At 40.3% G+C, this 113,953-nt stretch overlaps 3 protein-coding genes and 1 long non-coding RNA gene across 9 annotated transcripts; 2 read left to right on the top strand and 2 right to left on the bottom strand.

Moving 5' to 3' along the window:
• Nucleotides 1-3,528: 3,528 nt before the first annotated feature.
• PWWP2A (PWWP domain containing 2A) lies at nt 3,529-33,936 on the top strand. Of its 3 annotated transcripts, none has more exons than XM_062002827.1 (3): nt 3,529-4,291; nt 16,698-17,665; nt 31,258-33,936. In XM_062002827.1, the coding sequence occupies exons 1-3, from the start codon at nt 3,606-3,608 to the stop codon at nt 31,269-31,271; spliced, it is 1,668 nt and encodes a 555-aa protein (XP_061858811.1). In that variant the 5' UTR covers nt 3,529-3,605; the 3' UTR covers nt 31,272-33,936. The 3 variants fall into 3 exon arrangements, with proteins under 3 accessions (XP_061858811.1, XP_061858810.1, XP_061858809.1); XM_062002826.1 differs by lacking the exon at nt 31,258-33,936 and adding an exon at nt 29,844-30,017; XM_062002825.1 differs by lacking the exon at nt 31,258-33,936 and having other exon boundaries at nt 16,698-19,532.
• A 10,811-nt stretch (nt 33,937-44,747) lies between these two features.
• TTC1 (tetratricopeptide repeat domain 1) lies at nt 44,748-75,495 on the bottom strand. 4 transcript variants are annotated; one of them, XM_062002924.1, is made up of 8 exons: nt 75,446-75,495; nt 74,552-74,899; nt 63,143-63,203; nt 61,205-61,317; nt 59,192-59,228; nt 57,311-57,459; nt 52,264-52,318; nt 44,748-45,397 (listed from the first exon to the last, which is right to left on the bottom strand). In XM_062002924.1, the coding sequence occupies exons 2-8, from the start codon at nt 74,873-74,875 to the stop codon at nt 45,264-45,266; spliced, it is 873 nt and encodes a 290-aa protein (XP_061858908.1). In that variant the 5' UTR covers nt 74,876-74,899; nt 75,446-75,495; the 3' UTR covers nt 44,748-45,263. The 4 variants fall into 4 exon arrangements, with proteins under 4 accessions (XP_061858908.1, XP_061858907.1, XP_061858909.1 ...); XM_062002923.1 differs by having other exon boundaries at nt 75,416-75,492; XM_062002925.1 differs by lacking the exon at nt 75,446-75,495 and adding an exon at nt 75,197-75,282.
• On the top strand, nt 52,317-67,639 carry LOC133626139 (uncharacterized). The gene is made up of 4 exons (XR_009819309.1): nt 52,317-52,501; nt 53,701-53,844; nt 56,340-56,438; nt 65,404-67,639. It is a non-coding gene; the product is annotated as an uncharacterized LOC133626139 (long non-coding RNA).
• Nucleotides 75,496-91,031: 15,536 nt separating the features above from the next.
• ADRA1B (adrenoceptor alpha 1B) lies at nt 91,032-110,257 on the bottom strand. The gene is made up of 2 exons (XM_062002619.1): nt 109,294-110,257; nt 91,032-91,594 (listed from the first exon to the last, which is right to left on the bottom strand). The coding sequence occupies exons 1-2, from the start codon at nt 110,252-110,254 to the stop codon at nt 91,032-91,034; spliced, it is 1,524 nt and encodes a 507-aa protein (XP_061858603.1). The 5' UTR covers nt 110,255-110,257.
• Nucleotides 110,258-113,953: the final 3,696 nt, after the last annotated feature.

Raw genomic sequence — 113,953 nt, 5'->3', positions numbered from 1 at the left:
ATATTTCTGTTGGCCATTAGAATGCTCTATAAATACCCTTACTTACATCTTTCTAAAAGCACATATAGCACCTTTCAACATGCAAATGATACTGCAAGAGAGCTGTTCACATTCTGTTTTAAGGCCTCTCAGTCTTTAAACTGCTTGGGTCAAGCACATCATTTCCTCTGCTATTGCAATTAAACAATTCAGTGTTAACAAGCCATACACACAGATTTGTGTCCTGTGCTTAGCATAAGGATTGCTGGGGACTCCAGTAGATGTAAAAGATAACAGTTGTCATTTTCATGGTAACTGTCTGCCATACTAAACAGGCTGAAAAGTAAGGCAGATTTCAGTAAGCATTAACCTGGCTGAACTTTTGCAAGAGGAAATCTTCCATTCTACACCAACCCTCTACATAAGGCTGAACTTAACATAACAAAAAGCCTGCTGGGCTGACCTATTGGATCTTAATGTCCTATCAGCTGAAGAGCTGAGCAGTCTCTTTGTATTAGTTGGCAATTTCTTGTGGGCTCAGAATTTACTGCCATCCTTCTATGCAATGGCACAGCAGCACCAGAACGATGAACTGTGGCTAACTGAACTGACCTAGCACAATTAAAATACAAAGTATCTACACAAGCCTTGGACTTCCCAGCGTGAAAGCTGTCTGGCAACTTCCCTTTTGCAAACTTAGGAATGCAAGTGTTACTAAGCTTTTGAAATATAGTACTACATCTCCCAAGTAAAAAAGTAATGTAAAAAATACAGAATAGAATATATGACAATACATATCCCTGTATCATGACAGCCCTTCTAGCTAATGTGACGCCTTTTCCTCACAATATTAGTCTTGGGATGAACAAACAGATCATTACTAGATTAAGACTTTAATAAGGAAGACAGCAATTGAACAGATAATCATACCTCTAACATGCAGAACAGTCTTGTGCATGCAGAGTATGGTTTGGTCTACTGCTGAAATACAGTTGGAGTACCTTCAGACACAGTGAAGCTCTTTATGTAGGAGAACAATGGAAAAGCAGTTCTGGTGTTACATAGGAGCTTTCCTCACTATTACCTTTCTTTAATCTGTCCTAGGACTCATCTGAATAGGGTAAAAAGTTTCCAGGAAACAAATCTTCATTTTCTATGTATCATATGTTGGCACAACTGCACAGAATGAAAATAAGGAAAGAACAGCAGAGTCCTCCTTCCACTCACACAATCATTGCTTTTATACCAGACTTCTTCAAGATGAGAACTCTTTATGAACCCTTTGCAACCTCTGTGAACCTTCCAGAGCCACTACTGCATACTCCTTGGGAGAACATACAGAAAAACTGAAATCTTTGCACAGTGACAGCTTTGAACTGAAGGTATTTTAGTAATGATATAAACTTTCTCATTATTCTCCAGAATTCTGGTAAAGAACATATTCAGTCTTAGAGACACCTAGACAGTGGCCCTCCTTTGAAGTGTTATGGTCTCAGAATACAGACCTTTTACAAACATAGTGTAACAAAATTGTTTAAAAATGATTAAGGAAATAATGTCAATAGTAGGTAGCTTTGGAAAAGCTTACCAAATTTGATTTCTTTTCAGCCACAGATCATACGCTGAGTCCATCTGCTGTTTCACTGTGATACAGACTGGAAAAGCTGCAAGCATGGCTGGAAAAAAAGAAATTGTAATTCAGTATCCAACACTCCTTCTGCCAATAAACACATTCTGTTCTACCCACCTACATTACTAAATCATTGATTTAACAGGTATGGCAGTAAAACATACAAGAATGTATTAAGCAGCTTTAGCAAATGCTTTTAACTATATTTCTAATGTATTTGTCTCCAGAAATGTGTCTAGCTGTCCTTTCTGATGTTCCCGTGTGCTCCTTAGACACTTTACGCCACCAAAAATGCAAACATTACATTCACCATGCAAAGTAAACCATTGGTTTACTTTGGAAGATCATTTATGTGTTTTACATAAGTCAAACCACTATGATCAGAACAAGAGTGGGATAATTATGCCTTTATCACTTACTACAGCTAGCAGTTTGCAAGATTATATTTTACTTGCATACAATTATACACAGTTTTTTTGCTGTTATGGAAAACTATTCCATGTCTGTATTTTTTATTAGTAAAAAAAAAATCTTGGCAGCACTGTAGTCCTTTAATTACATGTAACTCGCTTTTTCTATAATTAAGAGAAAAAAAAGATGAGTGTCTTACCAGGCCTTAAATCTGATCAAGTGTTTTCCTCTCATACTTCTTGCAAAAAACGTTGCCTGTTATTTGTAAGATTTTTACCTGACAACTCAGGGCATGGCTCTGTTTCTATTGTAAGCACATGATTCACAGCAACTTTGATGTCAGCCAACAGAAGTCAACAATATGAAAGAAATACTTTAAAGAAAATCTTGTAGATTTAGCTCACTACTTTTCAGAGAGTTTAATTTGTTGCTTAACAATATCTCCGTCATAACAGCCCTGGGAAGAATAAAAGCATTCATGTGTTGAAGTCACTTTTGTCTTTCTGTTGCCAGGTGCTCCTCTCTTATTCATTCTTCTAAAAAAACCCCTCCTTTCTACAAAGGACTTGGTTTCCCAACAAGTAAAAATCACGTATGTGACTGACCCCTTTCCTTTTTCATTAACTTTGCTTTTTTAGGTAATACAAGATTTCCTACCTGGGCGTAAAAATGCCCACACGACAGCAAGCATTGTTCTTATAGGATGAAAACCCACTGGTTCAGAACATCTTAAGGGAAAACCTGAACTCTTTTTCTTCTTCCCCCTGCCTCCCCCTCCAACACTGCGCTTTTCACCTCTCCATGATGGACCCAATTCCTGCTACTTAATCTTCTGAACTGTTGATTTCCTTCACAAAAGACACCAGGCCCTCAGGCTTCGTCTCATTTTCCATTCCATTCTTCCCCCCAGCAACCTGCCTGCTCACCACCCGGTTTTCCACCCAGACCCCTCCCCTCAGCAAGGGCCGCGCTCGCCCCCACAACACAGGGACGAGTAACGTCAGAGGCCAACGGCAAGCTCCTGCCCGCACACGAGGGACGGCGAGCATGATGCTATACGTGCTGGGAGGCAGAGATGGCCTCTCCCCCTCAAGGGGTGCCGCTCCAGAGCGAGCGAACCTCCCCTCAGAGGCACCCTGGCACCCTCGCCATCTTCCCTCGCGCCCTCTCCCGGCTGCCCAAGGCGCGCGCACGTCGGCCCGTGCCTCGCGCCCCGTTGACGGACGTATGGCTCCGCCAATTACCATTCTCCTGAGGGAGCGGCTCCTCTCTCCGCCAATGAGATGGCGAGGCAGCCGCGGAGGCCCAACCCCCTCATCCGTACCGGCCTGTAAAGCGCTAGGCCACACCCCTTCTTCCTCTTCCCGACTCTTCATTGAATGAAGCCGACGCTGGCCAACGAGAAGTTCCCCCTGGGTTTGACAGACAACTCTGATGTCCAATAGAAGTAGAGAGCTGCACAGCGCCCACCAATAGGCTGCGGGATGTGAGCCCAGTGAGCGGGCTCTCTCTCCCAGGCGGGCGGGGAACGCCGTGGTTATCGATCCCGCTGCTGGAGGGAGGCGGCGGTGAAGCAGCAGAGAAAATGGCGGCCATGGCTGCGGAGGCGGCAGCGACTGCAGCGGTGCCGGGCGATGGGGGGGCTGGTGAAGCTGAGCCCGAGATGGAGCCTATCCCGGGCAGCGAGGCCGGCGCAGACCCTGTCCCTGCCGTGACTGAGGCCGTGGAGTCGGTGGTGCCTGATGGGGAAGAGGCCGACGAGGGGAAGGTTGCTCCCGGCGAGGCCGAGAAGCCGCCGCCTGTGCAGATCGCCCGAAGCCCGGCCAGGACTCAGGAGCCGGAAGCTGAGAGGACGGAAAAGCTGCCGCCCTCCACTCTGGAGGTGGACTCGCCCCAGGCCGAGCACCGGGGAGCGCCCAGCCCGGAGTCCGAGGAGGAGCCGCAGCCCTGCCCGCCGCCTGCTGGGCACCCTGAACTTCCCGAGGAGGAGCCGCAGCCCTGCCCGCCGGCTACTGGGGACTCCGCGAAGCCGGAGCCCGGGGAGGAGCCGTCCCGGCCGGAGGAGGAGGAGCCGGATGCTGCTGATGCCGCCGCTGTCGAGCCCAAGTCCCCGGTGCCCGTGGCTCCGACCGGAGGGGAGGTGGAGGCTCAGCTACTGCCTGGCTCTGAGGTGCGGGTCACCCTGGATCACATCATCGAGGACGCCCTGGTGGTCTCGTTCCGGCTAGGAGAGAAGCTTTTTTCTGGGGTGCTCATGGACCTCTCTAAAAGGTGAGATCTCACGGGGGAGCCGTCCCGAACCCCCACGCAGCAACGAGGGCAGCGAGCTCGCCCAGAGCCGCCTGCCCGCGCCGCCCTGCGCTTCCCCTGCCTGCCCTCGGCGTGAGGGGGTGGGCCGGACCCCGCCGAGGCCCTCGTGGGCTCGCCCCACAGCAGGGAGAGGCCTGGGTAAGGGCCGCGGGGCGGACAGCAGCAACCTCTCCATCCCTCCTTCGCATTGGGAGGCCAGAGCCTTGGGTCCGCCTGGGGGCAAAGCGGCTTCTCGCCTCGCGTCCTCCCCAGGGAACGGAGGCAGCAGCTCCTGGGCATCCTTCCTCCTCGGCGTTTCTAGCAGGGGAGTGGAGGGAGCGCGGTGGGGCGGACAGGGCCCCCTTCCCACCCGGGGCTGCGCTTCCCTCCAGCCCGCCCCAGGCCTCAGCGTGCGGGAGGGGGCGCGGGCGCCGCCCGGGGCGTGGGGTGGGAGCAGTGGGCGGCCACTGTCCTTCACAAAAGTAGTTCCGAGTGGGAATAAGAAAATGGGGGAGCTGGGAGAGGGGCGAGCACGTGGGTGCATCCCTTTGACTCGATGGGGATTCACGGCGGGCCTCCAGCATCCCTGTCTGCCGGGGAAAAAGGACTTGGCCCACAGATATCGGTATTTATTCCATTCATTGTACAGACCCAGAGATCCGTGTTTCCTGTTGGCTTGTGTCTCACATTGCCTAGGTAGCCTTAATTTTCAGTACATACTGTTTTTCAGAATAATGGCTTTCAAGCCAGGCTATTGCAGCCCTCAAGTACAGTTATTAGTGCTGATTGCACCTTGTATGCAATGAATGGGTTGAAGTTTAATGGTTCTTAAATACCCGTTTTGAGGTAAGGGGAACTGTGTCACAAAGTTACTTAAAGCTTTAGCACCATGTGAGGGTTTGGGTTTGCTTTTTCATTGCTTTCCCGTGGCAAGGGGTTCTTGGGAAGCCAGAAGTTGTCAGTAATACTGTATATCTTATAAACAATCTAAGTACAGGTGAAAAATACCTCTTCTTCTTAGTGTTTGTTTTCTAGACATATAAGGACTGCAAATAGATGAGAGAAAAGTGAAATTTGACCAGGGTTGTTATTTAAAATAATTGGTATGCAAAAAATGCAGCATTTTTTTTCCCGCAAATTTAAGCTTCATATGTGGTCATATGTCTTTTATCACTCCCTTTAACATTGCTAGTGGCTGTTTAATGACTTACCGTAATATCAATATTGTCAATGCTTTCTAAAAGGAAAGGTGTTAGGGGCCAGCACTTTTGTCCTGGGCTTAGATTCTTAGTTGGCTTTTGAAACCAAAGGACCTCTCTGAAACCCAAGTTCTGAATAACGTTATCGAAGTAAGTTTTTAAATTTGTCAGCTGTTGTGGTTTGAAATGCTAAATTACCAATTCATCTTTTGAAACCAAGTACTAAAATATGTTCTGCAAACTGTGCTCATTTCTAGTGTGAAGTATTAAATGCCTCAAAGTAGGCCAGAAGGTATCATAACTGAAGTTGTAATGCTAGTTAACATCCATTCTTTTGTAGGTCTGAAGTTATACCAGCAAGATTATATTGTTACCCTGGTAGGCTGACAAGGCACATGTGTCTGTACTTAGAAGGTCTATATGTTTGAAGAAAGACAAAAACAGCTTCTCCCTTACTCCTGAAAGAGATTACATGTTATTAAACACACATTGACCACAAATATCCCCTTATTTGCCTGAAGTTTTCTTGTTCACTGAAGACCCTTCTCTTGTGCAGCAGATCAACTGCAGCCCTTTGCAGTGAAGGTCATCTGTAGCAGGCAAGCTGTCTGCTGCTTCTGCACTGTGACTTCAGTGGAAGCATGCATCTCAGTTCCCCTGTTTTAAGCACTGGGGCAAATCCTCACAGTAAGAACTGTGGAAATACATGAAATATTATGCTATTACTCCAAGATTCTCTTCTGCAGTGGAACCACATATTCCTTTTCTCCATCCATATGATCTTGGACTTCCTTCAGAGATGCTTTTTACATGAGAATCCAGAAAGTGAAATTTATATTCTAAAAGCCAAGCCCTTCAGAGTTGCTGGACAAGGACAACTGAGTTTCCAGACATAAGGTCTATAATATTTGTAGATGAATAAGAGTCTCTGTTCATATGTCTCAGAGTGGGAAATGCAGTGGTAAACGAACTCTAGATAGTCCAATAAATTGCTACCTGTAAAAATTGAGGCATTATTAGAAAACATGTGTTACATGAATGCCCAAGATACAGTTTTTATTCTAGACTTTATGACTTCAGTGATGACTGAATGATAGCACTGTTCAGGTATCAGTTTTTCTTTATATCCATTTCTTTTTGTTCCATGTGGCAGCACGTGGACTTTCAGAACATTAACGCTTCTAATTAACTTCCTTCCATATCTGTCAGGCCCTGGAATTTTTAAAACAAGTTTTTCTACAGGATAAAAGGGAAGAAGGAAGGATAATTTTAAATCAAAGCCACCTGAATTCCAGCATACATTTACATGAAAACACTGGGATTTCTAGTATGGGAGATGGGTGGTTACTGAAAGCTGTCTCATTCAAGTGTATGGTAACAGTCTTGTAAACGGGGATCGATATCTTAAGACTACCAGTTCTTATTAAAGGGAAATTTTCTGTTAGATTTAAATCATTCAATAGTTTCAAAAAGTGACTGATGTGTTCATTGCATGTGCTACTGCTATTTTCATCTTTACTTGGAAGAAAATGCTTTCCCCTCAAGGGCAGTGAAGGAACCACTTATTCCTTTCTCTCCATTCATATGATTTTCAACTACTTATGTATGATACTAGCAAGAGTAAGCTTTTTTTTTTTGTTTTAAAAACCTGTCAACTGGACTCTTTTTAGTCTTCTCAAGTAACATTCTAAATTACTTGAAATTCAAGGTGAAAGAAAAGTTGTCTATATACTTCTGGGCTTAGGGGTTTTTTTTTTTTGTTGTTGATTTTAATTTTTCTTTTTCCCTAATTCTGTTTCTGTTGAAATAATGCACTGACTTCACTTTTTATTCTTCTGGACTTTGATATGAAGTTAGTGGCATTTCTATTAAAGGTCTGATTTCCTCTCCTACTCCCTGTAAAAAGGATATCCATTTAGGAGTTTCTAGCATGACTGCAAACACCTCAGTGCTCAGTGGACTTTATTTCTACCTTTGTTTGAGGTAAGGGTTTTCCCTGCCTGTACTAAAGGCCATCTTGTGTACCTGTCAGCAGCTGCACAGGAAGTTTTGAAAATCAGCAGAAAGTAGGAACCCACACCTACTGAGTCCCAAATCAATTTCTTATGCAGTAAATCATCATTTAAACAGGGACATATCCCCACTTACTATAAAGGCTTATTGCACTGATTAAAAATGTGATCCTAATGTTAAACTTGATTACTACAGTTGCTGTTCCCTTTTAAGGGCCTTATTGCATGCTAGGGTAAGGTTCTGATATGAGTTTCTCAGCGTATACCTGATGGAAGTTGTGCTGCTAGGAGAGATAGGGAATGCAGTCAACCATCAGGCAGGCAGTCCTATTTTGTCAGAGTGGATAGTCGAATGCTTCATGCATGACCGTAGTTCATTTTCCATACCATTGTACAAACTGCCATTGAGGACTACTTGGGGGCTTACGTAGGGCTTGTAAGCTTGCCTGTGTCCAGCATTTCAGTAGTACCGTGTTTGCTGAGGGAATATGAGCCGTTAATGCCACCTGCTGGCTCTGAATTAGTGTGAATCTTGCTCTGCACCTGGAGGAAGTCAACAGTGGAGAAATACCTGATGAATATAGCATTTGTCCATCTTTAAAATGTAGGACTAAGAAGTTCTGGGTTTAGTTTACTCTTCTGGAGAGAGGAAAATTATTTCTACCATTTTTTTTCCCTTTCAAAACATTGTCAGGAGCAGGATTAGATTTATGTTTATATTCTGCTGTTTTGCCAACAGTCAGGACTGGAACTTTCTACATTGCTTTATCATTTGACTAACATTTTCTTTCTGATCCTACAGATGTGATGGGCACATGTGTCTTCCTGTGGTTTTTTTTCTCTTAAGTGATTCCATTTCTGACTTACATGTGATTATATTAGCTCTTGAGGAGGAAAGGGAGAGCAAAACCTTACCTAAAAGCTGTAGGTATCAAAAAGATGCCCAATGTATTGCTAGTAGACAGATGTTTGAAATTATATCTCAGCTGGGGTTTGATTGTGGAAGATAATGAAAGACTTCCTGCAGCCAAGGTATGCATTAACTATGATGAAAAGAAACTTGCAGATAGCTTCAAATTCTTCCAATCCTAGTAGTAGTTTTCATCTACAGCATTCGTTCTTGTGATACTTGAATCCTCCTACGCTTTTACCCAATCTATTCACTGAACTTTCTACTACAGCACAATAAAGATCAATAATGAGCTGTCATCATCATTCCCTACTTTGTATTGTCTTAATCTGCGGAACATCTGTTAGATTTTAAAATCATTTATGTTTAGCATTCCTTGAAACTTTATGGTTTATGTATGCATGCATTTTGATGGTATAAACTCTGCAGGATAAATCTAGTATGTTATAACTGTATATACCAAAAAAGGTGGGAAGGGGGAAAAGAGATACTGTCCCAGGTTGAGAAATTCAAGATCTGCTTATGTGAGAAGAAAAAAGAAGAAGTCTTGAAATTATGGAGCATGTTTTTCCTTGGTCTTCATTTAATTCATAGGGACAACATTTGGTCATCCTTGTCTGGGGAAGGTTTAGATTTTATAGAAGAACTGGTATTCTGTGGTGTATGTTCTCAGCAGTAAAGAAATGTCTGTTACACAGGATTGTGTGTGGGCTGTGGCTTGTTTTGTTTTTTTAAACTTGCACTCAGTTTTCGAGAAGTTCCCACAATTCATCACCTGTTCTCTATTGTTGTTTCTCAGATGCGTAAAGGAGCTTGGTGAAATTCTGGCATTTAAGGAACAGCCATTACACTTCTTTGATACTTGCTTTTATCTCCAGAACACTGGAAGCATAGGTGTGATATGTGTGTGATTAAGAGTAAATGATATATACTTTGTTTGTGACAAACAGAGGTAATATTGAATGGTATAGTGCCAAATTTAGCCTCCCTTAGAGGTCAGGGTTGGGTCAGAAGACCTTGCTATACTTCTTTCAACCTAAATTTTTCTATTACAATAGTTTCTCTGGTGTCTCTGTCTATACCCAAAACTTTATTGAGCGTTATTTGTGGTCACTTATCAAATATTTTTTGAAAGGTTTATTCATTTCGAAGTTTCCACTTAGGAAGTGAAAACAGCTAGCAAAACTGGGCTAGCTTTTAGGATTTTGCTAATATAGGTATAAAGTTTGTTAAAGCTGCCGCTTACACTGAAAACACTTACCAATGATTCTGAGCCAATGCAAGGAGTGTGACTTTTCCCTTTCTCAAACCAGTAAGCCCTAATCTTGCTGGTAAATAGGGCATCTGTGGATTATGCCTCAAACTTTACTTTTCTAAAGCAGCTGTAGTCTACCACTGTTCTTTGTTAGACGCTGATGCAACAGATGATGGTTAAGCTGTCCCTTCTGGTATGTTTTTCTGTATTCCAACAGCGTGCATTTCCATTGCTTTCTAAGAGTGGCTTGATTTTCCTTGCCTTGGGAGACAAGAGGGAGGTAAAATTTTCAGGATACTTTTAATAATTTTCCTCTCTGCTGTTACGAGACTGAATCTTGTGCATCTTGACATTGAATCACCTTCCAGTTCATCCGTTAATAGATGGTATAATTTTCTTCCATATGCCTTGAGTTTGACTGATGTGTGGATGAAGTCTATGTTTAAGGTACTTTTTCTTAATCATAAAGTTCTTCAATTGTGTAGCACTTTGAAATATATCAGCAAAGCATCTACTTTAAAATGCAACTAAGATTTGAACCTAATAATGCCAACAGATGTAAAAATTCAAAGATTATTTCAGTTCAAACAGACCTTTGGCTTTAGGCTTCCCACTAACTACAATTTTACTGGCATTCTTATGAACTTAATGCAGTCTATCTTTTATAGTTTACTTCTATATTCTTGATAGAACTCCAAGTTACAGCAAACTGAAGGAAAATCTGTGAATTCATTTGTAAATCCTTTCCAGTGAAAAGATGAGAGGCACCTTCCCACTTTTCAGGGGAAAGCAGTGATTAGGGGGGCACCTGCGTAGTATTCAGGCTTTTCAACTTAAGAGTTTCTTCTGTCTCTACAGTGAATAATTCCTCAAAGTGTGTATCATCCTTCAGAGTGTATGGACTTCTGTAAATCAGTTTCCTGGAAGTTTTTCAAAGGGCTTCTGCCCTTATGGAGTAGTGTACTGTAAGACAATATAGCCTCTGGTATATTTGCGTATTGTTTGGTATCCATTATTTGGTTTCCACATAGATAGTTCCCACATTTAGTAGGAGACTCAGATGACAGTGACAGTGGTTAGGAATGATAAAAACAGCTGCTGCCTTGGCAACTTTTAGCCATCTTTCTTCAGACATCCTTTCAAACTCAATTCTGCACGTACTCTGCTTTTTTCTTTCTTCTGCCTTCAAAGTGTGCCAGAAACGAGAGCTTGCATTTCAGGCTTGAAAAACAGTAAGCTTAACACTGATTAGCAAAAGTAAGCTTCCTACTAGTTTGCTTAGATGTGAATTGTCCCATGTTACCTAATTTGAACTACTGTATCTGTAACCAAATTTTTCGTGGTGCTGAGAGTTTGAGGCAACATCTGTTCTTGATATTTTACTTCCAAAGACTCAACACTGCAGTCCTTTGCCATATTTTTAGAGTGCTATGGGAAATACACATTTTCTAGTCTATTTAGCCTCATGTTAGATTGCTCAGGAGGTGAGTAAACCATTGAGTTGATAGTTTGGCTTCTGTGTATGCTTTTTTTTTTCAGTGAAGGTGTATGTGGTTAAAGCTGTATGTTCCATATCACTCCATACCAAATAAATAGTATATTAAAAATAGATTATTGCGTAAACTGTGTTTTGAATACAGGCTACTTTGAGGAGTTCTGAAATACTTTGTGTTAACTATAATCTTAATTGTGTATTACATTGAATATAATAATTTAGATACATGCATGAAATATATGTATTTGACTCCACATTATTTCAGCATATTACACTCAACAGCATTTAGAGTCAAACTTTTATGCATACGATAAAAATTGCTTGTATTGGCTTTTGCAAAACACCAAGGATGTTATTGGGTGCAAAAGCAATGCATAAGAAAGTAATTGGAGCTTACTTTAGTCTAACTTAGTGGTGAAGATGATTTTTTGATCATAGTCATTTGCAACAGACTTGATTTAACACCGCAGTACAGGAAGTTACTGTTCTTTGTTGACAGTAAGTCAGTGTGTTCACAGACAAATGTGACATACTTCTGAACCGGTTCAGTGGGTTCTTTCCTTTTGGCTTTTGCTTGGCAGAACAAGGTGCTTTTTCATTTTAATTTCTTTTAATAGAGAAGTAAAAGTTAGACATGGGGGGGCTAAAGAGAAGAGCTTAAGACTTTACATAGTAATGTAAAAACACTTGCTTCAGGATGTATTATTTAGATGTTTATATACATACAATTATGAGTGTAAATGAGATGTTCCTTATGTTTTTTAAAAAATACTATTTTACTGTGCTGTCTTTTGAATACAAATTGAATAGAGATAGACATTCATTGTAGTAATTCTGCTATAGAATTTAGATTTGAGAAAGTAGTCATACTTTGCTTGAAGTACTCAAGTTTACATATCTGTAATGCAAATCTATATGACTTGAAGTGACAGGCTTCTAGGTTTGATACACATATTAACTTTTACATAATGAGAAGAGATGCCATAGCTGCATATTTGTTAACTTGCATTGACAAACTGTGGAAATAAAACTTGACACATTTCTGTCTCTTCATACCATTTGAAAGCTCTTCTCAGTGTGAAGATCACTGGACTGCTAGAATTGATGTTGTTGTTTATCCCAGGTCTACCCCATTAGTCTCTTATTTAAATGTAGTTCCTGTTCTCCCTGTTGCTATTTATGTCTTTAGTGCATATGTATATTGAAATGGTATGTATAGCAGAAGCATTATTAGATCCTACTGGTTACTTCTAAAACTTCCCAGAGATAAATCTCTTACAATGGGTCTCAACCACCTTCTCTTCTAGAGGTGCCTTTTCAAAGCAAAAAGAACCAGGACACCTTTACAGGAGAAGAAGCTGGCAACATGGAAAACTGGTTCTAATTTTGAATAGGTATGAAGCAGCAGTGCACTGCTCTCCAGAACAGCCTTAAATTAGGTTGAAATACCTATCTCTTGCTAGGGTTTTCCTAACACTTCAATTTTAGATCCGCCATCAACGCATCCTCTATTCCTTCAAGCCATAGTCTGAGGTAGAACTAGATTGTTATGCGTGAGTGGGCTGTACAGTGAACAGCTGGGACTTAAGCGTAAATGGATCTATTTTTTAAAAGCAAACAGTAATTGGAATATGTCTTTCAAGAACAGCCCTTTTTGGAGGAAAGTAATACTATAGTAGAGACTTGGGGTCAATATATTAAAAAAAAGGGGTTTTTCCCGTATAGTACTTAAACATGTGACAAATGAAATAAGTAGTTTCACTGATTTAGCTTAGCTGAAATGATTCCTTTTAAGAGGTGATCTTTTGCCCTGTCATTGATTGACATGAGGATCAGTAAGTATCACGATACAGTTGAGATGTTACTCAACTTTTAAAATCTTTTCTTGTATGGTAGCCTTTTAGTCCATCTTCGTCTCTAGCAGATGAGCCAGATGCCAGCATTTGTAACTTTTATGTCTAACCTGCATAACAAAAGTTGCGATTGTGATTGTATTTGAAGCACTTGTCTTCAAAGTTCACCAGCCAGAAGTGTGAAAATAAGGCTTGAAATTCTAATATATGCAATAAATACTAGTGTTCACTGTTGAACAAATTACATGCTGAGTCATGCCTTGTCTTGAGTAGAACTAAGATCACGTCTTCATTCTGCTGCTTTTCTTAAGAAAAAATAGACCATTCTTTGTTTTGTCTTCACTCACCTCTTACCTTATGCATTGTCTATATTCTCTATTATTTACTGTTTCATTCCTAAGTATCTCTGTCATTGTTATATCTTCTTAATTTTTGTGTCACTCTTCTGTGATGTATAGCTGGAGAACTTCATTCACCAAGGAGGAAACAAAGGTCATCTAAAAATGGAATGTTTAGGATGCAACCTGATGTTAGATAAGGCCAAAGAGAAGGCACCATATACTCAGCTGTTAGAAATAATATTCAGTCTCTGGGCTTCCCAAATTTGTCCTGTACTTCAAGTAGACTATATCTTGGCTAGTCATATCTTTATGTGTTGACATATCATTTGGAGGAATATTGTCTTCATTGGCTCTTGTGTAACTGCATTCAGACAATATCAACAAATGTTCTCCCATTCTATATTTCATTCTTTTTTACATAGACAGGGCAGGAGATTCTAGTTAACTTGTTAAAAAGAGTAGCTTTTGTGAGACAGACTCTGGCTTCAGAGATTCAGTCTGAATTGGTTTTGTGTCTTACTAAAGCAGGTTTGCATCTTAGATAAAAATTCCCCATCAACTGTCTTCAGCTGCTTGCCCTGTGTATTATGCAGATGCTTAAAGGAAAGGGTAGCCTAAATAGTACCTTCATAGTACCAGACATGTACTGAGATTTCTGAGATTTTTCAGCTTTTTTATGCATTTGAGGTGTTAAATCATGCTGAGGTTGCTTGTGAACCAGTAGAATGAAAATCCAGGAAAAGAGAGATTAAGTACTTAAATGGAATCCTTTTGGATAACCTCCTTGCCATCCACTCCATCCACTTCTTCCCTTATCACTACTAATGCTTAATTTTCTAACAGCATCAGCATACGTATTTTCTTGAAGGCTTGTGCATTGAGCTACAGAAGTGTCTTGTATGGGGCTGGGAGGGGCAGTTCCTGAGACAGTGAAGAGAGTTGTGATGTTGTTCTGCAGGAGTTTTTGCACATTTGATACTGCACTTCTGTCTAGTTCTAGTTTTGTAGTGATTGTCAGGGACTGAAACCTACACAGCAGAGATCTTACCCTGTCTTGTTCTCAACTCTTGCAGTAAATGAACTTTTTCCCAAATCGCATAATCTTTATCAGGTGGTGAAAGATGGGATCTGGATCTTGTTCTTTTAAAGATAATGAAATTCTTGATGCAAGTAACTCTGAAAATATTGGTAATTTAATTATTATGACCTAATAATTTCTCTTAAAGCCCTACTTATCATTCTTAGTGGAAGGAAAAGTGTTTTGTGGAAAAGCAGCTTCTTTACACTTGGTGGGTTTCTGGGACTTCAGGAAACTTGAAACTTAGTTATGAGTGAGTCCCTCATGATTTAATACCAGACAGTAGGCTTAAGAAGTGCCTGTATCAGCTGCTAAATGTTTATCATTCACTGTAGCCTTCACTGGTGCAGTCGGCAGCATTTAGTTATGCTGTTCATTTTTGGAGGGACACGTGAAATTAACTCGAGTGGGTCCAAGCCTCAGATGTGAGTGGGACATTGTGTAGTAAAGAGCACTCATCATCACTCAGCAGCTCCAGCTGCTCACCTGGCCCTCTGCCTCTATCTCCAAAGGTACAAGTAGCAACAGTGCTCCCATTGATACTGAACTATAAGGTGGTACGTGTTCAACTTCCCTTTTTTATGATGTCAAAATTATTTGGTTCCCACTTGTTTAGGTTGTCTGCTGTTCGTTCTCCTTTTGTAATGAAATGCAAACTGGATAGATAATTTAATCTTGGATAGGTTGTTTGCTTCAGTTGCAACTTTTCAGTGTAAAAAGAGGCTTTGTGGGTGATGCTGTAAAGAATCTTCTAACACATCTGATGACATTTTTTTCAAAGCCAGTTTTGAAGAAACAGAGCCAACATGTAGGCACTTGCATAACTAAGTACTTCTTCTAGAAGTGTGAATAGTAAATTGACCAGTATTCAGCATTTATCTTCAGTTGGGAAGCAACTATAGATTGTAAATAAACTTCCGTTCAATCAGTGATGATAATGTTACAGCTGAGCAGCTGCAGTGCCACATGAACCAATGTTAGTTGACCTGTGGACAAATCTGGGGTAGTTGCTTCATTCTTCACTCAGGTGAGATGGAATAAACATCATGGTGTTTGTTTAGTGATTCAAAATGGATGATTTGGCATTTGCATTGCACCCTTCTCTAACATGTTGTTACTGCATTAAGGTCAAACTATTAAAAGACCAACTAATATAAGACAAGCACTAATGTGTGTATGGGAGTTGGAGTCAGATAGAGGTTAAGAGCAGTGAGCAGCCAAGTGTTGTCTCAGTGTGAGGCTGGTACCTCAACTGGTAGGTTGTAGAGTGGAACAGAAGGAAGGTTAAACAAGCTTCTATCATGTTCCCTCCTGCCTGGTTCTGTGATTTGAAAGATACATTGTTGTAAAAGGAATGTATTTGTTATTTCCTCTCGGGAGAAGGCAAGCATAATGCGTTGCAAACTGATATTTCCCTTAGCACAACCCTTTGGGGAAAGTATTGGTTCCCTTTTAGGCAACATGCTACTTTGTTACTATAGGAAAGTTGAGCTATGACCTAGGTCATAATGGGATTTTATCATTCTTATGTCCGAGCAGGTCAGGGTGTTGAGAAGTCCTGTGTGTGCCAAAATGAGGCATCAAATCTAGAGCTGTCTGGAGTGGAGTAGACAAAGTTTTAAAATAAGGGGGAGGAATGATTTGTACTGACTTGAAATAGGAGTAGTTTTGCTGGAGGAAATGCAAACTTACACGCTAGCAAGTTTTGGACCATAATGCATCAGATGATCAAGTGCTAATCTTTTCTGGATGAGGAATGATAGCACTCTCTGATCAAGTATTTTTGCACTTGATGTTTGCTTTGGTTAAATCTGAAACATGCAGCCTTTTGTACTATGCTAAAAATGGAAGAATCTAGTGCAAGTTGCTAAAGATGCCTTATGTGTCAGTTAACTTAGTACGGGAATTAATCTTGAGGTAGATTTGGAGTTGTTTGGATGAGTGTGTCTGCTTCTGTAAGTATTTTCTGAAAGTGCAATATTAATTCTTTTACTGCTGTCTTTGGTGGCTTTTTTTGGTCATATTTTCTCGCAAGAGAAACTGATAAAGTTGTTTGTTTTGTGTTCTCTGCTCATTTGGATTTGCTGTCCTGCTTTTTCAAAGCTTATCATTGAAGCTTTAATTTTCTCAGACTTCATGTCTTTGAAATGGTGGCTATAGAACGTGGATGGGTTTTCAAATGCTTTTTAATAATTACAGCAAAACATCACCTCAAAACCTTTAATTTTTTTTTTTTTTCTTTAAGGTTTGGACCCCATGGAATCCCTGTGACCATATTTCCTAAAAGGGAATACAAGGATAAACCTGAAGCCATGCAGCTCCAAAGCAAACCATTCCAAGACGAGGCACAGGTGAAGTGTGAATCTAATGCTGCAGTCCCTGATGACTCTTCTCTCACGCAGCCATCAGAGCCTAGCATAGCTAAAAGCCTGTGGACTTCTAAACCACCTCCTCTTTTTCACGAGGGAGCGCCATATCCTCCCCCTTTGTTTATCAGGGACACATATAACCAGTCAATACCTCAGCCTCCACCTCGGAAAATTAAACGGCCCAAGCGTAAAATGTACAGGGAGGAACCCACTTCTATCATGAATGCTATCAAACTACGACCCCGGCAGGTCTTATGTGACAAGTGCAAAAACAGTGTTGTTGCGGAAAAAAAGGAAATAAAAAAAGGTGGCAATGCAAGTGACTCTTCCAAATATGATGATAATAAAAAACGAAGAAATGAGAGTGTGACTACTGTGAATAAAAAACTTAAGACTGACCATAAAGTGGATGGAAAAAGCCAAAACGAAAGCCAGAAAAGGAACGCTGTGGTCAAGGTCTCAAATATTGCCCACGGCAGAAGCAGAGTAGTTAAAGTTTCCGCACAAGCAAATACTTCAAAAGCGCAGTTAAACACAAAAAAAGTTCTCCAGAGCAAAAACATGGATCATGCAAAAGCTCGGGAAGTCTTGAAAATGGCCAAAGAAAAGGCACAAAAGAAGCAGAGTGCAACCTCCTCTTCCAAAAATGCACATTCAAAGGTCCACTTCACACGGCGTCTTCAGAACACCAGCTCAGGTTCCCTCCCGCCCCGATTGCGTTTAAAGCCCCAACGGTATCGGAATGAAGAAAATGACTCTTCTCTCAAGACAGGACTTGAGAAAATACGGAGTGGCAAGATGGCAACTAAGCCCCAGTCTCGCTGCTCCTCCACCCGCTCAGCAGGTGAGGCCCCTTCAGAAAATCAGAGCCCCTCAGAAGGCCCTGAAGAGGCAAGCAGTGAGGTTCAGGACACGAGTGAAATGCATGTAACTGTTGATCAGGATGAACACCAGACATTGGGCAAGAGAGGCAGCAAAAGCAATATAACGGTTTACATGACCCTTAATCAAAAGAAATCTGACTCTTCCAGTGCGTCAGTTTGTAGTAGTGATAGCACAGATGATTTGAAATCTACCAACTCTGAGTGTAGCTCTACTGAAAGCTTTGATTTTCCTCCAGGCAGCATGCATGCACCTTCCTCCTCCTCCTCCTCTTCAAAGGAAGAGAAAAAGCTCAGTAATTCCTTGAAAACGGAAGTCTTTTCCAAAAACGTCTCTAAATGTGTCACACCAGATGGCAGGACCATATGTGTAGGGGACATTGTCTGGGCCAAGATTTATGGCTTCCCTTGGTGGCCAGCCCGTATTCTTACCATAACTGTGAGCCGGAAAGATAACGGCCTTTTAGTTCGACAGGAGGCTCGTATCTCATGGTTTGGCTCCACGACAACATCTTTCCTTGCTCTTGCACAACTATCCCCCTTTTTAGAAAGCTTCCAGTTGCGCTTTAATAAGAAGAGAAAGGGTCTTTACCGCAAGGCCGTCACAGAGGCAGCCAAGGCTGCTAAGCAGCTCACTCCCGAAGTTCGGGCCCTGCTGACACAGTTTGAAACGTGAACATGGAGAGTAAGGTAGGCGAGAAATCTGGAGGCTCCGCTAAATTCATAGTCTAGTTAGAGAACTACCATGAAGGACTTGCCAAGTCAGAAGTTGCACTCGGTTGACTGGTCTTTTTTTATACTCGAGTTGTTCCATTTGTAGCGGTTTCTTGACAGTTAAACAAATTGAACATGCAATCAAAATTAGCCGAAAGTGAGAACTTCAGTATTTTTCCAGTGAGAATTTTTTAAAATGAAAATAAAACTCCTCAACCACCCGATGCATAGGAGCCATAGCCTCAGCTGAAAGGCAGCTTATTTGCAGGGAATTTTTTAGTAGTTTCTACCCAGTATATAACTAGTTGCTGTGTGGCAAAGGGTTAACACGAGGGATGAAAGTTAGTAGCTGTGACTTTTTCTTTTGTTTTTGTTTTGTTTTTAGGTGGCCCATCAGGGAAGTGTAGAAATGTAAGCCTTGTCTAAATGGTCTTTAAAGATTATTTTAAATAGCCTCTAATGTATTTAGTCTGGCCGGTGCAAGTTGGTTCAAAGCATGCTTAAGCTTCTCAAGGAGGCATGCCCCAATCCACATAGGCCAGTTTAAATGGCATTAGAAGACGTGCTGAAATTTTTAAGGAAGAAGAATTCTTGTAACTTAAAGACCAGATTAAATGGGGTTTTATCGTAGAGACCACTTAAACACTCAGCCTTTCTATGCACATGGGGGCACAAATGTAACACTTCAGGGTCTGAGAAACTGAGAGGGATGCCTGTAGCTCTAAGACAAAGCTGAGAAGTCGCTCAGTGTTTGGGATCAAGGGCTGTTAATGCTGCATAGGTGTGAATCATAACTTCTGGTCTTTCTTCCTGAAGAAATCTTTCAGGCCATTTGCCTGGAGGTTTAGATTAAGAGAGGCTTTGTTTTGAATGTGTAAATAATTGATTGCTGAAATTGGTCAGATTTTCTCCTGACTGGTTGTTCCTAAATTCTTAGGATACGTCCTAGTAAATTACACTTTGTGAATTGTCAGATGTGTAATTGTTGCATTTTGGATGTATCTAACTTCATTTTTTAAAAAATATTTCCGTTTAAGGTATCTGTTTGCAGGTCAGAAAATGAGAATATGTAATTGTGTAATGCTCTGAAATGTAAAAAAAAGAACTGTAAATAAAATTGACTAAATCTGAATTATTTGTGTGTGTTTCTCAAAAAGCTTTGAAAAAAAAATCCAGGATGTTAGAGTACTTTATAATGTATGCCGTATTTAGAGGACACCCTTTTAAAAAGTAAACTGTCCTTTTTCATGCATTCTTAAAGATAACTGCTTGATGTAAAGTACTATTGGTACACTTCAGTCTTAAATTGGAGATTAAGCAATTATCGATCCTTTTTGTTTCAAACTGGCTCTGTAGAGGGCTTGCTGTAAAGTTGATCAGATTTCTCCCTTAAATTGATTTTGTTCCATATATTTGAATAAAGGCTGTGGATAATGTCACTCATACAGTGGGGAAATGTTTTCAGTTTTCTCCCATCTATGAAAACCTAATCAGACCCACTCTCCACTGTTGCTTCAGCTTTTCTTGCATGTCTTTTGCTCGATGTTGGGGCATTTTCATGCAACTGACTTTAAGTAGAAGAAAAAAAAAATGGTCCTTATTTGGCCATCTGAATTACTGTGTCTTCTCCAACCCACTCTTGTTTCACCCTTGCAATGTCTTGTGAAGAGTTTCTCAGCGTTCACCCCAAAGCAGTTTTCATCCTGTTTTTTTCCGTAATTGCCCATGCAGGCAATCTTGACAGATGTAAAAATTTAAGATGAGACCAAAATTAGATTTTAAACAGACATAAAAATAGGGGTAAGGATTTAACCATCAAACCCTTGAAATCTTTTTAGTTTAAGATTGAATTTTGTATATTCATGATACTGTCTGGTCTTTCTGAAGCATTCGGTTTCTTTTCACCTTTTAAAGTGATTCTACTGGATATTCTTATTCAGACTATTTCAAGTCTGAAGTGTCAAATACAAATTATCCTCAAGCTTACAGTCATCTCTGTTAGGTGCTAACTAAGCTTCCAAATATCCCGGCTTTACCTTGGCATTCTAACAGTTGCCACAAAACCCAGTGGTCAATGCTTTTTGAATGTGATAAACACACAATAAATTTCATAATGTGGAAAAAAGAAATTGAAACCAAACCAAAACGATTTCACTTCTATGTATTCTTTCCTGCAAACAGAAACAGTTACTCTATTTAGGTAAATAAGCCGTACTTTGTTATTAAAGCAGACTACTTTTTGAAGTCAGGAACCCATACAACGTGGTTTAGATGTCTACACTAGTTCCTTGAGGTTTAGAAGCTCAAGTGAACTGGTTGTAAATTAGTTGTTCTGAGCCAAATAGTGGTGAAATCAGTATTTACGTTGTTAATTTTTCTTTAAAAGACCTGGAAGCTTTGTACTCTTATCTCTGAATTTATATAATATAAAGTTAGAACAGTACTAAAGCATACAGAGTCAGTTTGCTCAGGTGTTCACTGCCAGATGGGAGGGCAGCAAGTATGAGAGGGGTTTCTTTACATTCTTTACTGTTCAAAAGAACTGTTTACGAAAGGCATTTAAAGAGACTTAGTTTTGATCTGTAGTTGATCAGTCTTTTAGGAAAGACTTCTTAAATTTTATAGTGAATGTGCATTAGACTTAAGACTTAATGGGTCTGAAAACAAACAGACTTTTTGTTTTTTACAACACCATGTTAGATTAGGTAGAAAATACCCTGTTTTACTGGTCCATGCTTTTCACTCTGAAGTAGCTAACACTCTGGAGACAACAGTTTACAGTGGAGAAAGTGTTGGGTCTAATATAAAGTCTGCTTACAGTAAGTAGTAACCTTGGTTATGGTAGGATGGATGCTGTGTGTAGATTAGCTTTGAAGACTTAGACATGGCTTAGTGCTGCTCTAGCTGTAAACTGCAACCCCCACATGCTTCTATGTGCCTAACTACTCCCAGCAATGCGTCCACGTTGAATGCGGGCTGCTGTTCCTGCTGTTGGGTGCACATCTACCACCTCTGGGTTCACTTGGCTGTGTAAGTGATTCATCTGGGAACTCGTGACAGGAGCATGCCTGTACAGTACATCTGTGTAATTACACTCTGCAACTGTTGTAAGCTGCCAGTGTCTTGAGAAGATAGACATCAGTTTTCTGTCAGCTTAATACACTACGTTGCAAATGGTGTCTTTTTCTGCTTGATGGAATTCCTCATTGTAGTCATTGAATATGCACGGCCTTTCAGTTTAGGGGGGAAAAAGCAAGGAAAAATTTCGTCACTATGAGGTTGAGGAAGCACTGGAATGGGCTGCCCAGGTGGCAGACAGTCAAAACCCACCTGGACGAGTTCCTGTGTGACATACACTGGTGGTTCTGCTCTGGCAGGGGATTTGGACAGGATGATCTTTTAAGGTCCCTTCAACCGTTAAAATTCAGTGATGCTGAGTTTCTATTCCAAGCCTATTTTTCCTTTGAAGATCTTTAGCTTCAGTTCAAATGTTTTGGGAGAGAGTAGTTATTCTAAAACTTAGAGAGATTTACCTTAACAGGAGTGTTTAAAGGTGTGATCGTTTCATGAGCAGAGCTAGAAGCAAATGTGAAATGCTTGTGGCCCTGGAGTTCTACAGGAAATGGAAGAAATATTTGTTATTTTTCTAATTGTGGTTGTGATTTGTATGTCAACACTTGAATGAGATAATCTCTGGTTATATAGTATTTTCTTTTAGGTAGTGCTATCTGTAATTTGAAATCCATATAACTTAACAGCTACCTCACCAGGAGGGGTGTGCTGGGTGGGAGTAATTTAAGTCAACTCTACAAAGATGAGAAGCCTTTTAGCCTTTTTTCTTTTTTTTCCCCAGCATGTTGTAAAATCCTTTTTTTCTCCTTTAAGTAGTTTCTAAATGTAATTAACATGAGAGTTGAAATGAGAGAGGGGCAAGAGTTTTCTTTTTGCATTGCTAGGCTTAGGTTTGCTTCTAGTTAACTCTTTAAGTCCTGAAACCATTTTAATGTCTTCTGTAAGCTCTTGTTAAAGTTGCCAGAGTGAAACAGGAACGTGAATTTTGGAAAATCAACTCACAGTAGCTCATCCTTGGTAACATTATCATCCATCCTCATGCATGTTCTGCGAAGTAGAGTGGAAAAAATAGAGCTACCTTCTTGATGAAGAATTCTGGAAAGGCTGACAATGAGTGAAAGGCTATTTCAGTTCATTTCCCCTTTATAATTGTATTCTAATAAATGCCTCCAGGAATAAGTAAATTCAGCCAGTGCAGCAGGATCACTACACTAACTTGTAGATAAGCATTGAACTGGAAGCTGAGTACAGTGAGCTTATGATTTGAAGGGCAGTAAGATGGCAGTATTTTGTGTCATAAGCCATTTGGTAAAAGTGATCTTACAGTACTGAGTTTATAGTGGTTAAAGGCTGAGGTGCTTTCCGTTCTTATTTTTCAGGATATAAATAGAAAAGTCATAGAGAACCTGAAGGAAAAGAGAGGAACTTGGTGTATTGAGCTAGCTATGATACTGGAAGGAGAACAATGAGCTGGGTGTTTGAGAATAATATATTACCCTGTGAGTTCAGTAGAAGGAAGTGCGTGTTAAGTGTGTGTGTGTGTCTCTTCTTTTTCAGGATAGGATATAATACCACACCTTTTGGGGATATAGCCAGGCTGTACTTGTGATACTGTAAAAAAAATATCCCCATAAATAAAGTATCAATAACACTAGAGGTTTTGCATAACTAATTTCCTTAAAACTTCTGACATAATATCAGGACAGGTAGAGGCCTGTAGCACTGGAAACTCTTGTAGTAGCCACCAAACTATCTAAAGATGCATTAGATCCAAGCTTGTGAGATGAATGCAAGCTTCAAGTTATTCGTGATCTGCAATAGGAAGAACCTCTGTTTTGGTACATGTCATCATAGAATCATAGAATGGTAGGGGTTGGAAGGGACCTTTAGAGATCATCTAGTCCAGCCCCCCTGCAGAAGCAGGTTCACCTAACAATTGTCTGTAACAATTATGCTGGCAAGTTCCTATGCAACCTTTAAAATACTTCAACTACTGTTCTTTGTGGCAACTTTGTGCTTTAGTTTAAATTCTTCCCCTCTAAGGTGTCATCCTACTAGTGTGTTTATAGAATGTGGCCATTTAGCTAAATAAGATTTCCTTGTTAAGATATCTTTTCTATTCCCTGCCCATCTTACTGGCATCTGTTCCAGTTTGAACTCATCTTTTTTTGGCCATTAGTGGCAAGAACCATGTATGGTATTTCAGATGGAATTTTGCAAAACTCTTGGCGAGCAGCAGTGAGTCAGAAATGCTGCTGATTATGGTTTCTTAGTTGTTGGACTCTAAGAGTGACTTGTAGTTTCCTATGATTTGCTCACACTTTTCAGTCTTTCTTCTGTAATACCAGGGATGTGTATAGCAATCCAGATTGTTATTTAGATTCATTTATGATTTCTTTTTCTTAAACTGTGACACAACTGCCCTTCTGTGAACACAAGGCAAAGCAGCAGTTGCCAGGCATGGCTGTGGAGACAGTGATTTGGTGACTGGTTTGCTATCATGTTTTTCCCTGCACAGTTCAGTTGTTGCTCCCAGATTGTGCAGCTGGGGATAGCTCTCCCTGAGGCAACACTGAAAGCTTAGTGCCAGTACAATTTCAGATCCCTGGCTCCATTTTTTTGTTTCACCAGGAAAAAGCAATCAGTGTTCCTGGTGTGAAGCAGGATAAACAGCAGCATGGAAAATGAATGTCAATGATAAGACCAGGCCTTTTATACCTTAGAAAACCTGAGGCACCTTGCAAATGCCATAGGGAGAGGAATGGGAGTAAGGGATGGACTTGCATGCCTGCATAACATTCTCAGGTAGTTTTGGTAAACACAAGGCTGAAAACCGATTTCCTGTGCTTTGCCAATGGAGATGTGTAGTCTTTGATCTTCTTTACCTACCTACCCACCTGGGGTTCGAGGGGGTAATGTCAACAACACAGGCTGCAGGTAGAAGTTGACACAGGGAATAAATTGGGATCCCCCCCCCCCCCTTGCAAGATTAAATTCAGGCTTTGCTCGTTCAGCATATGAAGACAGACGAATCTGTGGGATTTATTTGGGCTACATGTTTGAGGATTTATGTCAAAATCAGAACTGGGGATATTTGGAACAACTGCAGTACAGTTTCTATGCCGATGATTTTATTCCTCAGTCCAGAGATGGAAGAGAGGACTACTGGAACTAAGGATATTGGAGGTCTGGAAACACGTGCAGGATAGGTGCAGAGGCAAAGGGGAAACATGCTCCTGTTTAGTTGCAACTAGGACAAGAAATAGTAAAAAATTATAAAATAGGGATTTAAGATTATACAGTAGCATATTTGTTCCAGTTGTTGTCATGAAACCCTGGGTGTTGTTGAAAGGGTTGCATAGCTTTCATAATGGCAGGATTTTAAAAACAATAGATAAGGCTAACCTCTGCCAGGAATGGATTAAAATCATCCTGTGTTTGGAAATGGAATAGAACAGATGATCTATCCTGACCCTGTCACAGCTGATTTTGGCAAAACAGAATCTTTGTAGAAATATGCATATAATGAAGGATTCTGCCTCATGTGTCCCGTTCACGGTCACAGAGGAATCATGCTTGGTACAATGGCAGCACAGCTTTTGAACCATAGAGCCTTTGCTTCCACAGGTAGTAAAACTGCCCTCCATCTCCTGCCAAGGGCCTCTTCTATGCAAAATCATGTTTAGATGATGACATTTATATAACATGTCAACTTTAAATTAGTGTCTTTCGGGGCTTTTTGTTGGGTTTTGGGGGATTTTTAAATAGATCTAGGTCAGTTTTCATATTTGCTTACTAATGATTTTCCTGTCAAATATGCAATATGAATAAGAAATATTCTTATACATGCCAGCCATGTGCTATGAATCTGTGATCTGGGAAGCAAGCTGTGTTTTCACTTGCTTGTTACCATTGGCAAAAGGTTCTGTAACAAAAACGCAGCATAATTCTGGTGACAGAATTGTCCTTGCCTCTTCTTAATAAGTGCACGAAGTGGGGAGGATACTAGCTTTGTCAGTAAAGTAAGCAGATACAATTCCAAACAAATATTTACTTAAATGCTATTTTTGCATCATTATTTAGTTACATTTAGGATTTTTGTTTGGCTTTAGACGACACTAGTGTTGAATTGAGCAGTGGTGTAGAATTTTCAAGCATGTGGTGCCAGTTTTGATAATTAGTAGTTCTGGTGAAAAGGAACTAAATCCATAAAACCCAGGATTTTTCAAAGAAATTTAGTTAGGGTCAGAGCCCCAAGCTGCTCTGTATGACCTGATTAAATGCCTCAGTTGATGCATAGATGTCTACATGAATGGCATTTCTGAAATAGTTGTGGACTGATTTATGTGACCTGGTTCTCTAGTCATCTAAAGCTGAAGTTATCCTGATACTGATTTTAGTAAGAGGCATATCGTGCCAGCTTTTCTGGGACATCACCACTGAAATCAGTGCTAAAATCATAGAATCATAGAATTGGTAGTACTTCACACAGAACTGCAGATGTAGGTCAGAAGGAAAACATCCTTGCGTTTGCTAGTACTAGGACTGGAAGGTGACTGGTGACAAAGTTGTGTTCTTTTGGCCATCTATAGTGTTTGTTTAGTAAACAGATTTTGATTCTGACACACAAACTACTTTTGTTTTGGTAAAAGTACCAAGAAATATGTTTGCTAGAGGTTGTAATAACAAGTGGTTGAAGTCAGAGCAGTAGGAGAAGGAAATTATTATCAAATTACTCTTACTGGTTTCATGATGCTCATTTAACTTGGACATCATGAAAGATGTTGGGAATGTGTTTGTGAAAGCTCCCAAATCACTCCTGATTCCTGAGCCCTTCAAGAAAAACAAAAGAGAGAAAGTATGATACTAAAACTAGCTCCCCACCCTACCTTTGCTCCTCAGAAAAAGCAAACCTATTTTCCTGTATTTTTGCAAGGGAAAATAACAAACCAAACCAAGAAAACCCCATCAAACCCCAAAATATAACCAGATTTTTTTTTCTCTCTACAAGTTGCTGTTAAAAACAATATCTGAAGGGTTTGAACAAAGTTTTTTGGTTGCACATTAGCATTGCTTGATTATATGTTTTTTTATTTTCTCAATCTTTCCTTGAGATTTTTCAAGCATTGAGGGATTTAGGGACCCAACCTCTCCTGATACATTTATATGAAGAAGCTAGGTTTGGTTGGGTTTTAGAAATTCTTGAGACTATGTTATATGTTTCAGGGAATTAGGCACATAAACTGAAGAATGTTTTACTGCTCCTGAGGCCCTGCTGTTGGAGATTGTCTTGGGCTGCAGAGGAATGCAACGGTTCCAGTTGCTTTTTAGTAATTAATTCTCTGGAAGAGAAGCTTGTTTGAACTCTTCCTAACTATTTAAAATTTGAATCTGTGGCAGTAAAATGCCACGTACTGTTTCTTCTGTTACATAGTCTTGCATATAGACAAAGTACTAATCTGCTAAAGAAGTTGCATTTGGGCTCTCAACTCAAGAGCTATGTGTACCTTCTCCTTTACAGTAGGCCATGGGAGATCTTGCTGGTTTTACTTTCCTTGTCTGCCTTTTCTTCCTCTTGATGCCTGCCTGCTGTTGGTCTGCTTTTCCTTTGAGAAGAATACTTGGAGAGGCCGTGCTTCTCTTTGGACATTAATGAATACACAGCATCATGAAAATTTTCACATTAAAACAACCCAATTGAGTCCACGTTGCAGTGCTGCCTCCCAGGAAAGCAGCTGTGTAAAATGCATTTGAATGGGGCAGATGTTCCTGACAGCAGTGGTGAAGGGCCATGAGCTGTCAGTGCTTGGCCTAACACACATGGTAGTGTTTGTTACTGGTGGTAATTTTTATGATGGTTCCACGGTCCCCAGTTGAACAAAACCGCTTCAAAACAGAGTCCAGACTGCTGTGAGCAAACTGTACGTCACTAGAGAGCCATACCCTCAGGATTAGGGTGGATTACATGATGGAGTGAATGAACTCACTGAATGATTGGTAAAACAGACAACTGTCTGCGTTCACGAGGGTCAGGGCGTTTAATGACACAGATATTGAGCCGATGCAGGCAGCTTGCAAGGACAGGAGCACAGTCTGTGAGGACCCAGGGACACTTCATCCTTTGTGGCAACTCCACTGTTTGTACCTTTTGTTCCCTGGGTTGACAGTCCCTTCTCTGCACAGGCTAAGAAATGTTCCTCCACAATACATGGAGTAAGAGATGTGAATGCATGTGTGTGGCTTTGTTTTTCAGTCACTATATCTGAGGAGACTAACCTTGTACACTCCTGCCTTAAACCTTTTCTGTACAAAACACTGTTATTGATCCAAATGAAACAATGTAAAACCAATTATATTTTAACTGGGCAGATTGACCATTCCCTAATCATACCTTATAGCAATCCAGCCCAAGGTTATTTCTCACTGCTCTGGGCTAAGTCCACATGCAACACTCTGTGAAGTCAGCTTCACTGTGACATACAAAGGTTCTCAAGCCAAATATTTAATATTCAATAATTTTGCCAAACATGCAGGTAAGTTTGTGGTTTGTGTGTGTTGGGATAGGGAGATGCAGCAATAGTTGGAAACACTCTCTATTTTTAAGTCTATTTTTTACATTGCATTTTTGCCTCCAAATCGTAACATTCATTAGAGCAACTGGTCCATTTGCACTTTCACCTTCTGCTGGGGTTTTCTTCCATCCTATAATGACTACATCAAAGATTATAGTGCCACCAGCAAGAAAGCTTTGAATTCCAGTTTAAACACCAAACTGTGTTTAAACTGAAGAGAATTTTGTAATTCTCTTTACAAAGATTTTGTAATAGAGGATGAGAAGCAAAATACAAAGAAACTCCACTATACTCTGCAGCTGTGACTCATCTGATTCTCTTTTGAGGAAATTCAATTATTATAATAAAGAAATTCTTGGTGGTTTGACCATAAAGAACACAGTGAGCATGCAGTTTTGTGTGAAGATACAAAACTAAAAGAAAGCACAATCTCATGTTTGTGGTTTTTACCTGGAGGAGAAAACCGATATCCCATCTGAGTCAGGTCCTAAAAAGGGAAAGAATAAGCTGATGGGTTTTACGTCTTAGAAGGCAGGACTAATCTAAGCCATGGAAGAATGTAATGGTTAACTGAATTTGACTACCAGTTGTGTGGCTGCAGTGGGAAGTTCTCTGTCTCACTGTCACGCTTGTTTGCATTTCTCAGTATGTGAAAACATCTGATTTATCAGAGCCTGCATTGCACAATGGATGTAAAATGCTATCAATAGTGCATAGTTTGTGCCCTAAGTTTGGGGTTTTTTACCCTAAAATGCAGGAGGTTGATGGTCACCATGAGTTATAATCCATCACTTCTGTTTTCATTCAGTCCGTAAGGAAATTTAAAGTACATGTTGAAAGCCAAGCAGATATTGAATATTATTGGGAATTCTGGCCCAAATATGTATTTGCCACTTAGATCTGTTGTGGGTATCTGCATGTGTGTCATTTTCTTTGATATGGAGAGGAAACAGGGAGAACAGACAGTTGCTGTTCAGGGAGCTTGACTGACATAAGTCACGATTTTACTTTATTAACATTAAAATGTTTGATCCAGTACTATATTATTACATTGGATCTGGGATTAGATATTTGAGATCCATTGGTTTCAGTTTTATAAACTGAGATTTGCTGCTGGTAAAGCAGAAGATAGGGCTGTAGTGGAGGGTAAGACTAGCAATGTCTCTGGAGTCACTGGCGAGTAAACATCAGAGGGAGAGGCAAAACTCCTGGTGATTGCAAAGGGCGTTCTGGAATCTCAATGGTAAGAGTCGAGAGTAAGAGAGAGCTGTAGGAACTGACCTGGGCAGGAACACGAGTGCCAGGCCTATAACAAACAGACCTTGCCAAGAATCAGTTCTGAAAATCACTGCAGCTGCATTGATTGCTAAGTTGGTAGATGGGGTGTGAAAAGTCAAACTACCTGCCATCAGAGTGAGGGAACATCCATGTTGAAGTGGACCAACCATTTCCTTAGACCTTGCAGTAGTTGTATGCATGCTCAAATAACTGAACCAAAGTCTTGTCTTGTTTGTTCCTCTGTAGGTCACAGAAGTTTGCTGGCTAGGAATAGTGTCACTGAGGCTGGAATGTGGAAGGGTGGGTGTTGGGATGTGTTGGCTGAACTGTCATCTAGCTTTGTATGGGCTTTTTAACCAGACTTGGTGTCTGGTTCTCTGACATTTTATAAAACCTTCTCTTTGCAACACTTCATGGATACATGATGCTAATGTAATATTAATCATGCTTTGGAGAATTTCTTATTGGCCATATGCTTTAATACCCAATATTGGTTGTTTTGCAGCCTGGAATACTGTGGTGTTTATTTACCTGCACCAACAGTAAGTACTACTGAACAGAGTGGAACTTTGTCTAGCATTCTTCTCTTTACAAGCTGTGCAGGTTATCTTATTCATCTTGGAGTGGACTATACCTAAAATAGGTTTAATTATAAATCAATTCTGGGTGTCATACCGAAATGAGGACCTGTTAGATATTGGAATGAATATGCCTGCTAGTCTACTGTCAGCATGTAGCTGCTCAGTGTGTCTTTTCCTGGATCTGCGAAATGTCATGATTAACTCTCATCGCTTCTTTCCCAGATTTCATTACTACTTTAATTCTACTGCATTATATAGGATATAAAAGGATTTTTCTGTGTTTGATGTTGTCCTTTTGTGGCACAGTGAGCAACCAAGCAATTGAGAAACTCCGTAGATATCCCCTTTGTCTTCCCTGCCTCATCTTGTGGTTGGATCATTTTCACAGCCTCCTCCCTCCTACTTCTCATTTTTTTAATGTTTCTTTTGGGTGTTATTCAAAAGAGCTGTCTGTTTAGAAAGAACTTTAGGATTTTCCTGTCCATGCTATGAGTCTGTCTGTTAAAATGCAGTTGTGTTATTCAAATTGCTGTTGGCAGTATGGGAAAACATCTATGTACCTCTCAAATAATTGTAGCAGTCAAAAGCTCAACAGAATGGTAAAAGAGATCAACAAGACTGGCCAGGTCTTGGAATTTTTTTCATTCTCCTGTGTGGTTTTTGAGCAAAGGGCTTGGAACAGAAGTTTTCCCAAGTCTCCTCCAACTTAGGCTATTCTGGCACAATGTTTTCCCCACACTACACAAGAGGCAAATCAGTGCAGACTGCCCAGGTTCTGCACCTGCCTGAGTGGTTACACACTGGTGTGGCCTCATACAGTAGTTATTACTTGGACTGCTTCTACCTGCTTTATCATCATTTCATTCCAGTTCTGTGGAGCACATGAGAAACCATAAGCAGTGCTGGAAAAGAAACACAGTTAACAGGTTTACACTTGAGCGCTCCCCTGCACGCTCGGGTCTTGCATTTGGAATGGCATTACAGTGTCAGATTTAGCTCCCTGTGGTGAACCACACATCATTGTATAGACTTTGTGTATTAATCTCCTTCATTAGCTATCTTTAAACATCTTTAAAAATTGAAAATCTCTCTGGTTGCTGAAACGGGGTGAGATACGACATAGATTGGTACGGGAGCTCCTCTTAAAACTCCAGTCAACTGAGGAGTTTGTTCAATTGTGTATGTCTTGTGATAACGTACATACATTTTGTCTTCTGCACACAATGCACAAAGCAGGTGAACTGGTAACTTTTCTGGCCACCTCAGATTTTGCTTACCTACTTTTGCAATATATACTGGAAGACATTTAACCATTTTCCCTTTCTCTCCCCTTTTCAGCTCAGAGACACTAGTCAACTGCTGTTTTTATGGAACCTCACTACACTGCCACGAAGAGCACCAGCTCATCAGGACTGAAAGAAATCTGAGACTGAATTGTCCTATTTTTCCTCTGAAATCTTCAACAAGTAGTAGACATTTTTTGAAGGGGAAAGGGAGTAAATATGTTAAAGCTCCCCCTTGCACCCAGTTAGGGCACCTGTACCTAATGTACATTTTCTTTAAAATTTAAAAAAAAGATGTTAGGAAATATTTTATAAAACCTTTTTGCAATAAATGACGCATGAAAACATGAAAGACTATATGACACTTACATGCAAGGAACCACTTGAACTATTAGTATGAAGAATCACTGCAAATAACTGGGGTTTTTTGTAATGTGACAGTCACGTTTGTATGTTTTGATAGGTGCCAGTGATGGAGCCAATTGCCTGGGAAGTTGACTGTAACTTTTGAACTTTTATTTTAATTCTTAACTTTAGCATTGCAATTTTCCATTCTATGAGGCTTAGTTAGTATTTAGTGCAGGTGTTAGCAGAGCTGTGATCTGTGATCAAAAGCATGTCCAAAACCAATTGTATTGTAAAATATGAACAGTCCTGCTATATGAGACCAATATTTCCCATAGAGGTGATGGAAAGGACAGTGACCACAAACTCCATGTATCTCTGTATCATGGGAAAGCTCCTTCTGTGTGAATATGGTTGCATTTTATTTATGCTATTGTAACACTTGGGGAATTGAGGATTGTGGAATAATGTTAAGAGGGGCTACAACGCAGAGAGCAGCATTTTGCTTATAATACTGTAACACGGTGAGAATTCCGAGTGGCGAGTGATTATATGGAATGGCATTTCTATTTCAAATTTTGGGTTAATTTTTCCTTTTGACATAAATATTTTTCAGATAGGTAACTAGCAGAGCAAAGGTTTTATCAGTGTTTCTCATGGCCGTTGATCTGAGTTGCACTGACGTCTTTGAATAGCTGTAAATCAAAAGAAAAAGAAAGAAACCCAGTGGGTTTTATCCATTTTATTTCCCTCCCCTAAAAGTGTTTGGTATTATTTCAGTGGAGCTTGTGGCTGCTGGACACGCTGCTGAAATATGGAGTTATTAAATATTTATTTGTCACTCATGATTTGACGTTTGTGTGCACACTTTTTCAGACGTATCATTTCACACAGAGTTCTTAGCAGGGGTATATAACCTGGGAAGAGAAATATTTGTTTAGAAGAAATGCAAATGTGCACATAATCTACTAAAAGTCAAATTTTTGTTTCTATAGACATGAAAGGACTTGCAGTAAACTCTTTTTCTCCTTACTAATAACCTGATTTGATTGGAAAAAATAGTGTCTTTGTCTAGATCATTTAAAAACAGAGATACCTTTCAGAGAGGCATCTGTATCAGCACAAAGGCAATGTCACAGCCTTCATGCACAGAGCCTGAATTAATCACATAGAACTTGAACTTAGGACAACTCTATCATTTGGCTTTGATATTGGCACCAGGTTTATACCTGTTTAACAATCGGAGAGGGGGGGAAGTGAGAGGCTGGGATGGGCATCACCCAGACCCACGCTAGAGGTATCAGTGATGCACTCATGCTGAGGCAGCTCATGCTTCGTGCTGGTTCAGTTCCTATTTTTCAGAGGTAAAGTCTTTATTTATAAAGCCAGAGATTGAATATTTACTGCCTACTTCTTAAAAACTAGCCGTATAGTGCTGTACAGTAGGTTCAAGTTGTACCATTTTTCTTAATAAACATTTTTTATTTTAATTTGAGCTTAATGTTTGTTCTACAGTGCTTTTCCTTTTCCCCAGTCGAAGAGGATCAGCAGTCTGGTCCTGTTCGTGGCCTGAGATTTGACTGTAACTTAGGAAAATTAAGACACATGATTTGAGGAAAGGGGAAGTGATTTCGATGCCTTGTATGTGCTAGCCTTTCACGTCCAGAAACCAAACCCCAATTGTATTGATAGTGAATGAAGGTCTTGGCTTAATTAATCACATTCTTACCCACCTGCCCAAAACCAAACCAAACCAAACCAAACAAAAAAGAAGCCACCAAACAACACGGCACAAACCAGTTTCTGCTCAGGAAAAAAGGCCCAGGACTGTAATAGCAGGGTTATTGCACATTGGATTGAAAACTGATTGATGTTGTAAGTAGAAGCCAGTAGTGCCTGCCTGTGTGACATCTGACTCTTAACCAGCGCTCGTATGTCCTCACCTCCCAGGGCACTGGTGCACAGCAGCTGAAATATAAAAAATACATTTAAGAGAGATGCAGGTCTCTGCATTGGATAATATGGGTATATAAGCAAATAGCATAAAAATAGACAAGGTAGCTAACTGAATTTGCATTTGTTTTCACAGAAAGTATTGCAGCCATTTTGTTTAAAACCAGATTTTCATTTTGAAATGAAATTGTCAGGGATATTCTAATGATAGAGAATTACAGTAATGTATTGCTTTTCACTTTTTTGCTTTAGTTGCTTAATATTTAAGCTTTGCTCCGTGCTACCTTCTTGTCTGTATATTGAATGGTCACTATGCCTCTTTCATTTTGTAGATTTGAATGAGGAAAATATGATTCACCCTTTAAGGTTTGCTGAGAAGTAAATGATAAAGAATGTTGTGTAACATTTATTCAAATAAAGCCTTGATTTTTTTTCAGTGCTCTTTTAAAGGAAAATAATGTTGAATAATGTTTTTGATGTTATAACTTTCTTGGTTTATTAGTTCTTGACCCAAAAGCTTTTGATTTATGTTAAAGCTTTTTTTTTTTTTCCTGAATTAAAGAAAGATAAAACTGAGGTTACTAGTCCACTACTGGAAGTCTATCATGTGGATAAGTCTCTATCCAACCTTACCTTTCACCACTGTGCCTAAAAGATACCAAGCCACACTCAACCAGCTGGATGCTTCCCACAGGCAATAGAAAAAAGCTTTTCTTTTTCTTGTGTAATAAGCAAGAAAAGATTATATGTAGGTTGTAGAGACAGATAAAAAGAAGTCCTGACACTGTTCCACGGCTGTGGCTGAAACATGCCAAATTGGTGTCATGGGAAGAGATTGCTGCCCCTTGCTGAGGTAATTCTGGCATAGGCCGGGGCGAGCTGAGGGCTGGAGCCAGCTGAGGGCTGAGGTGAGCTTAGGGCTGGGACTAGCTGAGGGCCAGGGCCTGCTGAGGGCTGAGGTGAGCTTAGGGCTGGGACTAGCTGAGGGCCAGGGCCTGCTGAGGGCTGAGGTGAGCTTAGGGCTGGGACTAGCTGAGGGCCAGGGCCTGCTGAGGGCTAAGGTGAGCTTAGGGCTGGGACTAGCTGAGGGCCGGAGCCAGCTGAGGGCTGAGGTGAGCTAAGGGCTGGGACTAGCTGAGGGCCAGGGCCAGCTGAGGGCTGAGGTAAGGTTAGGGCTGGGACTAGCTGAGGGCCAGGGCCTGCTGAGGGCTGAGGTGAGCTTAGGGCTGGGACTAGCTGAGGGCCAGGGCCAGCTGAGGGCTGAGGTGAGCTTAGGGCTGGGACCAGCTGAGGGCCAGGGCTGAGTGAGGGCTGCCCTGGCTGTGCTAGGCAGGGGAATTTCACTGTGAGTGAAGTCTGGTCTCTTGCAGCAGCAGCAGCTGAAGCAGCAGAAGTGCTGGGCCTGCCGATCTTTTCTTTAGCAGGTTTTTGCTGCAGTAGTGTTTCAGACAAGGCTATCTGTTGCAGGTAAGTGTAACTAGATAGTTGTCCATTTTGGGAAGAAATGCCTTGTGCTGAGTTGTGTTCCCTTGCCATGATGCCCTGCAGGAGTGCGAGAGCAAGCTGTGCTGATGGCTGACTGGTATGGGGCTGCATTGCCAGCACTGTGCTCTCCAATTAAATAGCAGGTAGCATTTAGAATTATGTCATATTAATATTTTTGTATATAGTTTTTTTCTAATTGCAAAGAAACTGTAAAGAAAAGATATCCCAATTTTTAATGAGCTCCTAGGTTTAACAAAAACCAAGCTGCTCAGGTGAACTTAATTCCTAGGAAGTTCTTATTTCAAGGAAGTGTTATTTTTTTTTTATGGCACACAGAAACTAGTGGATGGTAGTTTTTGTATGTAAGGTATTTTGTTGCAGTGACCTGTTGTCGATACAAGCCTTTCCCAAAAATCAAATTAACTTCTGAAGTGACTGTGTTCATGTTCACTGGCTGTCGAGACTGTGTCTTGGCCCTGGGCCTCTGTGCTGCTTTTGAAAACAATCTGTGCCTCCTGTAACTGGGAGCAAGCATCCACAATTGTCTTGCTTGGAGCAGAGCTCCAACATATGTGTTTTTCTTTTCCTTTGTGGGGTTGTTCCTTGTTCTGTCCAGATTACAGGGACTCCCATCCTCTTTCTCTCCTTATTCATTCTTGCAGCAGCTCCTCTTGAATTGGTTATCCTCATTAGGCTCTAGTGGAGAGGGGAAATCCTGCTGAAATGTAATTGCTCACTAATGGCTTTTCCTTTGTGGCATTGTGTTGGTAGCCTCTTGCTGTGGGAGTCGGCTGGATTTGCTGTGTGATTGTAAAGCCCACAAGAGAGGTTAGCCAGACAGATTTCATAGTTCTGCAATTACTCCACTGATTAATCTCCAGTCCGGTAGTTCAATGACAAAAGTATAAAAGTAACCCAACCTTCAGCAACGAAGCCAGTCCCACACAATGCTGCTCAGTAGTAGTGTTTGCTGCCGCCCTAAAGCATCAAAAGGGTGATACTTAATGAGGGCAAAAGTGCACAGAGCAGCTGCTCAGTGCAGCTCCTGACGCAGGAGGGGTTTGTGATAGCTTGCCAGCTAAAATGTGGGGGATCAGTACAGAGAAATAAGGTTTCTTTTACAGGGACACCAATGGTCAGATTTCTTAAGGAAATGTTAGATCAGTATCAGAGAGATGATGTAGTAGATTCAGACACTGTCACGTACTTGTTATTTTTGAGCATTTCGTGACAAGGAGCACGGTGTGAGGATGCAAACAGTCAGCAGCCTGAAGCCCCATCTGTGGCTGAGTCAATGACATCAGGGATACTCTCGCATTACCCTTGTGCTCCCTGGGCTCATCTTCCCACCAAAATATCCTCCAAGGCTACTGAGTGTAAGGGGCTGCTGAGATTGGCACCATGAGATCCTTCTGCTTTTGTGCTTTCCGGGCAGCTGGGAATTCCCCCAGGCCAATACCTTGTGCCTTGCTAGGAGCAGCAGTGATGCAGCAGAGAGCAGCTCATCCCTCAGCTCAATCAGAGTGCTCAAGTTGCCAGATGCTAACGAGAGCGACAGAGACTGTCAGCAGCACAACACAGCAGAACTGCAGGCCTCCAAGCAACTGCTGGGGCAGAAACAAGCCAATGTGCATGTGGCTTTGGTACCGCCTGCCACTCGCTGTCGTCAGGTGGATCTGTCGTTCTCTCTCCTTGCAGAGAGGGTGAGTGGAGTCAGGGCTTGCTGAAAGCAGCGTGTGGTGAGCTTCAGCATGTGCTGGGTGGCAGCAGGAGAAGGATCACATTGTTTGCTAGTGCTTATGGTGCTGGCAGATGGGTTTTATTGCGTTCTGTAGCCTGTTTTTATGATTCTGCTCCTGCTTTTCCCTTGAGTGTTTCTGTGGTCTTTGTTTTCACTCCCCTGCTGGGTTTGGAGCACAAGGCATGGGTGCTCCATGCCAGGCAGGGTGAACAGACCTGCAGGTGTTTTTGGGGGTGTTTTGAATTTGGGGTAAATATTCAAAGACCAGGGGTGGCAGTTCTAATTTTGAAATCCAGATTTTCAGTGAAGAGCTCCACATCTTAAGGGCTTAGGGACTGGAATTTCCAAATGTGGTTGTATTGGTCATTAAATATTAAACTAAGACTGTGCCTGCTGAAGGGCTCATTCAAACATTGAAGCAGTCTAAGCCATCAGAGTAAGAAGCTGGCAGTCCAGAGTGTGAAAAGATGAATACAGGACCATGCTAAATACAAATATCCCAGAAATACTAGTACTGCACAGATAGATATGAATAACCCTCTCGTGGTTCACTCACTTTGCTCTGTGTGGCTTTAGAAAAACAACATTGCATGTGAGGTGTGAGAGCAGGGGTTGGGGTAGCTGTATGTCAGACACCTTTGCATGAATACTGCAAAATCACATCAGAAGCCATCAATCACATCTTGGCTTAGTAAACCTGCTGCTGGCTGCAAGTACCATGTCCTCAGCTGTATTTGAGCTTGGAGTAGGGACACACAAGTACATTTGGGCACACAGAGAACCATTGCTTCAAGGGCAGCTGTAGCTACAGGCAGTAAATCTGTCAGCTTCCAGCCTCCTCTGTTCCCAAAGTTTCCAGATTCTGAAATTCTTCCTTCCTCAGGTAAAAAAAGTGCCCCACAGCCAAATTAAGGTAATGGAAATGTGTCAGTCTTCACCAAGATAAAGAAAGATGCACTTGTGAGAAGCTGTGCTCGCATGCAATTAGGCAAGCAGAGCCCACAGCCCTGCTGCCTCTCCAGGGGCCTGTTCTAGCACTCGGCGCTCACCAGCACCACTCCAGGAATACATTTAAGAAGCTATTGCAGCAGCCAGGCACAAACATAATAGCCTTTCCCCCCTCTCCCTGACATCTCACTTGAGCGATGCGTCAGTCTGCATGGACGGTGTTGCTCAGGAGCACGTCCTGCACCACCATGCTCAGGGCTGGGCCAGGGACAGGCTGCACTTCTCCTGCTGGAGTTAGAACAGAAAAATCTGCTCATCAATATGTGTTTGTCCCAGATCATAGAATCATAGAACGGTAGGGGTTGGAAGGGACCTTTAGAGATCATCTAGTCCAACCCCCTGCAGAAGCAAGTTCACCTAGATCAGCATAGGAACATGTCCAGGCGGGTCTTGAAGACCTCCAAGGAAGGAGCCTCCACAACCCCTCCGGGCAGCCTGTGCCAGGGCTCCCTCACTGAAACAGTGTAATAGTTCTTTCTTATGTTTAAGTGGAACTTTTTGTGTTCCAGCTTCATCCCATCACCCCTTGTCCCGTTGCTGTCTACTATAGAAAAGAGGATGTCCCAATCTCCTGACCCTCATCCAGCTTTTCCTCATACGAAAGATGTTCTATACCCCTGATCATCTTGGTGGCCCTGCGCTGGACTCCCTCCAGCAGTTCCCTGTCCCTCTTGAGCTGAGGAGCCCAGAACTGGACACAGTTCACGGATGGGTACTTGAAGCCTCATTTACTGTGGCTGGTGGAGGGTCACATTCTTGGTCAGCAGCTGTGGGGAACCCACACTTGTGCACCGAGGCCACTGCAGGGAGCCGGCAGATGCAGAGAGGGAAGTGCTGGGAGCCAGGCCTGGAGCATCAGTCCCAGTCAGACTAGAAGAGGCAAACCTATGCTTGCTGCATCCACTTAAAGAACACTGGCATTGTAAATCACCTTCTGGGGAGCTTGGGGATGAGAATCAGGCAGGTTCTGGAGCTCCAGGCTGGAGTTGTAGCTGCAGATGGTGAAGTTTCCAACAGGGGTACTACCACTGAACATGCTCAATCGGAAAAATGTGGTTAATAGTTTTCAGTTGGTTTAGGACCTTGAACCTCTGATGGACTTTGCCTAGTCAGGGTAGGCTGTAATGACCCAGCAGCCAAAAGCCTGACAATTGACTGTGCCTCTGCAGACAAATGGGCCGACCAGGCCTCTGCTGATAAGATACTCCCCAGCAATTACATCCTTTTGAGTAGGAGGCTGCACAGGTTTTGAAAAAGAAATTAAGCTGCTGACATGAAAGTGCTGGATTTCTTCCAATCAGGGAAAGCTTGTGAATGAGCAGTGTAGTAATGCTGCACTTTAAATGTGCCCCTACACATCTTTACCTACTGTTAAAAAAGAGGTGGCACTTTGATATAATTGGTTCTTGGCTGCAGCAGCCAGCAGCAGAGCTCGTCTGTTGCAATAATCCCCTGGGAACAGCACAGCTAATTAAAGCCTAGGAACTGATGACCAGCAGCTTTTCCTTTCTCTCCGGCTACATCCGTGCTAAGCAGAGGTGGGTACATCTCAAGGAAGTTTTGTGCTGAAACCTGCTGATCTGAAAAGGAAGGATTCGGCTTCAAAGCCTGGTGCTTTATCGCACCCTAAATATCCCACTGTGATGAGCTGAGAGAGATTTCATAGGTCCTTGCTCAATGGCTGGCCAGAAGGCCTGTCTACTTACTCCTCAAGGAGCCAAAAGGCAAGAGCAGCAGGAAGGAGTGAGGTGGTGGTAGAAAGGGGACTGGGCCTTGGATGCTGCCAAGGACAGAAAGAACAAAAAACCAAAAGAGCATCCACTGCATAGTAACAGAACCAGCCCTAGTTTCTTCCTCTGCTGCCTGGGCCTTGATGCTGTGCTGGGTTTGCTCACATAGCAAGGTGTGGCAGAGGGAGTGAGTGAGTAGGGGAAGGGACCTTCTTGGGGCTTCCCACCTCCCACTGCACAAAAGGGACATCAAATAAAAACAAACAGGGTTTTGACAAGGTGTGCGGGGCCCTTCTCTGTAGCTGGTGAATAGCTGTGCTTTGCTGAGGAGATGGTAAGACAAGGCTTTTTCTGGGGCTGAGTGTTTGCTCTCTCAGGAACCTGTGTGTACACTTGAGATGTTTGTGAGATGACTTCAGAAGCCCTGCAGGTCAGCCACCACTGAGCATGGTGGTGCAGGCACAGAACTGCCAGCTGCAGCTACAAGGCTGGCTGGGCTGCAGAGGCTCAGCAAGTGTCTGCTGCCAGGGATAACTACAGGGAGAACAGATTGAATTACTGAATATGGGACCCTGTAAAGTTATTTATAAAGCCTCGGCAATTCTTCCAGTCTCTTGAATAAATTAAGACAGATGCTGGCTGTACTTCACTAAACTTAGTGGATTTATGGCATGGAGGGTTCCATTGAGAAAAGGGCTGAGTCAGCCCTTCTGGGGCAGCTCACCTGATGGATTTTTAGTAATTTAGGTTTTTGCTAACCCAAACACCCACTTTCAACTTCCTCTATGTCCAGGTTTGGTTCAGGAGGTGAAGCTGGCTTGAGTGATGGCAGAAAAGTGAAGGGTGAAGACATCTCTCTGGGGTATTCCACTCCCATCACACATGAAGAAGAGGTAACAGAAGTGATATAGTCTGAAATTTAGTGTTGTAAATAACCCATACTGAATTACCAGACAGCACATACAGGTTTCTAGTTCCTCATTCTTACTCCAAATATTCCTGTACAGTAAGATAGAATCATAGAATCATTTCGGTTGGAAAAGACCTTCAAGATCATCAAGTCCAACCCCTCATCTCACACTGCCAAGCCCACCATTAACCCATGTCCCTCAGTACCTCAGCTACACAGCTTCTAAATATCTCCAGGGACGAGGACTCCACCACCTCCCTGGGCAGCCTGTGCCAGTGTCTTAACAACTCTCTCAGGGAAAAAGTTCTGGTGGTTTGCAGTCTCACAAAAGAGGAAAAAAAAAGATATAAGCTTTGGAATGTGGTAATGTAGTGGAATGACTGAAATGACTGGACTGGCAATTACTGAGTATTATGTATTCAGGAAAAGTAGAGGAAGAAGCAGCAGCAATTTTAGATACTGTGGTCTAAAACCACGCACCTCTCAGCGAGTGTGATGCCACAGCTCAGGAAAGGGCTCAGCAGAAAGCAGGCAAGATTTTCAAGTGCCCTTGTCATGGAAAGATAAACTGCTGGAGACATACTGGACACTCTGAGTTTCCTAAAACTATTTCTAGAAGGGCTTCTAAAATATGAGAACCTGGATCTGTTACTTTGAGCCAGATTATAATGACTGTAGAGACAAAAAATGAGAAAAGACAAAAAACAGACAAGGGAAGACAAAATAGGTAGTTGCTGTACACTTGATGTATCAAGAGAACACAATCTTGATAAGGAAAGCCTAAAAAAAGACATGACAAAGCTAAGGATGATACAAGAGAAATTTTAGTCTATTAGGAACAAAAGCAGTGCTCAAAATGTGGTGGGGGCCTGTTGCAGACTATAAAAGTAGTGCTGGCTGGTATTCCTCAATTCAAAGCAAGTGGGATGATGTATTTGCCATTCTTTTAGCAACGAGGTGGAACAGTAACAGGACTGAAAAGAAGCCCAGATGTTTCACCTAAAAGAGTCATCTGGCTCCCCTGCTCTGCTGTCTGTGTACTCTGGGCAAAGAGATGGGGCAGCAACAGTGGGCAAAGCTGACAACCCAAGTCAACAGAGGCTGGTTAATTTGACATCAGGGATGGGAATCTGAAAACAGCATCAGAAATCCATTAAGAAAGAATTAAAAAGGCAAACCTGCAATTCAAATCCATCAAAAATAGGCCTTGCATTCAACTAGGCTTAGTAAGTCTCATTACCAAGGGAGCAGCTGGAGGCACTCCCCAGCATAAGCAGTACTTACAGGTGACCACAATACATGATGTACAGCTGGGTTAAGCTGTCTCCCTGACGGAGCTCAAACAGTTTGCTACTGTCTTTCAAACAGGGATGTTTCCTGTGAGATTCTGCTCAAGTAACTGCTAGGCCTCAGCCTACTTGGCACTTTGATCAGTGATTGAGAAGCAAATCTCCTGAAATGCTGGTGAGGTGGGAAAACACAGAGAAAGCCATCTCCTGCTCAGTAAGCCAGGCCTGGCAACCACAGTGTGACATGGTTTTGTGTTTAGTTGTGTTAGCACAAGAGACTTACAGCAGCCTTTCTTCTACAGCTTATGGAGAAGATCATCAGCCCCTTTCACTGCCCCACAAATGTGTTCGGGGAGAAGAGGCCAGGTACTAAAAGGTTTTTTATTTTGCAGGCAGAATAAGCAGGAACAAAGGCTGGGAGCTGAGGACAGACAACTCAAAGTGGAAAATAAGGCACATGCTTGTTGCAATCAGGGTGAGTAACATTGGAACAAATTGGCAAGGCACTCGTTGGTTTAAGAGCACTTAGATGTAAAGGATTATGTTTCAAAAAACATTTTTTTCCTATTGGGGTTGCAGGCTCAACATTTGTGACTCAAATCACCCTGGCACTGCAGTGGAATCATGGCCAATTACCTTTCTTGTGGCAGCTGTGATGACTAGACATACAAAAAAATATCCCTTAACAGTAAAAAGCAAAATAAATGCAGGATTTGAACATGTAAAAGGACTTCTTTCAGGCAATTAGCTGGAACTATACCTAGAGAAGTACCTGTAATGGCTGACAGTGCATTTCAGAGGTTTCTGGTTCAGCTGGAGAGTGGCACTTGGGGGTAACAGATTGGAGTCCTCAGTAATGATGTGCCTAATTTCCAGTGACACTAACCCACCACCATTAAATTATAAACATGAGTGTGGAAAACAAATGAGCTCCAGTCCTTCAGCTTCATTTATTCTTCTCTTCCTTTTAAAACTATAGATATACATCAGATAGGGAAGTTGCACACTTATTTCATGCTATGTTTGCACAGCAGGTAGTAATTTCCAAAGTTTTGTTCTGCTTTTATTTACCAGAGTAAATTAAGCAGCTTCCACCCAAGAAGGCAGATCTGCAGCCCTCTAGCCCTTTCAAGATGTGAAACTGGAACAGAATGGAAAGAAGAGTATCTGCCATTTGTAAGATAAACAGCAGGCTGCTAAAGGCACAACAGCCATACCCTGGTAAATAACAGATATACACATACACAGTGTGTATGTAAAGATAGCAACTAATGGGGTATAAGAAAGATATACAGGAAAAAGTGCACGTTTTAGGGTGGTGTGTTTTATGATGTATGTGTGGTGCAATTGAGTGAAACCCAGGGCCTAGACCTCACTTATTTCACAGGCAGTGCTGCAGGGCTCGTGCTATGCTGGTGAATAAGACAAAAGCCCTCACTCCTCTTGCCTCCTGTTTTGGCCTCTGGGGAAAGTTGGCTACTGTAACTCAGGAGTCAAGGGGCCTGCCTGGCTCCAAATGAAGACTGCTGCTTCCAGAGCCAGATGATTTTTCCTCTCTCAGGCAGCATGGAGCCTGCAACAAGAAGAAATGACATCCACACCCATCCATGCTGGACTGGGAGCTCAGGGGAAGCGATTCCAACACACCCGTGTGCCCCAGTTGGGCACAAGCCACGTTCCTGAGTTTCAGCCCAGGGCTGGGACACTTTTGCTCTGTAGTCTTCTACGTTTCAGGGAAGATTATTATCATTCACACTTGTCTCAACACTGCCTGACCCAGTAAGCCTTCGTTGAAGCTGGTTCAGAAAGCAGAGTGGTGTTACAGCTCTGTACCCCCCAGGACCCACACACCCTCCTGCCTGTGAGCACTTTTCTCCCAGCACCTTTTGTCATGCCCCCATTGCCCAGGTTGGCTCTGCCTGGGTACAGGGGTCTGTCATGCCCAGTCACTGCATCCCAAATCCCACTCCAAGGAGCAAAACCTGTCTTTGAAGCCTCCCATCCACCCCAACTTTATTAGTAAAGCAAAGTCAGCCTTGCACATCAGAAACTTTACTCCATTAAAGCATGGCATAGTTACAGTTTCAGCACGTGGAAATTCTAGAGGCTCTTTGCTGTTATTAAGTGACATTTAATTATGCAGATGTTGTTAAAGGCTGCACAGGCCTCACTGAGAATCAGGGCTTCTCTCTTGACAATGACATTTTAATTCCCACATCCTTCATGCACTCACTGAAGACATGAGATAGTTTACAAACACACAGGTAACCACAACATTGAACTGAAAATGCAGCAGGACTGAGTTAAACAACAATCAGAACACTCCTCCACAACTGCAGAGCCAAACATGGACATAAAGCACTAGGAACACCTTAGCTTGAGAGACTGTTCCTTCCAGGCATGTTAGTGGAAAGACTGGAGCTCTGTAATTTTAGCCCCACAATGAGGCTTCCTGAAAGCAATTCAAGATGACAACCACTAGCCAACAGCCAGCCTACAGTAATTATTCAATTAAACCATGTATTGAAATCTGCATGGAGACAACTAAAAAACCTGCCTCCAATGTAAACATTTCAGCATTGATATAAAACCTAGTAAGCAGTAATTACAAAAGACATTCCTTCTCCAAAATCTCAATTAGCTACTTCAACACCATCTTTCTATCTACATATATATATATATATATATATATATATACACACACATACTTGAAAGTCTTCAAGGTCTAGTGTACTTTGAAGATCTTTTGCAACCAACTGTAACATCCCTTGTTTGCCATTATGGATATCTGTAACATGAATGTATCTCAGGTATGCAAATTTAGCTAATTTATGGTATCATTATGAAGTGTGTACATAGAGACACAAAATTTCTGTGTTGCCTCCAGAAAAATTAATATAAAGTAAACAAACCGTGGTGTGAGGGTGGCCTGAGGTTAATTTACTCATATTGCCATAAGCAAGGGAAAACCAAAATCAAACCCTTCAAATGAATGTCTTGGGAGTATGTGATTTGTGGGTTGCTGTAAGCACTTCTAACACCACCACCACGGGAAGGACTCAAATAAGGCAAAAACTTCACAAGTCAAACCAGCAGAAATACCAAGCCTTTATTACAAAGAAAAATTTACTCCACAGAAGAGGTTGGCTTGCTTCCGTGCATGCTGTCACTCATATCCACCTGCTGAGTGCAGAGAAGTGCTTCTGCTAGATTCATTAATTCCCCAAGACACTATTATGCTTTGTTCTTGGCTACAGGTGCGTGGGCATTTTGATTCAACTGAGCTGCTTGCCAGAATTTTGTTGCCAGCATTGAATGGACCAAAATAATGATCCTGACTGTTAGATAAGCCAAACACCGCAAGGGAAGAGAAAGAAATCAGAAACACCCCCCACACACTGGACACAGTTATCACTAAGAGAATTCAAATTACTTGCTTTACATCCACATGGTAAATAATTTCACAAGCAGAGAAATGAATGTGCTCCAGTCTTATCTTCACTTGGGGAACGTGAAGAATGTTTGCCAAATCCTTTTCTTGGTAGGTGCAAGCACACAGTCACGAAGCCTGAAAGCCAGCAGAACTAGACTGAATTCATGTTATCTATTGTTGTTTGGATTTTGAACAAAATTGATGGAGTATGAACCAGTTGATGAATCCTGTTTTATCTGGAAATTTTCTGTTGACAGGCCAAAGGGGCGGAGAACCAAATTCCCAAGATCCTTCAGTTTGCCTGCAATCAAAAGAAGAGGTAACACCATCAGTATTAAGCAGAGGGAAAGCTTCCACTGAATTATGCCCAACTACACTCATTTATCTATCAATTTAAGGTAAATGCTGTGGCAATCTCTGCAGTTTGTTGACTATTTATTGTCATTTATCTATTTTTATGTATATATATAGAGAGAGACTCTTAACATGAATATACCCAGCTGTGGTATAGCTACTGTCAGCTTTGGGGTTGAAAATGGATCACCATGCTAGTTCTGAAGGGTTTGTCAGGCAGCTGAAGAAGTGGCTGCAGATACTCATGGCTATGTGGTTATAGCTATCCAGAAGCACTTCATTTCTTCAGTTGTAAGCTGTTGAGGCACAAGAGTTTTAACAGCTCACAGCAAAGCACTGGTCTCCCCTTTGCTTATGCTTGGCTAGAATTCTGATAGCTGCCAACATTCCATTTTCTAACACAAAGGTTTCAGTTCTGGTCATTTTTGATGCAGCTACAGCTCTATAAACAATCAAGAGCATTACAACTGCTTGGTTTGCTTGGGCTACCAGAAGACACAATGGAAGACAAAGGTCAAACTGTTCAATGGGTAAGTATTAAAAAAACCCCTTTCTGCATCTGTATATTGATAGAAAGACAAATAAAACAAAGTCATCCTTGCACCTGCAGGCTAAGCAGTTCCATTTGAAGCACACTGCATACAACTTTATAGCCATTTTCCCTGCTAAAAACCTCAGCATGATGATGACATGTGACAACACCAATAACTAACTTTCAGAACTTAGAGCTCTCCAGGACTAACTTACCACTGCTAAGAGCTCGGAACAGCTATTATTTAACAAGCATTGTTAAATATACATGAAGTATTAATAAAATCTCAAGGCTTCTATCAAAATACATGTATCATACTTGCTTTCTGACTCTAGGAAATGAATCTTGCTACCACCTATAAAAGGGGAAGTGCAACAAAAGGACACCCTTAAAAAAATTCTGTATAGATAAAATGCCTAAAATTAAACAGTAAGCAGAGATAACAACTTAAATGTTGGCTAAACACAAGCTAAATGAGCCCCTGTAAGCATGACAAAGGAAAACACAATTTTCCTCCTGGCTCCAATGCAGAATTGTAGACTAATTTACCAAAGAACAAACTGAAGAAGTCTGGACATGTTGAAACCTACTCTAGGTTTGCAACCACAGGTTACAAACCACCTTTCAAAAAGCCTTCTGCCTTTACTAGATTCTTCAAGGCAATAGATTTTGTGCTTGCACACAGTGGGGGAAAAGTGACACCTATAGCTGGCACCCAGGAAATCCAGCTGAGCAACTGAAGCAGCCACAATCACGTAACTCAAAGGTGCAAATGCCACAGCTGTTCCTCCTTGCACCTGCGTGCATTGAGCAAGCCATCTTCAGTCAAGGGCACCTCTGGTATTCTCATCATCTTCACCTGTATTTCTACGTTGAAACTAATATATTAGAATCTAACTGTAAAGTCAAAAGAGAACTCGTCAGTTTGGTTTTTCCTAAGTCCTTCTGTTTGTTTGAAAGCCCCATTTCTGCCCAGCAGTGCAATCATCACTACTGCTATATAATAAGTTTCCTCACCACAGTGCACCAGCCACAATTCAGTTCAGACTTCGTTGCTAAGCCACACTAAAGCAGTATCCTCACAGTACTGATAAAGTAGCACAGGAACATAAGGAGCAAAGCTCTCTGTAAATTCTTTATAGAAAGAGGCAGTATTTAAGTAGCACAAATGGAGTACGAAAAGATCAAGAGATTTGCCTTGCATGATACTGCAGGCCTGTGACCGTGCTCCAAACAGAAACCATATCCAGGTCTGAACTTATGCCATGGAAGTATGCCCCTTACCTCTCATCATCTGTCAACTGTTCAAGACAGGTTAAACACCATCACCAAAATACACTACTTTTTTTGAATCACATTTCCAAAACTGAATTGGGCAGGGGGAGCTTTTCTGAACACATTCACAGAAAACACAAAAAGAAATAAGAGCTGTTGAAAAATGGAACTGTTTTATTCTAAGGAACAACTCAGTCCTGCATAAAGCAGCACTGTGGTACTCCTCAATAGTCCAAAGTAAATAAGACCTTGCATCAAAGTGCTGGTTCACAACTGGGTATGTTTCAGGGATTTCTGTAATTGTTTTAAAGCGAGACTGGTCTTTGAGAGTCAACATGGCAATTCTGTGGCCTTACAGTGGAAAAAAGACAGCTTTAGCTTACAAAAGCAGCTAGGTGGTGAGACACAATTTTTCTTCAATTTTTTTTTTCCCCTCTATGTGGACTAACAGATGAGGCAGTTGAGTGATCTGGCCAAAGTCATTCCAGTGAGTGAGTCAGCTAGGATTAGCTTCTTTGTACTGGTAGTGGGTTTTTTTTTAAGCTACACTGTTTAAGCTTGGTTAACTAGTAAGTTCATCATTTTATACTTAATCCTGAAAGCAGTTTGGTTATAAAACCATAAAGTTGTTCATAGCATATCTAATGACTGGGATAAGTAGTTGCTATGGTACTTCTAGACTAACATTTGGTCATTGCTTAGCTTCAGGTTTAGGGTGAGAAGTGTCTTTGTCTGTCGGTGGAAGAATCCTGGCATAGTCTGGCATTGCTTGGGTCTGTTGTAAACAGCTCACAAGTTATGCAGGCACTGCAGCTGGCTTAGAATTTGCCTGTTTCAGGAAACTGTGAAAGGTCTTTTCTAATTGGAGTTAGCAGGATGGCTCTTTTCCGGTCATACTGGAGCCAATAACCACACAACAACTGCCTGGGTATCTTGCTTGTAGCTAGGACAGTTCTCTGGGAGAAACTAAAGACCCTATCATATACGTAAGACGTTATTCTTCATCTCACTGTGATTGAATAACTAAAACAATACAGTCATAGGCCACTTTTCTGTTCTACCACTTCAATCCACATACAGCAATGCCTTTTGGTGCAGCCAGATTTAATAAATTGTTAATGAAGCAGAAGAAAGCCTTGTCTTTTCCTGGAACTCAAGCCCAAAGCGTTGCTCCTGCTGTCTTGGCACACATAAACCCATCATTGTAGGAAAGCACTACTTCCTCCTCCCCCCACTCTCCTTTCATCCCTAAATGAAGATCTGTAGTTAAGTCCAATCTCCTCCTCCTCCTCCTCCCAAAGAAAAGCTCTCTTAAAAGACAGACTGTGCTTGAAGGAAGGAAAAAGGCATGTGGAGCTGTGACTCAGCTGCAAAGAGTTCTCAGCAATCAAACACTCACTTGTCCCCAGCAGGGTCACATTCTCCTCTCTGAGACCATATTTTCATAGATCTTGTTCTTTATATTTTAGAGACCTCGTGCCTAGTTCTCACCTGGAAACCCAATATGTTTATTTTCTTCATCAAAGTAATATTCAGAGGTTTAATGTGTAAACTAACTGTTAAAAATCGATTGAGGGCTCAGAAGTCTGAGATTCAGTATTAGCCTAAACTGCAGTTAAACATCCTGTTGCAAAAGGCAGATGCACAAAAGGATTTCTCATGAATTATGTTCAGCTGTAACAGCCAAAATTAGTTGCTATTCAGTCTTGCTGGCAATAGTTCTAGTATAGTTAACAGTGTTGATGTGCAATGTTTGGAAGTTAAGCTAGATATTGTTTGTGTTAAGAAGACAAATTTCCTGAAGAGGTCTCATCTTTGTATAACTTTCTATATAATCAACAACATTTCTTAGGCAATTAAAAGAGCAAGGGCAAATCCTTTTCCCTTCCCTAAATGGCAAGGCAGGACTGAACTGAAGTAACTGTATATTAGCTGCAGTTTGAACTATTTAAAGTGACCTCCCTATAAAAAGTATTGGGGTTCAGCAGCTTAGTTGCAAATACAACATGCCCTTCAGTATTAAGGAGAAAAAACCCAACACTTCCCTTCCCCCCAATTCTTTAGGCCCTAAGCTTAGTCAATATCTTTGCTGATCTCAAGTAGCTAGAAAAATCTTGTATTGGCAGAAAGGGACATGTGAGGTGCTCTCATAGGCCTTGCCATTAAATCACATTGATAATCTAATGCATTTTGGTATTTTCTTGAATGCATCCATTTATAACTGCAGCTGAAAGTCCCAATAGCTTTAAATTAGACTTGATGGCCCCTGTGTCTATAAGATGGGGTACACAGACTGGCATATATTCAATACCATTACTTCATATCTAATATAGTTGGCTCCCCTGTAGCCATACAGAAAACAGTATTGTTGTCACAGCCCCTAAAGCCGCTAACTCTTGCTAAAACTATTCCAAACTTACCCTCTTCTCACATCCTCTCCCAAAAGGAGCTGGTCCTACTTATCACAATAATTATAGTTTCTCTAAACAACACTAGCTTGTTGCACAATAGCTGGAAATCTTTGGCTTTAAAGTCAGAGGAGAAATTAAAAACCACCTAAAATGGTCACTATATGTCCACATCCCAGGTAATTACTAAGGCAGAGGATGCTCATGTTAGGAAAGCATAAAGGGAAAGAGTCCCATGGATTTAAATGCAACTTTCAAAGTGTGCTGTAAGTTAAGCTTTAACTTGGAACTCTGAGGTTAGTTTGTACTGAGCAGACTTCAGTGGCAAGTGACAGCATGAGCCTGCAAAGGCTGAATGGAAAACATGAAAATAAATACAAATGTGGGCTTTGGAAAAGCGAGGCCTTTGCAGAACACACAGCAGAAATGGACTTGGTTTGGCAACAAAACATGCTTTTTGTAGTGACATCAATTTCAATTCCATGCACTACCACTTCCACACAAGAATTTATAGTTAGGTAGTCTGGAAGGAAAATCCAGCCAAGAATGTGTACTCTGACTTATTTACACACAATCACTTGAGAAGTGGTTTTAGCTTCCGACAAACTATGTGGTAATGAGCTGTAGCTCTGGAAAAGAGGAAAGCATTCCGGGGAAGGAGGAAGATGCACTTCATTTATTTTGGTTTGTTTGTACACAGCTCCAATTTCCATGACAGTGTGAGTTAGTTGGGTATACTAGGACTTAGTTTTAGCTGAAAGAATAAAAGCCTGGCTGATCCATTGACTAAAATAAGAATTCAATTCAATATCCAAACTGCAAAGGAGCCAAAGCATGATCTGTGACATTCTTTCTAAAGACTTCAGTTTAGTGTCAGTGCTCCTGGACCAGGCCTAGCCTGAAACTATTAGGATGCATCTGACTTGCTCTCCTGGAACCAAAAAGGTCTGTGTTACATTAGTGATCACAAGCAGTGCTAAGGAAAAAATATCATCTGCCCGATGGACACCATGTAATTTTAACAGTACATGTGACAATTTATACGAATCCTGTCACATGCAAAGGCTGTGGATGGAGACAGGGTTATAGGCTGTACTACCTCACTCTGAGTCTGGTGTTCCTGGGTACACCAACAAACATCAGTCTATCTCCTGGCATGTATGTAACATTATTGAGAAGGGATTCCCGTCTAGAGAACCCAACATGAAGAGCGCGAGTTGGTTCCCAAAAGACCATTTCAGTTCTGAGATCCTAACTGCCACTGGATTAACACCTTCTAATCTGCAATCAAGGCAAAATTTAGCAGTATAAATCTAGGTGTTTTGTGACACTTTATAAAGCTGTATTTATTGTTTCAGTATAGTCTCTTGTGATTAGCAAAGCCCTTTAGACATTGGTAACAATGGTACAAAAGGAGAGTTCAAAAAAAAGATCAGGAATTGTTTTCAAGTTACTTTGTGTTGAAAACCATCCCATATCCTACAAATGGATATCCTTCCCATGGAAATCCTTCTGGAGATTTTCTGCATTTGTCATTTATTTATAACATGATCACACTTCACCTTCTTTATTTATGCCTCGTTCTAAGTACAATGGTGGAAACAGAATGATGACATAAAGCCCTAGAAAGCCCCACTACAACTTCACTAAGTCAAAACAGGTACAAAGCAAGAGCAAATCAGACACCCTGCACAGCAAGGAAAAAAAACAAAAAGGAAAAATACCAGCTTCAGCATAAGCCCTTGAAACAGTCTCTTCTTCACAAATAGTTTCAGAGTTAGTGTTACAACGTGCAAGACAGACTGAGTTTATTTAACCTGATTCTCTGCAGAATAACAAACCACCGTCTTTCCCATCCCAAACCTTCAAAGCCTACAAACCCTGTTCAGCAGGAGCGAGCAGACAATGTTGACAGCAGTTTGTTTTGGGCAGGAGGTTCCACCCCCGCCAAAAAACGAAAGTTGGTTAATTGTAAAAAGTCAAGAGACAATGAGCTATGCAGTTAAGAAATCTACTTTCACTTTTAGCAAGGCCAGATGCCTGTTTGTAACACTAAGTAGGGCTAATACAGCTTCCAAACAACCAGAACTGAAATGCTATATAAATCAAGGTGAAGATGAAGATGTGGAGGTCTAGAGGCTGGAAGTGCTACGAAAAGAACCAAATCTATTTCTTCAGACACAAGATCAAACATGCTCAGTTATTACAGCTGGTTGTCTTCTTTTTCTCCCTTTCATGGGAATGTTTCCTTTGAAGCTTTACTTGTAGAGAGAAAGGGCAGAGCAGTTCACACCGTTTTCTGCTGCTTTTACATACATCGATATTAAATTGCTTTAGAAGGTCTTGACTATTCTTTCTTTAAATGCAACTAACAGCTTTTTATGTATGTGAGAATTATTTGTCAAGAACTTACTGTAGGTGAAACCAAACAATGGAGAACTATGAAGAAATTAGGAGTTTTGTTTAACACAGAACACATATTTAAGATTAACCTTCTTTCCATTTTATAGAAGAGATTCTACTCATGCACTTCTATTTTTCTAGTAGACTGAGAGGAGTACTATGAAATTATGCAAGTTATATGCACATGCTACTTACCTAACATTTCTTTCTTTAATTTTTCATTCCTCTCTTCAATTTGACTAGGTAATCGCTGTGGAGAGAGAAAAAAAACCACTGGAATTAGACCCATGCTTTCAGGAATACTGTTGGTTAACCTAATGGAATTTTCCAGGATACACTGTTTATGGCTTGAAAGGAATCTTTATGTCAAACCATTCTTTCATCTTCTTTTGGAAACCTGTAATTCATCCTGTGACATCAGTTCACATAAACAGTAAGTTGCCCATATGAAACCTGCACTTACATTTTTACTGCTCAAAACTGGATCTGATCAGTTTGTTTGAAATTTTGACCAAAAAGCCAGAATTGAAGAGACTTACAGTTTAAGTATTTTAGCCCTTTTTCCTCTGCTGCCTGCATTAAATTTGCTATGAGGCCAGAGAAACTGAGCAAGCACAGCATCCTGACTTTTGAACATAAACACAGGTTTTAATGAGGAAAACATCCCTAAAGTCAGTTTTTAGTGGGATCCCACTTCAGAGAAATCCACACTGTGAAAACATGAAGATCTTCTAAACAGAAATATTTTGGGGCTTACAAGAAAGTCAGACAAGGACTTTTTACAACCCAACACAACCCATTCTATGACTCTACGATTTTATCAGAAGATCACTGAATTAACTTTCTATGAACTTCATGACACAGTTTAACCATCACCATCTTATTACACAACATATGTCATAGTTCTGAGAAGGAATTATGAATGAGAGCCTTGATTTGGCAGTTCATCATGGGGAAGGAACTTGCAACAGTTCATCCTGAGCAAGGTACTAGTCCAAGTAACAGTTCGTTAACGTGCTCTTCCCCTTCCCAGACCTGGCACCAGTGTTAAAATCTGCTGTATCATCACAAACTTATCGCATGTTTCTAATGGGCATTATAAAACTGCAGGGCCCATGCATCCCTAATGATTTGAGATTCCCATTTATACCATATAATGAGCTGTGACCCATCTTTCACACAGTACTGGTGTATTGCTGTATGATTGTAATGACAATTTTTAATCAGAACTGTGGATTCACTACAACTGAATTTACCAATGCATCACTTCAATTTTGCATTTTCTAGACATCAATATTAAGCCAAATATGTTATGAATTACAGTCACTTTTTACACATCTTTTTCTCATATTTCTCAGAAGTATTATGTCAAGCTTTTATATTATGCTTACTCCTGCATGATTCTGGCAGTTCAGCATGCAATTATATGCATAAGCTATGCTGTCTCTTCCTTGTGGAGGTCACAGCAAATAAGACAGATTTGCTGTAATGGTGTTATCCATAAATCAATTACCGTTGCTGACTGTGGTAACAGGTGGGGAATTCACTCCTGATACACTTCCCTTGTGATAACTGGATTCTCAACACAGTTTAAGAATTCATTTCCTAATCTTGTTCCTTCCTGTCATTTAGAACTCCAGTCATCATGGATAGGTTTGTCATTTTGATATCACTGCCACAGTGACAGAAGATGTTCACCTCGAGAAAAAACCCCCATTGACAAGGCTGCCTGGCTGTTCCTCTCCTCTTCAATGCAGGATACACTGGTTAACACAGGTAAACAGAGCTCATTTGCTATAGTGGTAAGGAAGAGAAGTGCAATACCTCAAAAAACCTCAGGAAAATGAGTACTAAGGAACAGAGAGCATATATACATGGATGGCTAGGCTTGAAACCAGCCCAGGCCCAGCATCACCACCAGTCAACCAGATCTAATTAGCCCAGTCAGACCTCATCTGACTCCTGCTGACCCAGAGGGGCTTATTAAGTTGGGTGCAGATCTGGACCTAAGCTGCCTGCATGAAAACATGTGTGGATATCCCCAGGCTCTAAATTCAGTTTGCATCGTGGCTGTGAGATTTGCTGGGTCTTGGATGAGTTTGGCATATATAGTGTCTTGCTCAAATTTGGACTCTGGGTTTTAGCAGGCAATGAAGATACAAATCTGAAATACATACTCCGTGTTTGGTCTCTCTGAATATTGCTGTTACAAAGATTCAGCATTTTGCAGTCCAGAAATGTGTTTACAAGGCTGGTTACCTATAGAAAGATGTCCCTAAGGACAGATATTTTATCTGGTGTCTATGATGCTTACCTCAAAGTACAGCTTCTTTTGGTAAATAAGTTTATCTGGCTTGCCAATCCCTCAAAAACTGTGCTGAATTCACACAATCACACAGAATCACAGAATCTTAAGTAAGGACTGGAAAGGACCTCAAAAGATCATCCAAGTCCAACCCCCTTGCCCAGAGCAGGGCCAACACCTGCTAAAAAGAAAACTTAAAATTGGTAGCATAAAATTAACCACTTTTTGGGAAAGCATCAGTAGGGATTATTTGACCACAAAACATTGTAATATCAAGCTGTTTAATTTGGCATTGAACTAAAGTATGTGACACTAGGATTAAATTCAAACCACTATCACTGTACTCCTGAAATATAAACAGTACTGAAATTTTAGAGCAGCTACCACATCAAGAATCAACAGAAAGAACTACTGTGTAGTTAGTATTTTACAACTGACAATTAACAAGATTGTGACATTCCCTGAAGCATCATGTGAAGTATTTTCTGTGTACAAAGAGGAGAAAGATTTGCTCCAACAGTAAATGAAACCAATTTGTACATTTGCTTGATGCATCATTTTCATTACCAGGAAGGGGGATAAAATGCTGCAATATTTTTGTGAAGAGCAATGCACTAAGTTACAATAAGGCCAGACTTCTTAGTCTCCTACATCTTAGATGTTAACCACATATGTGGAGGCAACACTACAGTGGAATCATTTATTTAGTATGCATTTTAGGGATTTATTATGAATGCTTTTAGAATGATTCTATAAAACTAGCTGTCAGTATTTCCTTAGCAATATTTCACGAGGGACTTGTCAAACTTAAGTCTCGAAAGATTGCTTCTACTGTGAAACTTAAAGAACGGGACCAACTCAGGGCAGAATGTCCTAAATCTCACTACAGTGTAAATTGAGGCCATTTTGTACAAAGTGTTCTGCACCACATGTAAGCCTAAAGCCTCTGCCTAGTAAAATGAGGTCAAAGAGCAGAAAGTGTATGTAACAGTCAACCTCTGTACTTGCCAGCTACAAAAAATTAAGAATAAATGACTGATGGTTCTAAAACATTCCTGAAAGTTGGCCAGGAAGAACAGCAGCACTGTTCATGATACTATTCTAGCCCAAATCCCCACTGGTTATTGAGCAAGGACTCTTTTTGTGAGGTTATTAGAGGCATACTTGCTGCAAGGAAATTGTGGTTTTGCAAGATGTATGAAGGACAGCATCTATACTTCCAGGGAGTTCCAATAAGCCAAAATACATGTATTTTAAACTCCTTACATTTTGTAGCAAGCACTGACAGTGTTGCCAAGTCGCATCTGTGGAGTCCTGACTGGTGGCTTTTAACAATCTGTCTGATCTTCACAGTTGTTCTTTGTAAGAGGAGCTGCTAAAATGGACTCCTTATAAACTGCTTTACCAAGTAACAGGCAAAGTTACAGTAGGCCTCACTCTGGAGTTAAAAGCTAAAAGACTACAAGCTACAGAAAATAAACCCCATCCTTTCCTTCAGAAATGTCAGCAGACTCCTTGGCTGAGTTCCTGGATCAAATAAACCATAGTCTCAGCTAGGAGACAATAAACAAAGCCAACACAAATACTCTTTTCTAGGCTGTGATGGACTCATCACAATCACAAGCCGTGCAGTAATGACGTTTGACAAGCTCGTCATTTATTAAGCCATTGCCAAGAGCTAGGTGATAAAGTGCACTCCTGCTCTCAACTAGATGCATGCGACAAGCATCAGGGGGTTGTTTCACAATACAGTAAACCGACCTTGTCCCTGGGTGCTGACCAAAGGGATGGCCCCCATTCCTGCATTGCTTTGACCACGTCTTCTTTCCTTCTCACTAGCATTTGCACTAGGGCTTGTCTGACTGCCAAAAGCCAAGGCAATACAGAAGTGTTTACTTTGGGGTTTTTTAGTTGCTGGCTTTTGTTTGTTTTGCATACCTGAGGCTGGTTTTTTTCCCTTTTGCAGAATTAGTTGTGTGCCAGACTTATGTAGAATCAGCCATCCCCTCGGATCAGCCGTGAGCTAGGACCAGCACTAGCACAAGGAAAGCAACTGGAGCAGCAGGTAGGCAGTAGATCAGTTTAGCTGTTTTGGGAAACCATACCCTTACCACTAACAGGTGATACACAGTTAAGCAGAATATCCTTCTGTCATCAGCACAATTGGAATCCCCAAGGAAGTCATTTTAGGCAGTTCTTGTCTAACATGCCATAAAAGTAGTTTCTAATCTCTCATGACATCCCAGTATGGGCAAAGGGGGTGGCCAACCACTGCTAATTATTTATTTTCCCAAATGGAGGTTGAAACAAGTAAACTTCAGGCTTTCAAAATTATTTCTGCATTGACATATTCAGAGTGGTTTCAGAGATAATGTCATCAAAAAAGCTAATTATTTTATAGTTATGCCATAAATGCATTCAGCTGCAAATTTACCAATGAGAAAACTAATTCTACAGAAAGGAAGCCAAACTCCCACCAATTAAACTGCTAGTAAGAACTATATTATAAGGTGCTTGCATTCTGATCTCCAATTGCAGATCCATATTGAAATGATAGTTGCCAAAATGCAGCAGTGATTCAGGTAACCTTTTCTAGCACATGTTAACGCCCTCAATCAGAAAACAAAGGGTGTGTATGCCAGTGCACTGCTCAACAGCTGATGATGTAATCAGATGCTTACAGCTCAGAACACACATCTACCTTCACACATTTCACAAAAGTAAAAACATACTTTATGGACTTGAGACTTGTCATGGAATTTGTGGCAGTTCATGTAATCTTCCTTACGTAAAACCAGATGAGAAAACCACTACTCCTGGGAAAACAGTTATTACCACTGCATATGAAACTGCTTACATAAACAGCATTGAACATGTGGAATAGGAAAGACAAGTCCTTGGTTTAAAGTTAGGCCAAAGTATACTAAAAAGGCTTACCATGCAAGCTTCTCTGGCTTGATGAACTGATGGGTCTTTTTCTAGGACTGCCTTATAATCTTCCAGAGCTTCATCTAGTTTTTCTGTTTTTTCATATAGTTCTGCTCTCCTCAGCAAAGCTCTAATGTAGTTAGGATCTAATTCCACAGCTAGAAAACAAAAGGATAGTATTTTACCCGAAACACATCTACACTCCTTAAATGAATTCTCAAATGTGTATTAAATTCTTCATGGTTACCTTTATAATGTAGCTTAGAATCAGGCAAAGTCACAGTTTCAAAGCTAGGTCATAATTCAGAGAAGGCATACATCTGCCTGTGAAAGTCTAACGCAAATGATTGTATTTCATTTAATCTCTACAATGTATCACAGGTACAAGTGATTTACAGTGCACAAACATTTAGTTTTGCAGTATTACAGATGCAGAGGTTCTAAGTAACACTTCAGGAATTTTAAGGACCTGTAAGATATTTTTCAGCTTTTGTACATTTAATAAGTGTCTATTATTAGATTACAGATGAAGTTAAATATACCTAAATATACACACAGCAGGGAAAATAGGCATTTTCCTGCTTATCTCAATTCAAGTTGAGGTAAATGCCAGGAGAACTACTAGTGCTCTTCTGAATTCAATATCAAACAGTCAAAATTGGGTTGGCAATCTACAAATGGTTACAGCAGCTCTACAAGTTAGCAAAGGGGCATACTGACTGAATTTAAGCTTTTCCTCTCCTTATTCCCTTGTTATCCCTGTTAACAGCTGCAGTTAAGAGTGAATGCTAAACTTAACAGTGACCTACAAATGGCAATTTCTCAAGAATTTCTTTGTCCATTTTTCATCATAGAAACAGCATGTGTGAAAAACTGACCATTTTTTAATTACTAACCCATTAAAATGTCTCTGGGGAGAATTCAATCCAGGATTATCTAGCTACAAATTTCTAGCTGATTTCTTCTGGAAGGACAAAGACACTGCTACAGTCAGCAAGTTGCGTGTTAGTGTGAATTACTCTGCTGTGCCCCAAGCATTGCACTGCAGTTCGTAAGCCCAGTCCCTGGGGAGCATCAAACGCTGGTAGGTTTGAGTCTCACTGTTGCAAAGCAGAATGATTCCCTTTCAGCTCTGCTGCAACATTAGCAGAAGTGTTCTTCAAAATGCACCACCACCAAAACAAGGCAAACCCCCAAAGTGACCGAGGCCAGCTACAATTTGCTACCTTCAAGAATACTTTTAGCATGTGCAAACTCCAGTTTACTGTACGAGCAGTACTGGCACACAGCCATTGGATTAGTTTTGTGATTGGTAATTTGGGCTGCTTTTCCCCAGCTGTCACAAGGAGTTTAACAAATATTCGAGCATGGGTGAGTGGGTGGAAGCAATAAAGCAATGCACAGCTGAAATGATTTCACCAGCAGTTGCAGAGAGGAAACTATGCAGTACAAGAACAGAAGGGCATAAGCCCTTGTGACAAAGCAAAAGCCTTGCATAAAAGGGACTTGATAATGCTTTTAATTCTGTAAGGCCTCATAGTTCTTTAGAATTTGGGAATAAACCAAGACCTGGGGGGAATGGCAGGTGGAAGTGGGTTTAAAATAGTAGGTGTAAGGAAACAACTTCCATACTGAGAAGACTTTCCTATTAAAAAGCACAAACAGCAGCCTTATTGGCACAAGAGAACAGAAAGTATGTTACAGACAGGAAAAGTTTGACAGACATTTTACAAAACAAATATAAATTACTCTAGATTCAGCTGTCTTCCATCACAGCTTTTCTTTAATTTCTTTCAAGACCCCTATTGCCATAAGTACAGCTCTGCAGTAAGGCATCATTTATACATGAAAGATGCGGCACAGGAGCAGCACACAGAAGAGAAGCCATACCTTTGCTGCAGTCACTTAGGGCAGCTTCCATCTTGTCCTAGAACACAAAATACTTTTGTTACATTTGAGTAATATTTCCCAGGAAACAGATTATTTACATTTGCAAACAAAAAGGTTTGTCTGGCATTCCAAGGAACTGAGGTGTTCATGTAATCAAGGCTTTTCATACCATTGCTTATGATGCAAAGCTCTTTACCAGTGATTAGCTTCCATTCTGTGAAGGCTGCCAGTGTTGAAATCACACGTTCAGATTGCATGGCTGCCCTACTAATGGGTCTGCACTGAACAGCCAGCAGCAAGCTACAGTCAAAAGGCTGAGTCACATCTGCAGGCCTTGGCTTAACCCAGCCACAGCTTTCCTACCTTTGTCAATTAATTAAGGGGCTGGAATAGACAGTTCCCAAGAGTCTCAGACAAATTCCTGTCTCTACAAGCTAAGACATTTGGAAAGCAGCATCTGCCTTTAGCATTAATACGGTTTTCTCTGCAAGGGATAACACATGAGACTTCCAGAAGTGGTAGGCGCAAGATTTTAGTGCACCCAGACAACCAGAGTTAGAAGATAAGAGCCAGGAAATCTGCTTATGATAGAAAAAAGCAAAAAAAAGAGATGAGACAGGATCCTATTTTCATCCAACCTAAAAGGGCTTTAAAAAAAAATCAAAACAAAAATCCCCAGGCTGTTCTGTGCTGTACTGTACTGTTGATCTAAGTAGCAGTAATCTTTCAACATCCAAGGAACTATTTCCTCTCCCATAAACCCATAAAACAGCATCTGTCTCAGAGAAGAATGGCTCACAAGCAAATGAGTGCAGCAGGTATGGAAGAACAAACAATGAGGAACTTGTTAATAATATGAATTTATCTTCAGACTAATGTATTGGTCTCTCAGGTTCTGCTGATCTATACTTGTGAGATACACTGGTTTGTATTAGTTTCCCAGTGATATGCATAGTTAATATCTGGATTATAAGGAGGTTTTTCAGTTTACAACTTTCATATTTCAAAAGTTCCAGCATCTGTTATTACAGACTTAATTCCATTTTTAGCTTGCCTGCTCAAACAATTCAGTATCCCAACAGCACATTAAATGACTCTGATGAACAACAATACTCTATGCTGAGTAAGAAGTTATTTATTTATACCTAAATATAGCTGCAAGGTACATTTCTAAATAGAGCTGCATCTGCCTCAATCCTGGAAGAAAACTGCAAGAAAGCTCCCTTTGTAGGAGGGTAAACTGAGGATACAAGTTACTGTCCCATTTTTCTATACTAATTTAATCTTCAAAACAAAAGGCAAAAACAAGGAGCAGTTTCTCTTCAATTCTTTGTATCTCCTCTGTCTAAAGATGTGGAAGTTTCCATTCAGAGAGATGGTGTTCTATGCTTTCCCTGCTATCTAAGTGTATTGCTGACTCTGGTAGTATCTGGGTAACTGTCCCTGGTCAAGGAACAGGAAATGTATGAAGAAAACTGCAGCCAATCTATGCAGACTGAGCCCTGCCATATAGGTCTGTCCTACTATAGCAACTGTGAAGGAAGCAGACTAACTGAGTACAGCCAGAGTTAGGAAGTTCTGCTTATGCCTCAAAGCATTTGAGTTGATGAAACAAAGACAAGTATATGACAATCCAGGATTTTATGAAAAACACTAACTAGCTACAATTCTAACTCTAATCCATGGTCTGCATACACTACACACGCTTAAAGACATCTGTTCCACATGAACTTTGAATTTCATTGAAATAGAGAGAATGAAAGAAAGACCAGTGTTTTAAACACAATGTAGCAGAGCAACTTTGTACAGCTGTTCCAGTTGCAACTTTCAGGTTTGTATTAATCCTCAGTAAAATCTAGTGCAGCAGCATTTCTGCTGGGAGCGTGACAGACCGAGCCAGCAGCAAAACCAGCTTTATTCCTTTGCCCTCTTTTATGCACCGCTAACGACTTCACTATTGCATTTGTCATATAATCAATACAAGGTTTTTCATAAAAGACAAAGATTATTCACCTGTTTCATTTTTGCAGCAGCTCTGTTTGAAAATAAAACAGCTCTGTCTTTTTGGAAGCAAGCTGGACAAATCTGCAGAGCCTTCGTGTAAGAGTCTTCTGCCTCTCCATAGTCTGCAGATGCAATAGTAAAAAAAACCAAACCAGACCATTTATTTCAAATGCCAGTACAGTTGGTGAACTACATGGCTAAGATTTCTTTGGAAACATTTCTCCATATATGATGCAGTATCAAACCAGAATCAGTAGCTGTTCTCAGACAGTCCGTTACTAAGCAGTACATAGATCAATGACAATTATTGTAAAATCACCACCCTTGTAAAAGCAGAAACATAGTCCTGATCTTAATGTAACAAGTGCAGCATGATGTGCCCATAATTCTCATTCCCGAAATTGTTTCATTCTACTTAAGTACCAGCCTTAGAGGTAGAATCTGTTTAGATGGTGCATATCCTTGACCTGAAAGGAAGCATGTGCTGAACGTCACTGCACTGATACCTAGCTCAAAGCAGCTACAGAGATATTTTGACACATCATCTTCAATGACTGCCTCACCATATTATCACCCAAAGGTCACCTTTCATCAAGTCTGGTCTAATGCAAGGACCAGTGGTAAACCACATGGGATTATCAAGTCATTCACTTTCCAATAAAGGTAAAGTCAAGAGTGAAAAGTCCCTAAGCTGACTCTGAACTGCCAGCTGACAAGACCACCATTCTCAAAGCACAGCAGTTCTTTCTGTGCACATTAGCTGGTGACCATCTAGGTGCTTAAAAGGTTGTGCATTTCTGTTGCACGTTGGTAGGCACAGGCACACTGAAAACATCTGCCAAAGAATTGGTCAGGAAGAGGCCATGAATGATAATTCACAGGGTGATTCAGCCAACCTTACAGGCTTCCTTACAGGCTTTCATGCTTCTAGCAGTTCCCTTCTGCTCCCTCTGATGCTTTGGTGAATTTCCCAGGAATCTCAATCTCTTAGCACACAATAAGAGACCTCCCACAGCAAGGCCACTGTCTGGTTATCAGGGTATATTTCTGGGAAGGGGGAGTTAATTGTGTCCTTGCTGACTGAGGAAAGAATCCACATCGCCTGGTTTCTTTGTGAATCCTCTAAGACACCAGGACATTAAATGAAAGGCAAGTGTCAAAATAACTTCTCCTTGATGTTTTTTAATGGTAAGTATTGGTACAGTTATTTATAACCAACCTCAGCTTTGTTGTTACACTTTAACTATATTCAGAAAACATCAAGCTCTGGCATGAGCTAGAAATTTACATACAGCTAGATTGTTTTCTTAATATATGTCTGTGTGTGTGTATAGGTGTACATGTCTAGATACACACACCTACATGTGTGTACATCTCTATACACATACACATGAATGTATATACAGATGTACATGTGCATATGTATAGATGTACATATACACATATACTTAGGTATATATAAAACCTATTTATACACAAACACACACACACACACACAAATAAGACGTGTTATAGATAGAACCAGTGAATAAAAAGAAACTTGCAGACATGCAAAGGTATGAGAGCTAATGAGCCACTGAGTCTTGCATCAATTCTAAGCACAGGCATCAGCAAAACTCAGAGCCTATTGGAAGCCTCTTTTGATTTGTAAAAGAAACCATGGCGCTTGGAAGGCAGTCAATTCTCTATCATGTTCTTGGATCGAAACACTTAGCTTTTATGAGAATCCTGCTTTAATAATCCAAGTATTTGTGGTTTAAATTTAACTCTTAAGGGGGTCTGCTATCTCTCTCCTCTAGAGCTGGATCAAAAATCATACACGTGATAAATCCAAACAATGACAGGTGTAAGATCTTCTTATGGGTTTTCTGCAACATCACCGCGATGGACAAGTATTAATTTAAGATTCTTTAACATCCATATGGTGTTAAAAGATTATCAACCCACCTGCTTTCTTGAACTGCTCATTTCCTTTCTCCTTCAGTGTTGTGCTCTCCTTTCTTCTTTTCTAGAAAAGAAAAGACAATGTCTCAAAGTATTTAATTGAAATGAACAAGTAGGTCAGCTGCAGTTCCAAATAAAGTATGAATGGAAATCAGAATAAAATATAACCTGAAGAATTTTAACTAGTACCAAGACCACTTGCTTCCAGTCACTGTGACATGATCTACTTTATATATCCATGAAACACTGGAGTACAACAACGAGGCAATTAAAAAGCACTAGTTCATGGTTAACAGTATGCAGAAAGAGTGAATTACATGGTTTAAACTAATATGTTAGCTTTTTAGATGGCTGATCCTTTCCAACTCAATTTAATTCAATCAGTGCAGGTCAACTACATGGAATATATTTTAGATATAAACTCTCAAAAGTTTTGCTTGAAATAATTCCCCTTCAGAAATTCATAGTTACATTTCAGAAATGTACAAAGCACGTTGAACTGATTGCATTAGAGACAGGTCCATGGATAACACTGCCCTGAAAGATTTCTTATGCAGAGAGTGACTAAACCAGCAGACCCAGAAAGAGTGTGAAAATTGCACATGCTGAGCAGAGTTGGGTTTTCAATCATGAATATCTTAACAGCACTCTTGGCACAAGTGAAGTTGACATGAATGCTCTTAGCCTTTGACACAGAAAACACGGGATTATCACCAAGCCATCCCTTCAGCCTATTTACAATGGAAGTCTTTCACATACAGACATACCTCACACAAGGGAAAATAAAGCAGCATAAGAGAGTAACACCATTAATCATTTCTATGGTAGAAAAATGATCACTTGATCACTGGTTTTGCCCCCAACACATACATATATACAAAAGATTTAAATCAAGGTGTCTATAAGCCACAGATCATTGAGCAATTAAAAAGCCAACACTAGGAAAAGGAGCAGTTTCCTCTCCTGCAGATTGTGTAAATCAAGGATTAATGCAATTATCAATATCGCACAGAACATCTCCTTGGAAACAGCTAAATATAGTGCTCGTTGTGGAGCACTGCACCACCTCACAGCTATGCCAGGCAGCTGACAAACAATACAAAATCAGAGGTTCTCTCCTCTTGCTTTTATTGGTTTTGGAAAGTAATTCACCTGACCACTGTCACCATCATGGCAACACCAGATCACAATGCCCTGAAAACTAGGCTCAGGGGAATGACATTCTGTTGCTACACAAAATGACACAGTAAAATATCATCTGACCCTTTTGATACACACCTCAGTCATTACAGTTTTGCTGATCATTTATTAAAGATGTTTTCTAATACTCATTGCTCCTCACAGTAAAAAAAAAAACAACCCAACCAAGCAAAACATAGGTCAGACAAAATAGCCACCACTATTTAGAAATAGGCTTTCCTTCAGGGTGGTCTGACAAACCTACACAAGTCCTTCCACAATGTCACTTGCTCTGACATACACAAGCCAGTTGGTTCTTTCTAAATATGAGCACACAAACAAATTTAAGCACTTGAGACCCAAGCTGCGTTAGAAGCACACAATCTTTGTATATATGCAGGATTCTGCTGCTGATCACAGGGAGTATACAACTATGTTTGAAAACTGTACCCAAACTTCTGAGATGCCACAGGGAACAGCTCCAGGAAGGTCACTGCCACACCCTCAGTTGGACCTCCACAGTAAGAAATTTTTCTTGAAAGTATATAGAGTGAAAGTTAGCACAACAGAAGTAATACCAGTGAACAAAGCAGCCGGATTTCAGCACAGAACAAGTTGGGAGATGATGATGCTATGGGAAAATATGAAACACCTACATAGAAAACCCTCATTCAGGAAAAGGAATGCTTGAAACATTGGTCCAACTGACTTCATTGCTCAGGACCTATCCAGAACTGGCCTTTAAGTGCCATTAATGGATTTGCTGTTCCATAAGGCAGAGTTACAAGTCTACAATAACAAAAGGATTTTTTTTGGTATAAAGTGAGAACTATAGCATGGTCACAGTACTCCTAGTGCAGAAACTCCAAAAGCAAGGACAAAGTTTTACCTGTATTATCATTATTTTGTTTAGTTTTATTAAAATTGCTACAAAATATAAGATGTTTACTCAAGTATTAAAAACTAATGCATTAAATACTAACATAAAAAGTGATTTGCAGCAAGAAGGCTTCAAGACAATAAGCTTTATATGTATATTAAGAAAACCTCAACAAACATTCATCAATTGTGGGATTCCTCCTCAGGTGGCCAAGAGGATTGTGACCTAGAATCTCAACAGCAAAGACCAAGGGGCTGTGTGGCCATGTTTGCTGGGGAAACGTGGGCAGATGAAAAGTCCTGAGGAACTGAAGAGTTTAAGGACTGTCACACTGGGAAGCTGATGATTCACATACCTCTCCTCCTCCAAACGCCTGTTCCGTGGTATGTCCTCTTGCCTGCGAGCCAAACTGCACAAACTTGAAGGACAAGACTATTAGTCACATAACAGTTACAGACATATAAATGCCAGTGACAGTCTTGCAGTCACTTCTATTTGACCAGAAAAGGTGTTGTCTAAGCATGTTTCAGAAGCCAGCGGCATTCTTAAGAGCACCATATATGGTTTGTGCAGCTTACTTCGCTCCCTGGAAAGCAGCAATGCAGCCCTGGTTCAAAACCACTACTTCTGTTATAGCTTAACCAACATTTTAGATATCTCTGCTTCAGGCTGTCCCTTAGGTTCCAAACCGTAGAGTTCTCACAGCATTTTTCAAGAAGGTTAAGTCTGTAGGGTACCTCTTGCATCATTCTGGATTTACATTTGAAGTATGACCCTTAGGCAATACATAATAGCAAAGCATCCCTAAAAATTCGTCTGGCTTTTCCACAAAATGCAAAAGCATAGGCATTAGCATGTCAATTCCTAAATGCACTGCCCTCTACAGCACACTGTGTGTTTGTGAAATAAACACATCATTTACTCCTCCATATAAATATATTTCTTTAACAGAAAATCCTAACACCAAAGCAGTGGAAAGGCAACTACTTTAGATGAATTTACATTTAACGTGAAAGGACCGCTCCAGTGGATGCTGTTACAATCTGTCTTCTATTAAATTCAGGGTAAAACACGAACCTAATCAAGAACTAGAAGATATAATCTCTTCAGTGTGCTAAATTTCCAGCTTCAGTGGACAATTGCAAACTGACTGGTCATCAGTTTACTGTGATCGTATCAGCCCAGACTGAAAAAATTGCAAGTGACTTGTCCTTGGGACAAATTTTGCACAATGTCATTTCAGTGTCCCCACCCACTCATTTTGCAGAAAAGATTTCAGTAGCTGCAGGGCAGACTACCCTTCCTTCAGCGAGGGAAGTAGGTCAGACTGAACTCCTTGAATGCTCTGCCTAAGGAAAAGATATCTTGAACCACAATGTTCCCTGAGGCTGCTCACATAGACACTGGGGTCAGGCACAACTTCCCCGGCTTGCACTTCATTATGATTTTTCTACTATTCAAAGGCTGCAAAATCTTAAGGTTTGTTTTTGCAAACTTACTGACGGGAAGATGACAAATTCCAAGTGGCAGCCATTAGTTTTTGATGTACAAAGTAAACTTGTTTTTTTAAAATCCAGAAGAAATAACTAAATTTAACTGGTAATATGATTCTTAAAGGATCCAATTAGAAACATTTACAGATTTGGATACTGAATTACAGTGGCCCATATTCTAAAGAAATTAAGTTCTTAACATAAAAGTGCCTGGTAAACAAGAGGTACTGAAGATTAAAACCTGATCTGTAGTAATAAGAAAAGACAGGTTGGCCTTCTGACAATAAAGTACAATTCAAAAGAAAGGCCATCAAATGTAGCCCCTGGACCTCAGCTACTCTGCTAAAAAACTCAGGGTTAAAAATAAAACCATTAATTCTACTTTTAGAGTAGAAAGCAACCTACACATTTTCATTGCCTGTTTTGGAACTATCTAATAAGAATGGTGGAAGTTAAATCCTTAAGTATAGCTGATGAGAGCTGAAGGACAAACACCCTCAGTTTGTAATGCTTCCAACTATGCTTCCTCTGGCTGTTCCTCTGCGTTTTATTTGATCAATTGATTTAACTTTGCTAAGGAACTGTTCTTGGCTCCAGTTTTGCCAAGAGTAGCAAATTTGTACTCTATCTTCTCTCTAAGGCTATTTATACAATGTGACAATGCACATCTGCATCACTTATCATAAGGTCACCAGGTAGGACTCAATTTTCAATTGCTGGGATTCTAAGGGTGCATAGAAGCAAGGAATTCAAAGAGATAAGGAATAGGTTTTTCAGCTTCAAATACCAATTCTACTTCTAAGTTATCCATTTATAGTCAACTGCTTCCCCCTGCAGTCTTGGGAAGCTATTGCTGTATCATGCATTCAAGGACTTGAATTTCAATTCAAAGATGTAGTTACTTCAAAAAACAAACCTCTTTTTTTAAAATCTTGCTAGAGTTGTCACTTGGAAACTGTGCCAAATCTGCCCTCTGCAATCAAAAGGCACAATAATAAGCATTGCTAGACTTTGGATGATCTCTGCTCATTGTAGCTCCATGGTAAAGACACGTGAGTCTTTCTCCTCCCAAACAATACCTTTTCCTGAAACTGTAAGCAGCACTTCCAGAGACAATAGGTCACAGCCATTCTCGACAGTCAGTTTAAGTTAACATGCCAGACTAACTGTGACTGAGTGACAATACATGCCATTCAGTCCTTCCTCTTCCACAAGCAAGAGCCTCAGGCAAAGAAGTGGAGATGACCACTTACTCCATCACCACAAGTCAAAAATGTCTCAGTTTGACAGTATGAGCATCTTCCAGAGAAATGCAAAAATGAATAGACTAAAAATCAGACAGCAGCACTGAAAGGACGACTATATACATTTTCACTGTTAAACTTCTATCCACAAAGACTTACGTTTATTTAAAAACATAACTCCAACTGTACATCCCACTTTAAGACTATAACTACAGATTTTAGCCATGTTTTTCTCACCAGCACTTGGATTTGGTTACTCTAGCAGATACAGATACATTTCTCAAAAATAATCCTCCAAGCTTTGAGTATCTCAGAAGACATAACAGGATATTTTGTTCTATTTTGCAATCCATAAAACAGGATTGCTAGACTAAAACAGTCCATCTTTTCCTCCAGTTTGAGTAAAACAATAGCACATTTAGTAGTGATGCTGTACTGTACACAGAATTCAGGTTATTAAAGTAGGTCATTTGAATAAGGGGATCACCTTTTATCACATTTCACAAGATTGCACTGTGATGTCTTCAAAAACCAATTGTCTGGCAAGTTTTATTGCTATACAAAATAACTGTCAATGCTGATGAGAGTCATTAACAAAAGATATGTTCCTTATTGGTATTTGTCAGTAATTGATATGAGTTTGACTGCTGTGCAGGCAGTTGGCTTGTCTCATGTATTAGTACTCCAGTTCTTTTGGCCCAATCACATAATTCTTCCTGGAAAGAGCTCTGAGACCACCTACAAGTGATCGATACCTCAGGTCTGCTGCAAGGTGTGACTCACTGCACTGCATCCCACCTTCCATTTTGTACCTTAGGTTTTATTTTGCAAATACTGTAGAAAAAAGCTGGAAGTTTGACAGAGTCATTGGACAAATGGAACTAGGAAAACACCAACTGCAGAAGTGAACGGCTACACGTGAGAAGCCATCTCAGAAGTCCTAGATCAGTTCTGCAACCCCTGGAAAAGTAAATTCTATGCAGAAGCTATAATTTATGGAAGAACAATGGTATCATCCTGAAGGATGGGGAAGAAAGGTTAAGGATGGGAGCAGTTTAAAGGAAATTTCTTGATTATGACAATGTTCTGTAACATATCTGAGAACTTCTGGAGAAAACAGGAAAAAAAAAAGAAGGTAAGTTGTATTGTTTAGTCCAAAACTGAAGATAAACCAAACTCGGGCATAACCCAAAAATATTGTTTCTAAAAGATCAGTTTCACTTAATTCTTACTGAGTTGCTAAGAAGATAGTGAGAATCTCCTCTACTGGAGCTGTGTCCTTTGTCTTGCTGACACAGTTCCTAGTGTTAAAATGCAAGTTGAGCGTGATTACAGTCAGCTATAGCTCTAATGAACACACAACAGCCCAAAGAAGGGAACTGCGTTTGATGAAGATTAGCTATTTATTCCAGGGTCTTACAGAAGCCATATCCAAAAATATGATAGGTTACTAGGTGCTTAAGTCTTTACCAGACAAGGCCCAAAGAACAAGACAACATCTGTCATGACTGAAGAGCTTGAGAGACTCAGAATCTTGCTGCTGGATGAACTCATAATTAATGGGTGTCCCTCCAAAAAAGGACCAGGTCAGACTGAAACAATTACCATGTAACAGCTGTTGGGTGTCTTCTGATTAATTCTGCAGACTAGACCAATGTCAAAGCCATCACTGTCAATGACAACTAACCAGAAAAATCTGTTTGTAATGCATCAAAAGCAATTTACTGCTCAGTGCCTCTGCTGAGGCAGCAACCAGCAGGCTTTTAAAACAACAACAAAATCTTATAAAAATGAATTTTGTTTCAGGTTGCTTAATTCTTAAAAAGCTCAGACTTGCCAGACAAGCAGCCAGGCTCTATGCTACATCTCTTTTTAAGAATACCTCTTGCAAGTTTGTGTCTTAATATCCCTTTGAGTTCTTACTTTTCTTCACTGTGCAGAAAAGACTTCTTATGGTAACAGTACTGTTTCTCTGGAAGTAATTCCTGTTGCTTAACATTAGAAATTGCACTGTATGAGGCTCTCAAAATACAATAGAGAAAATACACAAACAATTGCTCCTTCACCTTCATCTCTGCACCGGGTTCTTCATAGGTGAGAGTTTCTACTCCCGAGTTGCTACTATGAAAGCTTGCACATAAATACAGCAAGGACTAGACTGTGTCTTTGTGTCTCTAGAATAAATTAAAGACTTTCTTTCCTACTTCCTAGTTATTGAAGAACATCACTCAAAAGAACTCATTTATTAAAGCTGCTAAAACATAACAATGAGCTTAGTTTAAAAAAAAAACAAACCAAACCCTCAAACTAGGTGTAGCTCCCCAAATTTCATTTGGCCAGGGCTAACATCCAGCTCTCTGTATGGCCTGAGCACATAGACTATGGTTGGTGCTGCAACCGTAGTTCATAGGAAGTTTTTTGTATTTAGGCAAGTAGTCTAATTGAAGAGAATCCATCCACCCCTGTATGCCATCACAAGGCTGCCATTTGATGTCTGCTTCTACCAGCACTGCCCTTGATCTAAAAATACAGCATTATTTTTCTTCTGAATTATTCCCTGTAACTGGTTCACTGCACATTCACACAGAGAGGTGTGCTAGCACAATGAAGGAGGCAGCAGGGGGCTGAGAATAACTGATCAACGACTGCCCGAGTAGCAAACACAGCACTGCTGCCAAGTGTCTGGTCATAACCTAAACAGTCAAATAAACAAGTTCTGAGTGTTTCTGCCTCATTTTCTCCAGCTGCAAAACAACAACAACAAAATCATGTTGCCCTTCTTCTCAAGAATGACCTTTTGAGTAATTAGAAAGAGGTTTAAAACGTGGGAAAAGCTCTGAATAAATGGCTGTAGAGAAGCTGTCTTCGGAGTGTAACTGCCATCTTTTTCCTTAAAAGCTGCATCATTGAACAGATTCTTTTCATAATTACATAATACACAACGTTTCACTTTTAAAAATCAATTTTGTAGCCATTAACTCCAAGTACTCTGAGGAAAGCTGGTGATACAGAAATGACCCATCCCCATGCTTTTACTACACAGATACTAAGGTGATGCAGGATCAGATCATACAAATGGGCTACTCCAATAGTTAAAACTGTAAGCTTCAAATTCCTCTCTAGTTTCTGGATTTGTCCAGTGCTGCTTGTAAGAGATGCCAGCAATATTTTGTTAGAGGAAAAAAAAAAAGCTGTGTTTTAAAGACTGCTTATATAATCCACTCAGAAAGCTCACTATGAAACATGAAGTTCACAATGTAAGTATTGCCAATTTATTAGTTATGGTAATACTAAGAGATGGAATCCCTCCATTTCGATAGGTATAACCACAAACCAAGTTGAAGGGCACAATTGCTCTATACTGCTGGAAATAAACCTACAGAAAGATGAGAAATGTAGCTGTCTCTAAACCTGGAGAGATTTCCTTAGAGAAGAAATAAAGTTATTATTTTTGTAGTCCCATAGCACCTTTCAATAGAGTTCCACAAAGATGAAGGCAAATACTCAACATTTATGATGCTTTTGGTCATTTTACAGAAGGCAAAAATGGAGATGCAAAATGAAATGTTTCCCTAACAATACAACAGAAACAAGAGCAGCACAAAAATTAAGACACCAACTTTCCAAGCCTGCTGCTCTTTCCAGACTTTAATTTTATGACATAATTTCCCTTCAGTTTTTAGCATTTTGTCTCTGAAACTTTCAAGCTGCAATCAAGTTACAGGTTGCTGCAGAACACTCACTGTGACTCATGATGACAATGCTCTTTGTTGTACCAGCAATAAATACAAGGAGATAAAAAGGGACTGTTTGCTGTAAACTGGAAAAGTTTTCTGTGTAGCGAGTAGGTCAAGGAAAGTCATCATTGCCCTCTGCTCAGCACCCAAGAGAATGTATTTGGAAAGTGTCCAGTTTTGGTGTCTCCTCATATTAAAAAACACAAAAAGGACATTGACTTCCCAGAGGGCATCCAGCAGAAGGCTCCCAGGATGGTCAGGATGCTGGAGACCGTGACCTACACAGACAGCTGAGAACTGAGTTTGTTCAGCCTTAGGAAAAAAGTGTCTCAGAGGAGATTCCATTGGTAGAGCAAATGGAGAGGGACTCTTCCCTCGGGCATGAAGAAAAAGAACGGCCAGTGGTCACAAGTTGCACCAAACGAAATTCTAATTAAGTATGAGGAAAAAAGTTTCTACCATGAGGGCAGTTAAACACCAGATTCAGAGTCTTCAGGCTCTGAGATGCCTGTGTGGCTCTGGGCAGGCTGATATATTTGATCTCACTTTGAGCAGAGGGTTGGACTAGATGACCTCCAGAAGCTCTTTTGGGGCAAAGGATGCACCAGATAACCTCCTGAGATTCTTTCCCACTCCCCCCTCATTGTTCATTATTAGATCTCAAAATGTTACAGCAAGCATGAATCATTATGACCATCTTACAGATGTCAAAATTGAGAGGGAGAGAGAGATGAAGTGATTTCCACAATGTCAAGCATCAGACAAGTGTTACATTTAGTCTCATTCCTACTTCAAAGAGATTATATCCATGTTCCCCTTCCCCACTAGTCCCATATTGCTTTCGACCTCAAGGAACTTCTGTGTTAAGAAAAAAATCTATATTACAGATGAAAAACTACCTTTTTGTCTTCAGTGATGTATTTTGGTCAGAAATCCCATCCTACCAGCAAGGGAACTATTTGAGCCACAGCTTGATTATATTTCTATATGCTGGTTTGCAACAAACAATTTAGATGCTTGGTTGCTTCTGGTGTCTTAGCTTTATGCATTTCTGCCCTTTGTTCTCTGTTTACAGCAGCTGGTATATAAGACCACGTGTAGTCAAGTTACTGCCAAACACCTCCCTCTTTCCAACTTTTGAACAATGTATAGCCAGCAATTTTTTTTCTTATGAAACACAGACAAGGACAGACAACAGTTAAGAAAGTGTGGTCCAGCTTTACCAAATCACTTGAATTAGAACAGATCAGCCCACCTGTACAAAAGAATAATAAGCCTCAATAAATTCACTGAAGCATTCAGAATATTGTAAGCACTTAAAAAATGTTTAGATATGACCCTTCATTTCATCTTTTCATCCTTTTAGTAGTGCTTGTCCATTATGCTAGCAATTTCTTCTGCTGCTCCTGGTGACTTGGAGTTTCCAGAATAAAAACTATAAAATCCACAACCTTCTCCTTTGACATGATGCTTTCTGAAGGTACTGCCTACCTTCTCTTGCCAACTGCCATTCCTTACTCCACTTTCTCCTTTCCTCATCGGAATCAGTTATTCAATGTTATCTGTGATCCAAATTGTGCAGTTAGCTTTCCAGTAAGGACTCTATTTCCTTGATTCAAATAAGTTCTACTTCATACCTACAGGACTATAAAATTAAGTTCGCTGAAGTCATCCCTTTGCATAAGTTACAATACATCAGAATGTCATCTCTTCCAACTGCCAAAGAACACAGCAGTATTTTTCATCACTGTTTGGCTTTTCAGTACAAGTAACTGCTCATTTGGATAATTCAGTCAGATTTTAAGAGGCTGGATCAGTTCTTTGAAACATGATCTGTTCAATAGGACAAGCTATACAACTTATCAAAAACAGTGCTCAAAACAGCAAACCAAAGATTTCAAGTGTTATATGTTGGAACACAGATTTTAGTTGATATCTTTAATCCTCCACAATTTGCAAACTAAAGCTGAAAAAAGAGAATCCATAAATCAGCTATGAAAACATAATTACCAGTAGAAATTCACTACATTACTCAAGTGACCAGAGTCTTAACTTGTTAAATCACTTCCAGGGTTTCTCAGCTACGAAAGAAAAACAACAAACACTTTTTTTTCTAACTACAAGATGACAATAGTATCTTAGAACCCTGAAACTTAACTGCTGTCAAGTGAAAACACTGACTGAGGGACAAAAGCCCTGGTTCACACAGACTTACAAGGTGACTTAACATCATTAGAGAGGCTGTTGTAAGACCCATTTTGTTACTCCCCACATTGTCCAGTTTGTTACCCAAACATTTTGTCCAATGTATCCACACAGAAAGTAAACAAACTCCATGTGTTTTGTTTTCTAAAAGTAATCTATACTATATATACGTACACACTATATATACACATATATACACACCATGTACATATATACACACCATGTACATATATACACACCATATAATCTAGACTTTTGAATACTTTCAAATTTAATCTCAATTAGCTGTATTACATAAACTAGGCTTTCAGATAGGAATGATCCTGAAACCTGTACTGAGTTTTGGAAAAGCACTTCACACCTAATCAGGTGAAAAACAACAAATGCATACAAACTTAAGTAACATGAAACAGGGAGATTTTTGTCTCTTATAACCTCTCTGAGTCAAACTAAGGTTACACTGGTGAAAGTAGCCAGAAATTTGCAATGGAATGTGATGACTAAGAACAAGGAAAGCTAACAAAAATATGTTACCTAAAAGAACAAATTAATAACAGTAAAACTAGACACATAAGAGACTTTTAAAGGTCTATTTTCATGGTAGTCACAGATCATTCAGAAACGTGACACTGAAAAGATATCCTTTTATAGTCAATAATGGTACTCTGGATTACCTGTTTTTCTTCCTCTGGCATATCTCTTTCTAGTTCTAGCAAGTATTCTTCATCTAGTTCAGTCTGCTTCCTTGAGCTATTTTCACCATTCTGTAAATTCCCTTCATCATCCAGCATAGGTTCTTTTGCCTCAAAAGACTCGTGACAGTCATGGAAACACTCATCTGCTGTTGTGGGATCTTGAGCTGAAGATGATGTATATCCACTTTCAGTGTTTGGGGGATTCTGTGCATCTTTAGGGCCAGTCTCTGAAGACTTCTGATCAGAAAGCTTTAAGTGATCAAATAATTCTTCAGGTGGACTTGCATCTTTAAACTCTTCCATGTTGGGCTCCTTGGGTGGGTTAGGCTTTCAGAAATGAGAAAGAAATAACTCTCAGTAAGTACAATGTAAACACCTTGCCAGCAAATGAATCTTTAAAAGTACTCTTGACGTCACCTGAAGGAAACTATCGGGCCTCAGGGAAGAGAGCAACTTACACCTGCTTCTTCTACCTACTTATAGACGCTTCTACACACTCCCCAACGACACGGGACCAGTACTGTTCCTATAAATAAGTTGATTTACAAGCTCTGATTCCCAAGACCGGCACGGCAGCGTGCTACGGCTTTTCCTTGGCAGATGGAAAGGAAAAAGCTCACCCACCCTGGCTCCTTGCTGGCTGCGAGCAGCGAGTCCCCGGCCACAGCCCCAGACGCCACCTGCACCGACCTCCCCTTCAGCCCCGTCGCGACCCCCCGAGCCAGCCCCCAGGCAGCCATTCCCGGTTCTATCATCTCAGCCCTACCCCCCTCCCTGCGATAAGGGGTCAGACTGCGGCCATCACCCCCCAGGCCGATCGTCCCCGACCCCTCCCACCCTCACCGGCGCGCCCGCCCTGCCCCGGGCAGAGACCTGCGCCGATCCCTTCCGGCTGCCGCTCGCCTCCGCTCCTCACCCTTCACCCCGCGGAGCGCTTCCTGCCGGCGCCAGCCAATGGGAGGCGGCCACGCGCGGGATGCTGGGATTTGAAGTCTTGCGAGGGGCGCTGGGGCTCGGGCTCGCGCGCGAGGTCCCCTCAGGCAGGGGGCAGGAAGCGGCCGAGCAGAGGTGAGGTGCCTCACCTCTCTGCCTTGGCCTCTCTCTGCTCGCCGCGTGTGCGTGAGGCGCTGAGGTTGAGTTTTTTAAGCGTGGGCTGCTTGCACAGAGGGCGTTTTGTAGCAGTCTGGACGTACTGCAGCGCCCTCGAAAGTGCCCGTGTGGCAGCAGTGAGGCTGGGTGCTGAGTAGCTCTGAGGACGGGGATGGTGCTCGGGGCTCCTGCTCCTGGCGTCTCGTCAAGGGATCAGACGCGGGTAAAGCTATGGGAAGCCCCTGGGGTGGTAAAGCTCTGCTCCAGTTCTCCCCACCCGCCACTGCTGAGGCACACCGAGGAGCGCCCGAGAGACTGAGCGAGGTGTGGGAAATACAAGCAGCACAGCTGGTGACGATTGGGTGGACAGTGGGAGAGGTGTGGCCTCGGGCAGGACCACCCGGCTTGCCAAGATAAATCGAGGTGAAAACGTGACCCCTTACAAAAAAGTCTTGGTCGGTGGACAAAAAGAAATAGAGTATCTACAGCAGATCAGCGATGTTGGTTCAGGAAACCTCAGTTTTTGCTTTCATACTCCAGCAACGTGAAAACAGTTCTATCCAATCGAGCAGTGGAGTAAAACTCCCTTTTGTCTTGTTTAGCACACATTTGTCTTGTTTAGCACACATGTGCATGCCCCACAGGTGTGAAAAATCAGGTTTATTGCTAAATTTGTGGGTTGACAAGTTTGGAAGTCAAAAGAGTGTGAAGTAATGCTTTTTAATTAAAAATCATTATGCCAATCCATGAGCCAAGGTGTAATCCTACAAGGTTTTCCTTCCTCCAGACAGCTTTTCAGTAACCAAGTTCTGATGAAAAAGTTTTAAACGTTCCTCTAAATTAAAGGGCTTAAGTGATCTAATTTAAGTATAAAACCCTAATATAAAAACGAAGAACATCATAAAAGCTCCTGCACTATATAGGCTGTTCCAGGTTTGAGTTAGGTAGAATCTGTTCTGATCAGTAGGACATGGACAAGGATTATCCTCAGAGAACATGAATTCTTAAAAACAGAGGTAATCGATCTTTTATTGAGAGGATGATTCTCTTTCGTTTTTTCTCCTCATACTGTGGGGAAGCACAATGACTGTTAAAGCTGTATCAGCTCTTTTGGAGTTACCAGCCACCACTTTTAAGTTACCAAGAACGCATAAAATCTGGCAGAACTCCATTACTGGACTGAACTGTACCTATCCCATATGAGGGTGCTGAGAAGGAGGTGCATCTTTAGAAGTGTTTTGAGATGTGTCCTGACTTTCGAGTTTCTAACTGACATCACCAGGCTTTGATTGGCCTGTGGGATGTTTGGCATTTCAAAGTTGGGGTAGGAATTAAAGATTAAGGTGCCAGATTCATTATGGGTCTTAATTTTTTTGATCACCGCTTCCAAATAAACATTTCAGATGACTCAATCTATTGGTGCCAGTGATGGATGTGAGTATTAACAAGAGATTGCAACACTTTGCAGTGAGTTGGCAAGAGCATGGCCAGCTACAATGAAAGCAAACTGGAGCTCTATGACTGATTTCTCCCTCTCTCTGGATAAAAAAGTAGATTCAGCATTCTATGACATCCCCACTGCAGTGATTTAGCCCATGAAACTGTGCCTTTCTGCTCTTCTGCTAGTACAGTGTAATTTATTCTGACATACACAAAATATTTCTGAACCTTCACACTGTCCTGTTAAATAGAATATTATTTGAAAAGAGAGAAGGAAATTACTGCCGTGGTCCAAAATCAATCCATACCAGTTTGAATTTGCTGAAATGGTATTTAAATCTCTGGCTGTGCAAAGAGCACAGGGCTTTGAATAAATCTCATAACTGGAAAGAATCAAACTGGTAAGGATAAGACTATACATCAGGAGTCAGCAACCCATCCAGGGATTGTCTTAACCTTTCCTACAAGAGACTTTATTTGCCAGCTAAAATAAATCTACAGGAATTGGACCTCCTTACAAGTTTTGAGCTGCTACTGATCAGTGACAAGGTACTACCTTGTGTCTGTATGAGGCAGGGGTTTCTGGCTTCCACACAGCTCTGAACTTAGTGGGAGCCAGGACTAGGAACATTTACTTTTCAGGAATGCTGTGATTCCCAATTCTAGTCCCTGGCCAGATCTGTAGTGTACCATCCAAAACCTATCTGCTGCCTTTGGCTCCTGTCCCATGCGGTTGCTGTTCCAAAATTACTGACAATTTTCCCTTAGCATCACATTTTTAAATAGAGTTCCTTGACTTTGATGAAACGTGCCATCTTACTGACTTCATGGGAAGAAGTGTGAGAAAAATGAACAGATTTTACCACATAAATGTTCTAGCTGCATCTCCTCGGATCTGGAGACACTTTGGATCTCTCAGAACTTTGTAACTGGAGGCTATTCAGCATTTTGTTTCTTCCAACACAATATCAGGGAAAAGATGCAACTCCTCAGAACCCCAGTTCATTTAGGGGTGATTATTCCCTTATGAATCTTTACCCTAGATCTAGCAAGAAGGGTGAGCTTTCCCATGGTCCTACTTTCTTAAAAATGGGGTTGTCCCCAGGAGTCCTTTTTAGCGGAGTGACCTTTCAGCATCATGATGTTTAGGATTGTTTCCCCTGACATTAGCCCTGAACAAGCTGCAACTCAGTGAAAGTCTGTGAAACTCTCTCCTGTGTGGCTGCTCCTCAATGCCACTATGAAGTAAAATCCCAAAGGCTTCACTGAATTTCAGGGAACAGACACCTCTCAGGAGAATATGAGACTTCATTCACCATCAGGGGACCAGTCCTTGAGACAGCAGATGAAGAAGGAGACTTTCTAATCCCTCACTAGATATCGACATAGTCAAAGAACATGATTTCTGTCTTTAAGGTTCCCAAGTGCTGTCTGTATGTCTGTTTCTCCTCTTTACACTTTAACTTTCCTTATAGGAGTCTTGTGTTCATTCATTATTTTAGGTTTGGAAAATACAAGAACAGTTTGTGTTACATTATTTTTACACATACGCATTTTACTAAACACATGGAGATCATAGGGCAGTTGCCAGTTAGTGCCACTAAAGCCTACTTGTTCAAACACAGAACGTGGTACTGCTTTAATCAGTCTCTTAGAACCTCTAATTCATGGCTGTAAGTGGAACTGTGTGAATAGCTGGAGATTGAATATATACAAAAAACGAAAATCAGTATCATTAGTTTAAGTGAACACCTGTTGAAAAACTCAAGAACATATAATCCTGAGTAAGTAGATACATTTGGGTAAGTTCAGCAGTGGAAGCCTTAGCTTGTAATGTTGAGATTTGCTCCCTGTTTTGAATGAGGTGAGCACACAGCAGAATCTGGGGTCACAGAGTACCTCCAGTGGAACGCTTTAATGCCACAACACTTTTATTGAGCCAGGCATAAATTGGAGAGATAAAGTCAGAGAAAGAATCTATATCAGTGCTTTCCTCCATCAAGAACTTCTTTAACTTTCCATTTTTTTCCCTGTTTCTTACCAAACTGACAACATGATAATGATGATATTATCTGGTATGATCAACACACTCAAGTCTAATGTAGCATGCCAAAAGAAAAGCTGCAGGAAGTGAAGAATGTTGTGTTGACTCTAGCCTTCTCAGTACTGATAAAAGAAATATAGAGAGGACCAATGTCAAAGAAAAGATATGTTCATTTGTTTCTGACACAAAAGATTTCTGGTAGATTTTAGAAAGCAATTTTTTCTTACTGCTGTCAAGATCAACTTAGATTTTGCCTACCTTTTATAGCTAGGAGAACTATTATAGATGACAAGAGGGGAACTAGGAAGAGTAGAGCATTTTATTCAGTTTGTTAAAAGCAGGCAATTTTAAAATCCATAATAGTTACTTCATATTTTGCAGCAATGCCTGATTTGCAGTTACTGAAATTACTTTTCTCTTTCAATAAAGTAACAGAAATTCATAGCTCAATAGCCTTGAGTTCACTGAAACATCTTCTAACACGATCAAAGACATTTTCATCATATTTCCCAGCGTAACATGTTCATAAAATGTAACAACAGATATACAATAGTTTAAATATTACAGGCCTGCTGATTTTGTGCTCAACAAACTCTTGAGAACAATACCTGGCAACCAAAACACACAGTGGGAGTTTATAGCTCCAGTATGTATGGCCACATTTTCAAGATGTCTCTACACACATCTAGGCATCTAATCTGTGTGCATGATTACAGTGATTTCAGGGACACACTGGGTGACACTTTACTGCTGAATTTCCTCTGTTTGCTCATTTGCTTGATTTCTATGAAAAAAGCAACAAAGCTGAGCATAAGGAAAAGGATGTACCTGCACTTTGAAAAAATGATCCTTAAAGTATTCTGGCTCTTGTGATAAGTAAAAGCAGATCTTTTCTTGTTAAATCTTGCACTCCTTCATGCTTGTGATACTCAGTTTTTGTCTTTGTGGGTAACAATTTTCTAATATTTCATTCAAGAAAGTTACATTGTTTTTCTAAATATTTCCATGAACTGTGAGTGATTCTAGTCCTGATCTCCCCTTGTGAACATTTCTTGTTTACATCCCAGAAATATGTGTATTTTCCTGTGTAACTTTGAGATGATCCTAAACTTGTTTAGTCTCACATGCCATTCTGGTTTATAATATTTAATTATAATATTAATCTGAGCCTGAAGGGAGGTTTAAATTTTGCCAGTAGATGGAGGAAGCAAAACCCTGGATTCAAACAGACACAGCCTATGAGGATATGCACTTGAATTTTGCAGTCTTTAGACACTCTTCAATACTAATATTTACAACAGAAGATTCACAAGGTAGAGCCAACTGAGGCCCACAAGCTGAGCAATTTATATGCTTGCTGCTTGTTTTTCACAGAACGTCTAAGCTTTGCAGAAGAAGCACAGCAGGACTAGAGAGAGCAAATGGGATTATGAATTCTACATGTTAAAAGGAACTTTTCTCTGTAGGCTGTTCAGGGCTTGCTGTGCTGCTCACGTGAGCGCACCTCCTCTCCATGAAGTGTTGCACTAAGATCCCCAAGCTGGACTTTTACCTAGTCGTGACAGCAGGAGCCTAGGTTTTTGGTTGACAAGGGCTAATTTGCATGCAGAGTGTCTACTTACTGGCAACTCCTGATGTATTTTAGAAGTATGCAATCCTTGAGGGAAAAATTGGGCTTGTGCTGCCTAAGACAGTAATAGTGTAAATGAACAGGCATAGAACAGAAGTTATGTAGATGTTAAGGTGCTTCAAGCCATGTTGGGTGGAGAACTGATACGATATCAGGGCTACAAGGATGCATAAAGATTAGTGTACTCACAGTTTGGGTATAACTGGCTTGTACTGCAACTGAGTACCCTTTGTGCTGCTAAAACTCTGCATGCTGGAGAATAGCTTCTCTTTTATTTTTCTAATATTAAATACATGGGTAAACTCATGTGTTTTGTACAAGAGGTGAATTGTTTTAAAACTGAAGACTGAATTTAAGAGTATCTACTAAAATTATCATGTTATATCAGGAAGCCTTCAGTCAAAGGAAAAGGTACTTTTCACAGCTTTCTCTTTTTTTATAGGTTTGAGTCCTGGGTTGCCTGAACAACAGTCTCTCTTTTCAAAAATAAAACATAATAAAACTTGTAAGGCACATGAATTTCTATGGAAACTGAATTGCCACTTTATGGACTAAAAGATTAAGGAGGTGATATTTAAAGGCATGTGCAGAATTCAATTAGTTAACATCTTTTTCTTTAAGCTTGCCAATCAGCTGCACTTCATGGATCATACTGTGGAAAAGAAATGTTTCAAGAAAACAAACTGAGCTTCAGGAACTCTTCACTCCTGGAGGAGAACGAATTGAAACTGAACACAGGATATCTAAGTTCTTTTGCTGCCTTAAGAAAAAGTCTTCCTAGTTTAAAGAGCTTGAATTTGTGGTGTGTCAAATCCATGGAACTCATATCTGGGTTTGTATGTGTGACTCTCACCTGGAGCAGAAGTCCAATAGATGGCGATGTGGGCTTTTCAAAACCAGGTCCCCATTTCTTTCCTTGTGAAACTGATCCAGTTCTTATTGAAACCAGCTCTGGAGCTCCGCTGGCTCACAACAGTACAGCACTGGACTCTAAGTTAACTAGAAGAAGGAGATGAACTGTTCCATAATTACCTCAGACTCCAGAGCATATGCAAAATTTACTTTTGGAAATAGTTTTTTTGATCTTTACAAAGAAGAAACCAAAGCTCAACAAATCAAGCAAAAGAAAAATAATTATCATTTCCCAGAGGTTATATAAAGTTCAGCCTCTTTGCTAGAATTTAACATTTGTGCACAAGTCTCAGTGGAATCAAATTATTGTGCTTCCCAAAGAACATCTTAAAGGAAATGGTGAAATAGGCAATTAAAGACTTTTGAACCAGGACTATAAATTAAAGTTTTACTACATCCGCTTTTTAGCTTGTCTTATTAAAGAAATTGTGAAGGATTCTTATTAATTTTCAACATCCAATCTCTTTTTTTCCATCTTGGCTGGAGTCCTGTAAAGATGATAGGAATTACTAGGTAGCATGTTCTTCATTGGTCAAGTTAATATACTTTGACATAAGAAATATCAAGTACCAACAGCAGATTTCCTTTCCTTGTTGCATTCCACTTATCTGAATGACCCTTTCCCAGTATTTTTTCAAGGCTTCTGTTGTTTTCATCAGTTTGATTCAAGTTCACAGGGTATAAAATAAGAGTACAACCTGATAATTGAGACTATTCTTTGCCTTCATCATTATATCACTCTTCACATGTTTTGTAGAGGCAGGATGCTCATTGTTCAAATGAATTTGTCTCATTTGAGCTCATATCTATGCCCGTTCACATCATACAGTATCTAAAGCAGGATTTGCCATAAAGAAGTCACTGATCCATTGGGTGGGTTTGTGTGCCCTACCAGTAAACTTCATTTTGGGCATTCTGCTTCTTGTACCGGTTTCCGACTCACCCGCTCAACAACATTAAGGGAAAAGAGAAGTGACCAAACCTTGTTTGTAATCTCTATGGAGTTCACTGGTTTGGGGAATAAATAAACCCTGCGACTTTAACACGAAGCCAGCGCTTGGTTAAAAACAGCAATAAGCATATCATTGTGAATGACTAAAAAGCAGAAGAAAAATGTTTCAGATGAGTCTTATCAGAACTATACACTCAACTTTGAATGTGATATGTGTAAACTTGCAGGTACTCTAGGAAAAAGCCAAATCATAGATTACAACTGAGTATAAATGAACTTAACCCTATGCTTTTGTGGCATAGGTTAAGACAGCAGAGGAATGCGATACATCTGCCCACGTTGTAGTGACATAAATTGACACAACAGCCTTGCTTTTCTCCAAAGGGAAGCTTTGCTTATCTCCTCGGTTATAAACCAATAAGATTAAGGTGGTGTAATCAGTTATCCTGTGACCATTAGGATGAATAAAGGCTCATTTATGAATGTGTAACCTTTATCTCTTAACACTTCTCCATTTCACTTGGTATTTTCAACACCTTCATTTGTTGTCCATGTTGTCCTCCCACATGCCCTGTTCCACATTGCCCTGTCTTACCAGGCAAACGAGAGCATATGGATTAGCTTCCTCTGGGCTGTGTGTGTGCTGGCTAACTAGTCAGCATGTGCCAGCTTCGTAGCCAGCAAGCTTTGAAATTAGTCAAGGGACAGACTTAAGAAAACTCTTCTGCTGAGAGGAGGTAATAATTTGGGTCCCCTCTATCATGCCACAGATTTCCATAATACAGAATTGTCTGTCTTAATTTAACTTGTTGAATTTGTTAGAAATCAATTAAGAGGTGCAAAGCTAATAAGAAGATGAGAAAGGAAGCTGACAGATGGACAGACAATGATTGTGTGCGCCTCATTTCTTTAAAATACCAGAGTAAAGATTCTTGCAAGTTAATGAGCTATATGTTATTTGCAAACTTTAATATATATTCATATATTCCTTTCCAATTAAAGGTGAAAGCAGCTTTCCATACTATATTGGAATAAGATCTCTGTTCCTGAGTTTGGAATTTTCTATGAATAGGCTAAGGCATATCTATTTTTATATCTAGATTTCATTCTGTTTCCCAGAAAATGTTACATACTGTCCAGTATATATTAACTTTATTGATGCCTTTCAAACATTGTGCTTGTTCTCAGCCGGCTGGCACCCGAGCAGGAGGATGGAATCAAAGATTTCGGCACATTTTCCCACAGAAAGCATGGTTAATGGTGCTTTGATTACTTTGTGTTCAGAGAGAAATTTCTCTTCCATTTCATAGACAAACTAATAATTACACATCCCAAGAGTATGATGAGGGAGTTTAGAGTTGTTTGTGTGTATGTTTATACAAACCTAAAATAGTAAGCAATGGATAGAGAGCTTAAGAAGACACATCATTTCTGTCTGCTTATAATATCAGCTGAACAGATGCCTCTGATGAGCAACTTGTATGTAAAATAGCTGTTCCACTTTCTTAGAATCATAGAATGGTAGGGGTTGGAAGGGACCTTTAGAGATCATCTAGTCCAACCCCCCTGCAGAAGCAGGGTCACCTAGATCAGGTCCCAGAGGAACATGTCCAGGTGGGTCTTGAAGACCTCCAAGGAAGGAGACTCCACAACCCTCTGAGCAGCCTGTTCCACTGCTCTGTCACTCTCACGGTGAAATAGGTTTTTCTTATGTTTAAGTGGAACTTTTTTTGTTCCAACTCCATCCCATTACCCCTTGTCCTGTTACTATCTACTATAGAAAAGAGGGATGTCCCAACCTCCTGACACCCACCCTTTAGATATTTATAAATGTTAATAAGATCACCCCTCAATCTCCTCTTCTCCAGACTAAACAGCCCCAGTTCCCACAGTCTTTCCTTGTATGAAAGATGTTCTATACACTTGATCATCTTGGTGGCCCTGTGCTGGACTCTCTCCAGCACTTCCCTGTCCCTCTTGAGCTGAGGAGCCCAGAACTGGACACAGGACTCCAGATGAGGCCTCACCAGGGCAGAGTAGAGGGGGAGAAGAACCTCCCTTGACCTGCTGGCCACACTCTTCTTGATGAATCCCAGGCTGCCATTGTCCTCGTTGGCCACGAGGGCACATTGCTGGCTCATATTTAGCTTATTATCAATCAGCACTCCCAGGTCTCTCTCTGCAGAGCTGCTCTTCAGCAGTTCAACCCCCAGCCTGTCCTGGTGCATGGGGTTGTTCCTTCCCAGCTGCAGGACTCTGCACTTGTCCTTGTTGAACCTCAGGAGGTTCCTCTGTGCCCAACTCTCAAGCTGGTCGAGATCCCGCTGAATGGCAGCACAGCCTCTGGGGAATCAGCCAGTCCTCCCAGTTTGGTGTCATCGGCAAATTTGCTGTCCCCTCATCCAGGTCGTTGATGAAGATGTTGAACAAGACTGGCCCCAGTCTTCTTCTGCTAGCCTTTGGAGATTTTCTTTCATACTTGACATACTGCTGAATGCGATACACAGGTATGCTAGAAACAATTGAACTCTTGTAAAACAAGTTTGGGGAAAAATATTTGATAAAACAAAAAATATGCATGCACAAATAAAGGTTGTCTGGGATGAGAACAAAGACCAACAAAATACTTTATTGTGTGCAATGCATGGAGAGAGTTAGGTGTTTGACAGTGGGTTCTAATACAGACCTCCTGGGAGAACCTATGTTGAAAACTGCCTACTGGCATGTACTGGGAAAATGCTGGGGTGACAGGAGGCATCCTGAAACCAAAGACCTGCCCAAAGACCTTGCTGTATGCTGCAGGAAGGTATCTCCAAACCCTTGGGATCCACAGTCTAGATGTGTTCGCTGAGAGGAGACACTTTCAACTGTGTTTTGGAGGGAAGAGTAAAGCTCGCTTTTCAAAAAAACAGAGGAGGCCCAACAATTACAGAATGGCAATTGGCACAGTAGTCATTCTATAAGATGGACTCATAGATTCCATTTTCTATGCATTAAGCCCCAGAGAAAAGGTTTTGTTTCCTGTAGAAGGCATACCATTGTATGGCTGAGACCTCCAGATGTGTTGTGCCAGAGGGAGGGAATCATATGGCCATATGAAAGGCAGGAGCACTGTTCTCTGCTCCTTGCTCTGTCTGTTCAGAGTATTATATAGCCTGGAGGTGAAAAAAAACCCAGTCATTAAGGCAGAGGCTGGAATTTTCCTTGATTAGTCCTCCCTTGACCAGTGTGTTACTGGTTCAAGGGTTTTTACTGATCTTGGGATCATGACTTACCTTTTGCATGAATTACATATTTCATGAGGAAGATGACTGATACCTCTTCCAGTCCTAAAAGAGTCATATTAGGTGGAGACAGTTAGTGGTTCCCTTAAGGTGACTTGAACTAACATGATGTGTCTTCATATTCTGAAGTGTTTATTTTTTATTACTTCAGGATGAAAATGCTGTTTCTTTGTCTGATGCATCCCTGTGATACCTTGTTCCACTCTACGAAGTGTGTCAGCGATAGCACTGCCAGCATGGTTTGGAAAAAAAAGGTAAACACATCTTTTGTTGAGTGTATCAAAACAGAATCCAGATGATTCTTATGGGAAAGTGCTGGTTAGTCTGTGGCCACTAACAGGAATAAGCAGTTGTTAGTACACCAATACTTTCATACCATAGCTGTTGTGGATTATCATGTCCCGTTTTGTGCAATGTTATGCTCATTTGTATCAGGTAAAAATAAAGCACAGAAACTGAGAGGGAGCACATCTGTTGAGTAGAAAGTTGCTGTTTTTACATTGTTTCAACTAAAACTGCACTTTATAATATTAATGTTGCCTCTTCTCTCCCTGTCACATTTGGAAAGATAATAGAGAACTGTGTTTCCAAAGAGTAAAGCATGTTGAATGCTTGAGAATTTCACTCAGTTGGATTGATTTTACCATAACTATTTTCAAAAATAAGAAGCACTTCTGTGATAGCTGAGTGCATTGAAGGCTAATGGGTTTAATTTATGTGCAGCTGGGCTGTAACAATACTCTGTGAGCCATTACAGCTATGCCTCTCAGCAGAATGGCTTTGTACAAGCCCCTAGTTAGTGATTAATTTCCACACAGTAGCTTAACCTGGAGAAATACACAGTGTTTTATGAACATCTTATGTGCTAAATGGCAAACAAAGAGTCTGGAGACAAATCTATTTGGGTTCAACAGGAGATCTGTTAATATGCATTAAAAATATGCATGATGGAGCATAGTTGCATCTGACAGACCACCATCATGTGCCAATTGCCCTTTCAATAGATTGTGGATGTTCTGCTTGTCAAATTAATTTTGGCTGTACTAAAAAAAAATGGGCTAATCTGGGCTCATCCTGCAAGGTTTGATGATGATGCCCTGTTCCCAACAGTTTTTCCTTTAAAGGAAAACATTGCAACAAGTAAAGGACTAACAAAGTGAAGAGGGTGTTTTGTATGTCCTCATTTGGATTGGCTTTGCCTGGTGGTGATCGTAGAAGATTCAGTGTTAAAGATATTCAAAATAGATTCGTTCTAGAGAAGTCATGTGGCCTTTCAAGGGCTTCTTCATATTTCAAGGTGTCATATCAGACTTTCTCTGCAATTTTTGTGGTCCCTCCCTCAGATCCACGTATTTTTTCCCCATTTTTACAACCAATTTTGTTGTGTGTATCTTCAGTGAAACTGTGGCTGGAGGTGAAGTAGGTATTTGTTGACAGCTTATGAGTAGTTGTGACAGAATTCTTTTGATGCCTTGCATAATTTAGCATGTTTACATGGATGCCACCCCACTGGTATAGTGTTGCTAAGAACAGGCTCTGTGTGACTCTATGAAGATGGGAATTCATGAGACAAAAAGCAGAGAGCTTAGAAGATGAACAGTAATCTATTTGGGAAGAGGCATGTAATATACATGGCTATGGAGAGCCTGGCATGGCCAGATATGTACATGACCCAGAAAAAAAGCTTCGAGAGATGTATTTTGGAGAAATATTAGGAATTCTATCTTATAGTCATTACAGGTTGTAGGGTCTCCAGTCTTAACATAGAATTGCATAAGGGTTAAGAATGAGACAGTTTGTTAAAATGATAGCTGAAGTACATATTGGGTATTGCCTGAACTTGTTCTCACTTCTTTCTGTTATCATTGGTTGCTGTGCTGGAGCCTACAGTTTGTTATTCCTTCATCTCTCTGATGCTAGAGATTGTCTGAGACAATCCCTTAGGATGTGGCCTAATGAATATGCTAAGAAAAGCAGGCCTAATGTGAATGTCTTAGAAATGACAAAGTATATTTATTTTGATTGCCTGTGATTATTTCCAACTTCTTGTTTTTCAGCTTCAACATGGTGAATAAACTTTTCCCCTTCTTGTTTTCCCTAGCATCAGAAATCCCAAAGCAGAGCTTCTCTGTTTCCTGTTTTCTTGCCCAGGCAGCATAACCTAGTCATGTCCCCTGGGAGGTTGCCCTTAACATACTTTCATCAACTTGAGGAAGAGAAGCACTACAGGGTAGAGGTTTTGTGTCTCTTGATCCCCCTGTGTTTTGCAGGTGGTTCAAATGTGCCTCCCATGTTAGGCAGCACATGGGAATAGCAGCAGTACTGTGGCTGGCTGGATCAGAGCAGGGGTGGATCAGTCTGTGTTGCTGTTTCTACAGAGTCGAGCAGCCTTCCCAGCTCAAGCTTACTGAGAGTAATGTAACTCTTGGGGAAAAATCTTGCTGTCCTGCTGTGGAATGCTTTATCCACTCTTTAAGGCTTATAGGATATGTGTTGTGGGGTTTTTTGGTCTCAGAGGATTTTGGTATAATGGTTCATAAGGTTAGAGGCACTAGATATTCTAAATGACATGGACTAATGTATGATGTTAATGCATATTGTCTCATGATCAACTAGTGTTTAGAGAAAGCTGTTTCTTCTGCACTAAAATGACTGAAATTCTCTTTGTATAGATTTAAAAATAGCTGTAAGGGAACTTTACTTGCAGTTTTTGTAACGTTACACATAAAAATGTACAAAGATGAGTATGTGTAGGTCACTTAAATATGGCATAAAAGCCTATCTGATTTCATCATTAATTAGAGAATTACATCACTATTTAAGGAGCTTAAATGGTAATCAGAGATCACACAGCCTTTACTAGGACCAGAAACTAATCATAAGAGTTATCGGTCTCTGAGAGCTACATAGTTAAGGCTCTTGAGTAATGGAATGCTATTTGTTCTGAAACCTTGCAGGAAATTCTCAAATATCACTTAGAAATTCTCTCATATGAATATTACTTGGATTTACTTTATACTATACAAGTCATGTGTGGCTCAAAACCTGACTAAGTGTGCTGTCAGGTGGTTAGATTGAACAAATTTATTTCCAGTTAACAGTAATTTTGAAGAAGCTTTACAAAACCCAGAAGTACTTAATAGACTACAGTAGGTTCCTTCCCAAACCTCTAACAATACGTTAGAAATACAGTTGTTCATGCCATTTAGAGGCCTGAAGAGAGTAGCTTCAGACTGGTACATCACACCTAGTGAGAAAATTTGTTATGGCAAACTCAACATAGAATCATAGAATGGTAGGGGTTGGAAGGGACCTTTAGAGATCATCCAGTCCAACCCTCCTGCAGAAGCAGGTTCACCTAGATCAGGTCACATAGGAACATGTCCAGCCAGGTCTTGAAGACCTCTGAGGAAGGATACTTCACAACCCCTCTGGGCAGCCTGTTCCATAGGAGCAACAAGAGTTTGTTTATGTACTTTGTAATACTTTTGCATTTTTTAAGCACTGTCTTTTTAAGAGGACATTATAGCCTTCCCTACAATCAAAATGAAGTTATTAAAATAGGAGATTGACCATAACTTCAATCAGGATAAGACTTAAAATATACTTATATGTGTCTTACTGTAACATAGGACCATGGGAAGACCTTGAAATGTGACTTTCCTATACATTTAAGCACACAAAAGGAAATGTCTCTCCCTTGGGACTTAGCATGGTTAAATTGTCCCTAAGTGGTTTTAGTACATCAGTTTATGGGTCATTCTCTGTTTCAAGTTTTAAAAGAGAGTCACTAACATTCTTAATACGGAAAATCTCTGTTGGATGAAGGAGTAAATATCAATTTTCATGGTTTGCACCACTTCATGTAAAAGAAACAGTCATTAATGTAACAATTTACACTTATTTGCAAAAGGGGAAAATAACTTCCAAACGTGACCTGAACTGTCCTAGGAGATACTCTCAGGATTTCTGTTACAGTACTACGTTATTGAGCTGGAAAATATTAATGACAGTGAAACTTAGACTACTCCATTGTTTTGACTCTTTATCTTCTTATCTGAGTGGCAAAGTAAAAGCCTCCAAATGTGCAATACTATTTTAAAAGTGTGCTGAGAGAACCAGGATCTCAGCATATTTGTCCTAAGGCTGGTCATTGGGTCTCCAGTGGTCAGTGCTCTTTTGTGTTGTGTCCACAACACTGTTTATGAGGTATTTGGAATGATTTACGAGTGTTACTTTTATAAATCACATCCTCTCATAGCCTGTATGTTTACAAGACACTCACTAATGCTCTGAAATGTAGATTATGAGCTCTCATGATTGCTGGTATTTGCAAACTTTCAAAAAAGAACGTGGTAAAACATAGAGGGGTTACATCTGTTGGTGCTAAGGGAATCGTGGAAGGGAAGCAACTGCAGAGACATTCAAGGAGTTACATCCTTGGAGAGACATCCCAGGAGTTACAATGGCAAACTTAACTGCTACAAGTGTTTTATTTTGAAGAGAAAATCCCAATGAGGGCTGAATTCCAGTCCTATAGTAATAGGTCCAAACGTTTAAATTGTTGCGAAATTACTTTAATCTTTGACATTGTTTTCCATTTAAAGTGCTAATGTACAGTGAAGTACAACAACAATAAGAATTTACAGGCAAAATCAGCATCAACCAGTACCCTGGAGAGGTACAATCAACACTGCATTGCTCGCTTCCACTCTAGGGCACCCGTACATGAGGCCAGCACACATGTGCACTCACATTCACACACATTTCCCCTGCCCGCCCCCATATTTATACGTTCTTTCTATATACATGTATGTTTGGCTGTTCCACAGCACTCCTACACCAGCTAAATCCTTGGATGTGCACTTCCCTGGGTTTATGTGGCACCTTCCCTGCATTCTGGTTTTGCTTCAGAAGCCCCACTGGCAATTGACTGGGCATATGGTTGACCCTTTACCCTTTGCCGCTCTTGTGACAGCAAATCTGCCAGTTCCTCACCTGCTTCCTTCTAGTACTATACTGAGACACTGTGCAAAGGTCTGTTTCTTCACCTGGGCTAAACATCAAACAACTTATTGTATAAAGAGAACGGATCATTTAGAATCTATTCATTCCAGCATCATGTTTGCTCTACAGTTGGTTTTGCCATTCAGTGTGTCACAGATGGCCTCATGGTCCCCATTGCTAGGAGCTTGGCTGCCAGCGGGAACGTGTCCATTGCGCTCTGTTAAGAGATTGAAGGTGAAGAACTGGCATGGGTCCTTTTGTCTGCCACCTTCCTGTAAGGGGCTCAGGAAAGAGCTGGAGTTTTTCCATTCCTGGAATGTGCACATCTCCATATGTGGGTGAGTGATTTTGCTCAGGTAGCCCGGGCTGGGAGATGCTGAAGATAATGTCCTCTGACTGCCACTTAGGAAACTCCCACTGTCTTCCAGAGAGTCTTTCCTAGGGTGTTCAAAGGAGCACCGATTCCAGTTTCTGTAGCTGTAGGGCCACCACCCCAACTGCTTTCGACGGTGGCACTGGCATTTCAGGATCTGTATAAAGGCCCTCTTGAACTCTTTGCTTGAGCAAGGGTAGATGATTGGATTCAAGCAGCTGTTAAAGTAACCAAGCCAAAAAATCACCTTGAAGATTGTTTCAGGCGGCTTCAGAGCTGAAAACAGAGATCCTGTCCAGAAGAAACAAGCAGAGACAATATCTGAGATAATTGAAACGTCTGCCTTTAGGAAGGGTGAATGTCCCATCAGATCACTCTTAGCATCTGTTTACAAAAAACATTTAATGCATTTTGCTTTCATTTTTTGGTTTTTTGGTAAGAAAATGTGGGGTTTTTGTTATTTTAAAAGCTAATAAGGAAATGCTTTCCATCCTCTGAAAGCTAAAGGAACACATAATTAATGTAGAATTAAAATATAAAAAGCAGTCTATGTGTTTATATGTGCACATCTGTTGCACTAATGTCTGTTGATAACAATGAAAGATCAAACCTCCATTATCCAAGCTATTGCACAGTGCACATGTGAAATAAGGTTGTGTCTTCTTCAAAAGGCTTTAAATGTCATTTTTGAAGGAAAGGATTTGACTTCTCCCAGGCTTGTTAGAAGGAGTGTGTTCAGCCACACCTTGTAACTTCTAATTCATTCTCTGACAGCTCCTACACATCACTCTGTTTATCTAGATTATTCTGATAGTACAAAGCTCTTGAAACCTGAAGTTAATTGTGGTACTTCCCACATCTCAGGCATTCATAAAAATGGTGTAACCCCAACAGAGAAGTTATTTTATGAATACTTTCCCTTCCATTCATAACTAAGTAACATCCCTAAAGAGGCTGCCCGAATGAAGAACTTCTACTCAGAAATCCATTTAATGTACTTTTAGTATTGAAAGCATGCAATTGATCAGCTAAATTTAGCAAATGAGGCTTTATAAAAGAATGTATGTCATTTTAAAAGCAAAACAGTCATTCAACAGTTATCCAGCTGGGAAAACACCTTTGTGTCTAGCTCAAGTAATCAAAGAGCAGGGATTCAGGAGAGAATTCTTATATCAAGAACCGCAATTAGATTTGAAGAGTTTTTCAAAAGGCAGGTGACACTGAAGCCTGAGAAGACTGAACTTTTGCACTGGAGTGGTTTCAAATTCCTTGGGCTGTAAAAGCAGCTGAGTCAGTTGTGACTGCAAGGATGCCTTAGTGGGGAGGGATATCATTCTAGGCACATTTCCCATCTCATAGCAATGTAGAGGCCATGACTTGGGCCTCAATACTATGCAAAGGCACTTCCTAGCTTCTTGGGTAAATAACTCTCATGTGCCACAGCAGATACCTCTGTTTTTCTAGATGATAATGATGGCCTGATGCTGACTGCAGTAGTGTAAGTCCTAGCTCATAACAAGGGAGGTAGGTATGGATCATTCCTCACTCATCACTGCTTGTTTAGAAGAGAAAAGATTCTAAGGTGGCATCAGCTATCTGGAGAAACTCTTCCTTCCCTTCACTTGGGCAACAGGAGTTAGGAAAAATGCCATGAATTCAGAATAGTAGGTTTTTTTTCTCCTTGGCAGTGTTTTGGGATGGTGCTAGCTGGCACTATCTCTAGCTATTGCCTTGGAGCTAAGCAGCCAACTGTCCCTCAAGATTAAAATGGAGATTTTAAATTACAAGGTTCGTAGCATTTCTTTCATGACTCCTTTACTTTACTGACTTTCACTTCATGTGCAAGACTCTTGCAAGTTAAAACCATGTCCCTTACTGCTTTGTTACTGCTAATGATTTGCAGGGTTTGACCAACGCCTCTTACGACCATCTGATGGAGCTCCTATCTCTGTCCTGATTGATACTGCAGAAAGTACAGAGTACAAAATGTTTACCATCAAAGAAATTATGAATTGTATTCCAGGAACTCCCAGCAGATAAATCAAATCAATGCAAGCACTTAAAATTGCATCTTGTGTTACATAGTCTTTGATGAAAGATTCCATAACAATTCATGTAATTCTATGGAATAAACTGTTAAATAGGTGTCAAATTCTTATAAGGCTTTAGGAAACATTGATCTAAATTTCTAACTGCCACTGAGGCAATTAGGAGATGAGGATGAGAAAGATGCTCCAAAATCTCCCATATGCACAACTGCAAATCTTTCCAGGATTCATTTTGTAAATAATAATTGCTAATATTTTCCCTTTAGGTTAGGGATTCCTCTACCAGATTTAAATGGTTTTAGGCAGGTTAAATATGGTCAGAGTAATTGGTATGATATTGTTTTCCATTAAAAAAAAAAAAGTTTACTGACAAATTTTGTAAAATTCCCTAAGGATAAATAAAATGAACTAAGCTACAGAGAAGAAAATTGGGAAGCAATGCAGATAAATGAGGTGTGCTTGCATAATTTCCATTGCACATGAACAGAATATAACTACATACAGTAAAGACTAAGAGACCAAATAGGCAAAAAGGTTAAAAAGCTGAAAAATAGCTAATATTTGTAAGTATGTGTTCCTTAAGGAAAAAAGATAAGGATCTTATGCTTATCTTTCATGATAGGCTACCTTTCAAATGCCATTTGAAGAAAATGATGGCAGGCCATTTTCAGCAGCTGCAGTGAGCATTTTCAAAGCTCTTTTGTATTAAAAAGCAATAGCACAAAGGAGCAGAGAATTTTGTCATAGCAGTCCTGACTGATGGAGGCACCTTGTGTTCAGGCCTGATTCTAGAAAATTACTGAGCACCAATAAATCATTTGAGAGCTATCGTGACCCTAGCTGATTCATTAACAGAAAATCTGGAAATAGATCAGTTTGAAAAGCTGTATGTGATGCGATTTCAAAATAAAGATCAGTGTTTATCTACAAGAGTAGAAAAGTTCTGAAGCTAAGAAATTCAGGACTAAATGTCAAGGAGTTAATGGAAACACTGACCATTAAACACTACTTCATTCTCCACTGTTACTGATTCTACAAACAGCACAGTGCATATGTTGTTGACTTTTAACTTATACATGAACTAGTAGATGAAGTTTCCACAAGAAGATGAGGAAGTGTGCTTTGCTGAACAAGGAATATTACTTTTATAAAGCCATTTGTTTATAGACTGGTGTGTTAAGTGCTTCTATTTCAGACTGATATATGAAAACTGGATAGAATTCTTCTTGACTTCTTTACCCTAATATATACATACATATATATATATATGTGTGTGTGTGTGTGTGTGTGTGAAACTGCTCTGAAGGGAAATGGATTTAATCTATGAATTTTGTCTATGATATGATATGTTATTACTTCCTATTTTTTTTCAAAATGAGGTGGTAACATTCCAAGAAAGCCCTGGCATAAGAGAAGTCACTGCACTCCCAGTGACAATAAGTTCATATATAGGACCATGACTTATTTGCTCTCAGGTAGCACTTTTCATCTGTCAGTCATCCTGAATTCATGCCATCCTCCCGATTTTACCAGTGGACAATCTGAGCTACCAGAAAGTAGAAGCAATTAGCTGAAGATCACATCATAAATAATTTTCACCAGTAAGAATGCGTTTGTTTTACACAAAAGACAACCATGAGACCTGGCACAACTCTCTGAACCACTAGAACTCACAGTGAATAGCACAACACATTCAAGTAGTGTGTTTGGTGGGTCTTGCTACTTTCGTTACCACCCAAGAAAAGGCAGAATTCAAGAGTATTTCCTGAGATTAATAGAAGCTCTTTGATGCACAGAATGAGATACATTGCTGCTCTGAAATGCAGTAGTTTTGTAATACAACTTTCATCATAGTGAAGGAAAAAGGACTGAGGAGAGACATGACAATTTATCTTTAAAAACATGAGTTACCTACAAATGGGAAGGAAATTAAGTTGTTTTCTTTGTCCACAGTGGAAAATGCATGGAGCACAGTGATTTGAATTGCAGCAAGACAGACTGAGATTATAGATTGGGAGACATTTTCTGTATTCAAAGATAGGAAAATTCTGGAACATACTGTCTAAGAAGGGTGCAAAAATCCAGCCCTGAAGGCTCTTAAAAACAAAGTAGACACACATCTACTGATTTATGTATAGCTGATCCAGCCTTTGGGTTGGAGGGTGCCCTGAGTGACCTCGTCAGATCCTTTCTAGTCCTCCTTTCTCTGATTAACTCTGAAGACTATAACTTTGTTTATCAGGAAAACTTTATGACTTAAGTTTTGGCAGCTCAGCAGAGGTTTACATTTGCAGTATTGGAATCCCACTGACCCTGTAGTCTTAGATCCCCTTGGTAAATATATCTGTTATTTAGGATGAGGATTAGCTGTTAGAAAAACAGAATGTCTAAGACAGATACTTATTTGGGCACTGATTCTCTTTAGGGCTTCGGAAAGTTTCAGAGTATTTGTGTTCAGTTCCTCCTCACTGGGTGGAATCCCAGCCTGAGTTTTCCACAGAGTGAGAGGAAAAGCTGGTTTTTATTATCTAGAAGGTGCTTTAGATGAATGTTGCCATACGTGCCATATACTTCTAAATATAGTTTAATTTAGTGACTGTTATGCAAAGATCCACAGCCTTTCACCATATGAAGATATGAAAAATATTTTGATTAGCTTGTATATTTTTAACATTCCCCTTTTCCCTACCTTGTTCTTTGAATTAACAACAATACCTTTTATTTAGCTGCACACGTGCTTTACTTCATAATTAACTTGTCAGGAGCTAACAACTGTGGGCTATTTTGGTACCTTGATAAAATGATAAACCTAAGCCTACTACACAAAATCTCTAAACAGTGACTAGTATTTCCTTCTTTAATCTCTAGCTACTTTCCCATCACAGACTGATAAACAGATTAAATATTTCCCTGTACTGATTTAGATTGCTTTTCACAATGGCTGGGAAAATTTGCATATGATTATCTCCTCAGTGATTTATTTATGATAGGGGTAGCAAGAGTGACTTCTCTACTCAAAGTGATCGCTCTCCTAGTGCTTCACGTCTAACAGCTTAACTCTGAGGGAATGTATGTTTTATCTTCTCTTGTATTTTTCTGTGATTTATTAAACACAGCACCACAATCTCACTTCTCATTGTATTGTGGACACCAGTGATGTTTTTGCAAAGCTATTAAAGCTATTCAGTTTGGAAATACACTGAACAACAGCAAATATCATAAAAAGGAACTAACAAGTGTTTTATTCAGTAACAGTTAATTTCATTTAGGATCTGACTGGTTCTTTATAATGAATGCTTTATTACACAGAAAGTAAGTAAAGCAACCTCAATGAAATTAGGGAACATTGTGGGAAACAATTTGCCATATTAGCTGTCTTCTCATATTCTGCAGAATATCTGCCCAGAACATCAATAAGATATTAAAATTCAGAGTCCCCTAGAGTCAGTGGGAGTCTCTGAAAGCCTTTGTAAAGACACATAGGGACTTCAGTGGACTTTGGAAAAGTCCTTAAATTAGCACAGCGAACGGTAGAAAAATCTTCTGAACTAGCTTAATCCCAGTCTTCTTAATTAAAGAAAGCTCTTCACTGAAAGATGTTTTGATGTAGGCCTCTGCAGAGGAAAAAAACATGTGCACACACAGACACAAACACTTCTCTCTCATATTCTTTCCTGCTCTGTTATTATTCTTCCACCTAAATATCTGCTTCTTTTCTACCTCTCACAAATGACTGCTGTATTTGTACAGAAAGGAGGATGGGAAAGTTAAGATCTTCTATTTAAGGATCCTTAATGTAATAGTTGGCGAGCTTCATGACAAAAGTGTAATACACAGAACATGTTTGAGTTTCCACTTCCACTTTAAGGAAGAAAGAACTTAGTATCAAAATGAGATGTGCCAATGCATCCAACCAATCAGACAAAACTCCTCAAACTACTTCCAGAAAACCTACTGCTCCTGTTGTGTGCATGTGCAAGGTGATCAGATTCTATAGTGATTACCTGCAGTTTCAATCTGAAAAGAATCATAGAATCGTAGAATGGTAGGGTTGGAAGGGACCTTTAGAGATCATCTAGTCCAACCCCCTGAAGAAGCAGGTTCACCTAGATCAGGTCACACAGGAAAGTGTCCAGGTGGGTCTTGAAGACCTCCAAGGAAGGAGCCTCCACAACCCCTCTGGGCAGCCTGTGCCAGGGCTCCCTCACCTCAACAGTGACATAGTTTTTTCTTATGTTTAAGTGGAACTTTTTGTGTTCCAGCTTCATCCCATCACCCCTTGTCCTGTTACTATCTACTATAGAAAAGTGAGATGTCCCACCCTTTAGATATTTATAACTGTTAATAAGATCTCCCCTCAATCTCCTCTTCTCCAGACTAAACAGCCCCAGTTCCCGCAGCCTTTCCTCGTATGAAAGATGTTCTTTACCCTTGATCATCTTGGTGGCCCTGTGCTGGACTCTCTTCTTGATGAAGATGTTGAACAAGACTGGCCCCAGAACTGATCCCTGTGGAACTCCACTGGCCACAGGCCTCCAACTTGACTCTGTGCCATTGATCACCACCCTCTGGGCTCTGTCATTCAGCCAGCTCTCCATCCACCTCACTGTCCACTCATCCAAGCCACACTGCCTGAGCTTTCTGATGACAATGTTGTGGGAGACGGTGTCAAAAGCTTTGCTTTTGTCAAGGTAGATGACATCCACTGCTCTCCCCTCATCTAGCCAGCCGGTTATGCACTCATAGAAGGATATCAGGTTAGTCAAACAGGATTTCCCCTTGGTGAAGGCATGTTGACTCCCCCTGATAACCATCTTATCCTTCATATGTTCAGTGATAACATTCACGATGAGCTGTTCCATCACTTTTCCAGGGCTGGAGGTGAGCCTGACCAGCCTGTAGTTTCCTGGGTCGTCCTTCCTGCCCTTTTCGAAGACTGGCATGACATTGGCCTTTCTCCAGTCCTCAGACACCTCACCTGTCCTCCATGATTGTTCAAAAATGATAGAGGCTTAGCAAAGAATATATAAGGTGATGTTTTTGAGCTAACATAAACTTGGAATTGTGTTTGATATATCTGCTGTTCTGCTCTGTGTGCTACTTCCAGCCACAGAGAGGAAAGCAACTAGGTATTAAGTGATCTACTGTGATGGCAGTAATTTGTGGAATATTTATGGGTTCTATTGTGTGGTTTTATTTCCTCCTTCAGCCTTCATGCAAGGAATACATATATTTCTATATGATGGAACCAAAGACCAACAACATAATTGAATTACAGAATCATTGCAACGAGAAAGGATGTTATGGAGTTTCTTGTCCAGCATCCTGCTCAAAGCAGTATCAACAGTACATTAGGTCCCCTGAAGCCTTCCCTTCTCCAAACTGAAGAAACTCTGTTCCTTCACCCTCTTCTTCCACTATGTGCTGCATAGTGATTGTTTTGATTGCCTCCACTGGACTCACTCCAGTTTATCATTGTCTTCCCCTGCATGGATGCAGTACTCCAGGCATGGTCTAATGAGTGCTGAGTAGAAGGACATATTCACTCGACTCTATCTACTGGCCCCTTTCCCAATATACAGCCCAAAATACTGCAGTTTGCATTCAAAAAGGACATTTGAAGAGTTTTACATCCTATGTTAATGCTTATGTGAGTCATCTTTATGGGAGAGGGTATTCTCTGTGCGTGTATTTTCAAGAATGCCATGAACTTACTATTTATATTCAGTGGCAGAAAATTTTAAGCTATGTTTTTTTTTTTTTTAATCTAAAATTAACCATATTCTCCTTTACTATCTGCCTTTAATGTCTGTGTTTTTTTGTTTTCTGTACAGGCATATTCACTTTCCAGTTACTCATTTCTTTTCCTCCTCTTAATTTTAAAATACATCTTTCTACTGTCCTCACATCTTACTTAGTTTTGAACTTCAACTGCTGATCTCTTTTCTAAACACTTTCTGTTGGATAATTGACTTTCTATTAATTAAACATCCATTTTTAATAAGTTGTATATTTTACATTAATATATATAAATAATATATAAATTACTCATCAAATCATTAGTTCTGTTCAGAATCAAGCATTTGGTACTTAGATAGTAGTTGAGCAGGAGTACTGCGAATTTCCTAGATTTAAGAGAAGATGTCTCTGGATGAGTTTAGGATTGTCAGGTGCTTTATTACAAAAAATCACATTTCAGAATCTTCTAAATCCAGTTTTGCTTAGATGAGAATCAACCTAGAGTGAATGTGCATTCCTCTTTACAGATTTTTTTTCATTGAAATAAAATGGTCTGTAGTTGTTTTAACAGCTTTGCAATGTGACAATTGATATCAGAGTAATAGAAAATGAAGGAGCTCCACTGCACAGCTTTTTATCATTGTCTTAAGATTAAAGAAGAGCCATAAAATTTAAAACTAGTTGTATCTGATCATAAGTAGTAGAAAATGAAATGTTTTAAAACTTGAAACACTAAGTGGGGGTATTCTGGAGAGAAAACTTCCTTCTTGTTAGAATACCATAAAATAGAAATAGTTAGAGAATTGGTTCCAATTACAATTTGGAAGTTTTGTTATAGAATTTGGTCAAATTTAAGTAGTTAAGATTACCTTGGAAAGCAAATATGTCCTCCTTCATTCAGAGGAGATAATTATTCCATTTTGGTGCAGATTCTAGTAATTCTAACTGGAGGTAAATCTGAACTTTTCAACATTCTCCACAAGAGAAAATTCCAGTGTTGTATAAATCACTGCAAAATACAAAGTGACACCAAATGACTTCTGAAACATGAAAACCAGGAAGCTTCAACAATATCAAACCCTTCTCTTACTCTGTTCTTGAGAAGGCAACTTTTGCAAAAAATGAGCATTGTTTTGTGAGAAATTTGTTTTATGCTGGAACGCAGCCTTCCTTTGAAAAGTGACTAGATCAAACTTGGAATGTGATCAGCAAGAGACTTCCTCAGTACTGGCAGCGAGTGGCTGCTGATGGCCTGGCTGGAAACCTCCCCTTCTCCCCTGCAGATCATGCTGTGGTTCCACTGCAGCCAGAGGAACAGGGAAAGTTGAAATGCTACATGTGTACAGCTAGTAAAAGTCTTCCTGTAAGACTAATAAGCTGCTTCTGACCAGAGCTGTTAGGAGTATGAGTTTAGAGAATGCAGAAATGATGCGTTTATCTTTTATTTAAGCTTTCTGGGGTCCTTTTTACCACCACATGCTCAGCCAAGTCAGCATGCCAAGGTTTTAAAGCTAATTGGATTTCTAAAGCTCCTGGTTTCTTTCCTTCCAGCATTCAGTGTTTGTTTACATTCCCCTGGACTTATTTAATATAGGGAAAAAACCCCACAGTTTACAAACAGTAGAGGATGGAATAGATAATATGGTTGTAAAACTAAGAGCTGATCAAGCTGGGAGTGACTGCAGGCCTTCTGGAGATGAGGGTTAGGATAAGAGTGAGAAAAGATCGTGAGAAATAGGAAGAACATCCAAAGACAATGGAATAAAATTCGATAAAGAAAATTAAAGGAAAGACGGTTAAATGATAACTACTACAAGCAAGTAGTGATGACTAGCATTTGGTTTTGGTTTTCAAGCATGTTAGTGGCTCTGTGGGATGCCTTGGGCTGCATATCCCAGCAGTGCTTCGGCTGCCAGGCTGGGGGACGCCATGGGAATCACAATAACCTGCAGTCACCAACATGGTGCAGAACTGTGCTCCTGTTTGTGGACAACCTGTGTGTGTGTGTGTTGGGGGAGACCACTTTGCTGTTGAGGAAGGAGAAATATCAAACTAGACAATGATATTGCAGAAGATAATGTGGGAGAAATAGAAGTACTGTATGATGCTATTGCAAGTACAGCAGTTTTCATTCTTCATTGCATTAATAGGTACATGATGTATTTGTCCAGCTAAACCAGCTATTAAGAAAAATGTCCTGGTTGTGAGGAATTTATGTCCTGACTACCTGGAGCAGTTGCATTGTTCTCTTTGCTGAAGCCTTCTGGCCCTACAGAGAGCAAACACTTGTGAGAGGTGATGAAGGTATCATTCAACCAGTCCTCAGCCTTTGAGTCTTTCATTTCTTTGTTTTCCAGTCACACAGAGATGTCTCCCTTAACTGTTGTGAGAGGGTAAAAGAGGTTTACTCTCATTCCTCTATCTCATTCAAACAGGGAAATCACTGTCTGCAAACCAATACATTGTTGGTATTAACTAAACTCAGTAACTCTTAACTAATCTAAGGCCTGATCCTCCTGTGGAGAAAAGTTCTTAAGGAGGCAAGTGAAAGCAGTAGACATACACAAATCCAGAATCTGACCATAAAGAGTACATCCCCTTATGGATATATTCATGAGAAAGAGAAAAGTAAAGGAAAACATTTTTCTTTCTGTCTCGTAGGCTGACAAAGGTTATTTTTTCTATTTCCTTACCCTAATTAAAATTCACAGTTTCTTGTCATCCACACTATCTCTGATAAAAGGTGTCTCATATTTCCAGTAAACAAACCACTTCTATGACACTTGCATGATCTTCATTCAGAAGTCACAATTCACAATTCAAATCTGAGAGCCTTTTAAAGACTCCAAAAATAGAAACTTACCAAGAGTGGCCAAAATAAACCCAGGACTTTACCTCTCTTAAAGCTTCGCTGATGGAAATTGTAGTACAGATAGGGATTAGATCTTTTTACTGACACTCTGAGTTGCTACACCTTCTGCAAAGCAGAGTAGCTATACTTGCACCAATATCTAGATATTTAACCACAGAACTACTAACATTGCTACTCCTGGCATGGTAAGATTGTCTCTGATTGACAGGCAGAAATTAAGAGATAATGTAACATTTCCAGAGACCACAGAATCACCGAATCTTACGGGTTGGAAGGGACCTCAAACATCATGTAGTCCAACCCCCCTGCCAGACCAGGACCTCCTTGAATCTGGCCTGCAGTACGTGGCTGTCCTTCCTACAGCATTATACAAAAGATGGTGTTGATGCTTAAAGTATTGAGAGTTGAAAATTATCTCAAAGAAATCAGTACAACAGACTGTTTGCAAGTTGTTGTTGTTTAGAAGTAGAAAAGATAAATAGGAACTTTATTTGCTCAACCTGGAAAGAAAAAGAAAGAGGAAAGCTCTAGTTTAAAAATGAACAATTCAAAAAAAGCAACTGGACTAAAGTTTTCCGTGCCTCATCTACTCTCATAATAACAAAAATTCTGAGTCTGTCTTGAATGGCAAAATATGGAGATACAAGATATGGAAAATACCTGAGATATGGAAAAATGCCATCAACCACTTAAATTCTTGACACGAAGATTATATATGTGTATCCACTGGTCTACTGCCTCTCAGTCCAGAATCACTATGAGGAGTTACATCATGAGGAGAATTTGCTTATGTTTAAATTGTGTGGACTTCATAGCAACATGATAAAGGCAAGACCAATTTTAGTAAGAGTCTAATTTGGTCCTCTAAACTGACAGTAGACAGGGCCAGAAACATATTATTATTGTTATTATTATTTTGTCAAAAAAAGTTACAGACTTTTGCAGCTTGCTAACTAGACTGAATACAGGCCAAGCTTATGCTTGTTTTGCAGAGGATTAGCTGATTAAGAGAGCCTAGAAAAACTAATCTAAGTCCGTTGACATTTCATTTATTATACTTAAGGGCGTGCTTTGGCATCTTTTCTTCCCCTTCTTGTTTCTGACATAACTGAGGTGATATGACTTGGACATTGTTGGTAAACAATAGGACACTAGCATGAAATTGAATAGCACAGCTACAAATATATTTTATGACCTTCCATTACATTTTTTCTCTTTCCTTACTTATGGATTGATGGTTATTGCTTTTCAGTTTCTAAGTATCACTTGAAAGTGCAATAAAATACCTCAAAATCTTGCAATGGGTTATAAAGGAGGATTTTAGTTAAGATACTCATAACTTTTTGCTCATGTCTGTATTTCACAGATAAGTACATGCAGCTGAGAGCCTGAGGTAGGGCCCTCAATACTTTAGGACCATATGCAATGTAGAATTCCTCTCAGTGCTTTTATCATGTCTACCAACCTGAGCAATAGCACATGTGTTTTCAAATGCTATTGATGTAAGGACCTTATGTCCACCATCTTGCTGGATGCTGGATGCTGAAAACAGTGTTTCCTCTGAAATCATCACCTCTGTTCTGACTTTGATTTCAGTAATTTTGACTTCTGGCCCTGCCCAGTGGCTCAGTCCTGAATTTGTTTTTCTTGTAACCTTCTGGTCACCTGAGACAGAAATTGTTGTCATCCCTGAGGCTGATTAGTCAACATGAATTGGTTTTTCTGTATTGCTTTGCATATTTGTTTTTGTAAGATTGTACACTTGAGGATTTCCCTTTGTTCCTCCAAGCTGCAAATCAAAACCCTACATAGAAAGTACCCAAGAATTTGTGCAGTTTCATCTGCTTTGATAATCACAGAAACACAGAATCTTAAGGGCTGGAAGGGACCTCGAAAGATCACCTAGTTCAACCCCTCTGCCGGAGCAGGACCATCTAGAGTAGGTTACACAGGAACTCGTCCAGGTGGGTTTTGAATGTCTCCAGAGAGGGACACTCCACAACCCATTTGGGCAGCCCATTCCAGTGCTCCCTCACCTTCACGGGGAAGACATTTTTCCTTGTGTTTCTTTGGAACTTTTATGTTGCAGCTTGTACCCATTGCCCCTTTTCCTATCATTGGACATCACTGAGAACAGCCTGGCTCCATCCTCCTCACATCTGCCCTTTATGTATTTGTAAACATCAATGAGGTTACCCCTCAGTTCCTCTTCTCCAGGCTAAAGAGGCCCAGCTCCATCAGCTTTTTATCATAAGGGAGATGCTCCACTCCCTTAATCATCTTTGTGGCCCTGTGCTGAACTCTCTCCAGCAGCTCTCTGTCCTTCTTGAACTGAGGGGCCCTGCACTGGACACAATATTCCAGATGTGGTCTCAAGAGGGCAGAGTAGAGGGGATTAATAATTCTCTTCTAAAAAAAAGAAGTCTGTAATTAACTGGTAATTGACATCCTTTGCAAACCATCTTAAGCCAGGCTTTAAGGAAGGTTATTTTAGTAGTAAAACGAATAATCTTAAAATAATCTTGTCCTCCACATGTGACAAAACATGCTGTACTGGTCAAGAAGTGCCCTTATGATGTTTAGCTTTACAGGAATTGGCTAGGAAATAGAAGAAGCAGGTGTTTGCTATCACTTGTGCAATTGAACATTGTACAAAGAATTGATCAACATTAGATTGCCACACATATCATTAACTTGTCCAAATTCTGTGTAACTATTAACTTGAGGGCAACGATTCTAGAGAGCTAGGCTAGTTAGAGAGGGGAAGAGGAGACAAGACCAAAAAGAGATGAAAGACAAACTGGGCCTAAAGCCTTGTAGAAAGCAGAACCCTAGTAGCATTGACTGCACTGGACCTAATGCCTTAAAGTGTTTCCCATGGGAAACTAAGTGGCCTAGTTTGGTATTCTTGGTGCAGAGATGCAGAGGTTGGCCTGGTGTAACATAAATCTACGTACTGTCCTTAAGTAACATTTTAAGACTAATTTTGTATTGGCTGACCTGTAGCACACGGAGTATTTTTATGTTGTTTTTTTATTACTTTATAGAGAGGTTTCAAAGCCTAATATATAAGGATAGTCAAAACAGTTGTGTCTTCATTATGAGGCTCTTGGGACTTTATCCCACTGCCAGTTAAGTTACAAGAATTTTGTCTCTGACTTCAGTGGACAAGATGACAGATTTTGTGGGAGTAGGATGGGGCTCTAAACTGGGAAGTGAATAATGCTCTGCTGATCTCTATAGTGTTAAGAATTAGGCTGGGGAAGTTAATATGCTTTTGTTAAAGCAGCAGAGGTGGTGAGGTTCCCCTGTGCAGGGGGCTGTGTGTGTGTCTGGGAGAAGCCTGTCAAGCCCATTCTGATGTTTCAGTTAATAGGAATGAGACTAAACTTTTACCTAGTAGCCAGGGGGAAACATATGATTCTTCATTTTGGGTTAATTTTTTTACTAAAGTTATTGGCATAAAATTGGATATGCCTTTGTTTAAAGGAGGGAAGTTTAATGAGTATTACCCCAATTCTGCAGGGCTCTAGTCTTTGGATAAAAATCACCTCTTTAACTTAGCATTTCTCAGCAGTGCATATTTAATATAGTCCTGATGCCTAAGAAAGGATTGTACGAGAGGGAAGAAAAGAAACATTTCTTCTAAAGAAACAAGTTATTTACTCTTCAAAGTTGAGTCACTGAGTTTATGACACAAGACATTGTCTCAAAGACTCATATGCCTCTGTTTTATTTTTTATGCTATACTGCAAGTAATTTGGAGTGGCAAGACAACTGTTTACGAAGCCATGGAGCATCTATGAATATGTGCAACAAGAATATTCTATAGCTCTATTGCTATCTGGAAAGAATATGTGCTAGCTACTGGAATAAAAAGGAAGTTCCCACATGCTTCTCTTTGATAGCAGTTTTGCTGCATCATCAGGTGCATAACACTAAAGGCAACGTTGTTCAGTTCCATAGAACAAAGATTGTGGGTCATTTTTGTGGTGATGGTTTCATGATGCTCAGTAAGTCACAGTGTCAGTGCTATAATTCCTCTCTGTAGCTGTATACAGAGCTCTGTCAGAGAGCGTTCCTTGCAAACCCTTTTGATTCTTGCTTGAAAAACACTCTGTAAGTGTTAATATTATTTCTTTCCCTCTGTCATGGAATATTTATTCAAGCAATATCCCTGTTTCAGCACTGCATCATTTCCCAGTATGTATCTGCCACTTGATGCAATAATCCTTTGTCTGGAACATCAAAAGGGGTAGCTGCAGAATATATTGAAATGTCAGAGTGGAAGAATTGTAATTTTGTCTAGGAAACTAGTAAAAGACCTGAGAACACTTTCAACATGAGGGAGACTCCTCTCTATATAAGCAGATTTGTTAAGACACAGTTTTGAGATGTTGCAGAAATAGTGTTTTCTGAAATAGCATTTATTGACTTGTGAAATGTTTTATGGTCGAATCCTTAGAAATCCAGAGCTGCTGCGCTAAAGCCGATTCTGCAGAGTCAGTTTTACTGAGTGAAAGAGGGAGCAAGAAAAAACAGTAAAACTTAGCTTGTGAGAGTATGATTTGGATTAATGTTGCAAATAGAAGATGTGAAAATACAGGCTAAGGAAGACACCTGACCTTCCAGATTAGTGAAGGTAAGCAACTAGTCTGGACTCAGCAGCAGCAAAGATACTGCAGTTTGCAGCACTGCACTGATGAGTGAGTGGGTTGTGATTAAAGCAGACCAGAGCAGCTATGGAGAGTTTTGTAAATCATCAGTACCTTTTGTGTTCTACTGCTTGCCTATCACTGAAATTGATTTCATACCCTTGTGTGCTTTTTGTAAGGGTTCTTAATAGCATTTCATTTAATTTTGTGAGTTCAAGGCAAAAAGCAATAGATTTCTGCTATGAAGAATGCAGCACACAGCAGGCTCCTTAACAAGTCTTTTTTCACTGCTCTACCCTCTCCTCCAGTTAAGAATGTCTGCATTATACATGTCAGGAAAAGGTCTATTCCTCACCTGTTTTAGCAAGCAATGCTTTAGTTGTGGGTAACATCATTAATTAACTTTGTACTGATACAGAGAGATGAAAAGTACAAGGTTCTGGAGTGTGCTGAATAAACTAAAAAAAGAGATCAGGGATGAGGAATTAAAGCAGCTCTATTCCTAGGCATCAAAACAAAGGGAAAGTACTTACTATTTAAAGGCATTTGGATACTCTATTGGATACTATGTATACCTTTCATCCCCCTTCATTAGATAAAAGGCTGGCAGTTAAAGTTGGAACTCTGAAAGTTTTTCTAGACAGAGACAGGAGAGCCAGCAGTCTATACTGCAATGCCAAGATGCTGATTTTTTCACTCTTCTAACTAATACAATGGCAACTGTTTCTGAACCTCAGCTCACTGGGGTACCAAGCATTCACATCACTGATGTGAGAGTGTTGGGAGTTACAGGCAGTCAGTCTGTGTCAGGTCAGAGCTCACAGCAGTGAATTTTGCCCTTCAGCCCACCCAACACCTCTGCCAGCCCATGGTGTGCTGCAGTGGAGTCTCTCTGCCTGTCATCTCACTGATGTCTTAGACACAATTGATATGACAGATAATTTCATATTGTGAGAAGCAATAAATTCTCCTATTAGGTGTCTTAAGCAATGACTCATTAAACCTCGCAGGAGAGACCAGGAATTTCAAAATCAGTTCTCAAAGGGAAAACTGACACTCTTTCAAGAAACTTAATTGTTTCTCACATTGCTTCTCCCCTGTGAACATAATGTTTTTAATAAATTGGTCTGCATTTGTGTTCATTGAACATCATCAGTAGCTATGCTGCCTTCTGCTAGCTATGGATATCTTCTACTGCATTCATATTTGGCTTTTTTTCCTCCAAAGTCTCTTCAACAATTAAAAATCAAGAAGGGAATCTATCAGGGGATCGTGACCTATTAGCTACATACATAGTGTTACTACTGATACTATATAGTGAAAAGATAATTCTATCCACAGGTATGTATTTTTGCAATAGTTGGAAACTTACTCTACCTTATAAACTTTCTTTAAAAGCCAGCAAAAGAACTTAAACTTCAGTAGCCAAAGAAAACTTTGCTCACAATTTTCCTTCTGTTTGGAATTTTTCACATCCTTAACATTAGTTTCATGCACATCTTGAACTGTAAAGATTGTTAAGTTTACAATACAATGAGCTAGAGATTTGAAAGTTGTCCTGCAGTATCTTAAGTAGTTGTCTTACAGGAATGATTCTAGTCTAAATGATACTACACATTCACTGAAGTTCTGATTTTATAACACTTCACCAGAATCAGGTTGCTGAACTCAGTTTACTTTTCTACAACAGTCTCTAAAAATGTTCCCTTACTAGTCAATTAGAAATATTTTTGTAGGGTAACTAAGTAAATATGAATACAGGGCATTAATAAAGGGTTTTTTTCTCCCTTTTCTTTTTCCACCTCTTTCCATATTTAGACTGCCAGATTGTCTGTGTCTCAGAGAAATGAATTTTGGACAGATATTTTTGAAGAGCTTAGTAATGCAATGTATTGAGGTATTCCACTTCAGAGCTAGTGCTTGTATTAAAGACAATGCAATCAATTTTCACAAGGACTTGAGAACACAGAGCGATATGTTAAGGCTACATCAAATGTTTTAATAATATTTTAAAATGGAAAGTGAACAAAGTGGCTGCCAAAAGCTTGCTTGGCAACCCCTTGAAATGCCTGAACCAAAACCTATTGAAACCAACAAGACCCTTCCTGTGGGGATCAGTGGGCTTGGTGTGTCTGCTTTTTGGGATTAAATCAGTGACTTTTGAACAGAGAGCTAGAACTTTTTTAGATTCCCAAGGCTCAGAAGAGTTTTGCACTTCATCGTTAGACCACGTTCATTTCCATTTAAGACACCTAATGATTCCAGAAGAGCTACTGTATTCTAGTCCGAATATCTAAACTAAAACAGGAATATTTCAGTGCTGAGACTCGTATTGTTATCTTGGAGTTTTGTTAAAGTATTCCACAAAGATATTTCTGAAACCTCATTCAATTCAAAGAAAGACCATAAAAAGGGACTTAATATATAGACTCTGATGATGCTGTCCCCTGATTTGGCATTTGCCCCATCACTGAAAAGGACTACCAGATGGGCAGACTTTCTGCAGGCTGCACACTTTACAGAGTTTCAGCATGACCTTTTGAAAAAGCCAACACCAGAAGTAAATTGCTTTCACTTCCTTATCATTCATCTCATTTTTTTCTCTGATATTTTTGTAGTAAACACATAACTCTCTTCCTTCCCCCTCCCCTTGCAGTCCCTTGATTAGCAACTTACCTAGTGGTAGAACAATGAAGAAAGGTAGCCAGCACAAGATGAACATGCCAACCACAATTCCCAGTGTTTTTGCTGCCTTCTTTTCTCTAGAGAATTTAAAAAGTTTGAAAGCTAAGGAGCTCCTGGGATTGTGACTCTTAGATTTGGTGTTGTTTAATGTGTCCTCATGAATATTCCTGTAATGAATCCGTAAAGTCAGCTCCTTGGAGTTGGACATTTCTTTCATAACCCCAGCTTCCAGGTTTTTAGTAGTCCTTTTTGCCACTATGTAGACCCGACAGTACATCACGAGGATGACGATTAAAGGAATGTAAAATGACCCCAAGGAAGAAAACAAAGCATAGAATGGTTCTTCAGTGATGCGGCACTCTTTATCGTCCTTGGGTGCTGGTTCTTTCCAGCCCAAAAGAGGCCCAATAGAAATCACCATGGAAAGGACCCAGACACCTAGAAGAGCTAAAATTGCCCTTCTTCTTGTTACCAAAGTTGGATACTGAAGAGAATAGCGTACCCCTATATATCTATCTATAGAAATTGCACATAGACTTAAAATGGAAGCTGTACAGCATAGCACATCAACTGCTGCCCAGATATCACAAAATATCCTCCCCAAAACCCAGTAGCCAAGGATTTCCAGTGTAGCAGAGAATGGAAGGACAGTAAAACTCAGCAACAAATCTGCTATTGCAAGGTTAATTATGAAATAGTTTGTAGGGATTCTTAAATGTCTATTGCAAGCAACAGAGAGAATTACCAAAATATTACCCACAATAGCAAAGAGTATAAAGGCACCTAGGATAAGCCCCACAATGATCGCCCTGCTGATATCCAAGGCAGGCAAATCCAGATTGCTTGCTGTCTCATTGGAGTTGTTTGCAGAAAGATTGCCATTATTTAGTGCAGACACTTTCAAATATCCAGGTATCGATGAATTGGATTTATTGCCAAGGTAGGTATTCATCTTAAAAATCTTCCTCCATAGCAAGTTATGATTGGATCCCTTGCACGACACGCAGATGGTTTGAGTTCAGTTCAAAGTTATGTCTCTACCCAAGAAGTTGCTGCAAAGCCAGTGTTAGGTTGAGAACTCATCTCCCCAGCAAGCTGTCAGCTATAAGCACGTAAAACTTGCACGGCGTGAAGTCCTCTGAAGCCTGTCAGAAATAATAGGCTGTTCAAACTTGCTTAATTTCTCATATGAAGTCGTTTAAACAGAAATTACCAGGCAGAAGTCTTGGCTGGAGCTTGCAAGTAGCTGTTTCGATCATGACGTCCCTGAAATAAAAGACAGATTTACTGTTTTCCCTTGTGCATTTGTAGCTCTGTTGGAATGATGCCCCTGTCTAGCTGCTGTGACATGCGTCTCCAAGAAGGGTTTGTCAGCATTTAGGCAGCTCTGCATGAACTGGCTGCCTGTGCTCACGCTGCATGTGCCAGTGACATCACTGCGGCCGGCGCAGCACGGCGCTAGAGGGCAATGCAGTTCAAGTTACGGCTTTCCTATCAAAGTCAGAGCTAAACAAATTGAATATATCAATCTTAATTAACGCGTTTGCCACATAAATCTGGATTGCAAACCTTTAAAAAACCAGTTTCATTATCTGAGAAAAATATACTCGGTGGGATTTGGTGAGAAAAGCAATTTCAGTACAAAATGATCTAGGGCCCTTTGCCTTTTGCTCACCATGGAAATGTATTTATGCTGTAATCTGAGTCACATGCCATTTTAGAGAAATAATAATCTCCCACCTTCTAAGGACAAATAGGTAAGTTCCCCAAATCCCTAGTTTATTCATAGACTCAGTATTTAATGATGGCATAAAAGCATACTTCATTTGTTTCTAATTGTAAATTTTCTGTTAATGAAAGAGTAACAGATCAAAATAAAAACCTCTATTATGCTCTTGATGTTTGTTCTGTGCTCCTGTGTACCAGGCACATCTGTGGCTTCATCTCCTCTACTGAGATAACTTTTCTAAGCATAGGTGCATTGTGACTCCTGCCCTGAACAGAGCTGAGCACCAAAGAGACGGCAGTATTCAGCATTCTTTTCAAGGTGGTCTTTATGCTTAAGTGTATTCCTCTATCTTTGCAAAGGGCTGTATGATCACCAAGACTATTGTTAGCTCATTGTAGCTCTGGGAAGACCTACATATCCTATAAAGGAAAACATAAGTAATAGCTGGTTTATTTTTTAGATGATAGCCTTCCATGCTGAAAACAGAGGCTCCTTGGTCTCCTCACTTTTTTGGTAGCTTTGGGTCAACGGGTGGGGAGAAATCTCAGATCTTTATAGCTTAGTGCCATTAAAAACAGAAAGTGAAAGATTAGCTGAATATATAACTGCCAAAATGCTTTTATCAACTTTCTGTCACCAGGCTATGTCCTACAGCTGTTGTCTGCAGTACTCTGGGTTACTGTATATTGATTTTCCTGTTACAAAATGTACTGCATTTAAAAGAAAAGGTTCATTTTTAATAAGGCAGCTATGGCTGAAAGTTGCAGTTAAGTGCTAGTTTTAAGGACAAACCATGTAAACAAAAGCTCTGACTGAATTTTATTTGAGGAGTGTATGGCAGATGTTTGTATAGCCCTTCCCAACAGCAGGGGCTACAGCAAAGCACATCATTCAAAAACTTTGCTTTGAAACATTTACGAGAATGACATGATAACATGTCATGGAGTCAGTGAAGGGAACAAACACTTAGTTTATGAGCTTAGCCTCAGCTTTTATGTCTCTGTTCTATCCATGGCAGAGCTTTCATTGCTAATAAAAGCAGTTAGCAGCCTTTAATTTTGGACATCTATCCTTCACACTTCCCATTCTTGCTGGGTTCCTGTGTGACTTACTCTAGGTGGTCCTGCTCTGGCAAGGGGGATGGACTAGATGATCTTTTGAGGTCCCTTCCAACACTTAAGATTCTGTGATTCTGTGACTCCACATACCCACTCCCAGTTTTGTTCGTGATTTTGTTTCTCACCCTTATCTGTTTAAATAGTGAAATCCTCAGACTGGGGCTCTCTCCTGTGGTGAAGGTGCAGGCAGGTGGGACTGCTGCTGTGAGCAGCCAGAGCATCTGACCCAGTATTACTCTCAGTGGAGCTGTGGTAGTGCAAAGGGCAGCAGGAGTAGCTGCTTGCTGGGGTGTCCTGGTGAGACTGCAAAGCCTCCAGTGAAACCCATCTTCCCACTCTTGGTGCTTGAGCCAAATTGATTAAAGCTAGTTTGATTAGATCAGACATAACAATGTTTCAGCCTTTGACATGTAAGAAAATATATCACTGCAAAATGTAGAGAAGTTGGATAAGAAAAGATCAGTGAAGGAGTAAAACAGTCTACTCAATTTTTTTAGCGGGCATCCCCAGCCTGCAAAGAATAACACAGTGGCACGTAACTCCTCCCTGGCTTTGACCACACCATGTTAGGATTTTGTAGCCCTGAAAAACCAGCCTTTCAACAGCCACTTCCAGGAGTTGACTGGTTCCAGTTTGCTGTCAACAGCAGTGTCAGGAAAGGGCAAAAGGGAAGGGAATAGGGATTCTAACTCTGGTAGTAGTTAGACTACAACACAGGCTTCTTTGCTCATTATCTTTTGCTAGTAGTAATACTGGGACCAGTCTGCTTCCCTTACTAGTGGTGCTTTCTGTGCCCCTTTAGACGGAACAACAGGCAGAAAAGTCCTTTTATAAAGGTTAAAGAGAAAGACAAAGCTACTTTTCATCTCTTACAGCCCTTCTGAGAAGCCTAGTGTATTTTCACATCTCTGTTTACGAGTCTGTGTAATAACACACTGGCTGAAGAGTCATGAAGCTTGGCTGATTAATATTCAGAAACTGCTTTGAGATCTTCAGTGGCAGGTGAGAGAATAAAGCAGAGTGTACTGAAACTCAGACATGAACAGTAACTATTTACCTACCTTTGGATAAACTGTAGAATAGGTACCATGAAAAATAGGCTACTTTTTTTCTGACAAGTTCAAGGTAGCACTTCAAGTTAGTGCAATCAAAAACATCTCATCAGAGAAGTTCAGATCATACTCATTGCAGATTCATTGGGATGAATCATGGTTTTCAATGAAAAAGTAAATTTATTAGCCTGGAGATTCTCCTCAATATGATTCCAATAATGATGTAGAGCAACACAGGATGCTCTTTAATTATACAATGAACTTCTGCTGAGAGCTTGCTGAAGCAGCAGAAGACTACATGGGCAATGTATATTGGAGGACACGAGGAAAGCATCTTCAGATGTTCTTAGACTAGTTCAAAAATTGAAATATACCAAACTTTTAAAAGGTATTTTTTTATCAGATAAATTATGCAAATGGAGTCTTATTGTTATAGCTCAGTTTTGTAAAGAGCTCTGTTCCTTTTATTCTTCTAAAAAGTGATGTTAAAAATATATACTGGCATTGATCTCATTTCAGAAACACAGCCAAAGCACTTCCAAAGTACTTTTGCAATACTGGTGAATAACAATCCAGCCTGCTTCTAATTGGATGTGGGAGTATGAGCTGATAGAGAATGTAAATATCTACATGCAGTTTTATATAATTCCTCTTTATTATTTGATTTCTTAAAAAACCCTGATAAATCAAAGAAAGAAACCAACAGGTATGACAACAAAAACATTGCTATAGTGTCAGAAATAGTTCAGCTT

Source organism: Colius striatus, chromosome 9 (genome assembly GCF_028858725.1).
Source record: "Colius striatus isolate bColStr4 chromosome 9, bColStr4.1.hap1, whole genome shotgun sequence".
In the NCBI taxonomy this organism is placed as follows: domain Eukaryota; kingdom Metazoa; phylum Chordata; class Aves; order Coliiformes; family Coliidae; genus Colius; species Colius striatus.
Note: the sequence above shows the minus strand (reverse complement) of the source record. Positions and strands in the feature narration are given on the sequence as shown.

Bases quoted from the DNA above. Each gene is read 5' to 3' on its own strand.
- TTC1 (XM_062002924.1), bottom strand. From the start codon at position 74,875: ATGGAAGAGTTTAAAGATGCAAGTCCACCTGAAGAATTATTTGATCAC. The intron at 57,460-59,191 runs GTATGGCTTCTC...TTTGTTTTCTAG, and splicing joins CCTAAGTGACTGCAGCAAAG to CTGTGGAATTAGATCCTAAC. The intron at 52,319-57,310 runs GTAAGCCTTTTT...CTCTCTCCACAG, and splicing joins AAGCCAGAGAAGCTTGCATG to CGATTACCTAGTCAAATTGA.
- PWWP2A (XM_062002825.1), top strand. From the start codon at position 3,606: ATGGCGGCCATGGCTGCGGAGGCGGCAGCGACTGCAGCGGTGCCGGGC. The intron at 4,292-16,697 runs GTGAGATCTCAC...TTTTTCTTTAAG, and splicing joins CTCATGGACCTCTCTAAAAG to GTTTGGACCCCATGGAATCC.
- ADRA1B (XM_062002619.1), bottom strand. From the start codon at position 110,254: ATGAATACCTACCTTGGCAATAAATCCAATTCATCGATACCTGGATAT. The intron at 91,595-109,293 runs GTAAGTTGCTAA...TCTTCTGGACAG, and splicing joins CTTCATTGTTCTACCACTAG to GATCTCTGTTTTCAGCTCTG.